The following is a 144,179-nucleotide window of genomic DNA, read 5'->3' on the forward strand; positions in this document are numbered from 1 at the left end:
TCAGCAGCAAGTAGGTTTTCATACTTTTAAAAAATAAATAAAAACAACATATTATACAAAGCAATGAAACAACGAAGAATATAAATTTTATGTAAATTCGATTTTTTGTAACTGATAATTAAATACAAAATAAGATTCTAAAATTACTTGAACTCCACAACAAGAAACGCTTTATTGATTTTATGAAAATAAGTGATGAAAATGAATGTGATAAATTCTTACACACACACACAAAAAAGAAATTTTAAAAAATTTTATTAAACAAAATTGATTATTATGATAAAAAAAATATAAAATTTTGTTTATGGAAAAAAAAAATCTTTTTCTTCTAAAAGTATTTGTATTTTATGAAATATCTTAATATTATATTTCATGCAAAATCAATGCTTGTATCTAAGGACATATTATTAAACAGTTTTAAGTATGCAACAGATTAGAGGCTTCAATATCTTTTTTTGAATTTAATTGAATTTGATGCTCATTTAAATTACAATGCCTATGCTTTCAAACTTATTAAAACTAAAATGAAGTATTGTTTAAATTCTGGACCACTATTCTAACAATATTACTAATTAATTCCTTTCTGCATGTTGTTTTATTAAACTTTTTTAAAAAATGTTGCTTCATAATTTAAAAAGAAACAGACTATAATTAAATATAATTTAAATGTTGTCCCTTTTGTAAACAGCTTTTATAAATTTACTTTACTGAAATTGTTTTATATGCCAGATATTGAAACCAATTTTCCATGATATATATTTAAAAGTTTTGTTATTTCAGTATTCAAAATTTAATCTTAAAACTGCTTACAGAGATAAATTAAAATTAATAAAAATATTTAATTTTGGAAGTTAGGGAGGGACAACCAGGCATCAAAAACTTGTACTACCTAAAGGACCTCGAAATCTCAATTCCCCACCCCACCCCAACTGAGCGACAGTAAATTATACTCACTTGAGAAGCATTTTATCAAGTGTTTCATATCAAATATGTTTTTACTTTCTCATATATGTTTACAAGAGATAACTTCGCCAATTAACTGATTCAATATGCAATAACAATGACTTTTGTTATATTTGCCTTGTGATAGTAATAATTTTGTTCACAAATACTGCATTAAAAGAAAATTTTGAGACAATTAACTAAAAAGAGGTGTTTATAGGGAAAAAAAGAAAAGAATATTAAATATTATGATCTTGAATAACAATGGATATATCAGATAGATAATAAATAAAAATTACTCAACAGATACCGAGAAGTCAGTATTATCAAAACAGATTCATCATTAAGTGTAAAAATTTTTTTATAAAATGTTAAAAAGCAGATAGTATTTGTATTTATTCCTAATTGAAAGACATTATAGTGTAACTAAAAGGTGGCTATAATTAAAGCATTCTTACTCAGAACAAAATGTAGGAGGGAGAGATTAAAGAACATAAAAATGTTTGGTCTGCATTTTAGAAAAAAGAGTAATAAGTTACTAAAAAAATGACACATTAGGGAAAACTAGGAAATACACATATATAAATAGTATAAGATATAATCAAGTCATCATTATAAAATAATTTAAACATAGATTTATGAAAACTAAATAACAATGTAAATTATATGTGTAAAGTTGATGTAAATAAATATTTTTAACACTTAAATGTTATTATAAATTAATGCTTGCTATTTCAAAAGAGAAAATAGTAATTATCAGCTTTCCTTATAATTATTTTGGTTGTTTATGATATTTATTTCATCATATATTTAGAAATCTATACTACTGAGCTCCAATATTCTTCTAACTACTGACTCGCCTTCCTCCACCATTATGGTCTAAAGTGGCATATTTAAACATTAACACTCATTCAAAAGGAAACTTTTCCTGAATTTATATAACAGTTCAGTAATTATAATTGTTCATTATAAAATGTAAATAAATATAACTCTGCACCTTTAGATAAAGGAATAATACGTACATAATATTCAATATTAAATAATTAGGTGAACTGTTCGGCAAATTACATTATCCTAAATTTTCATATTAATAGCGATTTATAAAATTCTTTATTAAATTATGATCAGGTACTTGCAGAATGTGCTCATAACATTAATGTTAAATACATTCCAACTACTGATACATATGGGACAAGAGTTTGTCTAAAAGAATGTGCTATATAAAGTCTTCTTTAAGACGTGTAATGTTAATATGATAAAGCAGATAGTGCTAGATGGTTATGTTAAATTAGACCTTAATAGGAAAGGGAAAATCCATAATCCCAGCGAAGCAGAAGTTATAGCCTCTTTAAGTAGTTAAAAAGGTTTTAATTTTAAAAAAGTGAGCAAATTGTATTTATATCAAGCATGAATAAACAACTTTAAAATAATATAAAATGACTAAATTCTAAATAAAGTAATAAACAGTATATTATGGAAAAATTCAAATAACTAGATGAATTTTATTTTTCACAAAAAAATATATATAAAACATCAGAGATCAGATGGTATGCGTTACAATTTAAATTTAAATCATTAATCACTTCTTTACGATTGTAAAAGTCATGGCAGATATTTCTTCACTTTTTACCAAAGCATAAGATACTTTTTCTGAGGGTAATTCCGCTTCTTGTACAATAGAATGATTGCGAATAGGATGAGTTGCTTTATGAAGACCACTGACTTCCGTACCATCTTTCATGATAATACGAACTGGACAATTTGCTAAAGCAGCTAACGAACGGAGATAAGATTCACGAAGTTCTGCACGCTGCAGTTGCTTAAGTTTTTCCTTTTCATCAAGCATCTTTTTCACTAAAAGCTGGTTCTTTTCTCCTCTCTAAGTGTATACTGGAAATACAAATTGAGAATTAATAAGTGAATTATCGTAGCAAGAGCATAAATCTTGGCGAAAAACGCTTCACAGTTGCATTATATATTGATTTGAGAGAAATTACTTCCAATATTTAAGGTTGTACCACTAGTGATATTTTTTTTATTTTCCACCTCAGTCTCAGTCTTTCTGCTTTGCTATAATAAGTGAAGACTATTTATCCTGCACTTATTTTCATTCTTTCAATCAAATCTGAAAGATATTATTAGAAAATAACGCAGTGATACTAGTGTTTAGAATGAAACTAAAACTATTATAGTCAGCAAAAATTAATTCTTAACTGTGACTGCAATAGGCAAAACATTAAATTCCTGTCAACATTCTGTTTGTTTTGATATGGTGGAATAAATGTCACCGCTATTATATTGTTCTTATGAAATTTAAGTTTAAACATTTATAATTTACCCAAACATATTAATTGTTGCATGTTTTAAAACTAAAATACGTTTATTTCTATTCTTTTAAGAGAGTGCACACATAGCAGTTGTTGTTAAACAAGATTTATTTATATATATATATAAATATTTATATCTATTATAAAAATATATTAATTTATTTATGCCTTTGGCATGCTTTTGGTGCATTAAAAATATGCGAGCTCTTTTATTTTGCTTTCTCTTTTACTTCTCAAAACTTGCTGTTCATAGGTTATATTTCTTGAAAGTTGTTAAATTATTTTTTCTCTCCAATATTAGATTTTAAGTATGTATTTTAACTTAAAAGTAAAATTCTTTGCTTATATGTAATGCTACTTTTTTTTTTTTTTTGAGTGGATGTTTTTCAAAATAATGTTTAGTTACCAAAGTTGAATTTGTTTGTTTGAGTTCTTGCCAAATATGATAATAATGACGATTTTATTCCAATCCTAATTTTTTTTTTTTTTTTTTTTTTTTTTGTACTGCATTTTGTATGCACATCCAAAATGACACACTTTTGGAAAGCTTTTGTTTAGTGCAATTTGAATGTTGTTGTTATTGAACTGGATTCACTTATCTTAAGACTTTTCCTGATAAGCTTATTGTTTTTGTTCTATTTTAACCTGAACAAATTTAAAATTCATAATATATTGTATACATGAATTTGATATCCATTTTCACCAAAAATATTCCAGACTGATTTATCTTGAATTGAAATTTCCGATTTCTGGTATGATTTTTTCAAAATTTGAAGAAGGAATCCCACAGTTTAGGAATCAAATTAATTCTATTCAAAAATAGCATTCTTCTAGCTTTAAAAATGAGAGAATTAAATCATAGCCTATTTTTGGTATTTCAAGATCTATTTTAAGGTGCATTTCTTATTACCATATCTCAAATAACAATATCTTGTATAACATTTATAAATATAAAATATTTGTTACTTAAAGAATTTTTTGTAGTCATATAAAGTATAAAATAGAAATTTATTATTTAATGTTATTAACTGCCTTTGGTAATTAGCTTCTTTTACTGGGAATTTTACTTTTGTTTGATTTTAATTACAGTTGTTAATTGTTGTTAGCAATTTTCTCTACAGAATTCTGTTAACGATCAAATCCTTTACTATCCCTTGCCCTTGTGTCATGAAAGTACACATTCATTACAAGTGTCGGATTTTAACCTTCAGTGCAATAGCAGAAGGGATGAAAATTCTATTCATCCAATAAGATAGATCAAAATATATTCATAAAACAATAAAAAAAAATAGCATAATCATCTAAGCTGTGTATTTAACACTGAATATTTTTTATTATTTATATAATATCTTAGAATAATTTGCATTGAAGAAGTTACTTATATATACATAATACCAAGTAATGGAATGATAATATTTATTAAAGAATAAATATTTTAGAAATAAAAGCAATTCTGGTCATATTGACCAGCTTATTCTTTTATTCTCATATTGACTGCTTTTGATTACCAGTTGAATGCTGGTGAGTGGTTGCTAAAAATTCCTTTTTGTTTTCTAAGGAATATATTCTTAAACTTTAAAATATCACCACTTCAAAACCCTTATGTCATTCTGTTCTTTGCATCTCCCTAATGTTCTGTCTGCATCTTTATACGATCTATTATATTGCATGAAAAAGCAATTAAAAATAAGTGTAGGTACTTACAAATTTTTTCATTATTTCTTGTTTTGAACTAAAACCTTAATTTTAAGTGTTATGGAATACCAAAATATTTATAAAAGACATGCTGGATACTGAAACTTACTTTGCATAGAAAAATAAGCTGATTCTTTATATTTTAATCACAGCAATAAATCAGTATATAATATTAATAATAGCAGTGTAAATGATTTGATTTCAACAATAAAATATATTATTGTAAAGTTTGCTTAAAATATTTTTTTTAAAAATAATTAATGATAATAACAGTTGGTATAATTGAAAGCTAATTTTTTGATTTTAAGATACTATGAAAAACCTTTTTTGCTGCAATCTTTTTGGGTGTTATTATGAGAAAATGCTAAAAATTTTTGATTAATTTATAATAAATTAAAATTGCAAAAAAAATCACTCTAAGTGTATATTTTCTTCATTCTTATGTCTAGTAATCTATTTTAACTCTAGATTTATTTGCATCCGTTGAAACAAGAATCAACCAACTATTGACAGTCAAAAGGAATGGCAGTTCTGTTATCTAATATCTGGAAATATTGGGAATTTAAACTTTAAAAATGTGTCATCATTAAATTATACCTTAATTTGTCATTTTTTCCCTTAAAAAATAAAATCTATTCAAACATGATTAAGTTTGGCTGTTTCATTTGTCATATTATATTTATAATGAACGATAATAAAGTGCAAATTTGAATTATTTTGTAAATTGAATTCTCATCTATTTTCTGATTTTACCCAGTTAAATGATTATTATGTAACTTTTGATCAGTTTATATATATATATATTTGTATTTTGTGAGTATTTTAAGCACACAAGTCACTTTATTATTCACTTTTGTGTCTCATGAATGTATTAACTGTGTGTTAATTTATTAATGCATTTATGTGATTTCTACATTAAAAAATTCAACAATCTTGGTTTTATTTTGCATTATTTTTTTGTTGTACCTTTTCTGTCAGAGTTCTTTAAAAAGATTTTATGTGAATAAAATCAGATATAAAAGAATTCATATAGTTTTTATTAATACACATACAGAATTTTGTTGTTGTTGTTCTGAAAGACAAATGAATTAAGGGAGTCTTTTAAGCTCGATGAATATTATAGTGAAATCAAATTATTACATAAATTAAGATCCACTTTGACTTTGTGAAAAATAAATGTACATAATAATTTTTTAATCGTAAAGATCTAATAATTTTTTTTCATTCAGTTTTCTTTTGAGAATGTTACATATAATTAAATTTTATTGAAGATACAAGTTATTGGTTGAGTTGGTTCAAAATTTAAAAATTAATTAATTTTCAAAAATTAATCAGAAATGTATTAAAATCTTTTAAAAATACTCATTTTTTATTTCTAAAAAATTATACATAAAAAGCAAACGTTTGAATTTTGATATGAAAGGGTCATAATATATATTTTTATTATATTATTTTATTATAATTTTTTTGGATGTTGAAAATAGAGGCATAAACTTTTTTAAATACGTATTTATTCAAATTTTATATGACTATTTTGCATTAGTAATAAGACTTATTTCACATGTATTATTCATCTTGAATTCTGTATGTAAGTGTGATTTAGTTTTCATTAAAATTTATTTTTTTTATAATATGTATGAAATTGATAAAATTCATAATCAAAGCTTTTATGTTTTTCAGGAACAATGTGTAGTTTTTCTTCTCACGTACCATTTGACATATCAAATATAAAAACATTTTATTGTTCAACTTGTGGAAAAGAATTTCATCGTAAGGATCATCTGAAAGTCCATGAAAGGATTCACTCTGGACAAAAACGTTTCCGTTGTAATTACTGTGATTACAGTGCTAATCAATTAAGCCATGTCCAACAACATACTGTGCATAAGCACACAAGGAATTTCCCCCATCTTTGTTCTTGTGGTAAAGGTTTTACCACTCAATATAGCTTAAAGCTACATCAAATAAGTGCCCATCCTCGTGAATTGCATGGTCCATCTGAGTGATTTATATCTTGAAAATCATTAATTGGATGCTATTATATGATTGAGGGCGTTTTCTGAAGTATTCATTTTGAGATATGGCTATTATAACAAGACATTACTGGAAAAAAAAAAGTAAAGGAAATTCCTAGTCTAAAACATTGTAGCATGTTAATGGTTTATGCTTGATTAATCAATTTTGTTTTCAGCTGTTTTGATTGCACCAGCCAATGCTTTTTCTTTATAATGTGTTTTATATGACAGAAGATACCATGCTAAAAACATTCAATATTTTAAAATATGTTGAATCATTAATTGACATGTTGATGTTTTAAAATATGACAAAGATTTAGAATTTAAATGCTTGTTTTTTATTCAGTCACCGAAGTCTTATTAATTATTCACATTCATATTATTTTTTAGCATGTGATTATATAAATAAAAAGAATTGTTGTCGATTTATTTTAAAAACTAATTTTGAAGATTTATAAAAATTGAAGAAAAAATTGCATTAAAATAAAATTTACTGTTAAGTTAATTCTTTAAAATTTTAAAGTTGCATAAAAAGGTTTTTGTGAGATAACATTGTTCATAGTTATTGAGGAAGACTATTAAATTTCTTTTAATTTTTAATCAATAAAACATATCAAAATTTTATGAAGCCCTTTTTTACTAAACATTGACTGCCGAAAAAAGTAAATACAGTATATTTTCTCTTTATTTAATATTATCACTAATCAAATGTACTTGTTGACGCTTGTTATTTGGTGATAAGCTATTCTTTCCTGTTGAAACATTTACCTTTTTTTGTACTTAATTTGTCTATTTAATTTGCTCTTACTCAATACTTTAGCATAGTATTTTTTCCCCTAAATATTTGTTTGGTTCATTTCCACACGTAGAAATGTGTGTCATTTAATAATTAAATGTTTTTTGTGTGATTTGCTATTGTCTGGATATTCTGTATAATCTAGTAGGAGTTCTGTCTCGTATATGTCAGTGAGAGTCTATTACATGCCAAATTTAGTAATTCTATGTCAAACGATTTATTCTATAAAGCATCTTGAATAATGTTTGTTTAATACATCATATAATTTACAGGTAATATGGCATCCTATAAATAATATGATGTTAGCTTTCAAATACTGTTTGTTTCCAAAATGAATTCTTCATAAATCAGCTATTCTTTTATAGATTGGAATTAATTTTGTATTGCAAACTGTAGATACTTAAATCAGGGTTGCCATGGAAAATGCAGGGAAATTAAGAATCATCTAAAACATAGGAAAAATTCAAAATTAAAAAAAAAAAACGGGAAAATACAGGGAATTTTGAGTTTCTTAGTTCTTTTTCCACCTCTACTCCCCTCTAAAAATGCTGATCTATTAGCATAGAAAGATCGTAACCTAAGCACTATAAACGAAATAACTATGTAATCGCGGAAACTCCCCCCCCCTTTTTTTTCTGTATACATTAGCCTAATTTCAATTTCAGAGACAGGAGTTTTTCTTTCCTTGAGATTCCTGGATTGCATCTAATGAGGATATGCTAGACTGCTATTACTGAGTGAGAGAATAGTATAAATTTCTCTGCTGGGAATAGTATTATTCAATCTGCGGAAGCATCGTGGAGTTGTTTAGTTACTCAAACGTTGGTTTATTGAATAGTTCCTTTATTATTTGAGAAATTGGGTATTTATTCAGAGTAGATTAAGGATTTTTTTTTTTTTTTAAACTATGAGCTCTCCAAAATCTTTATTTAATACTGATTGGACGGATAAAAATATGAATCCTGACTGTGTTGAATGTGTTTGAAAAGTTCCGCAAAATCCGTTTGCTTTGTAAGAAGTGCTGTATACTGCTTGCTTTGTAAAAAGATAATGTTTAAATAATATAGAGAAACAGGCATGTAGTAGTCATGTTAAATGAAAAAAATCACACAAAATTGCGTGCCACCTCAAAAGAGTCATAATAGATATTGGACTTGGTATCTAGATGATGTGCCAAGTCTGCAAACGCCATATTTGATGTCCAAAAATAAGCCGATATCGAACTTTATAGTTGTATCTAGCAGGAATACAAAAGAAGATGATGTGCCAAGTCCAAAAACGCCAAATTTGATGTCCAAAAATAAGCCGATATCGAACTTTATAGTTCAAGAACAATTATTTAAAGTTGTACTTTTGGGGGCATTGAAACGTGTTGCATCACATTCATCCTTTGATGCATTCAATGATATCTTGGAAATATTTTCACATTTGTTCACTGAGAGTGGAATAACAAAAAAACAAAAAAAATGTACTTTAGGTCTTACAGAAAAGACATACATTGTTTGTTACAGAATAGCACCGTTTTTTTAAGTGTCTCTTAAGAAATCTTAGAGCAATAAAAGAATTTGTAATCTACCTTGATGAAGCTTTGAACAGCATTTCACAAAAATACCGAATAGATCATATTGTGAGATATTCTTTAAGTTATCTATTATATATTAAGTCCGCCTATAAAGTCTCCACAAGATATTGGAATGCAATACATTACTGCAATAAGGCACACCACTGCTCCAAAATTGTTTGAGAATTTTAAAGAAATTATATCAAATTTGAACATACAGTTACTTTTACAAATTAGTATGGATGGACCAAATGTAAATTTTAAAACATGATTTTAAAAAACCATGCAAAAATGATTGTAAAATATTATATCTAGATATTTGTGTACTGTACATAATCCATTGAGCATTTCAGTATGAACATAAATCTACTGAAAGGAAATTAAGTGCTAATCTAAGAGCAATGTATAGAATATTTAAAGATAGTCTAACTAGACGTCATGATTTCTTGGAAGTTTTTTTTCTTTCCACTGGGTAGAAAGCATGATTGCTTGTGAAAGTACCCCAAAACTTTTTGACAACATAAAAAAATAAAAATACATAGATTTCAACTTAAAAAAAAAAAAATTATCCTAAATTTTTAATGAGTAACAGTATTATAAAGGCTTATCAGGATAAATTGCTTCTGACTGAAATTAGCTTCTCTTATATTGCTAATATTCTTCAGCCATTTCTTTAAAAATCTCAAACATCTAAACCATTGGTACCATTCTTATATGAAAATCTTTTCATTTTTGTTAATGAAAAACATAATCAAAGAAGCAAAAACATTATAACACTTATTTTTTATAGAGCTTGATGATCCTCAAAATCTAAGGCTTAGGAAAAAATAATGATCACCGATTTTGAAATAATGATTACAAGTTATTTGATTATAAGTGGAGCTAATGAAACTGAAAAAAAAAGAGGCTTTTTAGGAGAATGTTTTATATTTATGAAAAATACCATAAAAAATATTTGAATGCTGGTCCAAAACTTTTACTGATTAAAAACTGTATTTTGTTTAAATTTACATTTACTGAAGAATCTTGCTTTTTCCACTCATTAAAACTAGGTAATATTGTTATTCCATTATAACTAGCACATGAGTGTTGTTTGCGCATTTCCTCTTATATTGCATATACGTAAAGGGAATTTTTTTTTCTTCCAGCTTTGAGTGGCAATCCTGTTAAATATAGTATAGGCTAACTTGAAATCCATAAAATAGTTACAGGTTTCCGACTCCATTACTATTTCTAATTGTTAATGGAAGATTTCTAAATTAATGATGACTTTTATTATTTTATTACATCAAAACATATTTTAAAACATTTAAAAATTTGATGTATCATTTATTTTCAGTGGATTCTAGAAATCCCTTATTGTTCATTATGCTGAAGCTAAGGTTCAATAAAAGGAATGGTAATCTAAATGAAAGCAAAGTAATATATGATATTTTAACTAAATCATAGCTGTTCTTGAAATTAAGAAATGGATTATTTGCTCTGTTACAAAACTTATATTGTTTATATTTTTTATTTCTTATATTTTAAAACCTCCCTGAAGTTGTGAGAGTTGCATTTTTAATTATTGAAATTGGATAATGTGAATTGCAAACTATCCGATCATGCAATTCCGTGCAGCATCTCTTGAAATTCTGACGTCACCATTTCCAAATAGTGCAATTTAATATTTATTTATTTTTAGTTACTATGAATATGTTACTGTATTTGCCTGAAAATAAAATTTTATTCTTAATTATGTATAATGGCATACTTGTAATCTAATTATTAAAAACATTTATATCTTCTCATTTTTAAATGCAAAATTTACTCTTGTATCCTTTTATGATGCACTTTTTTAATAAATTTGATTAAATCAGTTTCTCTATCTCTCTCTTTCAAATTATTATTCTGTCTCTCCCTTCCCAATTTTGTATCAAAATTTTAATTTTTAAAAAATATTCTCTTGAGTTTTTTTTATGTTTAATTTTAATCAAAAGCTAGCTTCTTCCTCTGATTTTAAAATTTTATTTTGATTTTAGTTATACAAGTATTTTATATAAATTTCAAAACGTTATAATTTGATTATTCAAAATTTATAAAATAGTATATCTTTTGTGTCTGCACTTTGTATTATATTTTGTGTATCTTTTGAATTAATATAATTCTTGGTTTAAGAATGCTGTATAGCAGTTTCTTAAATATCTTAATATTACTCAAAATAAGAATATGAATTCTCATTATTATATGATTATTATTATGAATTTATGAAATTACATAATTGTATTACAATATAAAATTCCTTTCAGAAATAATCATTGTTTTTCATTAAATGAAATCTATTTTATTTACATTTAAATGAACAAATAATGTTCAATTTAAACTTTGATGGAAAGTTATTATTACCTTCTGAAATTTATTTTGAAGTATAAGAATTAAGCATATAATAAAAGTTATTACCAAAATTAATGGTTTTTTTATACCTTTATCTATCTTGATACATAATCTCTTATGTATGTATTAATTGCATGCTAGTTGATCATGCAAAAAAATCTCCAAAAATATCTTGTTTATAATCATTAAGATATCATGTTAATCAGATGACTGTGTTCGCTAGTGACATGCAGTGAATACAGAAGTGTCAGTATTCTTTACTGGAATTTTTATTTTCTGATTTGTTGTCTAGAGGAAGCCAGAAAAGAATTATACAGGACATTTTGAAATTTTGCCAAATCATTCAATTCTCTATTTTTTTAATCTTATATTATTGATTGTTCTATTGACATTGAAACCAACCATTTTTGTTTTAAATTATATATAAATTTTTTTTGATTGCCTTAATTGTAACTATCAGAAGTTTGTAGTATGATGGAGTGCAGAACTTTTATGATATAAATTTTATATCATTTAAAAGAAGCTAATTTTTTTATCATTGGCATAAAAATTGTGGTTCAGAGTTCTACAAATAGCACATTAGCAAGACTACTATTTTTACTAGTAGTCATAACTAGGTACAGTCTTAAAGTTTATATATATATATATATATATATATATATATATATATATATATAATGGAAAATTATTCAGGATTTCAATATCTGTTTTAATATGAGGTATATTATCTAGAAAGTATTTGTAATTTTGAAGTTGCAACAAAATTTATTGACAAAAATAAAATTTGGAGGTTATGCCACTCATCAATCCATATTTCAAAAAGTAGTTATGAGTGGAAGTAGCTGAAAAAATTGTAGCCTGGAACAAGAAAGTTAAAGATAAATATTGTGAAGTAATTATTTTTGACTTCTTATCAGCTTAATTTATTGGTTTGTATGCATATGTTTTTGCTAATTAGCATGTTAATCCTTTATTCAAATAAACTCACAGCATATTGCATTTGAGTAAGCATGTGTTTAGTTTTATGTATTTTGTATCCATGTTTGTGACTGACAATTGTCTTATTAAAATAATTATTAAGCATAAAGCAAAATAATAATTGTAACAACTGCTATTTTTACAAGATTTTATTTTAAGGCTTTATGACTGGCTTTTATTCTGTATATTATTTAGTGTTTTTTTATTATAGAAATGAAACTACGGTTAAAACTATGACTGCAAATGTTAATAACAACAATTTGTTTAAGTATCCAATTCTATTGTCATCTTATTTTAATGTATAAAAATTAATAAATTTATCATTTGTGTGAATTTATAAATTTTTATTATCCTGATTTTCTTTAGATTTTTATTCTTTATATGTTTATTGAATTTTTTTAAAAAAAAAGCTATATTAATGGCTTTTTTTTTTTTTTTTTTTGTAATTATGTTTGTACATTGACAGTGAAAATATTTGGTAGCAAGAAATTTTATTTTGATTTTTTTTTCATATTTTAAAATAAATATCTAAGTGAATGAATAATTATATTTGTATTATATTTACAGATACCTTCTTTTTTTCTTTCTTGTGAAATATGAAATTGAATGGAATATATATATATATTCATCATTTTATTATTTCTTTTTCAGATATATTTGTTGCTACAAATTTATATTCACAAGGACAAACAAACTTCCTTGATGGGTTTAATAAAAATAAAAACCATGCATGTCAAACTTGTGGTAAAGTTTTCAGTCGCTCTGATAATTTGAAGGTTCATGAAAGAATACACAATGCAGAAAAGACCTTCAACTGTGCATATTGTAACTATGGATGTAACCATCTTACCAATTTAAAGTTGCATGTTGTTAGAAAGCATACTAAAAAATTTCCTTTTGTATGTGATCTATGTGGAAAGGGCTACACTATACAAAGTCATCTCCTTTATCACAAAAGAACAGTTCATAAAGATGTTAAGCTATAAAAAAAATTCTGTAATTTCTGTTTGTTCATATTGAAAAATTTTTTAAGTGTTATCACTCATGTAATATATTGTTTTATTAAATGTTATGAATATACAGAATGTACCTTCTAAGATCTAAGCCATTTGAAGATAGGCATATACTTAAATTAGAATTAAATGTTATATTGTTTGAGATAATAAATGCACTACTGAAAAAAATTGCAAATTATAAACTTTTATACATTCTTCCAGTCTTATTTATTAAAATATTCTAGAAACATTAACATTTAAAAAAAAGTTCTGTAAAGCAATCAAGACTGATTGTGTTATGAAATTTTGAATTTCATTATCTTAGGCTGATTAATGTTTGCTATGAGGATGTGTGTAAGTTGACTGCAGTATCTTTTAAAAACAGCCATTGAAATGGTCTAAAATGGTGATATTTAAATCTTTTTAATTCAGTTTATTTCAATCGATACTTTCAATTTTCTAGTTGGCATATGCTTTTAATTTTCCCTCTGGCATATACTTCTAATTTTCCATTTGGAATTAACAGTTTAGAAAGTAGTATTGGGTCACTGCTATGTATGTAACTATCTTACCAATTTAAAGTTGTATGTTTTGAGAAAATATACCAAAAAAATTTCCTTTTGTATGTGATCTATGTGGAAAGGGGCATCCTGTATAAAGTTGTTTGTGCTGATGAAATTTTTGTTAAAATTTTTTGTTTGTTTTGTTGTTTTTTTTTTGTTAAAATTAAAGTTTGTACTAATGTATTCTCTAATGTGTATTTTTAGAAATGAATAAATTCTAAAGATATTGTAAAATTATAAGAAATTTTGCTTGCATTAAATATGTGTGCTTCACATGCGTTCAACTTGTGTTGATCAAACGATTTTTTATACTAAAATGTTTTTAATAATTTTGATTTTTTATATCATCTTTTAAAAAATATTTAGCTTGTAATTTGTTTAAGGTTTTCAGACCTCATAACTGAATGATAGTAGAGGCTTTAATTTCATTATTCATCAAACTTAGCATGGTAATCAAATCCTCTTCATGTCATCAGAATGTGTTGTTGATAATGCTGAAGAAGAATTTAAGCCTTGAAAATAATATATGATTTCAGACTTTTGGCAGAATTTATATCGTAACAGCTTTTCTGGTAACCAAAATTTTTTTAAAATTAAAAATGAGGCTTTTTTTTTTTCTGCAATTTTATTTCTTGATCAAAAGTTATGCTGAAGTTTTATATGTTAATTCTGATTATATTCCTTTAGAATTCATTTTTTATATATAAATATTATGTTGCTTCTTTTTATTTATCTAAGATTTTGCTGCCCTCTGTTTATATCAGTACTATTTTGGAACAAATATGGTTCTTCTTTGTAGTGAGAAAATGATAATTTAGTTAATTGCCAGTCAAAATATAGATAATAATTAAAAACAATTATCTTTCTTTATAATTTTCTTTGCACATATCATAAAACATGTTTTTATATTTTCATTTTGAAAATAAATTCTAAAATTAACTGAATTAAAAAGAAACTATTTATTTTCAGTATTTCAATAATATAATATAATAATAATAATTTTTTTAATTGAACTGGCAAAAACATTTCAGTTGCAGCTTTTGTTGATTCCCTTTTTATATCATTACAGAAAAGTGATAATTATGCATGAAAGTAGTAAAATTCTCTAATCCAAAGCTGCAAATAAAAATATCTTCTCCAAAATTCAATGAAAATGAATCCCAAGTTCCAGTATGCATCTGTTTCTTAATTGCTATTTAACTGTGAATTATTTGCATTTTACAATTGTCAAGTAGGAAAATTTAGTTTTTTAAAAAATTTTAAATATTATTATTGACTATTAAAATTGTATTTCATTTATTTATGTGACAAAAGTATTAAAAGGAACTGAATAAAACTGTTTCTTATTTCAATATAATATTGTTTTTGTTTTGTGTAAGAATTACTAGATAAAAATTTAAAAGAAAAAATTTCTTCTCATTACAAATATATATTACCCAAATTATAAACAATTTATTCTGATTTTATTTATAGTTATTCAAGATCGATCTTGTTCTTTGATGGGATTCTATTCTCTGGGAAACGCCACTACTGGAACTGGATTGAGAAGAAAGATTTACAATTGCAGTTACTGTTCTTATACAGCAAAACAATTAATTCATCTAAAAGAGCACATTATTTACATTCATACTCGAAATTTTCCTTTCATCTGTTCTGTATGTGGAAGAGGGTTTACAGCTATGCATCGTTTAAAAGCTCATCAGTTTAGTAAAAATCATTAATTTAAATTTTGAAAATAGATGGACGTGTTCTTTCTGTTCACTCACAAATAAATAGTTTATATTTATTTATAGAGTTACTTGAGAAAAAAAGGGGGGGACAGAATTCTTTAGGTTTCAGAGATTTAATTAAATGACAAAGTATTTGATTTATCCCCTTTAAAATTGGATTCAGTTATTGGATCAAAAGTATTGTTCATCTACAAACTTAATAGCCCTTGTTGAATTTTATCTAAAAAAGCTTCTGATATTTTAATCATACTGTTTTTGTTTTTTTTATATACCTTTCAAAGCTCTCATTTTTGTTTTAATTTATTACCTTAAGTTTATTTTTATGTATTCCTTTTGTTGCTTAAAGCTTAAAATGATTTTAAAAAACAGTCATATTAAGAGAATTTTTTTCTTCTTCAGCTCTTGATGATATGGTTTTCTGGAAGGAAACATTTGTTTTATTATTTTGATTTAATGACATGAATGTGTACAAATTGCATTTTGATAATTATTAGTCAATATTCATGCACAAAATTTTGTTTTTCACTAAAATTTAAGTTAGTGAAATTAAGTTTTATTAGTTTGAATTCAAAAATTAATTTGAAAAAAAAAAAACTGTATTCTATAAATTCATATATGTAATGAAAAAGTAAAAAATTTTAATGCAAAAAACTGTATTCTATAAATTTATATACGTAATGAAAAAGTAAAAAATTTTAATGCAAAATTAGTATTTAACATGTAAAACAAATTGATAAGAAAATGAAGCTCCCTAAAAAATAAAAATTTATGAACTTAACATAACTGTGGCCTAAAGTAGCATTGTGATGATGTGTGAAAAATTATTGCTTGGCATTTTAATATAGCTGTTATGTTCAAATTGTGATTTAATTTATCTTACTGAAATTCACTTTGCTTCTTTTTCTGTAGAATTTAATGATTTCTTTTCAAATTTATGATGTTTGTTCTACTTTGTCATTCACTTCATGTCTAATATGATTGAAAAATTTTGTCATAACTGTTTTGAACTAGTAACACATTCCTAATGTATGTTATTAATATATTTATATTTATGTTCTAATTTTGTATGACTTATAAATTCTATATAGTTGTAAAACAATTAAATTATATATTAAATATGAAACGATTTCTTTCATCATTCCATTTAGTTTACTTTTTAGAATAAAACTTAGTTATATAATATTGCATAATTATTGCTTATATATTATATATATTCATTATTCTTTATATTATTTATTTCTTAAAATATCAATTTATAGATTATATTATTTATTTTTGAAATTAGATTTTTTGCATTTGGGTCATGAAATTAATGATTTAAAAGTAACTGTATCAAAAAATGCTGTCCAAATATCATACATAATAATTATATATATATATATATACATAATGATTATATATATATATATATCAGTAAAAATTAATTAAAATTGTTTTTGCTTCATCCAGAATATTTAACTTCAGTTTTTATTTAAACTAATTGTTTTTGAAGTAAATCTTAGTCTTTGAGAAATATCTTATCTCAAAGCATTTCGGTGCAAGAAACAATTCTCGTTTATTTTCTGGTGAAATTCGTAATTTTCAGATTTTACAGAAAGTGATAAATAAGATTGATAAAAGATTTTGCATGTCTTTAATTTTAATTTTCTAAAAAATGCTATAGATATTTACATAGGTATTTAGAATTCTTATTTTATTTTATTTTATTTTTTCTGTTTTCAAAATAATTTTTTATACTTAATTTGACTCTTAAATATTTTTATTTAAAAAATTCTTACATGCTTGATTATTAATTATGTTTATATTTTTCAAAAGAATGTAAGGAGTTGGATGGGTGCTCAATAAAATCAGCTTCACTGAGCAATCAGTCGAAGAAGAAGAAAAAGAAGCAAGTTCCACAACCGGACCATCTTCCACAAAGAAGACATAAGAAAGAAAAATGTCTTCATTGTCAGAAACGATTCTCTCGTTGGAGATGTAGAAAATGTTGTGTATTTTTATGCATGAAGAAGAATGGAGTTTCTTGCTACCAGTCTTATCACAAGAAAATTTTGGGAGGTCAGTTTGGATCTTAATTCAATGGCATTTAAAATTAATTATACTAGGGTTGTCTAAAAAGTATCTGAGCTCTGGTCAGAAAATATATATTACTAACTTGACAAAATTGGGATCCTAATATCTTTCAAAGCAGGCCTCTTGCACCTTCACACGCTTAACCTACCGATCCTTCCACTGCCCAAAACACTCCTGGAAGGCTTCTTTTAGAATGGCGTTCTGCATTGTCTCTTCTCTAAATAGGATTCTTGTAACTGCATCTTCAATTTTGAAACAACTAGAAGTCACAAGGAGCCATATCTGGAGAATAAGGTTGTTGGGAGATGACTGGAATTCCATGTGTCGTCAAAAAAGTCTGGATCAATCATCATGAAAAAAATTAAAAATCCTACGAACATTTATAACAGTACCTTATTCAGCAGCCAGTAGGCAGCGATTAATACACTAGAATAAGGAGAAAAAATTTAAGCATGTGTATTAAATTGGCTTCTTCCACTGTATCAGTGGCGTCATTCTAGCATCATTATTGTACACTGGAAAATTCAAGGTTGGATACTTTTTAGACAGTCTTTGTATGTATGAATTTTTATTGATTTTTAATCTAGAATTGGAATATATTGATGTTTTTTGCAGTTCTTCAAATTTTTCTTTCAACAAACTAGAAGGGGTTTTTTTTAAATATAAATTATCTCTAATCTCCCTCTCCCTTACATTGAAAATCTAGTTTTAAGAATCTGCGAAAAATTTGTGTGATATATTCACACAGTGGAAATTTTGTGTTTTAATTCATCGTTTCTTTCCAAGTAGAGAAAAAAATTTATGAGGTTAACAGAATTACATAAAATAAATTTTCCTTTTAATAATTATTCATTAAGTGTCAAGTGAAATTTTTTCACTTATTTGTTTCATAGTTCTTGTTTTCTATATCTCCTTGCAGTATAAATTTGAATTGTTATCTGAAAAGTTTAATTTAAAAAATTTTTCTAATTGAAATGGAATAAAACTGTGTTGCTGTTTTTTTATGATGAAGAATATAACTGTTTCAAATACATTCACTGCTTCATTTAGTGAAGAGTTACTTGCATTAAGCTTTTCCTCATGTTTTACGCCCTTAGTATAGTTCAGATTTTAACATATTGAAAAATTACAGTTGGCATATTCAATACTACTTTTTATAATCAAATATTTATGATGTGATAGCATATTTACTTAATTGAAGATTTAGTAAGCTTTTAATTTTCTCATCAGGTATAGGTTTACTTTTATTGTTTAGACTAGTCTCCTGTGATGACAATTTTTTTTCACCAGGAATATTTATTATATTTCATTTCAGTTAAATCATTTAGATATGGCTTCAAATCCATTATTCTGTCAAATTATCAGACATTAAGGAATACTGTTTATTTGTCTTAATCCTGTTCATTGAGTAATATAGTTTTCTAATGGAGACAAGTCCAATGCTATCATAGCGCTATTTAAAAATGCAAATATATGTTTCTTCTGTTCTCTAATTTTCACAATATTGTAACTTCAGTTTTTTATTTGTCTTATAAATTACCCAGGTATTAAACTGGATCTTTCCTCTTTAGCTGTCAACAATGAATGAAAATCTCATGATTAAATATTTGATGAAGCAATGAAAATTATTTGAATTTATTGCATTGGTGAAATCTATTGTTAAAATTTCGGTAAAAAAAATTTAAATTAGAAACTTGCCAGACCTCAGAAAAAATTTGCATAACAAGTCGTATCATTAAAAAGATTAACATTTTAAATTTAAAAACATTTTAAAATTTATTTTTATCCAATATTTTTCAATTATTTCAGGAAAAATGCTAAAATTCAGCTTAATTTTTAATTAGTTAAATTTCTTAGGAGCATTTTTTTTTTTTTTTTTTGAAATTTTAATAAATGTATATTCTTACCCTTCAAGGTTGTATATGTTCCAAATTTGGTATCGATCTTATTATTAGGTCTGTAGAATCTCAATGCACATGCATATTAATGTTCATCATTAGTAGATATGGTCTAGAACTTTGAGTTTTTATTTCTTCACTGTATATAAAGAAATATTATAGATGTGGTCATAAATCAAAAATGTAACTTAAATATTTATTTGATTCAGAATTTCTTTCTTATGCTCTTTGAAGTTTGAATAAGAGAAGCAACTTGTAAGTGCAATGTAGTTATAAAACATATGTTCATTTAACACCACTATTTTTTTGGTGGGAGGGCTTATTTTTCACAGCCAACAGTTTGAAGAGGGGAACGATTGCCAAAAAACTGAAATGCACATAGCATGTACAGAAGGTGGTCTGTCTTATAGAGCTTCATTGTTAGCTGTAAAAAAGGAATGAAAGTCACTGAATAAACACTGATGTCAGAAATTCATTGAAAAGTTTGGCTAAAAATCAATGAATAAGAAAAATAGGAAATTTTGGTTACTTCTATAAGAAAACAGTTTCACGATTCATTTCCTTCCTTAAACTGCCAATTCAAATATTTTTAATATATGTGTTAGTAAATCTTTTTAGTATAAAATAACTGAAAAAAATGGATCTAACCTTTATTTTCTCTTAATCGTATTTTTTATACTTATTTTAAATTGTATAATATTTAAATTTATAAAATTTTATACCATATTGCAAGATCTTTTTTATGCTCTAAAGCTATTCTTAGTCTTTTTGTTGAAATTATTCTTTTGGATATAAATATTTTATTATATTTTAATTTAATTTCATGTATTAAAGTATTCTCTCCTTACAGAACAATCAATGGAAGCATTCACTATTACTCTGGAACAAAATCATCAAATGAAAGTTTTGAAGAAACTATTTAAAAAAGTTGGAATTTAAACATTCCTAAAAAATATATATATACTGTTTCATAACATTAATGTAGCCAAAACTGTTTATAAATGTTGTTGTTTTTGTATACATTCTTTTTATTTTGTTTGACTTCTTTTTCTTTTAATATTTTTATATTCTATAATGCATTTATACTTGAATTGCAGTTTATTATTTAAATTTGTTATGATATTTTTTGTTATTTTATATTTGTAATTGTTATGAATTTTTCTAGATCCTTTAGTGCAACTCCTCAGAAATCCTAAGAGATATTTTCAGCAAATGCATATTAATGACATTCTTTTAAAAAAAAAAAAGATTTTTTGCACCATTTTAGTGTATTTTGTTCCATTACTATCTACTGGCAACTAATTTCTGTATTTCAAAATTTTTTTGATGTATATTAGTGTGTAATTAATTTTATTTACATTTAATCTACAAGTTTTCTTACGTATGTGCAAGGAGACATTATTAATTTTTTCTATATTTTGACTCAAAAAATATTCTTTTAGCTATTATTATACATAGATAATTTTGTAAAAATTTCACTGTAAGAAAAAGTGGATGTAGTATAAGGCAACTACTTCTTTCTTTGTAAAATGAATGCAGTGATTTTTTATTTGTGGCAAATGAATATTTTATATAAATCCAGATGGTATACATTTCTGTTAAACAATTTAATAAATTTAACAGCATACTTGTTGTGTTATAAAATATTATTATTGATTAGTCTTAATATAAATCCTCTGAATCCTATGATTCAATGAAATATATGATTCATTGTAAACTATCCTTTATCAGAAGTGTAAATATTGATGTGTTTGAAATATGTGCAAGTTAGTAACTTATATTATTTGTACCACCGTTACTTTTTATATGCAATTTATATGGATAATATATTCTCCTTGTAACTACTATTATTTTTATTTACTTTTATTCTGATATTTTATTCGCATTTATTTTATTTACTTTTATTCTAAGGATAGTTAATGGCATTATTTTAAACTAATTATAGAAATATTTATCATAAACGAGCATAAATAACTAAATAATATATACTAAAAGTATCTTATAATTTAAAAATAAATAATATGTACTACACATTTCCAGTAACAGGTTTGATTACTTTTTAAATAAATTATGGGCATTATGAAATGTGAAAAAAATGGCTACATTGCTGGATGGTTTTCACTGTAAATGCAGCAAACACTGCCATGCCACTTACCAACTATGCTTGGCCATCTCTGTAAATGATATGAGAAACATCTTTTGGGGGGAGGGGCTGTAAAATATTTGAAAAATAAAAGAATTTGAATTAAAAATGCTTGGTAAAAAAATTATTTATTTCAATGTGTATTTATCTTTTTTACTAGTACATTTATCATATTTGAAAAATAACAGTTTAGTTATTTCTTTGTCAGTGATCATTATTGTCAGAGCAGATATCGTCAAAATTCATGCTTGTTCTGAGATAAAAATTTCTGTTGTTGACAGAGCATTCTGATCATGCTTTGTTAACTGATAATGTAAAAATAATTTAAACATTGTAAGTCCATTTAGAAAAAGTTCTTAATAAATGTTATTTAATATGTATTGCAAAATGTCTTTGTGTGTTATTTAAATTTGTCTGATCTATTAGACTTATTAATGAGTCTATTTCCTGAATTAGATCTTCATTTACATCTTCATTGAAAAGTTCCATAAAATTCTTTAATTCTATTTCCAGTGCATAATTTTCTATTATTTTTATATTATCAGTTCGAAACTGGAATGAATATTTGTGAAAGACTAAGAAATATTTATGAAAGATTAAAGAAATAGTTTAAGAATTTTTGAATCTTTCACTTATTTGTACTTTTACTGTGGCAATTACAACTTTTTAAAATTAACATTTAAATTTTTTTAATGGGGTTTGTAGAACTTCATCTTCTGTTAGTTTGAAATTTAACTTTTGTGTTTTCTAAATTATTTTTTCGGGGAAGTCTTCTGAAATAAATTATAAATCTTATTAATAAGCTTAAAATAAATATCATTTTTTTGTATTGAATTCTTCTGGCTTTTAATATAGGATATGATGTGTTGTTGTTACTTGTATTAACAAACTTTTCTTAAATTGAATATTCTGGATTGAACGCCTTTGTACTTCCTTTTCATATTAGTATTATTATTAAATGCTTTCCCTCTACATTTCATGACATTCAAATTAAGTACACTTAATTAAAAAAATTTTTAAGTGACTTGACTAGTTTTTTGTTATATATGACATTTTTAGTCCTTGATTGAAATTGTTTTAGTAAATTCGGTAAATGATTTTTTATAATGATTCTTTTGTCTATAAAACATGTCTAATATATAACATATTTAATAACTATTAAAGTTTGTTTCTTTATGAATCATGAATGTAATCTATTTAGATGTTACAATATGTAGCTGCTTCTATATCAATTTTAATTTTGTTCAGATGTTCATTATCTAATTCTGCAATAAATTGTTGAGATGTGTGTGATAAAATAATGCACTATCTTTATTTTTGAAATTTTAATTTAATTTACATGACCTATTAATACAGGATCATATTTACTTTACAATCCTATTAAATTTTAGAATTCCCTTTATCCAGAATTTGTTTTGTTTCATAGAATCCTCGAAAAGATAAATTATTGATAAGAAGAAAATAGTACCTACAATTCTTTGAAATACTAATTTAGATTATAGATTTATTTATCTTCTTTTGATTTTTTTTCTATCTATATTCGCTGATGTATTAATAATTCTTATCAAGTAATGAAAGAAATTAGGTTCTCTCATAGAAAACTCAGGATCTTGAATTACAGATGACAGTTTTCTCCCAATTTTGTAAAACAGTGTATAGATCTTGAACATTCACTAGCTTTTTTTGGAAAATAATGCAAACTAAAGCAAAATATTGTCATTCCAGTGTACTAACTAACTGAGAAATTTTGTTTTACCAGGAATAGACAAAATATATTCAAGTTTCATGAATTGCATCAAAATCTTAATATTATTTTACTTTTCAAAATATTTAGAAATTATTTGCATAGTATGTAAATACGGTCAAATATTAAAATCATATTACAACTAACTGTAAGTAGTGTTTAAGATTGTAAATGTCACATTATATATTTAATCTATACAACTTATTAAATATTTCTTTTTAAAATAAAAGCATAAAAACATGTGCTGAATTTATTCAAACTACGAAATAAAGCAATAAAAAGTGACTCTGTAGTCCATAGATTACCATTCCTGCCTTCAGCTTTCAGAAAACTAGAAATTTAAATATAGCTTTAAATAAACTCATCAAAAAATATTAAAGACTAATTGCATTAAAATATGTATGAATGGAATGAAACCAACAAAACTTTTAAGTATTTATTTATCCTTCCTAAAAGCTGATTGACCAAATATTGTCTCTTATTTCATTCTCATAACAAAGAATGAAATAAAAAATAAATACCAAAATAATTGTCAAATGTATGCCATTCAAAAGAAAAATATATTTCCATGTAAAAAAAAAAGATGTGTGTGTGGAGGGAGATAGTTTTCTGAAATAATCTTTTTATTTTCTCTTTTTTTTTTATAGACTGCTTGCTGGTGGATAGAGATAAGATTTCTTTTTCCTTCTGTTGATTGTTGTTAATTCAGGGTTGGTGTATTGGAACTATTGATTAAAGGAATATCAAGATTTCTCTACTTCCTATCCAATGATGGCATCTACAATATATATATTTTTTCCAAGTTCGACAGCATTACCTTCCCCTCCCCCGCTTTGAAGTACCTAATAGTGTCTAACATAATATTTGGAACAGTTATAAATTTAATGCTGCCGAATGCGAGACTCCAGTGGGAGAAAGCCTGCTTTCAAACCAAACATTCTATTATTTTCTACTTCTAGTCTTCTCTTTTCTACTTTACGAACATCAAATTTCCTTCCGCACTCACGATGAAATAATAATTTATCAGTATTCTCGTATGAAAGAAGCATCGCAGACGATTTTCAGTTATCACCAAAATGACACCAAGAACAGCAGGGTTGCAAGCGAGAAAGTCATATCGGCGTCCTTACAATTATGCTAAATTAATAAAATTTATTTGCGAATAGAATTGAAGATATCAGTCCAGAAGGCTCTGACAGAGTTTTATTTTGGAAACGGGAGACTGCGTATGTGGGGCGAGAAGGAGACAATGATTTTATCTAGTCGATGCTGGCGGATTTCTCTCAGGCCTTTTATTATAGACCTCCCCCATAGATAATATAGTCCTTGAGATTTACTTAAAAATGTAGTGTGGCAGTTGGCACAAGATCATAGATGGTAATTTCGAACACGTTTTACTAAGAACTTTTTTATCTAATAAAAATTGATAAAATTGAACAAATTCTGGGGTTGCGATAGTTTTGTTTCATCATTCTTTAAATAAATAAATTATGTGGGCGAATTGTGTGTCATCAAAGGCTGAAATTCTTAATTTAATTTGAGAAAGAGAACGCAAGTAAAATACTACTCTGTTGCTGGGACAGTTCTTTGAAAAGAGAAATTTGGTAAAAAATATGAAGGGGTTTTTTTTTTTTCCCTCCTGAAATACACGAAATAAAGTTTTAAACTTTTTTTAAGAAAATAGAAGGAGGATTCATGCCACGATTCTATAGAGATATCATTTTTTTTATTTAAGAACAAAATTCGAAACACAACTGATAATTATTAAACGCTTTCATAGATAATCACGATGCATAAAAAGCGGCTTCAGTAATAAGATTTAAGTAACCAGCAAAAATATCGGTGGTACAAATATCCTTAAAAAAATAAACATAATGAAAGAGACATGAAACACAAATGCCGAACGAAGATCTTTTATCGCGAAGAATCAGTGGCATATATTAACTGTAACTCATTCATAAAACGTCGTGACATAATTCATTGCCGTAAATAACTTCAAAATTTCGTTTGTTTTAGTTTTGTTTTATGTGAGGTGAAAATAATCTGATATGTTAAAGTTAAGTCTGACTCGTCTTACCCAAAAAAGTTCTTTAGGAAACTTTTTAATAAGTCGATACTTCTCTGTATTATCATTTAATAGCAGAAATCGACCTGAAAGCAAAGAATATAAATACAGTAAAACATTCCGCCTGGCAAGAAATCTTGCATTTTCATTAGGAATAAGTTATGCCCTTTATGATTTTTACTGTAAACGAAAACAATGGGTGCAAACTTTTGGGACAGTTGAGAAGATCTTAAAAAATTTTCAAGTCCATGCTCTTGATGTTTCGGTGAATGAAAAAGAGAAAATTTCTCCTAGAACTATGTTTAATTTCTTAGCTGATGTTGCAGAGAAAACAAAATTCTCTGTTGTATATATTGAAATAGTTGCAAGGTAAATGTGATTACTATTTACGATATATTCTTTTGCATCTTATGTTTATTTTTATTAGGTAAAAAAAAAATCAAGTTAAAACCTTATTGGGAAAAAGAAATTTATCAAAGCTTTCTTAAAGGATTAAACTATCTTTCATATTTGCTTTGGGTTGATATTTCAATGCATATTAATTAAAATGCTGTTTGCCTCAATATTTATTTTTTTATGTTTCAATTTTACTGGCTGAATTCAATTCTGAAATACTTGAGATCAAAAATCAGAATGATCATTTGATTATTAAATCCACTACTCTTTTGAAGAATCTGTTATTATAAGGCCATCATATTTTATTTTTTTGCATTTCTATTAAAACAATAAGAGTCCTATGGATCATTCTAGACCCAATCAATGCAATTTTAGAATGAAATTTATCACATAATTTCAGATATTTATAAAATTTGGCCCATATGTACTATTTATAAGGACTTGGAAAAAATAACATATTTCGTACAGATAGGTCAGCTGGTTTTTGAATTGCAGCAATGTAAAGTTTTGAAAATTTGCTCAAAAATGGCCAATAGAATTTTTTAATAATTATTTTAATAGTTCTTCTAAATGAGATATGTCATTTTATAGCATTTCTTTATGATTTTCTTGTGATGCACAATATCATATAAACTAATACACATAAGTTTTTTTTATTAAAATATAAATAAAAAAAATTTTATACTTTAAAATTTATTATATAAGTGGTTAGAAATTTTATAAATTACATGCAAAATATAAACTTGAGAAGAGGATGGATGATTTGTTAAAATAATTTAAAATTCATTAGTATTCAGCTTTCAGTTAACATACAAAAAAGCTAATAGTAATACAAAAGTACTAATAGTAATACAAAAAAAGCTAATAGTTTTACACCTCTGTAGAAATTAATATGAATGCTTACCTGTAGGAAGAATACATTAGTGAATTTTAAATAATTGAATCATATGCAAGCTTGGAATCTACTGATACTATTGTTAGTTAGTACTTAAGTTACATTGTAATGTTTGTTTTTGCTATTTTATTGTATTTTTATAAAGGTTGATAAAGTAATATCACTAAGACTTTAGTAATTAATAATGTCACAAATAAATGTGGTTGATAAAAGTATTCATATAGTATTAATATAATTGTATTTTTGGCAATCAAATATCAAAAATTTCTAATTGAGTTATTTTATTTTTCAAATGAATCTATTCAGTAGAATAATATTTTGGGCTTCTGCTTTCATGTGGAAAATTTTAATGTGATTGGAGATTGACACTTTTTGACTACAATAAATAGAAAAGGGTCTTGTGATAGACTTGGGAGGTCATACGAAAATCAAGTCGAACTCCGCAACAAATTTTCAAAGGGGGAATTGAAAATATTCCTTCAAATAGTAGGCAGGCTTTGCCTACTGAATTTAGAAGGAACATGAATTAAAACTGTCCATGAAAATTCATTTTAATTAAGTATTGACTATTCAAAGGACCTTATGTGTTCATTCTTGAAACTATACTCAAATTATTGGTGAATACTTTTCAGATGATTTGCTAAGTGAGAAAAAGAATTATTAGTATCTCCAAATAAACTTGCATTTAAAGATATATTGGGTTATATCACAGCTATCTATGAAACAAACTGGTGATTCAGGGTATGATTTAATGAAAAATGAAGAAATTTATAAAGTAAATTATTTTTCTTCATTTATCTGGGTCTGTGCAACATTCTCGTATCCATGTAGTGATGTTTTGTGGATGTTGGTAATGTATATATTCTAACAAAAGTGAATCCTGCAATTCCCATTGGAGGAAGTTATGAATTGCTTGAAAGTGATGCATGCCTTACAAATGTAGCCCTTTCAAACATCAGATAAGCATATCCTTCTATTAAATAAAATCCTTTTCTTTAAACTCATTACTGTAAAGCATGATAAATGAATCACATATTTGCATTATAATCTTTAGAAGTTTTATTTATTTATTTTCCAAATGGTCAGTTGATATTTTCTAATAATTTTCATTTCTAAAAGCATACTTATAAAACAGATAAACTGTGTCTCTTGATATGTAATCTAATAAATTTTTATGTTATTTTAAGAAAACAGTTAAATAAAAATTTGTTGCTTTATAAATAAATGTTGAAGATAGAAATGGTCATTTCAGTTGGTTATTATAATACCTTTTAGTTTTAATTAAAGATTTTAGACTCCATATTTAAGAAATAAAATAATTTACATAACAGAATGTTAAACTAGAAATTTTTGTAATCTAATGACTTTTTATGGGATTCAAAATGTGTGGAATCATTTGTGTTTCTTTAGTATTTTTCTGTTATATGCATAGTTTTATAATTTTCTGCTTTCATCATGCAAGTATGTTAAGACAAGTGGAAGAAAAGAAGTGAAATGTTGATTATTTATCATGCCAATTTTTTAATGAGTGTATTATGATTATCCCTGAAACATTTGTTTGATTTTTAAAATCCTACAATTTATTTCTTGTGTTAATTTTCTTCCTTTTTAATTTTCTTTTTGATATTCTGAAATAATGAGCTTCACTAATGGGAATATTCACTTACCTGTTATTTATTATACAGTTTCATTTAAAGATAAAGAATCTTGAAAATTCATCAAGTTCTTATGTGGTAAGTTACTGAGAATAATAGATTTCGTTTAAGGGTTGTTAATTTTTGTTTTCTTATCAAAATCATGTTTTCTTTCTGTCTTCTGTTGCATCAGTAAAATAGATTTCCTCTTCAAATTGTCTGTTGTAATTTTTATCATAATTTTATTTATTAATTTATTTTTTAGGCAATTTATTTTGAATCATTTGAATGATTACTTTTGTTGTTTCGAAGCCAGCATTTTTTATGGAATCAAATTTTTGCCATATGTTTTCTATTTGAATATCTTGGACATTTATTTAAACATAAATCAATATAGTTTATTAAGATTTTTGCATATTACTTTATTCGACATTTGTTAGATGTTAAAAATGATTTAAAAGTTGACTGTATTGTTTTTTATAAGCAATACATTCTAAATTAATATGGTTCAAAGGCAAGATAATTATGTTTGAATTTTTATGACTTTAGAAATATTGAGAATGGCCTCTTTATTTTGCCATTGAATCAAGTCAAGCAGATGAAAATCTTGTAGAGAAATCCATGAAATAAAATTAGAAACATCTAAGTAAATAGAGAATAAAGTTTGAATTATTCAAGTCTGTTCATGAAATTTGAAATTGTTAATAGATGGGGAATTAGTTAATGAATAATTATTAGTTAATTATTAATGAATAATACCTAATTATTAAATTAGGAATTAATTTATGAATAATACCTAAAATGATGCTTTCAATATCAAATGTGAAATGATAAGACGGAGAATATTGGGAAACTATAATGCATTCCATTTTTTTTATTTATCTACTCTAATCAGAAATGTTCCCCTTTTTCATATTGTATAAATTATGGAGACTATGTTATATATACAATGTAATGTTTGCAGTTTTAGAATTGTTCTGTGATTGCTATATTTAATGCTTAGCCTTAAAATGTGAGTAATTATTTAATAATAGCTAATAATTTGAAAAATTTTCATAACTTGATATATTTTTATTTCCCTAAAATTTCAAATATGAAATTATATGAATAAATACTAATTTAATACTCTAGTTTTTTTCTTCTTTTGCTTACATATTGATTAGATAATATTTATAGCTTTATTAAATCATTTTTCCTTTAAAAATATTTTCTATGCAGTGTACTGCGTATTTTAATTAATGCCCCAAAAAATAAAATTTTCCAATTTAATTGGTTTTACTACATACATTTTCCATATATCTGATATTTTTTAACTCGCTTATCTTAGGCATCCAATTACCAGACAGAGTATACCTATATCAAATGGCTCGGGATTTATAGTGAAATCAGATGGTTTAATTTTAACAAATGCTCATGTTGTCTCAAATCAGGGGCGAGTCATAGTGAAGCTTTATGATGGAACAGAATATGAAGGGATTGTTGAAAGTTATGATACTGAAAGTGACCTTGCAACAGTCCGTATTAAAGCTGTAAGTTGATATTTTTTTACTGACAGCAAATGAATTGGATTTGCTTAAATCTTCTTTTAAATTGAGTATCTAAGGAAAAATCTATTTATAACTCTTAATTATTCAATAAAAATGCTGCCATATTTTTTTCAAATTATTTTTCAATACTTTAATTTATTTGTTTGTTAAATCTAATTTTTAGTTTAATCATTCTTTTCATTGAATCCTTTTGATCGATTTCTTTTCTTGCTAATATAATCTCTCTCTTTTTTAAAAATAAATTTCAGAACTTGTTATTATGTTTTTACTTGCAAAGGTAGGGGGAGGGTACAGTAGCTTCTGGTATAGTCTTGGCTTTAGAACTATAGATAGTGAATTTTCAGTTCCTTGAAAATTCAATTGTGAATATGGACCTTTTACATAGTAAATTTGCTAATTATCATATGCCCTGCTGCTAATTTGCTAATGCGGATGTCTATAGATGGATGCCAACTTATATATCCTTCTTGTCATCTGACCACAATTCAAAATAGAACATTAGTACAACTTATCTAAACTAAATCATTACAGACAGTAAATAAAAAAGTTGATGAGAATTTAATGTAAAAATAACATTTCTTGTTTTTGAAAAATTGCAATTTGTTCTCCCCTAATTTCTTTTAATAGAGGCTTACCATAATAGTGAATGGTGGGGAATGAAAAATTTTCGGACATATTTATAAATAAATACTGAATAGTTATAAAATATTACATTATTTCAAAGGATTTATAATGAGTATTTTGATGAGTCAGCATTTAAAAAGAAAATTGAATTCCTATTGAATGTCTTAGATGAATTTTCTTATTTTTCTTTTATCTTTAAATTTGTATTGACAGTCAAACAAATGTCAATATACACTCAAGACTCGAATATAAATCACCATTAAAATTGCTCCGTCTGTATAAAAAAGCTGCCATTTCTTCATGTGTGGTATAAAAAAAAGAATAATAAATGAACCAATCTTTAATCGAAGGTTATGTGGTGGCATTCCAAGTATATCTAGTAAATTTAAAAATTCAATTGGAAAATTACTATAATATGAATTCAATTTATACTTCAGTCTAAATAACACGTGGTCGGCTATGCTAATACCAAAAATTGAAAAAGTAAGAACAATTGAATTTCACTGTATTGCGTTTACTAGGAAATAAATTTAACTTATACTTTAGCCTCAGCAACACGTGGTGGTTATGCCATTAAATTGTAGCTAATGTGAAACGTTGGTACTTTTAACACAGCGCCATCTGTTAGAATCGCTTGGAGCTAACAGATAATTGTGACTGTCAAATAATGAACAAATAATTTGTTCCTTCTTAATACCTTCCTTCTTAGTATAAACCCTTTATGATGTATAATAAATCCTCTAACTTCAGTGATACAGATTCTGGCTTCCTCAAATTAAAGGAAAGATTAAAAAAAAAAAAAAGTTCTATATTCCACACATGAAGTTGCCATGAGATTTATTCCGCCATTGATACATTTGTCTGTTGCAATAATTCAAAATTCATTTACAAAATGAAATCAGTTTCAGAAACATTTATTAAATAATGGTAAGCATTGTAGCTGAAGTGAATGATAGCTGACATAACTTGATTCGTACATGCAGTTTATTAGTAAAGAAATGAAAAACTGAAACGATTATTGTAACCATTTTTTATTATATCTTCAATAATTTATATAAAAGAAGATTAAATTTCATTTAGTATACAAATGAGTTAATATTTTTTTATTATCCGATTAGAGGAACTTATTATTGGCTCGTTCACTTACCTTTTTTACGATATCCTTAACAAAAGAAATAAAATCATTTAATTGAAAATTCAATGAAGGTAACAAATGTTATTGCCGTACAACATTTTTTCTTAGTAAATAGTCAGATAAAGAATCGGAATTCATTCAAAACGAAAAGTAATAATTATCCGTGTGCACCTCCAAGTATTTTTCCAAACTTCTTTATAATTAAAAAAAAGCAGAATTTTAGTATGTTATATTAATCAGTGATCCGTTAAAACGTTTGTAATTAATCATTTTCAAATAAAATATCTTATTTCTGAGAATTGCCACCGTGCACAGTAATACAAAATTCAAACATAAGATCGTGATACTTTATCCGTTGCAACGTATCAAATTTATTGTATGCATTAAAAAATAATTGTGGAAAATGATATCTTATTCCTGAGAAACGTTTTCGGATAGGATCATAAATAATTCGAACATTCGGATTCGAAACGTAACGCAAATGCGTGAGTTTTTCTACGCCAGTTGGGGTAACGCTATGCAGATTAGAAATTTTTAATTTCCTTTATTCTGTTTTATTTTAATTCAAAAGTACTTAAAAATGAATCTGAAAGATCGATTAATTAACAATTTTTAATTTTAAATGCATCAAACATTAAGAAAATAAATAGAATCTTTTCAAATAATCAGCCGAAAAATCTTAAGCCTAGCCTCATGACTGTTGGGGAAAAAAAACTGAAGCCGGACTCATTTGGAAAAAATGAAAAGATTTTTTTTGGCGGGAAAGTTAGTTCTTAATTAATAATTAAAATTCTAATTAAAAATTCAAAAAAAGGGCTATCCTATCTTTTAAGTTAGATCAAACTGCACACGGTGTGCAAATTTGATTAAAATCGGTTAAGTAGTTTAGGAGTCCATCGTGGACAAACAACGTGACACGTAATTTATATATATTAAGATTGATTGGAAATCGGTATTGCAATAATATATAGATTTCTGCATTTTGTCATAACTGATCTCTTGTTGTAGCAGATTGATTATTCTGTTCTGTATATGAAATAATTACATGCATTTATTTATTTTTATATTTATTTATAAATGTTATATATACATATCTGATACAAATATATTTATATTTTAAATAATTTTTGACTTTTTCCAGAAAGATTTACCAGTTCTTCCTCTTGGTGAATCCTCTAACTTACGAGCTGGAGAATTCGTTATTGCCATGGGAAATCCACTGACTTTGAGTCATACAATTACAGCAGGGGTAATAAGCTCAGCTAGCAGACAAGGTAAAGATTTGGGATTACATAGAAAATCTGACTATATACAAACAGATGCTGCTGTAAATGTTGGAAATTCTGGTGGTCCGTTGGTTAATTTGGTAAGAATAAATTTGATAGTTAAATTTTTAATTCTGTTATTAAAAACATTTTATATGATTTATAAACAAAAGCCCTATTAGCACAGCATATTATACAATATCTTTTTGATGTTGTTGTATATTCTGAATACTATACAGTATTTTGAAAATATTATAATAAAATTATTGGGCATTATATTTTAATAGGAACATATCTGAACACCTTTGCAGATAATTAGTTGCAGAAATAAAAATACCAGATATGTTCAGAAATATCATTACACAGCTAAACATGCGCCGTAATAAAAAAACATGAATTTCATGACCTTGCAAGAGAAAAAGTGGTTATTTGTTGCTGTTTGGAGGGAGAAAATAAATTTGTTTCATCATGCATTGATGTAAACATAAAGTAAATTTGTATGGAGTTGTATTATTGATTGCATCATTTCACAAATGACTGACTGTAAGGTGAAGATGTGAGGACTAGGCATATACATGTTAAATATTGATAGATACATGTTAACTATTGATAGTCATTAGGTTTTTTGTTTTCTTTTGTCATACATTGACATAGATTCTATTATTGTTTTGCCCCCCAGAATTGAAAAAGTATTAATAAAATTATTATCATATTGAATAATATAAAATTATCTCCATACGTAATTTCTTTCTTTTAAATTATAAAAAATTTTATAATAAGTAATAATGATAAATTTAATATTTCTAAAAATGCCGTCTGAATGTCATACTGGAGGCCTATGTTTTGTAGTTATGATTGCCATATAAAAAAAAAAGTTTGTGAGCTGCTTGATGAAGTTAAAAAAAAGAGGCAAAATTGATTCATATTAATTTCAGCCATACTTTTGCAACTATTTAGATAATTTTGTCTGTATTACTATAAATATATTACAATTATTACCATATTGCAAAAATTGTACATTTTTTTCTCTTCTCTGTAATATATTATTTTTCTGGTCAAGGATTTAACATTTTGTAATCTTTAAGTTTTGATTGTCAAATAGCAAGCAATAGAATAATAATAATAAAAATTTTAATTCTATTGCATATTTTCATCTAAAGTGTATTAAAAATAATGTATATATATTTTTTAAAAGATGTTAAGCTCTGCTAATATGCATAATATTTTCTAATAAAACATTTTGTTGGTTACTCTCTGACTATCATATTTAATATATTGTTAACATGATAATATTCCATCTAGATGGGTATACCTACTAGTTATTATATGGATTCTAAGCGATTTCTTTATTTCTATGAAAAATTGTATAGAAATTAACACGTACCATATTGAAACTTGTTTAATGATGAATGCATTGAAATATTTTATTTGTGTTATATTTAAAAATTAGATTTATATTTAATAAGTTTTTCTAACTCTTGTGCAAAACAAAATTCTGCAGAAACTATTTTAAATTGTTGCTAGAAAAGTTTTTTTTGCTTTTGTGAAAGCTTCTCTCCTTCCTTCTCCTTCATTTGAAGAATTTTAAATGTTTACCTATGGTATATTCTAATTAGCTGTTAATTTCAGGATGGTGAAGCTATTGGTATAAATACAATGAAAGTAACTGAAGGAATATCATTTGCTATCCCTTCTGACCGAGCTGTTGAATTCCTCGAAAGGACCGAAAAAGCAAAAAAAGGTAAAGAAAGGTTTAACAATTCACAAGTTTTTTAAACATTCCTTAAGCTTTTGGAGCATTGAAATATTTAAAAAATTATTGTTTAAATCCACAATTGAATCAAATGACCAAGTAGTTTTTTTTTTAAAACTTTTAATAACATTTTTTTCATTATTGTTTAAGTTTTTGAATCTATTTCCTTTCTGTTCAGTTTAAAATTAATGCTAATTTTTATATGCAAACTAGCTTTGTTCATCATAATTCTTTTGTAAATTACCTAATCATAGAAACATGCCATCTCTATTGAGAATGCTTGTTGCATATGATTTTATAAATCGCGTGTTTTGTGTAAATTGTTTTCTGGTTTTCTCTTCAAATAATTCTTCCTTGGCACTTTTTCATTTTTGCAGAAACATAAAACACTTCTGTTTTATTTATTATAACTTGTATTTTAAATATTTATTAACAGATTGATGTTTATAATATTTGATAATAATCATACTTTAATAGCAACTATATAGATTTAAAATTATGTATTTATTTTGTGTGTGTGTGTGTTACTTGATTACTCTTGGCTCTTATAATTTCAGATGCATTCGTTTTTTTGGATACAAAATTTTGATTTCTTTGAATTTTTATTTTAAATGCATAGCCTATTTAAGTGATGTGAAAAGAATTTAGTTTTTAGAATTCATCTTTTATCAAACCTGTTACCACATAATTCAAATGATTTTTAAATAGTTTTTGAGGACATTCTTTTATGTTTCTCATCATTACATTTTTATCATTGTACATCACATTTTATATTTTCATTTTTTTAGTTCAGTGTTTTATTTTGCAGAAAAGGGCATTTGAATTTTGTAAATTCCAGTTATCTTGGGTAGTGTTTAATCATCATACTGCTGCAAAAACATTAAATGAATTTTTATATGTTTTAGTATTTTTGAAGGTATTGCTACTAGCAGGGGACTATATTTCGTAAATATATCCTGTTTTATTTATTATTATTTTGTTTAGGAGTAACATTAAAATAGTCTATTTTGTCTGTAATATCAGCTTTTAGGTTTCTCTATGTAAGATGCTTAAATCAGGATATTTAAAATTAACAATCTATATCAATATTGTCTTGTAAGTTTTATTTTTGAAACTTACTTACTTTTGAAACTTATTTAAAATGTTATTTCATTAACAGAAGATTACTAATTGTTATGAATTCAAATTGATTCCTGATTTCCAATTACTTTCTAGTTTTTACTGACTAAGACTGAAACTGCTTTTAATGTAATTTTATTTGTGCAGCTTTAATTATTGTGAAATTTAACTTCTCTGAATGTGGCTATTTTGCTACATCAAAGCATAAAATTGCATACATTTTTAAAATTTTATTTAAATGTTTTTATGTTAATATTACTAAAATTGTTAGGTTTTAAAACTAAAAAATTATATTTATTAAGTTTTTTTTTTTCTCTTAGAGTCATGGAATCCATTTAAAAGCTCTGACAAAAAACAGAAATATTTGGGGATTACTATGTTAACATTGACTCCAACTGTCATACGAGAACTTCAAGAACGTAATCCAGATTTCCCAAATGTGGGTCATGGAGTGATGGTATGGAGAGTCATGATCAATTCCCCTTCTTTTGAGTAAGTAATTTGCATAATTATGTTGCTTAATATATTTACAAAATATCTCTTGAGACCACCACCACCCCATCTTTTTTTTTTTTTAGATAAGCGTAACAAGTGATTATTTATTTTCTTTCAGTGATAATAAAATATATAAATTCTATAAACTACTAGATTATTTTATGTATTTTAATTCCATTTTGATTTTGTCTTATGGTCAAAAGTTATAAAATAAATGCAAATTTGTAAGCACGTTGCAAATTTGATAATTTGCCCTCTTTAAAGAAAAATAAATCAGAAAATATATTTTAAAAAAAATTCAAAATATATTTCCTGTGAAGTGTAAAATTTTTAAATTATTGCACTGTGTTTCATAACTATATAACAATAAATTAAAAATTTCAATTTTATATTAAAATTATTTATTTATAGTCTTTGTTTCTTAATAATTGAAATGTGGTAAATGAAATTGTTTCTATTTATTATTCTTTAAAAACTTTTATGGTGTATTTATTGCTGTTGCATGTTAGCATTAATATTTTTCAAGTTTCTTGTTTTTTTTTTTTTTTTTTTTTTTAATTTGGCAATATTATAATACACAATAACTGTTTGCAAAGGTAACCTTTCTAATATTTCTGTATACTTGCTATGTTTGCTTGATATTTTCTTTTTGTGAGAATGAAAACTGAATTTTTGGTTTTCTTATTTTGCACAAAATGTTTAATTAATTTATAACATGTGTATGATATATTACTGTCACAGAATTGAATTTAAAAATTGCTGTTTTGGATAATTTATATAAAATCATTCATATAAACTCACTCATATAAAATATTATGTATTGATCATTATGTTTTTAAACAGAAATGTAACTTTCAATTAAATAGAATTTTAAAAAATTAATTTGGGAAATAAGTAGAATAAATGCCGAATGCCAGCGCAAAATGACATAAGGAACTCCTTTTTCAAATAGTAAATGCACTTTGGCATTGCATTTTATTATATAATTTTCATATGTCAATTAGGAATTTGAATGTAAAAAATACTTCATAGCTGTTAAAATTTTATATGTTGTGCATTTATTATTGTATCCTTCCCCAGAACTGTTTGTAATATTCTTTTCAAAATTGAAGAGCACTCAGGTTTGAACAATGACTCAGTGTGTGTGTGGGGGGGGGTATTAGAGGGTCACCTCAGTCGTTATTATTTGAGACACTAGAGAGATAAAAATTTAGATCATTTGTTCCTCTTTTTATAATCTAATATGATAAGGAAAGTGTAGAAATAATGCCTCCTAGTATCATCTACATTTCCTAAGCAACTGAAAATGTCTTAAGACAGAAGAAAAGAAAAAAATGAGATTACTCTAGACAATGTCAATATCTTTTTAAATTATAGTGGATAATACCGTTATAGAAAATATTAGTTATTTCGAGAATAATCCACCCACCCCTTGTACTTAATAAATGAAATCTTTTGAATTTTTTTTCACAAAAATTTAGAAGTGTGTATATATATATATATATATAATATTTAATTTTATATAGCAAAATTCAATATATTGAGCAATTATATAAATTAAATATCAAAAGCATTTATCTTTAAGTTTCTACAGTGAATAAAAAATTTTCTATTTTTCAAATTAGAGAATTTACAGTGCAACAGTTGTTAACACTTTTCTATGAGGTGAACAATGCCAGAAAACCTTGTCAATTCCATGATAACTTCAAACATGCACCAGCTTTTAAATGCCAGGTTGATGTTTTTAATGCATTTATATACATTTTACCTGTTGCATTGTTAATAGAAAAATGAAATTCAATGCTTAGTAACTACAGTTTTTAAGCTATTCAGTAAAGTGCCAAATTTTCATTTTAAATTAAAATCTTTCTTCGCCTTCTTTCTTCCTAAAGATTTATGTAACTCAAATATTGCATAATTTTTAGATGTAAAGGTTATTTAAGAACAGAAATTAAAAATCGAAATAAGCTGAGCAATTTTTGATAATTATTGTTTTATTATAATAATTCATAAATTACATTTATTCATATATATATATATGATATTTATTTGCCAGATACGTACTTACACAGCTAGAATAAGACTGCCTTTATGTTTGGATTGTATTTCAAATATCAATATCTAAACATTTTTATAAGTTTCAGTAATGTTATTCACTTCACACTCATTTACTAAAAATCTTATTAACAAAATTCTTTTTAAAGAATTAGACAATTAGATTTTGAAGCATTCAAAGATTTTCATTTCAATTTTTTCCATATTTGCAAGTGCTTATCATTGTAACTATTTGTTGACATTTTTGGAAGTATCTTATAATGTCCAGAACTGTCAAGATACTTCTTGCATTAGTTTTTAATGTTGTTTTGCTATGAACAAGATATTTTCCAAAAGTTTATATATTGATATCAAAGAAGATATTTGAAATGCTCCGAAGAAAATATTAATCCATTACTATTACTGTATTTGCCTTTTTTTTTTTTTTTTTTTTTTTTTGAAAAATGTTTATATTTTGTATGTTCAAATTTTTTCATGATCTACATAATAAGCTTTTGATTTTTTTGGCACTATCAATACTCTGAAGAACCAATCTGACTTTTTCCAATGTTAACTTAAAAGTAAATTTTTCATATTGATTGGTATATTTTTTTTTAAATTTCTTGGTGAAATATTGTATATTTTCAAATATAAATCACCTGTGTATAAGCTGAGAGTGCATTTTTCTTTAAAAATTTATTCTAAATCTGTGCATAAGCCAAAATAATAATTTAAAAAATACTGCGATTTTCAAACCATTAGAATAAAAATATTTCCAAGATGGTGGAAGATTCTTTAAAGTCACTATAAAATAAAACACCAATGATGATAGTTTTGATTCTTGTTAATTCTATCTGAAAGCACATTTTTTCCATTCGTTTGCTGTTTTGTATATGATATGTGCTAATGTCATTTTTTGTGGCTTTTGTTTTGTTTGCTTGAAATGTGAGCAAGAAAAGAAATTCTTATACAATAAATTTTTAATTACAGATAATTGCATTTGCTGAAAATTCTCAGCATTTCTCTATTTGATGCTACCAATTAACAATATCAAACAATTTTGAAAACAAAACATTTGCCCTGAAAATATCTCCTTTCATTTAAAATTAATTTTTTTTGTGTGAAAATTAAGAAATAGGAATAATAGAAATTTAAAAATGTTATATTTGGTGATATTTAAGAATTTACCGCATGTATCTGGGTAATGAAAATGCACTTTCATTTATCTGTATATAAGCTGACCTCCATAGTAGTTTTAGAAGTTCCACAAATTTTTGACTTATAGACAGAAATATGTGGTATTCTAAAAATTTCAAAATTTTCATATCAAAAATAGCAATTGATCTACTTTAAAATCTTAATTTTTGTAAGTTAATTTAAGCAAGATAATTAACTTCTTAGGGTAGAGTTTCACAACCTTTGAAGTATCTACCAGCCAGAAATCTACAAAAGTGATTTTGAAAAGAATGAAGACTTGAAACATAAGAGTTAAAAAAAAATTGATATTCTGATTCTCTGAATTTATTTAAAAAGGAAAGTAGTGTATATCTGAAGACTTATTTCTGAAGTAAAGAAAAGAAAGGAATAGATTAAGACCTAAAAATCAATTAATAATTAGTTGCCATTCATTATTATTATGCATGGGTCATTCATGTTTTCATGAAAACTATTGTTTTATTAGGCTTCAGTGTTTTCTATTTATTTATTTTTGTTCTTTTAGATTCATGTTATCCAGAACAGTCCCAAATTCTATCAAACTTCTTATTTTACCATTAAAATTTAAAACACATTTGAAACCAGGCATGATTCATTGATTACCATTATGTGTAATTATAGGTTTTTATCATAAGTTAGTGCAAAATTATTTCATTGCTGCTTTGAACTAATACCATTTAAAAAACGAAAAAGATGCATAATCAAAAATAGATTGTGCTAATATTAAGTAATTTCAAGTTATTTGATTCTTTAAGTTAGACAATTAATTTTATATTCAAAACCTGTTTTGCATGGAGGGCAAGAGATATAGCAGTAGCCAATGCTCACTATTAAAAAGATTAAAGATTGAAAAAAATGGGATGAGAACAACTGATTTAGAGGGTTAATTAAAAATTAGATTGTGAAGAATGAATTGTAAATCAAAGCATCTGCCTACTTAAAATTGTTCAGAAAAAAAACAACATATCAAAAGGTAATAAATCATAATTTAAAATCTTTGTAGTTTGTATTGTGATTGATGTCTGTTAAATAAGATTAACTAGCTTTTAAGTAAATATTGTTTATTTTTATAGGGCAGGTATTAAACATGGAGATGTTATTACGGGCATAAATGGTAAAGAAATCCACTCAGCTTCTGATATTTACAGTCTTTTGAAGAGTGAAGATGTTCTAGATATACATATAGTTAGGAGAAAGAAGGAGTTTAACATAAAAGTGCAACTTATGGACCCTGTTTTACCTTAAATTTGACTATTTATTGTATTTTTAATTATTTATTATTATCTAATTATCTATTTATTGTATTTTTAATTATTTATTATTATCTAATTGTCTATTTATTGTTAATAGTTATAAAGCCAAAAAATGTGTCTTAAATAGTTTTTTTGGAAGATGTAATATTTTTTTTTATGTAGATTAACTGAAATCATGTGACTTAAAATTCCTGAAAATTTGGTTTATTATAGTATTATAACAATATTTGGTTTAATGAAAGAAAAGAGAAAATCTGTGTAGAATTTCTAATAATTCTTTCTTCCTCAAATGTAGCAAGATTCATTCTAAATAATAATGAAGTGTAAAGATCTTGAAACGATCTATTCATTATTGTTGATCTGCATCATAGAGGTGAAAAGGACAGCTGTTTTTGTTTATTATTAATAAAGTTTATTGTCATAAAAATTGCCTCTGATGATCTCGCTAAGTATTCAAGAAATGACTTCAAAAGCAAAGATCAGTGTTTCTGAGAAATTTATAAATTTTTCTTCTAATAGTTTGGATTGAATTGTAAACTTGTAAATAAAATAACTTATTTTTATGCTGCAATCAATTGTGATTTTATTGATTCATTCTCTCTGTGTATATTTTATCCCTCAACATATATTAAAAAATTATTGAAGTATTTCAGTTATTTGTCCTTTTTTTCTTGCATGGTACTTCTGTTGTACAGATTTCTGTAGCCTAGTGGTGTAATGTCTTGTGAGTGTAGAGGATTACAGGCTCGTAACTGTGTATATAACTATAGCTGAGATCTGCAATGTATGTAAACATGGTGCACTTACATCTGGCATCAGGAGTAAAGTCCACATGTTAGTGCAATGCTGATTTTTGGAGGCAGGTTGTAAGATTTGTCAGATTTTGAACTACATCTGTCAAAAGGTTGACTGACTGTCCATTTGTACTTTTACAAACATGTAAATGCTATAACTCAAAATTTCTATAGTATAAATAAATATACGAAATTTGTTATGCAATCTTGTGATTTCATTGCTAGTTCTGCGTCAAATTTTGGTTTCAATCAGTTGGAACAAAGGTGTCTAAAAATTCCATTGTATGCTTTTGTGGTATTTATGCATTAACTGCATCTCAGCGATTAATCGCCAAAAATTGCTCACTATTAGGCGTTTTTGTAATTATTGTTGGCCAATGACATGTGGTAAATACACATTTATTAGGGAATAAAATTTCGGAGAGGCCACGCCCGTCAATTTTTAAAAATTTATTTATAACACAAAATGACAAGTATTTATCCTGAGATCGAATAAAATATCGATAGATTATTACATATTTCAGGGGACAAAGGAAATGTTTCATGTACAAACACATTTTTTTTTTTTTTTTTTGTAGCTTTCAATCAATACAAAATTCTTTCTACTTCAACTACTCTCCCGATGTTGAATGGCCAGGATCATTTTTAGCTGCATACTTCACTTAAAGAAAAGTGGGTGGGCATTTGCTTTTTCATGCCTTGTAAATGAAATTCTGAGTTTGTCTCCTGATTTCTCCTTTTTAAATTATTTTATCTTTAAATGGATAATTATATCACATATTTCTTTCGCATTGTTCCTTGTGAAAGATCTGTCGCTATAAAATGAAATAGCTGTTTTTAATTTTTATCCACAAATAAGAAATCATAACAGTTGCAAGTGGGTTTCTTTTTCTTTTTTTTTTAAGAATGTTGTTTTATGAATTTAAATTCCTATCCCTCTAGATTGGCGATTAAAAGAAAAGGGATTCTGCCTATCGAGTAATTCTAAAATTCTGCATTTTCTTTGCGGTGGGTATGTGACCTATCACTGGCTAGCCAGCACAACTGCAGGAATAGTTTTGATTCCTGCATTTATAAATATTCCTTTCCTCTTAGTCTGCTGAAATTGAACTACGTGTGGACCAACACTGACCCGACTTCGTGGTGTGCTCAGGTCAACCTTCCAATGGGTCCGATGATTTCGCAACCCTGAAAAATTTTAAATGCTTTCAACATAAACTGATACCGCGATGCAGGCCAATCTTGTAAGTGAAGACTTGATGTTTCCTCCTCACTCATTTTGAGAAACATTGCTTATTAGGAGAGTCAATTTTTACATTTTATTTTGATTATTATACAGTTTGAGGGGCTTTTATGATGCATTTACTTACTATATGCTTTCTTATGGTAAGTTCTACCAGGCCCTCCTACGGACCACTCCAGAATCTCCCGCAGACCATCTATTGTCCGCGTACCACCAGGCGGGAAATGCTGCTCTAAGTAGGTTTCTTTCTAGTTGGCTATATAAGAATTATTACAAGGTTTTCTCAAAAATCTATTATCAGATATGGAAAAGACTAATAGACATGAGTGAAAAATGCTTCGATATCTCTCTTACGATGTAAAAACATTATTTCCATCTTTTTTTTTTTTTTTTTTTTTTTTTTTTTTAGTTTGTATTAGACATTCCTTTTACTAAAACTCGAAGATAAAAACGCCATTTCTTCTAATAATGCCTTGAATTGAATCTTACTTTTTGGCTAAACGAAATTCAAAGTATTATCTTAGTCATGCTTTGCTTAACGAACAACTTTCATAGCGAATGACTCGCATAATGGGCAGAATAAAATGTAAAAATTGACTCTCGTAGCAGGCGATGCATCTCAGAACGAGTGACGAGGAGACATTATATCATCACATACAGGATTTACCTGTATCATTCTGTGAACGCTTGTTTGAAGAGAGTTCATACTTTTGCACGGAAGAAGTTTTGGCCGGATAGCGTTGTCGAACGCGACTTCGAGTGTTTGAACAAGGATCTGTGAAACCTTCATTTACGAGATTGTATACCTGGCCAAGGTTATGGGACTAGAATAGTATGGCATTGATGAGCGGTTTTGAAGAACATATCCAGAATTATTGAAGAGCTTATGGAAATGCTTTCTGTGACGCAGCAAAAATTTGTGGATAAGATTTCATCAGATGAGGGGGTAAATAACTTAAGCAGTGTAACAACCTTCCAATAAAATAAGAAAAATGCTGAAGTCATAGCAAATTATTGCATAAGAAGTATCACCTTAATCAGGTAGTAATGTTGTGTCTCATTTCTTCCAAATCTTGAAGCGTAGCTACAAACAAATGTCTTTAGACAACTTTTTTGTTTAAAAAATGCATTATAAATAATAAATTATATAATCATAAATTTGTACTAGTATTTTTTTCCCCCCAGACTGGAACTGTTGCCCTTTTTTACATAGATTCCTATGGAAAAATTTGTTTTGCTTAATGAGTGTTTCGCATTACCAGTAAGATTAGGAGAGCGAGGTTGGCTTGTATCTCGAGGGTTTCAGGTTCGGGACCCGATTTCACTGAAAAACCGCCGTGTAAACGTGTCTGGTGCACGTTAAATCCGTCGCCAAACGTCCTCCCACTAGTATGGTGTGCAAGTTTGGAGAGGGAGTGACAGCTCAGGTGTCGACCTCGTCATCTGACCACGGTTTAAAATTACTAGGCTTGTCCCAAAATAGCCCTAGTGACGCTTTAAACTAACTAAACTAAATATCTCGAGGCCATGTCGAGATACAGCAAGGTTCCAATGCATTTTAATCTGGTCGAATAAGTTCGAAATGTCGTTGCTGATTCTTTCAAAATTCAATTATTCTATCTGCAATATGGAAATTAACTGACTTTCTTCAAAGGAATTCCTTTCATTGCTCATAACATTGTAGGGTCTGGGGCACATTAAATCTATTGGAGTTTAATGTCATTCCTTTGGAAAATTTGGAGAGCGGTGGTAGTTCGAGACTCTTCGTCGTTATCTGACCACGCTTCAAAATTACGTGGTTTATCCTAATAAAGTTGTTGTTGTTGTTGTTACTTATGGTACTTGCCATAGAAAAACCCGCAGACGAAGTGAACGATTTAAGCCTTGTTTGTGCAATAGCTTCTGAGGGTAAAGGCCCCTGAGCACCCGAGGGCAGAAGTCTGACTTCTAGCTCATATGAAGATGACACTCACTTGCACAACCCCTTCCTAATAAAGTTCTAATGTTCTTTCGAAATGGGACGTAAATATAATTAAATTAAACTTAATATTTATTTAATTGCTATTCAAACTTGTACTTTAAATGTTCGTGCAACTTAATAATATGAACTTTGTAGATCTTTTTTAAAAAAATTTTTAATTTAAATGATTATTTCTTTTTTTTAATAACGTATAATTTTTTATCCTCAAGACATGCCTACAAGTATATAAGTGCGTAGTAGAAAAAAATTTTGAAGGAATATTTCCAAAGTAATACTGTTGAGACTGATAAAATGATAAATATAGAAGAAATGGCAAGTCCAAAGAATAGTTAATGCATAGTGTTACTTGTATAGTGTTATTATACAGGGTGTGTTTTTTTTTTAACTGGCGGTACTGGAAGACCTCTGTAGCTCGAACTATCAGCCGCAAAGCCGCCAAATTTTGCACGGGGATTATTGACGACATGCGAAAAAGGAATGCGTAAAAAAAAAAAAAAAAAAAAAATTAGTTCCAAATGTTGCCGATAGGGGGAATGTGGCGCTTTTGATCTACATTGTAAGTTTAACTGCATGATAAAATTTTAAAAAGCTACAGTAAATAGATAAATGAATAACAAAGAATTAATTTTTTCACAAATGTAATTTATTTGAAAAAATAACTTCTGTAACTGGTTACAAATGTTAAAAAAAAAAAAAAAAAAAAAAAAAAAAAGGTTATTCTATTGAACTTCCTTTTTATTCTTTGTTCTTTTGTTTTTATTCAGTAGAATCGCTTTCCCGGGGAAGACATCGTTTATTTTCAATATCACCTCCATTTTCTTGGACTAAGTATTGCATTCAGTACACCTTACTCTCTACAGCTGAATGCAACATTTCAGGAGGCATATTCATAACAGTCCCTGCTATTTTTTCCTTTGTTCGCGACTCCACCAAGCTAAACCTTCGATTTTAAGTAACCCCACAGAAAAAAAGTCACATGAGGTTAGATTCGGGCAACGAGGTGGCCATGCAACACGAAAATAGCGACTAATGACTCTTTCTTCTGTAAAGTGATGGCGCAACAGTTGCTGTACGGATGTACCAATATGTGGTGATGCTCCCTCCTGCATGCAGCCAATTTTATTCTAAGCGTTGCCTTTGCTGAAGTTGTGGGATAATAAAACTACTCAGCATATCATGATATCTTTGAGTGTTTACGGAACAGGTCTGTGGTCCTGCTTGGGTAATAGTCTCAAAAAAGTATGGTTCGATGATGAAATCTGCTGTAAAACCACACCAAACAGTTACTTTTTGAGAATGGAGTGGAATTTCTTGAAATGCATGAGGTTGCTCCAGATGCCCACATTCTAGAATTCTGAGTGTTAACAGTCCCATTCAAATAAAAATGGACCTCATCACTCCAGAGAATTGTCCAAGGCCAAGCCTCGTCGACCTCCATCCTGGCTAGAAATGTCAAAGCAAAGGTTAATCGAAGATCATAATCTATAGGTTTAAATTCATGCAAAAGGCTAATTTTATATGGATAAAATTGAAGAATTTTTGAATTGAAGAAACTTTCCATACTGTTGAAGCACTAACATCCAGTTGTCGGACAACTCCACGGGTGCTGCTATTACCAGCAGTGCTCGTCTGATTTCTTTCAACAATTTCAGTCACAACATCTGTGATCGTATCCTCCGATACCAGTTTCCGTCTTTTACCAGGCCGAGTTGCGAGAGAACCTGTTTTTTTTTCAAATTTTTTGATCATTGCTTTCACTGCATTAATTGATAGAAGTTCTTTACGTAAATTGTTTCGACTTCTACATTCGTGAAGAGTGGCCGCTGCATTGGTTTAATTGAGATAAAAGAACTTCACAAGTAATGCATGCTGAGCTAAAATGGGACGCGTTTTGCAAATCAACTGATACTTGAAATGATTTTCAATGTCCCGCTTCTTTTTTATAACTCAAAATACTGGCGCTGGTGTTGACTACGTAATCGGGATTTTGCAATATTTCCCCGTGTTTTATGCAAAAATTTAGCTATTTAAAGTGTAAAGAGCCACATTTTCCCTATCGGCAACTTTTGCAACTAAAAAAATTTTATTCGCGGATTTCTTTTTCCCATGTCGTTAATAGTCCCCGTACAAAATTTGGTGGCTTTACGGCTGATAGTTCAAGCTACAGAGGTCTCTTTGTACCAACAGTTTAAAAAGAAAACACTCTGTACTTTATATGTGAATAAAATGGCATTTGTAGGTAATTTAGTGTCGGATAAAATGTTATTTGGAGATGTTAATTTTTTTTATTTAAGATTTCATCTTTAAGAGTAATTTAGAAGTTTCAAAATGATTATTTATATATTTTATTTTCTCGTATGAGAAGTATAAGAAAAATGTTGCAATCGTCATAAATATTCAATCTACAGATTTTGACGAATCTCCACATTCTAGACCTCCCTTCCGGAAATTAAAATTTGGGAAATAATGCTTGTTTGTCTGTCTGTCTCTGCTTGTGAAAACTATAATTCAAACACATTTAGAGCTAAACAGATGAAATTTGATACGTTGTTTTTACACTTACCAAATGTCATTCAAAATTGTAGATCAAATTTTTAGATCTCGTTCAAATTTATAGATTTCTGTTAAATTTTGAACGAAATCCATGCACAAGAAGGCTGTCAATTTGACTATCCGAGTACAAATGATTGCGCTAACTACAAAATAAAGGAGTTGCATGGAGGCATCTGATTTTGAACCATATCCATTAATGTGTTAACAGGCTGTGTTCTCGTATGCATTTCAATAGAAAAACTCAAAAATGCAACTACATAAATAAATGAAATATTTTTACTTTCTTGTATACGTAGTATAGAAAAAGTATAATAATCGTCAAAAAATTTGAACTCCGAGATTTTGATGAATCTCTACGTTTAAGACCTTCCTGAGTTTAAAAAACACATTCTGTTTGTCTGTTACAAAGATAACTAAAAAACGCTTTGAGCTAGATGGGTCAAATTTGGTATACTGTCATTACACCCAATTTGGAGATTTCTTTCAAATTTCGAGGAAAATCTGTTCTCTCCGTATGTCTAGTGGTTTGAATATAAGTTAACACGATAACTACAAAAACGAAGAGAACTAGATTGATAAAATTCAGCACACATATTTAACATCTATAGTGTAAACACCTGCCAAATTTTGAGACAAAACCGACAGCGGGATGATTGTCTGTTGGTATGTACTTTCAGAAACACGTTAACGCGATAATTCAAAAACGCAAGGACTTAAATATATCAAATTTGGTGCGCTTTTGCCGCTACAAGTGCAGTTAGGTATCAAATTTGGTGCGCTTTTGCCACTACAAGTGCAGTTAGGTATCAAATTTTTGTTTCAATCGGTTGAGGAAAACGCATCTAATGCACAAATTCGATTTTTGTCTACTGTTAACGCATACTAGGGATTGATCGCCAAATAATTCGCCAAGGATGACACGATAGATTCAGTAAAAGTGCTTAATTCACGCCAAAAGTTGACATGACAAATTTATTAGAGTATTCTTAGAACATTTTGGGGAAAAAAACTATTCCCGCTGGTTTTTCACAGATTTCTCATTTAAAATGCAGATCCGTTTCAAATTTTAAACCAAATCAATGCAAGAGTTGATTGGCTGTCGGTCTATACATTCTCAAGGAAATTTAAGACTTTAATTAAAAACACAACGAGCTATATAAATAAAATTTTGCATGCGATCTTGTTATTAAAATTTGTAATTCTTTCTTAAATTTTGGTTTTATTCCGTTGAAAAAAATAGTCCAAAATACAATTCATGTTCTTTACTTTACTACGAAACACACAGAGCTTATGTCTGGATTCTGCCAAATGACTTCTCTCAGTTTCCAAACTCTTACGTCAGAAAGTTTTTGAAGCGACCACACCGACTGTTTTATATATACAATATTTCGAACATTGACAACTATGAGGAAATTTGAGTTAAAAAGCAATTACTTTTATTTTACTTAATGAGAAAGAAAGTTTGAATAAAGCAGTAAAATCGAATAAAATATTGCGAATGAAATTTATATAAATTTTTTTTTAAAAAAAAAGACTATTTCTTATTTTTTCTGAAAGTCTAATTACGCAACGAACAGAAAGAACTTCTCACATGACTCTCCTCGAATTAAATCAAGTCTTGACAATACACTATCCCATAAATATCATTTCTGATTGCCTGTGACATGACCTTCTAATTCATTCTATTCATTTCATTCCATTCATTTTGCAGTCGCCATCTATTGGCAGAATATAGAACTAAAGTAAAAATTTTAAAAAAATGACAGTTTTTCTTTAAATTTAACTTTTTTAGAAGATGCTTTATTCCAATAAATAAATAGTTTTGAAAAAAATTAAAATTAAAAAATAATCTGAAATAGATAAATTAAGTCAATCGCACGTTACTTAAAATATTAAATTAAGTATTAATTACAATTAATAAATGTTATATTATTTCTGATTAATAATTTTTAATTAATAGTATGATTGAAATAAGAGGTATTTGGAACAAATATTTAAAAATAAAAATAGCAAAAGTATTTGTTATTCAAAAAATCCTGGATTATGCATCTCTAATTAAGTCATTAATATAGTGCTTTACCTCAAATCAATCAAGACGATAGTTATATAATCTTTTAATTTTGCTTAAATTTTAAGGGTAATTCATTTTAAATATTTTTGATGTAAATTTGCATTTTTCTATAAAATTATTAACAGATTTAAATATTTATTGAAATTGTTGTCATAGTAGTAGGTTTAAACCACAGAGAAGGTTATCCACAGGTTAAGCCACTTTGTGGTTACTTTCTGTAATCTGTTCTCTGTAAACTACTTTTGCTAATCTCTGATAACTGCAAAGAATTGTTTTAAATTCCTTGCATATGGATATGACATCTTTTAGGTTAATTAGGATTGACAATTTGATTTTTGATTAGAAATTTGAGATGCAATTTCAATAATGAACGCTTCAGTAAATATATATTGTCTTAAGTAAAATAAATCAAATTCATCAAATAACGAAAATTTTTGCAGAGTAAAAATAATTTTTCCAATTTTAAGGTAAAAAAAGAATGAACTATTTAATATAATTTTTAATTGCGATTATAATTATTAATTTAAATTATTATTCATATTTTTATTAATACGTTATTTTATTTAAATCATAATATTGTTAATAATAATTCATACATTATTAAAATAAAAATTTCGATTGCAAAATTGTTACAATTAAAGTATTTTTAGATATATTGTAGCTTCGTAATGGGCCCGCGGAACTACGAGCGGCTAGATGAAGCGGTGCTCCTTACACGCCCAAAATGTTATCAGTCAATCCGGATTCTGAGTCAAACTGCCATCTATTTCATTTCAGAACTAAGAAACAGTTGATTTGAAAATATGCTGTGACGCATCTGTCTGAAACACATGCTGATCCACCACAAAATTGTATAACTTACATAAACAAAAATATTATGCATTAAAAAATAACTATAAAAAGTAATCGTATGGGCTTTAAATTAATCCAAATCTGCATTTAACAAATTTTTGTATTATTTTTAAATTGTTTTTTTTTAATCCTGACTTCATAATTTTCATATTCAATTAATAAACTGTTCATATTTTTAAAATAGTGAAAATTGCACATTTGATTTTTATTTATTGTTTTCAATTCATATAGTTGTCTTAAATTTATGTTTAACTTATATTGCTGAAAATGAATAATTATTAGTTCAAATTTATTATAATGCTTGTTTTCCCTATTCAACTTTAAAGTAACGTGTTAAAGATGCAAGTAATAGATTTTATCTTCAGAAGAACTTTGACAAACTTTTAAAAAAGTCACAAATATTGATAGTATTACATATAAATGTTTAAAATAGTATGTATTGTTATATATTTTTTTTTTTTTTCAGATAGTCTATTTGATGAAAATAAACAGCAACAAATCATTTGTTTCAAAAATACCATTCATAAATTTATGAAAATTATGCCTTCTGTACTTTGAAAGCTGAAGTCAATAACAGTAAAGAACGATAATACTATAAGGCAAAAATCGTGTTTTAACTGTGACTGATATATTTTTTATTTCAATTACAATTCTTTGGAAACTGAATGCACTGTTGTTGTTTTTTTAACAGAAGTATACAGAAATGTTTAGTTCAAAAACCTAGTACATTAGAAATAAAGTTACTTTATACTTTTCGAAGACCTTTAAAATACTGGACAAAATTTATATATAAATTTGCTTGTATATAGGATACAATGGTGCAACCAGAACAAAAACTGGTTAGAAAGTGTTTCAGCCTGTCTACAACCTGTATTTTATGTTCCATAAGAATGCTAAGAATTGTAAATTAGATTTTAAAGGCCTCTCCCAATTAATTCTAGGCCTACCTGGGAGTCTATATAAGAACTTCTGAGCTTTAATTTTATTTCCCCCTGACAAAAAAAAAAAAAAAAAAATCTTAAAGGTAAACTATAGACATTATAAAGTAGTTTTTATAATATATTAAGCAATAAATTAGCATTTTGTCATAGAAACTGTATTCAGTTATAAACAGGTATTAATATTGAAATAAAAAATAATATTGAATAAATGATTTTAATGAATATATTAACTGATAGGCTTCTATCTTTTAGAACATCAATAAAAGCTCCTTCAAAAAAAAATTGCCACTTTAATTGGCAGAAATGTTACATCTTTCCTCATTTGTAGAATAAGTGCAACATGGCATTTCAATATAAAATTGAATTAAAAAATATTCAAATTAAAATAGTAGCTACAATGATGCTTTCATGCACAATTAATTTGTAATAAAATTAAATGCTGAGTATAAAACCTTCTAAAATTGATTTTAATTGTACGAAAATCTTTCAATGCTTTTATGACTCATTTATAGCGTTGGTCAATAATAAATTTTTGAGTCAGATTTTAACTAGAATGTTAAAAGGGCCATTAGTAAGAGAACAGAAGTAACTAATGGAATTAAGAACAAAAAATTCTGGTGAATGAAAAGACAAACTTTTTGTTTTACTAATTTTGTCACAATTTACTATTTGTGATACTAATCTAACAAAATATTTTCATTAAGCATAATAATCAGAAATGTTGTTTCGTTCCCTATTCTACAAATACCAGTTTGACTCCGAGTGCTGACTGATTAATAACATTTTGGTCTCGTAAGACCATGTCCAGAACGGTAACGATAAGACGCAGCTCTACGCGGAACTGGATCTACAATAAAAATCCAGAACAACCATTTCATTTCAGTTACTTCATTGTTTTTGCGGTTTTACAACTGATGAAATTTATGTTGTTTACACTTTTATGCAGTTAAAGAAATTTACCTATAAGGAAATAAAAATTTTCATTCAAAAATGCATACTTTATTCAAGAAAATCTAAGCACATGAATTCATTACATAACTTTCTACATAAGCAAAACAAAGTAAAATCGGTTTTGTTTTTAAACTGTGACTTCAATGCCAGAAAAAAGTTGTGAGTGCTTCGTTTTCTGAAGTGCTAATTCCATATAATTTTTTATAAACAAAATATTTTGAATTATTTTACTTGTTGGAGTGTTGTAAATTCTTTATATTGATTATTTTTGTTGTAAATTTGATTTCTTTTTGTAATGTTTCTTTTATTTATTTCATGATCTGTTTCCCTTATAGATATCTAGTTCATAAAATTCATTGAATCCTATTTTTGCGTAAATTCATTTAAAATAGTTTTCCATGTGAAGCGAATGTAAGTATTTATTAATTATTATTATTATTTTTTACTTTCAAGCTTATTATCTCACTTTTATTTTTATCGTAAAAAATTAATAATTCTGATTCCTTAAACATATTGTTATCTACTTCGTTTTCATTTCCAGAATATTTGGCTATGCTATTATTATTTTAATAGATAATAATAATGTTGTGAGTATAACATTTAATTATAGGGCAGCATTGTAGAAAAGTGCTTGTAATTATTGTTTATTCATGTTGTTCTTTATATCTGATTTGTTTACTTGAAAACTAATTTATTATTCTGAAAATTATTGACATTTTTCTTCTTTTTTAAAGACATAATTTACTAAATTATCACTAAATATTTGATATCTATATTTATGAGTGACTAAAAATATTTCAATAATTTTAAACCTTCAGCACAAGAACCCGTTTTCAGAACATTAATGGGGGCACAGAATTAATATTTGTTAATTAATACCTTGTTTATTGGTTATCTCTATTAAAATAAAGTATGCTGTGATTGCAAGAATATTTTTTCGTGCTAATATGCTCTGTTTAAGACGCAGACATGACACATTTCTGTCGAAATATGGACTTCAGCATTTTCAGAATCAAATTTTTTCATTCTTGAGATCGATTTCGTGGTTTTCTTTTTATATAAAAACTAGCTGCCTTTGATGGCCTATAGGTTTGCTGAATGTATTGATTATTTTAATTTCAAATAAATCATTTGGAGTAAATTTCATATCTATGATTCGTCAAATTGTCAGATATTAAAGACTTGATTTTATATAGTCTTGCTTATGTTTTAGTTTTTTGTGTACATGAATATTCTAATAAAGATCAGTTTCATGGCACTGTAACACCATTATGTTCATCTATCTTCTAAGTTTAGCGAGATTATAAGCTCACATTTTTTATTTGTCTTGTAAACTACATAGATATTGAACAAGCTCCTTCTTTAGCTTTCAGTGGTAAAATCCTAGTTTGGTGTAACCTTTTTTTTCCCCAAGGATGATGGCTGACCACTTGAACAATACTTTCTTTTTTCTTTTTTTTCTCCCAAGGATGATGGTTGACCACTTGAACAATACTGTAAAAAAGTAACAGTTATCTTATAGTTTTACTTACTATCTGGGATTATCCCATCAACCTGCCAACACTCGCAAAAATATGCCAATCCTTTGACGCCATCATAATGAAAAGTAATTTTCAATTATTATGGCAACTTAGCAACACTTTTTTTTTGTAACCTTTATGGGCCATAATCACTGAATGACCATTGAATTCTGAAATAACGAACTTCTGAAAACCGGCTATGCCGGTCTGCACTTAGAAAAAATTCTAAGCAATCATCTGAAAAAGGTACCAAGCAAAATTTTTTTTAACTTAAAAAATAATTAAGAAATAAATTCAGTTACTTGGTTCAACTAATTCTTCATTTGAGCAGCGAACAATTTCCATTAAAAAAAGAAAAGAAAAAACAGCAGATCTTCTCCATCATACAAATATATATTTATAAATTTAGACATCAAATTCACTAATACATTATCTCTCATAATATTTCTGATCATCACATCAGACATTGGACTATTGAACACTTACAAACTTATGGAATAATCATGAAATCCACGAAAAGAGCAACAAATTGAAAAGAATTCCATTAGATTGTTAAGATGAAAAATTGTGAAATAGTAAACTTGGGCAGATGTTTTTAGCTTCTGTTTGACTTTGTAAACAGGCAATTTTAGTAAAATAATTTGGTAAAAATTGCAATATATAATGTGTGTGTGTGTGTACATAGTTCATTTTAAGAATAACACTGAATGTTTTATTAACAGTAATAATGCTCTCAATTATAAAATGTAATTTAATTAAAAAATTTTAATGGTTTTTACCAACTATTTTTAATTTTCATTTCTTATAAAATTGCTGTAGTAGATGTACAACTCAACAAGTGAAAAAAATAGTAAACAAATAAATATTAAGGTTACTAAAATAATTATTTTGTTTGATTTTTTCAGTTACCATATTGCCGCCAAACTCGGGGGCATACTAAACTAGGATTAAAATCTTTCAGCAATGGGAAAAAATCATACAATCAAGATACAATGAAATCAATCATTTCATGATACAATGATAATTATTTCAATTTCATTCAGTACAATGAAAATATTGTTGTGAAATGTATTTAAAAAAATATGTTTAAAATTAATTAAATTTAGACTAAAAATTTTTACACAGCTAAATTTGCATAATTGAAGAGAGATTTTTGGACTTTTGTGAAAAAAAATCATCAAAACTTAACTCTTTTTTTTATTTTAATTAAATTTCTAATTGCATTCTCAAAATAAACCCTCTAATGTGTGCATTCCTATTTTCCAATGTATATCCCTTTATAAATCTTCATCACAATTCTAATAATTATACTTTTAATTATTTAGCATTCATCTAATGTAAAAAAATGCCTGCAAAATTTTCCTTGGATCTTTTTAAGTGATCTTTGGTTAATGATATTGGCATCATTAGTATAAAATATATTTTTAAAAAAATCAGTTATTATATTGAAACAAATTGTCAAGATAAGTCATATGTTTTATTTTAAATTGAGAGATGGGAACAACTGATTAATTCAGTAATGATTAATGGAGAGTGATCGCCAGATTATTTTAAACTTGGAAATCGATAGAATGCATATACAATCCAATAGCTATTTTACTTTGCAATCCACATTGGTATATTTACTTAGGCTATTCAATATAACTCTTAGCTGACAAAATAGGATGGCACAAAATAGTTGATCTAAACACTAATGTATTCTGCTTTCAGTTTTTCCACTTGATGATTTTTGAATACTTTTATATTATTTATGCAAGTAATAAGCTCTTTTACCCATATGTTCTTGATGATTTCTAAAAAATATAATCTGTTAAAATTTTAAATAATTTTTTTTTCTCCAAATTCTATTTTTTTTTATGGCCATGTGATGGGCATTGTGTCAATTTCGGTGAATTATTTGTTTAATTTTAATCAATAGAATAAATTCTAAAATAGATATAACTATAATATTCATTTATTCAATATTTAAATGGTTTGTTGAGTAACTTGTAATATTTTGTTTTTATTTTCACTAGTCATTTTAATTGTAACACGTAAAAAAATGATTTATCCCCCCCCCATATTATAGATGTGACAAAAAATATATGGAACATGACGTATAATAAATCTTGCATCTGTTATATTTTATAGCCATCACTTTATATGAAATGTTATTGAATGAAATGTATCATGTAAATAGTATACTGCTTTAAAAAATATTAAAATTTTTTCTTACAGTTATTGGAGTTATCCCCTTCTGACTGTTTGATAAGGCTAAAAAGAAATTTAAAGAATCTATTGGAAGAACAGCGATTGATTGTCAAGATTTTTTTTTCCAGGAAAAGCTTAATATAATACATTGTTAAATAATGATTTGACTGTAATTTTTCTTTTTCTTGCCACTTCTTGTGTAAGTTGAAATAAAATTATTTCTTATGGATTTTTGATTTGTATAAAGGATTATCCAAATGAAATTGAAGGTTTTAAAGTATCACTGTGTAATAATTATTAGCTAGATCAGGACCAAACTTCCAATACATTCTCTCTTAAATATAAATATTTAGTTTCAATTTCAGTGTGGAAGAAATTATGCATACTTTTCCGATCAGAGAAAATAAATGATGATGATTGGAGAAAATAAGCTAATAATTTAGATAAAATTAAAAGTATTTGAAATTTTTTTGCCTATATTCACCAAATTCATTGTGGAGGTTTCTGCTTTGGAATTCAAAGAGTTTAAGAAATCCTATCTGCAGTTGAGCAAACAACATGAAATTAGTGCATGAATAGCATTAATTCATGATTTAGACATTTCTTTTTCAATGTAATGAAAATTTTGTTTAATATTTTAAAATACTCATGTAAGATAGTTCATATGCATGATTTCCTTTTTGGTGATAAAGAATTACAAACATTTTTTGTTTTTTTATTCCTTGAATAGGTAACAGTTGGTATTGGTAAATTTTATATAATGATTAGAGTTATTGGCTATCATTTGCTTTAATACTTGAATTATGATATCAGTCATTTTGACTGAAAGCCCACTTTAATTCAGTTTAACTTTTTTATTTTCTTATTAATAATTTTGACATTTTTTTATATTTTCTAAAATTTTTCAAAAATTACATAAATTTATTTTTATTCATTTTAAATAATTATTTTTGCCAGTATTATTATATATACCCTTAATTACTGTTATCGGTCATTTTAAATTGGAATTAAATTTTTGCTTGAAACTGCTATGAAATCAAAATATTTACTGAATGGATATCCCTATTTGGGCAAGGTTGAAATAAAGCCAGCTGGAGAAACGATAGGTGGACATGAATCTTATTGCAACATTGGAAGAAACCTGACAACAGAAAATTTATTCACTTCACTGTAAATTTAGTAAACTAAGTAAATTACTTTGAATTTAGTAAAATAAATGAGGACTGTAAGAATTAATTATGTTGGCATAATATATTATTCAAAGATGGTACTATTTTATTTGCTCAAGAAAATGAGATGGCTTCGATTCCGGCAAGATTGCTAAGTATGATAATATGCCACTAAATTTTATCAAGGAAAAAATAAATAGAAACATTTTTCTCTTGAGTATTTTTTTATCCAAAATTGGGAATTATATCTAATAAACAAAAATCATCAGAAGTTGTTAAATTTTACAATTCAATGAATTATGGAATTAATGTTTTGAATCAGATAGGCGAAAAATACTCGGTGAAATTCTCATCCAGATGTTGGTTAGTACAAGTTTTTTTTATTATTTTTTTAATATTCTTGATTTAACTATGATAAATGCTTGGATAATTACTAAAGAGACAATTGGATATGAAAACATCAATCACCATAAGTTTATTTTGCACATGGTTGAGGAGCTTCGAAACATTTGTACTTCATCAAAATTCCCCAAACCTTCCACTTCTACCTAAGAAAAAAAGTTGATTCTTGTTGGACCTTTTACCTGAAAACATAAACAATGCTAGATAAATGCTTGCAAGGACAACAAAACTTTGGGCACATGTAAAAAATATGTTTGTGGAACTTACACAGCTAAAATTAAGAAATCTGTATACACTTCCAAATAAAAGCCATAAGAAAGTAATTCATTTATTTGATAATGAAAACTTTTATGAGGCAATTTATAAAATATTGGCTAATTTAAAATTGACAAGAATGTCTTTTGATTATTCAAGCTTTTTTTTTTTTATGTTTACTTATCTACTGTTTACAAATGTTGAAGATTTGATAACAAATTAAATACTTTTTGACTATTTTAGCTTTTATATATATTTATATATCCTTTGTTACATAGTTTTACTTATTAAATAAACAAATTGTATACTATAAGCTTTTACATTGCATAACATTAGCAAAAGTGTGCTTTTTTTTTAATTAAGACAAATGGTCAAAATGACTGCTGATCATAATTACAGGCATACTGAAAATGCTATAATGCTATTGTTAATATTCTTTGCATGAATCATAGATAATTCTTTGCCTTAAAAGATTTAGTAAGGTGATGAATCTCATTTCTCTGTGAATTTAAGTATAACATATTTCTGCGGATTTCAGTATTTTAAGAATCCAATTTAATCATTCTTGAGATAGATTATTTTCTTTTCCTTAATAACTGCTCAATATTGTTAATATCTCAAGCATTTTTGTGTATAAATTTATTCGTTTTATTGTTCAATTAATCATAATTATTTTATTTTTCAATGATTATGTTTGGCACAATTAATTATTTTATGTTCAGCCGATTTAGTTCTAGACCTGTGTCATGTTTGTGAATTATGTTGTATACATACATAACTCCTTATCTGGGCAGTTGAAAATCCTAATGTTAGCTAACAAATTCCATTGCATAGATCAAAAGTTATGGGGTGAAGTAACTTCATTCATATATATATATATATATATATATATATATATATATTCTTTTTCTGTAAAAAGAACATTGCCTTGAACTCTGCTTTGTAAATTCTGTAATGATACAAAAAATTATAATTCCCTTTCTGCAGCTGTTAAATTGCCCGGATACCATCAACCTAATGCAAGACGTGGTATGACTATCTCTACTCGATCTATTCAAAATATATTGCATCAAACCTTTTTGGAGATAGATTGATATCAAATTATTCCAGATATCTTAGCCAATCTGTTAACTTCATTGGAACCCTTTGTGACATTTGGCTTTGAGGTTATTTAAAGACAAAAAAGGTTTATCAAAATATTTTAAATATTTCTCTCTTCAAAGACAAATTTTCACAATGTGTTTTTTCTTACTTAACACATAAATTGAATTTTAGAACAAGATTATGGAAGGCATGGCAAAACATGTATTCAATGATAGTATGTTATAATATATGATTGCAGTGAAGTTATTGCACATGAATTTGTAGTTAAATTTTTCCTTCCACATATTATGCAAAAGTTACTAAATAGAAAGTTTTAATTTCTTTTTTTTTATCAAGTTATTTCAGTTTAACAAAACATTTTCTCATAAAAGAAAAGTTATAATAAGTTCTTTTGAAAAATGCAGCACTATTCCTCTTTTTCCCAATCAAAACCTGCCTCACTTCTGAAACCTGAACTGCATATTTAAAAAAAAATATGCCTACAGAATTTGGTCATGATCTAGCTAATAATTTTTGATGGGAAGTGTCTAAATATCTTCTGTTCAGTTTTTGCAGAACTGTTATGTTTTTCTAATATATTCTCTTCCTTATCCAGTCCTTACCTTCAAGAACTAATATAACAAATCCTGATGTTAGCCAATCAATTATGATGTTATTTATCTGTTATTGTTATAAAAAAATCTGCATTGTGTTTGCCCTTGTTCATTTATTATTTTTGTACAATTGTAAATGATTAAATGAACATAATTTGTATCACAAAAAAAGGCTTATTTCTTAACTAAATGCAAAAAGACATTCTGTGAAATTTGTATGTTGTCTGGTGCTTATATTTCCGTAATATTTGCTCTTGAGACACACTTATTTTGTTCAGTTATTATGCATTTTTTTCAGAATCTAAAATGTTATTAAATATTTTTTTTTGTTCAGTTATTATGCATTTTTTTCAGAATTTAAAATGTTATTAAATATTTGTTTTATTTTTGTGTATAATCTTTTTCTTTGACATTTATTACCAATTTAATTACTAATATTTTGATATTTTCTGGATGTTTGAGAAAATTCATTGTTGTGTTGTGTAAAATTCATTTGCTTATAATAAAGCATTATGTAGTTTTGAAATGAAATAATAATTATTAATGTTTTTATTATCATCTCTATTATATGATTTTATTATTATTACCTTTATTTTTATTATTATTGTCTTTCTGCATCATATGGTTATATCTAGAAGAATTTTTAATTTGTGATATTTTTTTACTTGCATTTTAAAAAGATTAAATTTATTTGATCATTATGATATTTTAAATATTTTTCCTGTATTTGTAATGGATAAAAAATAATTTTTAAAAACTTGATTTCTTTTTTTAGAATTGTTATAGTGTTACAATAGATTTGTTAAAATGTAACTAATTTTTATTATTTTTTATTTTTTAGGAAATCAGGAGAAACTGGAAAATAGTAAATCTTAGAACATTTCCAATCAATGTGTCAAATCAATTTTATATTCAAATGTTTTTAATAAAAAAATTTTAAATAATGAAGTTTTATATCTAATATGCTTGTTATTGAACATGAGTACCATCAACATAAATATATTATCAGCCAACATTACTGTGATATTGTTATTCAATATCAATGGATGAATATATTTTTATAAATAGTGCATGTAGGTGCTATGCGGAGGAGATTATTGGACTTGGAGCTACAATATCCAGCACAAACATACGTCATAGAATGGAGAAATGTTCATCAGAATGAGTTTTTAAAAATTTTAATCAATTAAAAATTAAGCTAAAAGTTGTTGTTTTCACCTGATAATTTCTGAAACACTTATGATATGTAATGCAGGTTTCCCAAATTATTAATGATTTGTTAAATTTCATAATGTCTCAATAATTAACTCAAAACAAATAACACTAAAAATAATTTATTTTAAAAATATGCTTAGAAATTTTAAAAAATCATTTGCAGGGAAATAAAAAGCAATTATTTTCAATAAGTTAGTATTTGGTAGAGTTCCCTCCCCCCCTGAATAATATAGAGGTAATTTTAAATAGTTATACTTTCTGTAACTATAGTCTAACAGATGAGTTAGCCAATATTCTAGACAAGCTTTTTAGTTATTGAAGGCAGTTGGTGTGTAATCTATAACATCTAAGATGGAAAATACTTTTCTTTTTCAAAAATAAATTAAAAATCTTTTATTACAATTATTTTTTTCTATTTTCTTAGTTAAAGGTTAATTAATAAAAATTTGATTAATTAATTCATTTGTATTTGAGAGTTTATCATTAAAGAGCAATAAATTTCAAGTCATTAACCAATTTTGTGAATATTTTTTTTTTTAAAAAGACAAATATGATAAAGTTATTGTTAATTTAATAAAAATATTTTTGATGGTTGTATTAAAATAACTGATAATGTTAGAAGTAATTTTCTGTATGATTTTATATATTTTTCAAATTATTTAATCTTATCTCATTTTTCTGACTAACAGTCATTGACAATTTAATTTTTCTGATTAATATTCTGAGGATTGAAAATCAACCACTTTCATTTATTTTGTTTCTGAAGTGCAAATTTTTTTGAGTGAAGCGGGAAGGAACTAATTTTCTTCTGTTATAAATTATAGTCAAATCTGATTAGTTTAATGAATAATGGGAAATAGGTTTAAATGTCATCAAAGCTTTTATGGATTATTATATTCAGCATATGTAATAAGAATATCCATTTTCGGTTATAGCAGTCATTCATATCAAAGAAGTGTTTTAGATATATATTACTTATTATGTTCTATTCTTATATTGTTTTTTACGTTTTTCCTAGATGGATATGTATCAGCAATAAGCCATGGCATTATTCCCAGTCATTTGAAGCCTCCTTACATATTATTGAAGAAAATCAATCTGTGCAAGCACAATTCTTTCAGTGAATCTGAAAGAACTCTGCTAGATGCTCAACAAGTTTCAGAAAAAAGCAATTTATCTGTTCATCAAAGAGATGAGCCAAATGGTGAACAATTTTCTGAGAGCAGAATTCATATTCAGGCATCTTCAGAGGGAGGTTCAGATGTAAGAGATCAAATCAAGCATATTCATGTGAAAACAGCATCTAAGAAAATTTGTGTTTATTGCAAATTTAAAGGAGTAATATCTCATACTAAGTGGCAATGTCAAGGTTGTAATAGGCATTTATGCAAGAAAGGTCCTGAGAGATCATGTTTTCAATTATCACATTCACCATCTTTCAAAGGCATACTGCATTCCAAAATGCCAGATTCCAGACATGTTTCAAAAATATCTCTTTCACCTTCTAAGACTCTAGATTCTGAACATGTTCCGAAAGTATCGCTTTCACCATCTAAGGCTCTGAATTCCGAACAGGCTTCAAAAGTGTCCTTTTCACCTACCAAGGCTTCAGATTCTGAACACAGTTCAAATGTGTTCCCTTCTACTGGGTCTTTAGATTCTATACATATTTCTAAATCACTCTCTGCCTCTAGGAAATCCACATCTAGAAATCTTGCAAGTATAAATACTACTTTGGGAGATAAACATATTCTGATCTCATGTCCCTATAAAAGAAAAAGGCAATGTGCTTATTGTAAAGTGCGTGGCATGCATAAATGTCGTCTTTGTGATTTGCATTTTTGTAATGTCATAACAACTGGCAGGAAATGTTTTTATTTATATCATTCAGCACTTAAAAATCAATCATTTGATGTTGTTGATATTAGTTCAGACGAAATGAGTGATGATATTCATAATTCTCTTACAAATAGTGCCAGTGCTGCACAAATATCAGATAATGAATCTTTAAATGTTCAGCTTCTTTCAGAAATAGAAGAACGAATTTCTCCCAAAACTGATCATATTCCCTTGTTAGTGGAAGGTAAAAATGTATGTTTTTATTGCAAAGTTAAAAAATCAAGTTGGTGCTGTAAAACTTGTGGCAAATCGCTGTGTGTTCAGAAGACTGGAAAAACTTGTTTCTATGAATACCATTCACTCCCCAAAAAGGTAATTTTATTTTTTATGGTTTTTTTTTTTATATTTAATAATATTATATTTTTATATTTTAATATTATATTTTATATTTAAAAATCAATAAAAATAGATTTCAGTTGCACACACACACACACACACACACACACACACATATATATATATATATATGTATGTATAAGATGTAAATAGAAGGAATGTAGATAGATTTTTTAATTCTGATGCATAATTATTTGGTAAGACTTAAGATTCTCACCAAAATTATTCAACTGTCAAATAAACTCACTAAAATTCTTATATAACATTAATTAATTAATTAGCATGAATTATTTGAAGTCTTTATGTACATTTCTACTTTCAAAATTTTACTTCTAAAAAAATTTATTTTTTCATATGTATTTATCATTTATCTTCTTATTTTCATTTTCTTTATTTTGTTTCTAATGCTTGAGCCAAATTTAACAAAGCATTCTGTTATTTTTTTAGGAGAAAAATAATAAATGTTTTAAAATGAAAGTACAGTTTTATGTATATGATTGCAAAAATTACATAGATTCAGTTAGTTGAAGAAGTTGGCATATTTTTATATATGTAAAATGAGGCCACAGTGGTTTGGTGGTAAAATTTTGGTTTTAAAACCGGAGAGTTTCATATTAAGAGACATGATTCCCCTGAAGAATTGTCATATAAGTGGATCTGGTGCACATTAAATAAGTCAGGGCCAAACATCCTCCCACTGATGTGGTGCAAAAGTTAGGAGAGGAGAGTACAGCTCAGGTGTCATCCTTGTCATCTGACCACAGTTCAGAATTACAGGGTCATCCAAAAATAGCTCCAGTATAGCTTTAAAATGGGATGATAATATAATTGAACTATATATATATATAAAATCTAATAGCGAAGAAACAATATATATATAAAATATAATAGCGAAAAATACGAGTCAACAGATTTTCTGTCGACTCGTATTTTTAGTTGCTCTTGTATCAATTAGGCAGAAATTTTTGTATTAAAAGAGTTTTTTAGGGTATATTGTTGATATATGATGATTAACATTATGAATGATCATTAATCTTTGATCTCTGTAGAGAGACCAAAGATAAATAGAGGCATGAGAAATACCATTGCAGATTTTATGTATAATAAAAGAGGAAGATCCCCTTCTGGAAAATTAAACTACAGAAAGTTACTGATTCTGCAATTTCATAGGAGTTAATGATTGTATTCATATGATGATGTTGTGTTCATGTTACCATGAAAAGGGGGTGCAGTAGCATCTGAGGGTAAAGACCTCTGAGCACCCGAGGGCAGAAGTCTGATTTCTAGCTCAAATGAAGATGACACACATTCACTTGCACAACCCCTTTTTACAGGGGGCTCTCTCAAGTACCTCACAGATGGAACATAGGGGAAGAACAACCATGCTCAAACCCAGGACACCCAGATCATGGGGAAGACATGTTACCCCTAAGCCAATATGCTGGCTTAGATTATTTTATTCATATGGTCAGATTAATATCAAATAGTCAAAATTATGGTAATCAGAATTTGAGAGGTCTGTGAAAACCAAAATCCTGGATGATTCATAAGTTAGTAAAAATATTTTTTTTATCATTGAATAAGTGGAGATAAATCTAGTTTATCATATACTGAAATCGTTTGTTAGGTGTTGCAGTATTGTTAAATAATATGATGGCATATATAAATATAAACATATATATATCAGTATATTTCAAATGATTATTTTACATGTCTTTTTATTTTTCTTTAATAGGCTAAACGACCTAGCATGAAACGTATATTTCAAGCATATGCACGAAAATCTCATTGATATGGTGATTGATGTGCTAGATTCTTAAATTTTTAAAACCATGTTTATGTGCAGTATTTGTTGGATATGTTCATTGATTTATTTATTTTATAATGTAATGATTTTTTTTTCTGCTTTCTTAAGCATTAATAAGAGATTGTTTGATTTTTTTAAAAACATATTTATTTCTAATTATTGCTTGATTTATATTTTTATGTTTATTTCTGTTCAATTTTGCTCTTCTTTCTCTTTTTTTTTTTTAATAATTTAATCATTTATATGCTTTGCAGCATGTTTATTTAACTTTATGTATTCAGTATTGAAACGATTATACAGTTATATGATGTTATTAATGTCATTTTATAATTATTTTATTGCTTTACTCTGGAAAGTTTGAAATAGAAAGTATGACCAATTCTTATCTCAAAATAAAGCTGTTATCAAAAATTAATGAATAAGTTTTTCCAGCATTTTTAATATTTTTGGTTGATGATTCATTTATAATCTGTTTTAATTCAAAGTTAAAAATTTTCATGCTATTTTTCATAGTTGCCTTTAATTTTATCTTATTATTTTTGCATTAACAAGTCCTTTATGATTTCAATAATTCATTTTATTTTTACGACATTTTGATATAAAAACTTCAAAACCAAAAGTTCCTGTGAGCAAAAATTTTAAAAAAATAATTATGAGAACTGTTTTATTAATAATGTTATATTTAATTAAAATATTTTAATTGAATTTTACTATGGAATAATATTTAAATGTTGAAGATAGTGTTTATTAAAATGCATGTTTTTTCAAATTCTTAATTGTATTTATCTACTTACAGATGTTTATTTTCCTTAATTTAAATCAAATGCTTGTTGACACTGTAGAGTATTCTAATGTTTTATTATTAACTTTGATTTATATCTGCAAGTTAGTTAGTTATGCGAGTTACACTGTATGGATTTTTGGTATATTAAATAAAATTATTAAGAAACTGTTTTGGCATCAGGTTTCTTTTTTTAAACATATGAAAAAATTCTTCTATTTGAAAATTTACTTCTGTTCTGTTTATTAATTTAACACAAATTTAAACATATCTCTTTAAGTTTCTGTAAATATTGATACTGAATGTTTGTTTTCTTATACTTGCATCTGATAGGTTACTTGTATTTTAAAAGCATTGCATCTCTAAAAACTTGAAGCAAAATGTCTGGTTGCAATTAAATTAAGACCAAATATCTTATATTGTCTTTCAATTATAGAATAAATACTGATTTATTTTCCCCCCTTAAATTAGCAAGTTCCTGATGAACTCTTGTTTTTTTAAAATTTGGAATGTAAATTTTTAAGTTTGGGTTGCAACAGAATGTGTGATTTTACAACCCTGTAGCAGTTGGAAAACAATTATCATTCTGGTGATTCCTAGTTCAGTATTCTGAACTGCACCAAATGTGAGCTATTTGTTATGCTAAAGGTCGCTATTTAACCCATAACTGGAGACAGGAGTCAAAATGACTCCACATTGTTCATTAAACACTAATTAACATGTGTATTTTGTCCTTGAATATAATCATCTCCTCAGTACCTTCAAGTTATTCTTTTTCAAAGTTTTTGTTATTTTTGGTGTCATTGACTCCATGTCTCTGAAATTGCTTTTAATTTTAGTGATGCAAAAAGAAAGAAAAATATTCATAAAATAATATTTTAAAATATTGTTTTCTGCATTTTTGTTTGTTGAATTCTAACAGTTATTAATATTAGTGTAATTCTGTAATATCTAAACAAAGTAAATGCTCATTAACAGATAGTTTAAGTTTTTCTTATAGCATCTTCTTAACATTTAATATTATAACATTTAACGTTTTCAATTTTAATATTTTTGGTAATCCAGAATATATTGTTTCCAAAATAAATTCCAATTCTGTTTATAAAAGACAAAAAATAAGAATGGAGTCATTTTGATGATGAAGTATTTTTATAAATATATCATTTATGTGAATTTTAAAAGATATTTACTTAATTTGATTTTTACCTTAGTGAGTCATGATGGATCAAAGTCGAGAACTATATTGTAAATCTTTTTTTTTAACAAGATGTTAGAGTAATATTAAAAAAAATTAAATCTTTCTCCATTTCTGATTGGTCTAAATAGGCTTAATATCTATTTTTATTTTAATATAAACTTCTGAAAAAAGGGCAGTTTTAATATATATATTGGAAGTGGGTACTGACTATAATCATCAATTACTCCACCATTGTAATAATTGATCCCAAACCAACAAAAATGGATAAATATGTATGTAATATTATAAAACATTTATAGTACTGTATGGACATTTTAGAAAAGCACATCTACGTTATCTGAAGTGTTTGAAAAGTCTTGGAATATTCCTGAAATCTGTTAAAATACAAATAATTAGATAAATACATTGTTGTCAATTAAGAGAAATATTTGTTAATAAAAAATTTTTGAATCAAATTTTTAAATTATTGAGGGCATATGTATAAAATGCAGAAAATTTTGAAGCAAAAATATGTTAAAATAATAAATTTATAGCAATAATGCTTATGAAAAAATGTATTAAAACAGGTTTTTGAAAGACTAAGCAAAATGATCATAAGAATTTGATTACTACATCAAATTTTATTAAGGTATGTGTCCAACTCTGATTGTAGTGCCAAGTGTGTGTGTGTGTGTGCTTTGCCAGATCTGAGATAAATCCTACCACTCGTAGCTAAATTCCACAAAAAAGTCTTTTTTTGCTAATTGAAGAAGAATATGGTGACCACTGCAAATTAATTTGAAATATATCTTGCAGATGCTGTATGAGCTTAAGGAAGGATGAGTAGACAAGCCATTCCTATGTTGCACCACAGCATTGGGATTATTATCCATGATGATCAAACAAATAACAACAATACCAGAAAAACTGTATGGATGAGACAATATGATGATGAAACAACTTACAACAGTGACATAATTTACATATCTGGGACAATATGATATCTTAATTATAAGTTTGCATATCCATAATGTCCCTTTCTATGCTTATTGATGTTAGAGTCCATTAAAATGATGTCCACCCAAATCATGTTACTACCCCTTATATGCATAAGCTATTGTTCGATATCTCCATGATGTTGTCAGTTATTCTGAATGCCAGCCAACATCGTGTAGATATTGTAACAATGTTGGGTGTTTTGTGCCAATAGGGCTAACTCTGTAATGGCGAACTTTCAAGATGTTTATTGGTGGAAAAATAATCGATTGTACTCGAAAATAATTGTACTGGGACTTTTATTTGATGATAAACAAAATCTGTTTTCGTTTATGAAAAATGCATTTACCCACACCTGATCGATACAGATGACATATTCGAAACATCATTTATATTTCTTTTTGTTAGAAATATTCAATAAAATAAGGCAAATACACCACATGCTTTAATCTCATTGTACCGCCTGTTGTGAGATTCAATTCAGGTGTCGATGCTCGTCTTATCTCTTGTGCCAATTCTATTGCAGTTGTTAAACACCCAATTTTTTCCGGGGGGGGGGGCGAAAATAATCATTACATAGCGTACCTCATTTGTAGAAATTTTGGTGTTTGTTTTTACTACTACGAAATAAATCGCCAAAATAAATCAAATTATCGATAGCTGAAGTCACAACTATCTTGGCAAAATTTTGGCATCTTATATATAATGGAATGTAGCGTAATCTGTAAATCGCCAAGTGCATCAAAGAAATGCAACCATTTGTGCATTTTATGTAACTAGCCGCCTTTGGCGACCAGTCGGTTCGGTCGGTTCTAGCCGCCTTTGGCGACCAGTCGGTTCGCCAATATTAATACTCGCTAAAATGTCCAATTAATATTCTGTGTAACTATGGTCTCCTAATAGGTTTTTCAGCAAAATATTTTTAAGCTTCAAATTTTGATAGTCATATAATTCATTTTTACTCTTATGTTGGCTTTAAACCATTCTGTTCATTGTACTATGGATCTCTCTCCAATTTTATGTGAGCGCCCGTAAAATACAATTTTAATTTAAAGTGGAAATAATGAAACTGCAATTAATATAAAGACATTGTTTACTGAAACCAAGCATGTAATTTTCTTTAAAAAAAATGAGAACTGAAAGCAGAGTCGTTCGGCATTCAAGTCTTATATGCACACAGAATAATTTTCATAATTTATAATATCTGAAGGAATTATTCCAAAAAAATTTCATGGATTCTTTGTAAAATTAAGTTTTTAGTTTTATTTTCAAAAGGATTTAAATGAGGTCAATAATAGTATTTGTCGGCTTATAAATATATTTCAAAAATTATGAAGTTTAAATTTTAGGCAATCCTTTGCTCCAGAGGAATCATATTCTGAGAAATTTTCATGACAGTCTAACTTTTAAATAAATAAATAAACGTATCTATCTTTTACGATCAAATCTGACCTATTTATTAAATTTTGAATATTACAATTTTAGAACAATCAACATTTTTATAATCTAAGCTAATCACTTTTGAGAAACCCTGGGAGATGATTGGCTTCTTTGAGAGGTCGATGAAGTAATTGAAAATAGCTCGTTTTTGTATAGTAAAGCTTGGCGATCTTAGAGTACTCTAAAATCGCCAATTCTGAGAGCCGCAAGATTTAAAAGATAACTGACATTTTGACTGGGTAGAACAGAAACATAATATACATTTAATTAATATCTGTTCCATTTTCTTTAAAAGTTTTTTCAAAACTACGCTTTTGGTAATTTAGAATCCATAAGTAATCTCTACAAAAGTATAATCCTTTTATCAGTGGTGGAGTGGCCAAGTTGTGAGCTTGTCCGATGACAGGTAGCCCCCCTTATACATAAGACAATGTAGGCCTATTAGATGGTGTGTGAAAAAGGGAGAGCTCTAGAAAGGAAAGATGCTCTACAGATATTTTCTTTGCCTTTAACAAAACAAAATATAGCAAAAAAAGAATTTTTTTGGCAACCTCTTCTGAGATTCAGTCACGATGACCTCTTAAATCTTTATTACTATCGATGTCCTGCGACTGGAGGTAAAGGATACTACCCTTCTTTGCTAGAAGTGTGTGGTCCTTCCAAGAAGTGACTAAACGATGTGCTTTGTTTTCTCTCTCTCTCTCTCTCTTTTATTTTCTTGTAACTGCCTTTTATTATCATAAAACGGGTGGATAAGCTAACTGGTCTTCTTAAAGTAATAGAAATTCTTCTTAGGAATGTTAAAATCTTTACACGAGGGCAGTAGTTCATGACCAAAGACAAATTTGGAAAAAAGAACCATACACATCTTGGGTTAGATTTTTTTTTTTTTTAATTATGCTTACAGTGTGTTGCTAGAAAGGCAAAAGGGACTCAATTTTATTGAACAGATTTCTGGATATTATTTCTGTGAAAAAAGTTGGAGGAAAATGTGGTATTTATGTTTTCAGTAAACAGAATATGTGTATCTTGCAGGAGATTTTTTATTTTTTTTTTTCTACAAAGGTTATCTTAAATTTTTGTTCCTCTATTTTTACTTTGATTTTGTTGTATTAAACACTAGACACCTTCAGCAATCAGCTGCATTAGATATTTTATTATTTGCAATAATTTCATTATATCAAACAACTTTAAATTCTCTAATTTAATGCAACCTAAATTCTAAGAATTAATTACTGCAAAAGTCTAAAAAATTAATTAGTTACACATATCTAATATATAAAAATGAATTTTTGTTTGTTCGCATACTATGCACTGCCGTACTGTTCATCCAATTGCGATAAAACTTTGCCAACTTATTGTTTGTACTTGCACGAAGCTTATAGGCATAATACAATTATTATAGCTAATATATAACAATGAATGTTTGTTTGCTCGTATTTTATGTGTTGCGTACCGTTCATCCGATTGGCATACTTGGGCAATTGTACAGGTATAGGACAAAATAATAGAAGCACCCATTTAAAAATGATTCGACCTATGACCGTCCAATAAAAGGCTGCCTCGTGTCGCAACAGTGTGCCACCTAGTGGCGGCGAAATGGAAGGTATCAGTCAAGCATTTGGCAGTGTGAAAATTGCATGAGAAAATTTTGTATAGCAAAGCGTGAGTATGTCCTAACTCTCCAACGTGAAAAAGGGCATAATACTTGGAGCTCGCCTCGCTGGAGTGTCCGTGTTCAGAGCAGTCAACCTTGTGGGTGTTTCAAGGACCTCTGTGTCATGTGTTATAACAGCTTACACAGACCTGGGTAAGGTGTCTTCTGCGAAGCACATCAATGGGCGAAAGTCAAAGTTGAAAGACCGTGATAGACGGGTGTTGAAAAGGATAGTCGCCCGAAATCGCAAGACTACACTGTCGCAGATATCGTCCGAGATGATTACTCACCTTCAGAACCCCGTACTCATGAAACCTATTCAACGAGAGTTACATGCTGAAAACATTCATATCAGAGTAGCTATTCCAAAACCGTTAGTTTCGGCGCGAAATGCTATGAAGTGAGTACAGTGGTGTCGAGAGTACCTAAACTAGACAACTGCAATGGGAACAAGTCATCTGGTCTGATGAATCCTAATTTACATTATTCCAGACCACCGGATGTGTGTTCATCTGGCGAACACCGGTTTTCATGTTGCCTGCCTAGTTCCAACCGTGAAACGTGGAAGGGGTTCTGTGATGGTGTGGGGCACAATATTTTCTCATGGATTGGGGCCTCTCGTTGTCTTGAGGGGGATTATCACAGGCGACCATTATCGAAACATTCTCACAGATCATCTTCACTTTATGTTTCAGACTCTCTTTCCAAGATGACAACGCCCCTGTTCACAAGGCTCACTGTGTTCGAACATAGTTACATGAGCATGATAATGAAGTGGAACATCTAACCTGGTGTTCTCAGTCTCCTGATCTCAATATCATTGAGCCTTTGTGGAATTTTTTTTAGAGAATAAATTCGGTTCGGTTTCCTCCTCCACGCACACTATCTGAACTGGAGACGGCCCTGCACGAGGAATGGGGGGCGAATTCCGTTGAACTTTGTTCAAGGCCTTTATTTTTCAATCCCGTGTCGAATGCAAGTTATCATTCAGGCCAAAGGTGGCCCAACCCCTTACTAATTAAAAATTTTCATTTCATTTTCCTATTATTTTGTCCTATACCTGTATGTTGGATGCTCACGAGTGGGACAGCCAAGAAATTTGTTTTTAATGAAGACGGAAAAACAAAAAAATATTGTCAACCCTAAAGCACTTGAATAATAGAGTCAAATATAATAGAGGATAAATATTATTGATGCTTCTTCATTATACATAATTCAATTTCAATGAATGTATTCATTGTCAACAGAAAAATAAGTATCATTTTTTCTATCCTTTCTAATTAAACAAGATAGCTGTTTCAAATTTCAAACGATATTTCCGAAATTACTTCTGCGGCAGCAATGCTCAGGGTACAAGCTGCAAACAATAAAAAAAAAAAAAAAACCGGAAATGTATTGGTATTTAAATATTTTTTTTATATAGATTAAAATATGCTAAAACTCCTGATATTCAATACTGATTATTTTTCTTTTGGTTAAGTGTAAAAAGAATTGAAATCACAATAAATAAATTATTTAGCTAAAGAATATTACCTCTACTACTAATGAAGATGAATGTGTTTGTGTGTTATCAATAGGATATACCACAAGATCATAGGCTCCCGTTGGGATCGGTACTGCTCCACATTAGACGCGGGAATCATAAGGGCAGCAGCTATCCACGGGCGGCAATATTTTAATAGTTGACAGGATTAATCATTATAGAAAGGGGGGGGGAACCTTGAAATGCTTTTGTATTTAGAAGTCGATGGTCCATTAAAAGATGAGAATCTCAGTGTTGAACCAAGAGCTACCGAATTTGACATATATATATATATATGTTGAAAAAATTTATCTATTCAATGATACTAATTCAACCCTTTATTTACCGAAAGAAATTAAAAGCACCGTTAAATCAGGCAGATATCTTCGCAGTATGTTTGCTTTTTTGACAGTATTCAAAAGAATACGAAACAGTATCTCCGAAACCGAGCAGTCGATATCAGTTAAAAGCAGATGATGAAGGTGAAGGCTTGAAGTTACATTTTATTTGTCCTTGATGAATATGTTTCTATTTTAAATATACTTTTTAAAAACTTTTTGAAATTTTCTCATACTCATAGTTAAGTTTAACTTTAAAAGTAAGCAATGATGAAAATTTTTTAGTATTATGCGCCCCATTTTTACTTAGCTTCTGTGAGAAAATGTTTGTATTAGTTGCAATTTAATCATTTCCGTTCCAAATTAAAATTCAAATTTTATGTAAGATGACAGAAAATTAAGGATATATATATATATAGCAAAAATGGAACAATGTAAGTCTAAAATAGTGTAATAAAAGATTAGCATTAAAAGAACACCGATTGCAAACAACATATAGTGATGCCAAAAGTTGTTACATAAATAACTGTTGCCATAACAAAGATAATAATGCATTATATATATATATATATATATATATATATACTTGAGGCGGTACGTTATGAGCGAGGATAGAACCTGGGACCTTGTGGTCTTGTTACTCGGCGGCGAACCACAAGGTTCCAGATTCTATCCTCGCTCATCTCAAACTCGCTACATACTAAATTTTGAAGCTTAAAAATAATTTGCTGAAGATATCATTAAGAGGAAGCAATATAAAATATTTAATTGAAAATTGTAGCAATCATCAGTCCCGGCCAACAAATCGATCGTTAAAAGCAGCTTGTAACAATAAATAAATAACATAATCACCAGAGAAGACTATCCTGATGTAAAAACACAAATTAAAAGCATTACTAAGAATTAAATCTATCAAAATAGCATGATTATACTATATAAAAGACAAATTTATTTGAAGAAACGGAGGAAAACCAGCAGGAGCGATCTCCTCAAATCTTTCTTGCAATAAAGGTGTAATCCCGGAAACGCCTTGCATAATATTGACGTACAATACTTGTGAAATATTAACCTTTGGCGTGAATTTAGACTTTTTATCGAAACTATAATGCCATCTTTGGCGAGTTATTTGACGTGTGGCTAATAGTATCCGAAAACCGAATTTGAGTTTTAGATGCATTTTCCCCACCGATTGAAACTAAAATTATTTGATCGCAAACTACACTGCTAGTCACAAAATTCCATTCTAGTTTTGGTGTATTCAAATAATTCCGTTTTTGAGTTATCGCGTTTACATGTTTCTGAAAGTACAGACCGACAGACAATCAACCACTTGTTGGATTCAACTCAAAATGTGATCGGTGTCTACAGTATACATGTTAATTCTGTGTTCTGAATTTTATTCATTTACCTCTTTCGTTTCGTACTTATCATGTTAACGCATATTCGAAGAGCCGGACAAACAGATTTCCTCAACTGATTTTGCTCAAAATTTAATAGAAATTGGGTGTAAAGACCGTATGCCAAATTTCACCAGTCTGGCTCAAAGCGTTTTTGAGTTATCTTTGTCACAGATGGAAATTTTCCAAAATGTGTTTTTCGAACTCACGGAGATCTAAAACATGGAGATTCGTCAAAATCGCTAGTTCGAATTTTTTGACGATTACTCTACTATATGTACGAGAAAGTAAAAGAAAATTAACTAAAAAAACTATTGAAACCATGAAAATGGACTCGTTTTATTACAATAAATGACAGTTTTATATTACAAAATTTTAAATGCATTTTAAACATGTATTTTTTTTTTTTTTTTCTTTACACAGAAAAACTATGTTAGAACTACCGATATGTTGAAGAAATGAAATTGATAAGGTTTTCATTAAGTTTCATATTTCATTGTAGAAAATTAGGCATAGAACATTTTTTAAAAAATTGCCGAAATTAAGAACAAAACAGAGTGAAAATTAAACTGATATCATCTGAAATTTCTTAAGGAAACGTAATGAATCCTAGTTGAAAAAACTTTTAAAATTGGACCCTTACATATTAATGACTTTAGCGTCAAACAGGCATCATGATAAATCACATGACAACCTTCGTGAATTTTACAAAATCGTCTGCACACTATCAATCACAGTAAAAGAACATTTTCATAGCTGAAGATCATTATGAAATTCATCATCTGAGGAGAATTTGAAATCTTATGTTCTTATAACTGGATGCAGAAATAATTATTAATATGTTTGCAAAATAATTTAGAGAATGAAAATGCTTGTTGTTCTTCTCCTAAAATTAGTGAACTGTACGTAACATTTTTCTTTACTATGGAGCTGTTGATTTACGACTTACGAAGTATTCTTAAAAATATTAGAATTGGTTAATAATTTGCACTTTAATTTAAGCTTAAAAAATCTCAAAATAGCAGTATAATTACAAAATATCAGTATGCTATACACCTACCCGAAATTTATTTTAAATTCTATATTAATCTGCACTTATATTCGATACCTAACATAGATTGAAGATAAATTATGTTAATTTATCGATTTTAATTATACCTATATGTGAGCGTGTGTGTATGTGTGTGAGTGAGTGAATGGCCGTTGCTACTGGCCACTACACAGTATTATCCGAATATACAGTTAATTTCTGAGCACTTTACAAAACTAAAATCATTTGAGGGACAGATATCATTAATTTAAATGTCATTAATTCAACCTCTTTTGATGTGATCTTATCAACCATGAAGTATCAGTAAGTAGAATTGCATAATTATCTATCACTTGTCTACTGTTCGTTTCAGTATCCCCTGAATACCATTTTTCGACGATTTTATCTCTCTATGGGGTGAGTCGCTGATTTCAAGAATTTTTCATTCTTTGACATTCATTGATTTCTGCCCTATTAGATACTTTTTTTCCCCACTTCATATTATAATCGTGCTGTTTCCGACCATATAATTTTATTTTAATTCAAAATTGCTTATTGATTGCTTATATGGCTAGTTATAATCTATCTCTCCTGTGAATAGTTTACCTGAGAAGTCAGCCCCACTTAACAAATGAATCTTTAATGGAGAAGACGATACAATAATTGGTCATCATAAGCATGCACTATATCAGTTAAAAAATATTCTGTTAGATTTAAGTCTCTCACATAGGGAGACAATTTTACTCTAGAAATATCGGAACAAATCATTTCTTGATATAACACTTCAAAATTACAATACTTAAGTTTGTGGTAAATAGCATATAAACCAGTAACAGCGCTTCTACCCTAACAGCTGTTTTGGTATAATTGTTAAGTTATTCGACTGCTAACCAAAAGGACCCAAATTCTATCCTAGCGCATCTCATACCGCTTCAAGCTTACCGAATAGTTTTTATGATTTTCCGCTTTTTCAACACTACTAAATAAAGAATGCAAAATAGATTCCTCACTGATAACTTCATAATTCATTCTTTCTGCGCGTATTTTGATTATGTAGAGTTTTTGAGACCTTACATCATAGAGACAACGAATTAATATAGTTTCACTGTTCTCACGAATTTGAACTACTAATATTTGTAGATGAACTTAACGTAAGTTCATCTACAACGTTATTAATAAAGAACTATCTGTAATAATATTTTCTTCCGAACTTTTTTTCATTATTTTTATTATACGTACATTCATCATGCATATTACACATGATAGACAAATGTTTTCCATTGCATTTATAATAATTAATTGTAACGAGCAATATGTCTGAGTTTAGAATCCAAGCACTGTAAATTAATTCTGTGATTTAAAAAAATTTCCTTCTTTTTTTGGTCCTTCTCAAACTTACTATCTTGAGTCATATGCGATTTATCGCAAAAAGCGCATTCTTTATTTTTTTAATCAACCGGATATGAATTTCTTCTCGAATTATTAAATAAATCAAAACCAGATGGCCTATTTTTTTAACGAATATTATGATTCATCGGTTTTTTTTATTATGTTTTTCTAAATCGAAAGAAGAACGTGCAGTAATCAATTTTTGTTCCGATTCGATTTCCTTTTTAAGAACATTCAAGAGATGAGTCAGCCTATCACTTCCTGAACTTTCTGCTGCAATTTAATTCAGTTTGATTACGTTCGTAAATTCTTAATAAATCGCTTAGTAAACAAAACTCTACAAGGGGATAAAGCAATATAGCTGAAAAGTTATCTTTACTACTCCTAATGAATTTAATGCTCTAAATCTTGCTTCAGAATACTTTTGACCTTGAGGATTCGTGTTATTTATGAACGGAAAGAAGTTTTCTGAAACTTCTATCTGTAAATCATTTCTTTTCAAAGTGCAGTTTTAAGCATTTGACAGTTCCAACATAATTTTTTCTTGTTGACAGGAAAGATTCTACTGTCTTGTTGGCGAATACATACATCTGTGTTGTTTGCAGCAAATGCTGAAATTTATTATCGTCTATATTATCTTCGTCTTCATGAACCTTTTTAAACTGCCTCCTCCACACCATTGGAGCCATTCCTTAATGTTTCCATTAAAATATTTGAATTCCAACTCCCGAAGTTTAAATTTAATATGAATATTATCAACAGATTCTTTTATTACAGCAACATCTTGTTTTGTTTTTCTAACGTTTTTAATCTTCTCTAGTTTCGTTTTTGTTCCTAAATAATCTTACTTTCATCAGTAATTATTATTTCATAATCCAAATCAAAGTTTTCTTCCATGCATGTTCTATCGCTTTACAAAATAGCTAAAATCTTTGTATTTAAATCGTGTAATTCTTTAAATTTTGTTCTAAAAGAACTATCTGTGCCGCCAAGATAACTTATCTACTTTCTGTTTCAGAATCTTTATTTAAGGCTCTCGTAAAACTATTCTTCGTAGGAGTTCTTGACTTTTTATTGCTTTCGACATCCATTTCTAATAATACCTAAATTCTAATTCTAAATACCTCGAATTCTGAATCTATTTATGTAAATTCCATATAGTATGTAAATCCCAGCAGGAATACCAGATTTTGGGATTTCTAGGCTCCAAATTCAAAATATCTATATATAAGAGAAAATTTAATCTTACCTGTCTTTCCGGAAATTCTAAATCAAAAGAATTAAGTTATTTCAAATGAGTTACTCCACTAAACATAAATCATTAATCCAATAACGGTTGAACATTCTCTATTTTATTATCTTTTTTATTTTCTGGACGTGGGCACAAGCACATAATTATTTACATATTTCTTTCATGTGTACGAATTCTAATACATGGCACACAACCTGTTTCGTTTCGTTCTTATACTTCACTATATGAAATTAATGCAACTTTTTTTTTTTTTTTTTTTTTTGCCGCAGTGGCCTGGGTGTAAGGCTTCGGAACCGGAGGGTTTCAGGTTCATGACTCGATTTCAGTGAAGAACCTTCTGTAAGCAGTTCTGGTGCACGTTAAATCCGTCGAGGCCAAACGTCCTTCCGCTGGTGTGGTGTGAAGACATGGAGGAGGGAGGTGCCAACTCAGATGTCGCCCTTCTCATCTGATCGCAGTTCAAAATTACAAGGTCCGTTTAAAAATAGCCCTAGTATTGCTTTAAAATGGCACAATAATAAAACTAATTAAAACTCTAATTTTTAATAGTAGGTGAGCGAATTCACTACTTTGAATTAATCTTTTATGTATTGTATTGTTGTGTGCATTATATTGTGTACATCATTTTACTTCCAATTCACCTAGTTACTATGCACTGTTATAAGGACAAATACTAAAGATTGTTTTTTATAAAGCACCAAAATAAGAGGAGATATTCTTTCCAATTGTGTTTTTAATAAAATGATTTGTAAACAGGTTATTTAAAATTTTTTATCTTTTGTAATCAGAAGCTTTTAACTACTACTCGTTTCAGGATTCTGAGACCACCACTTTTTGACTCCACTAAGGGTTGATAACAGAAAAATGAGCGCTTTTCCTGAATTCTATGACTCTGATTTCTATTTTATTAAATGGTTTTACTTTCAATTTTTTTTTCTGCGTGTGTGTTTCTCATGTGGTTTTGGACCATTATAATTGGTAATTGTATAGTGATTGCTTATAGATAACTTCAAAAGGTAATAACGCCTTGAAGAATGGCTTAAATAATATTTTATATATCATCATCAAACACTGTGACCCCAAGAAACCGGTAACAGGGAATTATTTATTCCTGTCACACATCCTACGAAATGCGCCAGCTCAATTGCTGATGTTTCTGTTTGTGCCGTTAAATGATTCGTTAAGAAGCAAATGACCGAAATTCAAATTTTTCATGAATCTTTTTTGGAAAAAAACATTGATTGATGAATTTTACTACAGCGTTATGAGGTAAACTTTGTATGATTCTTATGGCAAGGAAACAAGGGTCGCTGTGGCCTGGTGGTAAGGTCTCGACTTCGGAGCTAGAAGGCCTCAGATTTGAAACCCGATTCCACCGAACCGTCGTGTAAGCGGGTCTGGTACAATTTAAATCCGTTGGTCCAAACGCCATCCCGCTGGTGTGGTTTGAAATGTTGGAGAGGGGGTACCAGCTCAGGTGTCATCCTCTTCATTTGACCACGGTTTAAAATTACGAGGGCCGTCCGAAAATAGCCCTAGTGTTGCTTTAAAACAGGATGTTAATATCAGGGCCGCCGCGTGGGGGTGACAAAATTGTTCACCGCACAAGGGCGCCTGGGCCAGGGGGGCGCCAAAATTTATAGTACTTATAGTTTTTTAATTTAATGTTACTTAAAATAAAGTTGTTAATTATACGCTTGCAATTTTGCATGTTTTATATATTCTAAGCAATAAAATGAGATTTTATTTTATATTTTAATATTATTTTACTTTTGTTTTCCTTTCTGCGGGTTGTTTTCTTTTGTGTAAAACAAAATTTGATTGCCGATACAAACAATAAAAACACGTTCCGTGTGGAGTTCGCGCTACCACACGGAACGTGTTAAAAATCTAAGAATTTGTAACATGTAACAACAGAAATTGGGAATGTTTTGTATCGGCATATATTTATTCTTTACGTGCTGTGAAGCTGTTGCGGCTCAACGTTGTTGTTTAGTTTGCTTTTTTTTTTTTATGATGGTGGCGGCGCCACCGTGCATTGTGTGCTCTTGAATTAACAGGAAATACCTTTATTTTTAATCATATGCGTAGTCGCTGCTCATAAAGAGCATACATTCTGTGAATTGCTTCGAATGCAAAGTACTGTTATTAATTGTTTTCAAATCGTTTTTTGTTTATAATTGCTCCAAAAAATAGGATTATCATTTAGAGGTAAATGAACAATCTAAATATATTATTAGTATTATTTTCATAGCAGTAAAAATTCATAAAAAGAAACAATTCATTAAGAAAAACTTTTATCTTTGAAATTAACAAAATAATTCAAGAAGCAACTTTTTATTTATCTCTATATAACCCAGAAAAATCTTACCCTTAATTGGGCAGAATTTGATTTATCTATTTCTGATATACAATTACAAATTCCAAATAATCGAAAAAAAATTACTAATAATTTTAATACTAATAATAGCTTTTTTTCATTAAAGTTTATAATGTACCTGAGATGTTTTCAATATTTCTATTGCTTATAACAAATGCTTTTTAGTAATTTGTATTAATATTGGTTTAATTTACTTAAATATTTTGAATCAGCAAAATGAAGAAAAAATTTCACATTAAATTCTCAGAAATAAATTTTCTGCAAAAAAAAAAAAAAAAAATCTAAAATTTTAGTTAAATTAGTTCCGTTATCTGAATCTTTATTTAGTAGCAAAGGACATAAAGGACATAAATGTATATTGAGAGAAAATCATCTGATGCAGCACATATAATTTGCAGCAGTGCAACAGAACCCCATAAAGGGGCGCCAAATTTCCATTTGAACAAGGGCGCCTAATACCCACGCGGTCGCCCTGGTTAATATAAATAAACTAAACTAAGCCAAGGAAAGAAAAGTCCCTCCTTTGAATAAATTTCTTCCATTTTTTAAAGAAACAATGAACTTCAAAAGAAGAAAGGAAGCTTTGCTCCAATTTCTTTATAGCGTTAGATTTAAACGGAAAAAGATGCCAAAATGAACAAAAAAGTAATACCCGGGCATTGCTTCGCTTTTTATTTGTCACTCAAATGCAACTAATTTTGCATTTCTTTATCGGTTATTACTTTCCGCCTTGTTGTAATGTGAGAATATATTAAAAAAATTTCAAAGGTTACGAAAAATATCAAATAACAGTTAAAAATTGCATTTCTGTGCCATAATATATTATTTATAGTCGCTACTTTTATAAGGGGACAGTGATCACTGAAATAAGCAAAAATCGGCATAAACATAATATTTTATTTTTATCGTATCCTCACAGAAATATATGTTTATATTCAACTAAAATAGTTTCATAAGATATATTGCTCAATAAAATAAATATTTCAAAGGTCAAAATTAAAAAAGCACATTTTAATTGCATTCCTCAAAATGATATTATAATTAGATTTATATATCTTTGAAACGTTCCAAGTGCCTTAATTTTTGAAAAAATTAAATAGAATTGATAATAAACATTAAAAGAAAATAACATATGCATTTTATATTTCGAGATTTTTTAGATAGTTAAAAGTCAATTTTAGTTTCGAAAAACATAAAATTCTTATGAGAATTCAGTAAGTATAGATAAAAATATTTCTAAAAACCTAACATTTAATTGAAATTATAAAATCATACGCAGTTTTATCCTAAATAAATTTATATTGAGTAATATGGAGAAAAAAAATAATAGAAAAAAAATTAAAAAAATGTGTCGGCTGGAATATTTTGAAATTTTAAAAAGTTATGCATCATCTTTTAATTTTTAAAAAATTATATTTCGCTTCAAATGTTTAAAAAAGGAAATTTGACTTATTTATTTTTTAATACATATACCTAAAAAAATTCATAACTCTTCGTGAAAAATTCCCAAAAATGCCTGATACACTGTCTCCCCTGGAAGTGAGTTTCTGTTCTTGTGGCAAGTTAATTTTTTTAGTAATTAGCTCATAGAATTATACTTATTGAATATAAGAAGCCAATGAAGAATGGAAAAATTTTTTTTCTTAATAAATATTTTGTAGGATTATAATTATTTAATTTTGCAAACATACTTACTTATAATTAATTCAAAATGAGCTCTACATTTTGTAAAGAGAAAAGGATCAATTTTGTTTATTTAGTATTTATTATTGTTTGTTTATGCATTATGAGATTTTTTACAAAAGATTCAAATTTTATAACATTAATCTGTCGTATTTGCAATTATTACAACACTGTTTATAATCATCATAAATGGAATAAAAACAATTGAAGCATTAAAACATTATTAAATAATAGATTTAATACTAATTTTTGGGTGCAAAAATATCTTACATTTATTCTATACATATGTGAAAACTAACAATTTAAAATAATTTTAATGATTCATGAAGTATTGATTAATAATTTAGATTTTATATTAGATTTTATTTTATTATAACACTATTTTTATCTGTATAAATTCATACATTTTTAATTTTTCACTTTTATATGAAAGACAGAAAAGCATCAACTAAAATTTAAAAATAATAAATTACAATCTTTCAACAAAAAAATGTAGGCCACGGTGACCTGGTGGTAAGGTCTCGACTTCGGAAAAGGAGGGTTTTAAGTTCCAGGCCCGATTCCATAGAAGAACCGTCGTGTTAGCTGGTCTGGTGCACGTTAAATCCGTCGGGGCCAAACGTCCTTCCGCTAGTGTGGTGCGGAAGTTTGGAGAGGGAATGGGTGCCAGCTCAGGTGTCGTCTGCGTCATCTTCTCATGGTTCAAAATTACGAAGGCTGCCCCAAAATAGCCGTAGTGTTTATTTTTAAAAAACGGGACGTTAATAATAAAACTAAAATCAACAAAATATTTCAACCTTCTTCTTCTTGAATGTCGAAATTAATAACTTCTTACAAATATAAGAAGAATAATAAGAATTTCAATTTTATAAAAATTTCTTTTGATAAGCAAGAATATTTTATTACAAAATAGTACACAAGTTTTCGAATGAAATACATTGTTATTATTTTTTTTAAAGATTTGATGCTTACAAAGATGACAACAGATTATAAGTGACTTTTAAAATGTTCGCTGTTATTTTTCATTTGACCTGTCACATTAACATTCTGATTTGTCAAATATTTTTTATTTTATCGAATTAAAGCGCTGTTCTTTTTTTTTTTTTTTTTTGAAAAGAATTTTAAACTTTTTAGAACGAATGCGAAAATTAAGCCTATATCTATTCTGACTTTTAAATATAATAATTATTTTTTATAAATTGCATTTAAATATATTATTACAGTTTTTAATTTTTGTTCGGTTTTAAAAATAATAAAAAAACCTAATATAAATTTTTGTTATTAAGATATACATTATAACATTTGATTATAAATGATAATAGATAATTATTATTTATAAGAATAATTATTCTCATAATAATTCATAATAATAATTATTAATAATTCATAATAATAATTATTAATAATTCATAATAATAATTATTAATAATTCATAATAATAATTATTAATAATTCATAATAATTATTCTCCTATAGAATAATTATTCCCATAATTATCTATACAATAATTATTCCTACAATTAAATGTATTATAATTATTCGTATAATCATAATTGTATCGATGTACTTCAAGCTTTTAATCACGGGTGAAGGGGAAAAAAAAAACTTAAACAATGCAAATTTAAAACAAAATGCATTGTTACAGTAAAAGTTCCTTTTTACAGAAGTAATTTATCATGAGCTAGAAACAGCAGCAAAGGTGATAAAGCGATCTATGTAAAGATGTAAATATATGCATTTTCCGCTTCTTTGAGTAATGCCAGCAAGATAAATACAAAAGATAGGGGAGAGCACATGGTCTGTAGAGATTGAGAGCGCAGATGGGCCTTCTTTTGTCAGAAACTTCACCTGGATCAAAAAGGGGAAATTTGCCTGTTGCTGGGCTACTTCTATTGTACAAATTGTTAAGGATGTTTTCTGCCAATCTGAGCTTGAATTGTCGAATGGGGGAACCTTTAAGGTTTTTCCTATCTCTGCATTTCGCTGAAACCTGAACTATAATTCAAGTTCAGTTCTTTTTTGGCTATGAAAGCCCAGATGGGGCACGCAGAATGAATGGGATGCAGACCTATTCGTCGTCGAGAGAAAGTCTAAGATTTCTACATGCGAGTGAACATTGGACTTCGAAAACCTCATTGTATATTTTCCTGAAAGTTTGAACATGGGATTTGAAATTTATCATTTATGATATCAAGCTCATTTTTACTGACTAGTATAACGAAGTATGCAAAGAGAAATGAAATTTGGTTGCATGTCTTTACAACAAATTTGTCGATTTTTATCAGCTCTATTGACATGAAGACTGTCTGGCAATTCGAGGACAAGTGAGCGCGATAGACAATAAATAGCTATACAAATAAAATTGGTGTACTGCTTTGCATCTAAAATTAGATACTTATCTAATTTTGAATTAAATCCGTCAAAGAGTTGATCATTTGTTGGTCTGTACTTTTGCATACATGTAAGTATGATAATGTAAAGACACAACGACTTAGATCTGTAGTGAAAGCATATAAGCCAGTTAACAACTACACTACACGAGCAATTGCTTTTGTATCATGGTCATGTTACTGGACTGAGAACCACAAGATCCCAGGTTCTATCCTCGCACATTCCAAGCCGCCACATTGGTGACCTCGGACGATGAACCTTCAACCTTCGTACAGCTGTTGTGGCGCCATCTACCCACAGCAAACCAAAGTCGTTAGACTCATTTGACGCAGCAACAGCATCAGCAACCACTCACCCACACACGCTCGCCATAACGCTTGGCGTTACTCAAATGGGTACAGGCGCATTAGAATCAACAGCTAATACAACACCACTCAACAGCCATATCGTTCGTCTCACCTCCGACTCACTGGAGGGAGAGTCTGTAGTGAAAGCATATAAGCCAGTTAACAACTACGCTACACGAGCAATTGCTTTAGTATCATGGTTATGTTACTGGACTGCGAACCACAAGGTCCCAGGTTCTATCCTCGCATATCTAAATCCGTTACAGATCAATGAAATTTGATATGTAATCGTGATATTAAAACTGATTTCGGTTGGAAAAAAAGCTTTCACAGTACATATAGGGTTTTCTTCACCGTACTATGAAGCACAAAACTCGTATGCGGGTGTCTGGAAATAAAATCTGACTACTTGTGGCATTGAAAGTATTGCCCATTATCCACTATTTTTATGTGGGAGGGGATGATATCTATATTAGTGAGCATACTGGAAAGTAGCGGAAAGACCATTCCTATTAGTTAAATTGGATAAGCTTCTTTTTTTTTAAAATTAAATTCAAGAAAAAAAATGATATATTTATTAAGTGTAGCAGTTGCATTACTCTTATCTTCTTTTGGATACTAGATGGCGATGCCTGATTAGGCCATCCCATCGTGCATTGCGATTGTAATTAGAATGCGATGTGATGCTGAACTATGAAGCCGCTCGCGTGAATGCCTTGTCTTTGTGTTTGTGCTTGTTTAGTGTGTGAATGTGATTATTAAAATAAATGTTCCTAAAAACATTCGTCCTGTTGCTTCCTGCACGGGATCATAATAATCTACATACCACCACATTGGCGCCCAACGTGGGGCCCGACGAAAAAGAATTTCTGATGAAACGGAAGTGAAGTCGTCCCGACGATCACAAGAAAATTTTCCCGCCCCATGATGCAAATGGTGAAACGTGTCGTCCTGACACAAAATAATTTTTCCCATCCCGGGAATGGTTCATCATTGTGTTCCAGTGAAATGATGAAACGAAAGTGAAATCGCAAGAAAATTTTCCCGCCCGCAGCAAATTATGAAACGTGTCATCCTGACACATGTCATCAGTTTTCTCATCCCGAAAACGTGTCGTCCTGACACATGTCATTTTTCTCATCCCGAGAACGTGTCGTCCTGACACATGTCATTTTTCTCATCCCGAGAACTGCTCATCATTGTGTTCCAGACATCAGTCCTCAAAAATGAATCAGCGTCTGCCATCTTCGCTTCCTTGATGTCCTAAGGAGTATTCCAGAATACAGTTTTAAATCCTAACTCGTACGGGACGTCGGCTCCTGTACCGAGTATAATTTATTATTTGCGCATCTCCAGCAAAAATCTGCATTTAAATCCAGTGAAGAAAGTGTGTTTCTGTTTTTCAAATTTACAGCACGGAAAAATTCATCACTTTTGTTTTGGTGGTTCCTGTCCGTACCTGTTCTCAGACAAGTTTTGTTAACACTTGTGCCTTTTTTTTTTTTGTTGTTGTTGTTGTTTAACTTGAATAACATCCAGCATTTGTTTCGTTGAAATACATTCTAGCAACATTCTTTCATGTTTGAATACACCAAAATGTTTCGTCTTCAGTGAAATGTTTTCATACTGTTTAATCTATACTTATAATAAAGCTCAATGTGTGTGTGTGTGTTGGCGCTCTACAGGCCAGGTCATTTGACATACAGCTATCAAATTTAGTACATGTATACCTTAGAGGTCGGGAATGTGCACCTGGGGTCCCTTTTTTTGAAATTTTAATTAGAATTTTAATTATTAATTAAAAACTAACTTTCCCGCCAAAAAAATCTTCCATTTTCCCCACCGCCAACCTTTCCGCCAAAAAAAATCTTCCATTTCCCCCACCGCCAAATGAGTAAGGCTTCCGTTTCTTTTTTCTCCCAACAGTAATGAGGCTAGGGTTAATATTTTTCGGCGGATTGTTTTAAACGATTCTGTTTATTTTCTTAATGTTTTATGCATTTAAAATTAAACATTGTTAATTAATCTATGTTTCAGATTCATTCTGAAGTACTTTTGAATTAAAATAACACAGAATAAAGGAAATTAAAAATGTATAATCTGCCTAGCGTTACCCTAATTGGCGTAGAAAAATTCACGCATTTGCGTTACCTAACTGGCGAAGAAAATTCACGCATGCACATTGTTCTGATTGTTGTCATGACAACCACTTTCAACGGATGATTTAAATTATTTTTAGGTTAGTTGCATGCTTTTGTAAGTAAATTGTATTTATGTTAGTTATATATTTTTTGTATATGCTTATAGTTTTAAGTACATCGTTTTTTAAGTAGTTTTTTTAACCTGTTTTCAATGATTTAAATTATTTTTAGGTTAGTTGCATGCTTTTGTAATTAAATTGTATTTATGTTAATTATATATATTTTTTATATATGCTTATAGTTTTAAGTACATCGTTTTTTAAGTAGTTTTTTTTAACCTGTTTTCGACAGATTATTTTAAACGATTCATTTTATTTTCTGAGTGTTTGATGCATTTAAAATGAAACATTGTTAATGAATCGATCCATTCATGATGAATCTGAGAAAATTTTGTTGACAAATTCTTGAGATATTACATAAATTAAGAAAGATATTCTTTAGTGCCCATAAAGTTTAAACGCTCAGTGACTCTATTATCAGTAATCATATTATTAAAAAAAATGCTTTGTTTCAGTAAAAAATATTATTATATTAATTGCAGATTAATCCTTTACACTTTAATTTAAAGCATAAATTCTACGAGGGGTAACAGAAAATTAGAGAGATACATATCACGTTATGACTGAAGGCCTTTATAATATTTATAATATATGACTATCAAAATTTGAAGTTTTAAAATATTTTGCTGAAGAATCTATTAAAGTTGGAATTGCATAAAATATTTAATTATTAAAATTTTAACGAACATTAAGATTGGCGAACCGGCTGGTCGCCAAAGGCAGCTAGTATTTAATAATTTCCAAGTTCTGTTTTTATAGTCTATTCATTGTTGCTAGTTTACATATTGAAATATCTGTATTGTTTTGTTATTTGATCTCAATCATTGAAAGTGCGTAATAATATATCTTTTAAATATTAAAGAATATAATATAAATTCACTATATTCTATATAGTGAATTTCAAGTTGTTGTTGTATTTCTGTATTTTAATTAAGCACGAAGTAATTTATCGTACTTGACACATTCTTGGTCCGTAAGTTTGTGAACCGAAACCAAAACTGTCTGTTCTCGTTTTATGATACCATTTTATGTGCCCTTGAGTGATGCGCCAAGTCTCAATAAGTATTCATAAGCTCAGTAGCTTTCAAAATGATTAATCTAAACAAGTATTAAATATGTTTTCTTTTTTTCAGTTGTATGGTATTTTGGTATTATGATAAACTGTTCTGATAGATTTATTATTATTTTTTTTTCAAAGTAACGATTCAGCTTATACCATCTTCAAATCGTATAAAATGTGCAATTTTATTTCTGATTCTCAGAATGTTATTTTTATGGTTAAGAATTCTTAAATCTAATCCTTTTTCAGTACTTGCGCAAATTTAATTGCAATATCTGCTTTTCTTTTATTAAATGTGTATATATACTTGCCGTTAAAATTAACAATTGAAATAATTTGAATTTAATTTCTGTCTTTATGTGTTGCTTCATCTAAAATATAAAGTTTTTGAACATAAATATTTTTTTTTACATTGCTGAAAATATATTTATCTCCTAACTGAATATTATAATTATTTTGCATTCTTAAAAAAAAATGGAGATTTAAATCATTTGTGTTCTACCTACTTTATTGATTTTTTTTTTTTTTGTATATTCAAAAGAGAGGGTAAGTATGTAACTCAGAGGTTCCCAAACTTTTTTTTCTCGGGGACCACTTTCAAAGTTTTACTATTTTCGGTAGACCCCCTGCTGCTACATTTCTACTGTATTCCCAAAACTACTTAAAAATATCACCCTAAATTGGGGGTGTTAAGAAGAAAAAAAAAGTAGCACATTTTCTTGTGTCCTATTTATTAAAATAATACTCGTGGGTATACAAAATTATAAACATTTATTATTACAAACAATCAACAATTGACAAAAAATCAACAATGAACTTTGAAATGTAAATTAACAATAAAAAATAGTCATACTTTTAATGAGACGGATGTACTTGATGAATTGACAGCAAAATATCAATATTTGGCTTCAGTTTTGTAAGAAGTAATCTCAAATCTCCCCGTACTGTGATGTTCAATCTGCTGGTTCCCTGACCCCTGGGGGTCAGGCTGGTTCTGACCCCTGGGGGTCCACCTGGACCACTTTGGGAACCTATGGTGTAACTGATCCGACATATTCATGCCGTCCCGGTTCGGGCATGGTTGTTCATCTATCTGTGAGGTGAGTGAATGTGCCGCCTTGTAAAAAGGGGTTGTGCAAGCGAATGTGACGCATGAATAACTAAGACTCTAAACCAAAGGCGCTCTCTTGGCTTAAAATCGTTGACTTCATCAGCGGGCTTGTCTATGACAAGTGCCATAAGAAATAACAACAACAACTGGTGTCCACTAGCAACAAAGCCCAGGACCAATCCTTAGAATTGTGTGATTCAGATCTAGGCATAGCTTACTTCTCACATAAACACTGTTGCATATTCTAGAGTCTGGTAGTTTCTATATCAGCACAGACAATGAAAAAAAAAATATTGCATACCCGCAAGCATTGTGAATTTAAACATGTTAAAAAAAACGAGTTTTCTTTTTTCTTCCTTTTCCATTTAATCGGATTATGTCATAGCAACGCGTAGCCAAATGTAACTAGTAATAAAGTGTATTTCAATTAAGTAATTATTATAACTTATAATTTTTAAAAATTATATATGCAATTAATTTACTAATTACTTGGAGCTCCAAAGCACAAGAAAGTTAAAAAGTAAACGATATATATATTTTTTATTTTATGCTATGCATATTATTTAGCTTGAATTATTCTACTTCTTTAATATTCTTTTTCAACGATATCATTCCTAAATGAAATTTTATACTAAAGCGGAAGTATAAAATCGCAAATTAAGCGAAAAAAATTAAGAACTATTTGACAAAGCCTATGCACAAGAGACGCTACGCGTAAAGAAGCATTAACAACTATGGCGCGCAATGGAAGACCTAGCTTACCTCAAGCAGATCACGTGACCACAGTAGGAGATGGGCAAATCCATCGCAAACCATACATTTCGGCGGTTTGAGGGTGAGGAGAGGAGCTTTAAGGATAAGTGCCATTTACACCTAGAGTTGTATCTCAACGCTTAGTCTGTTAGGTGTGAAAAATTGTTTTTATCGAAACGGTGTGGCGATAAATTAGCTCGATTATTTCACTACTGGCCCGACCCAATCGTCAATTCTATGCGATGTGGTTTTAAACGGGGGGCCCAGGATATAAAGCGAGGACATCTTTGGTAATAATTTGTTTTATATCTACTTCTAATGCTGTTTTTACAGGGTTCTGATATTAAGGAATCTTGAACTACATTTAAGAGTAATTTATGGCATGACGAATATTTCTGTTGATATATTATCTTCAAAACTAGTGATATACTAATTTCTGTAGGCAAAAAATTTTCTAGTAATGTCTTAACTTATATACCTGTACAAAAAAAAAAAAAAATTACGAATAATGTGAAAACATATTTTTCATTAACATTTAATGGCCATTGTTACTGCAGAAACTTATATACCTGTACAAAAAAAATAAAAAAAAAAAATACGAATAATGTGAAAACATATTTTTCATTAACATTTAATGGCCATTGTTACTGCAGAAAGAAGAGATGTTCCCCTTGAAACATGTTTATATCATTGTATGAATCTTTATCTTTGCATCTTTATTTAAGTTATGGTGCGTGATTTTAAGTTATGGTGCAAGAACATTTTAATTCTGTAATATAAATTTTGATTATTGAAAGATTGAATTTTAAACCATTTGTCATACAAAATGCATGATGCATCCAATATATTATATATAAAGAATGGTTTTTCTACTATAATCATTCTGTAGAAGTATTTTCAGTAACATGATTAAAGTAAAAAGTAGATGTTATTGATTCAGAATTAAAACTATATTTTGTATTTGTATAATGTTTTCTGATAATTTGAATTTTCTGCAATTCCAATTTAAAAATACTTATATCTAGGCAATTTTGTCCGACATTAATATCCCATTTGCAAAAACCATATCATGTTTTCATATCATAAAAGCACACATATTTAAGATATTGCCAGGAAATTTATATGTTTTGCATTAATTTTCTTTTAGACAATTGCAGCTACATAAATTCTAGAAATGTTCATACAATTGAAACTATTTTGTAAAAAGAAAAAAAATCTATGTAAAATATTGTAATAATGATTAAATGTATATTCGCAGTACTTTTCCATTAGCCGGGCGCAAGCGAAAAATCGCCAAATAATGTAGAATGCCGCAACATTCGCTTTTGGTTCACAATCTGTTAGCCGGGCGTAAGAAAATAAATCGCCAAATATTGTAGAATTCCGCCGAATTTCTTACTTCAAATTCGCGTTTGGTTCACAATTGGCAACATTTATGCCCGATGAACGGAAAAGTACCATAATTTCTAAGGAGATATTGTAGAATAAACCAACTGTTCAAAAGCAGTTGGAATTTGAATCTTTATAATTTTTTTTTAATTATAAAAAGTAACATACTGTAGTATTTATGGAAATATAGTGTTCAAGCTATTTAGGTAAATAAATACTTCTTGTAGCTACTTTTGTTTTATTTTTATATTTTTATCAAATTTTAATTATGTTTGCCATATTTATAAATGATATTTTTTTTTATATTATTATTTTTTTATTCTTTAGAAGATATACAAATCTTGCTTATCATTTTTTAAATGTAACTTGCACATTAAATGTGTGTCTTTATTTACTGCAAAATCCACTTGATAATGTTAATTTAAATTTTATGCTGTAAATTATAGTAAAATATTCCAATCCAGTAAACAAAAACTTTCAGTATTGGTATCTTATTTCAGTTATATATGGAACAATTTCTTTTTTATTGTATGATTTTTTAAAGTTATATAGAAAGTATTCTACTTCCAATGTACGTAATGAAAATACTTGTTATTATGTATATTTTAATTCCACATATTATACAAAGACAATCTTTGTTAAACCGACTCAATCAAATATTACTACATATATGTTTTCATTATAAATTGTGAGACAGTTGCATATTTAATACAGTAAATAAATAGCAGACTATAGTTAATACTGTGACGTTTCTTAAGAGCAATAATGGTCAACAACCTTTTAGTGCAATATGTTTTTGAATAAGTAATTACGTGCACACATCACATACACATATATAAAGTGGTTTCAGCATTTAAATTTGTTATCAGGAGGCCATATTCCTTTAAACACATCACACACACCGTTTACCACACAACACCATTTTCACATCACTCCATCATGCCGTCTTTCATTCTAGTCTTTCTTAGAGTTCGTTCATAGAGGGCACTAGTCATTACAATACTTTTTTTTTATTGCTAATTGCTTATAAAAGAAATGTCCAGCTGGTTTTCAGTTAAGTGAATTCATATAGATTCCAATTTTAAATATGTTTATTCGATGCATCAGGTTAGGATGCTATTGTTAGCGTTTGGGTGTTACTTTAAGTAAAATCCTTGTATTTTATTTTAATAAATATTTATCCTATACCCCATAAATGAATATGTACATTGGTTTCCATGTTAATTGAGAGTATATTGAGTCCTATATTCAGCAGCCATTCATATTGTTCATATCAGTATCCTGAAATTATCACTTTTTAATGATTCTATCTAATTAAGGGATGATAATTGAAAGGATGATCATATTTTGGGAATTGATTATTCTTTAATGTTGATTTCTGCTCTATTTGATACTTTTTTTATTCAATTCCCCAAACCACCACTTGTATGTGAGTATTGTGTCATTACTACTATGCTATTTTATTATGGCTAATCCAAGTGGCAAAATAAATAAAGTTTCTGGAGTGTCATGAAAAATATTTTACACAGTATCACTAAATGTAACCGAAATTATCTGCCACTGTTAATTTCAAAATGTTATTGAAAAATTCAATAACAAAAAAAAGTTTTAACATTAAAAAAAAAATTATTTTGTTAAAATGTAAATCTTCCATTTGTCCTTCATAATTTAATGTGTAGACCTCTTATAGTGAAAAAAAAAATTTTTTTAAAGTATTTTATTGTGAATTGCAATCTTTTCCTGACAATAATAGGAATAATTTGCAGTTTTTATGCCTCCCAAGTTCATGCATAATCCAAATTCACCATATTGCTAAATATAAACATCTCCGCCATCTGTCTTTCCTCTCACTCCCATCTTTACTTAATACATGAATCAGAAGCATATGCAATAGCACGTAGAGTTTTCAAATCAGAGTGAACAGTATCTTGGTTTTCTTAACGATTGATAACTGTAATGAAAACAAACATATAATTTGCTTTAGAAATATCAATTATTATGTAAATATTTAAAGCAAGTTTTAGTCAAATTATTTTTGTTTACTTTATTTTCTTAACATTTTCAGACTTGCTACAACTTTGTTTCTAGATTGTTGATTCCAACCTTATTATGCATTTTTTTAAAATTTTGTTTTTGTCTTGCAATACATACAAAACTACCAAAAATATAATTTTTTTTTCATAGAAAGGAAAATATTTTTCCATAAATAATAATAAAAAATGGAAAAGGCTATTTTCATTGTGTTCTTTTAAAATATCATAGTATAAAGTTTATTTCCCCCTTTAAAGTCAAACAACACAAATGAAGTTTGTAAAATGATGAAATATATTATATGCTTTTGTAAAATGCTTTAGTTTTAAGAAGGTTGCAGCACTATTTCTGTTAATAAGTAGGAACACCATGCCAATGGTGTAACTGAATTGCTATCTAGATTTCTAAAAAAAATTGCCATGAAAAATTAAGATTTGTTTGTAAATTAAGTTGAATAAGTTGATTGCAATTAAAATTTTATACAATACTGTTGTTATTGCAGTTAATAAAATATCTATTAACTAACATTGAGCTGTAGCTAAATTCTCAATTCTTGAAAACAGAAGTTCTACAGATTTAGTATATATAGAATATAACACTAATATGTTATAATAGTGTGTATATGTGTGAGAGAGAGATTTATTCAAATAATACACAGAGTTATCAGTAGCATTTATGTAAATATCTTTGTTTGCATTGAACTAATTTTAAAAAGAATTAAACTCATTTGTTGCCTCACTTACATAAAACAAAATTATAAGTATTACTCTATTTAGTAACTGAAACTCAAAATAAGTGTACATAAACCTGAAAATAGAAATTCTTTCACTCAATAAAATCAATATTTGTGAGATTGCATTTATATTTAACTTAATTTTTTTAGATAATTATTGATACATTAATGCATACTTGACTTTAAACAATTTATTAATTTTTTTTTAGTTATCATGCAAGATTTTTTATCACAACGTAGTTAAAAATTGAATAAATATTCTTTGAATCATTCCTGTTGTTGGGGCTTTAATTCTCATATTTGGATAATGGACAAAATTTAAAACTGTTGTTGTATGCTCATCTTTAATTAGAATTAAACAGGATGCAAGGTTAAAATTAGGATGAATTAATATGCAAGTTGAAGGTACAAGCACAGCGTCAGCAGTCCTAATATATCTTATTGCCGCCATGGAAGAACAAACTTTTTGTATAATATTTACAAATATTACACATGTATTGTATAATACATTAAATCTATAAATAATCATTCAGAAATATATTGTTGATCTAGAAGAATTTATTATATTATTTAAATGAACGTATTAAATATAGATGATACTCAACACAGATTTCTGTGAATAAATTTCAAGTAAAAAAAAAAGAAAGAAACATTAAATTAAAATTAGTTTGGTTCTGCATGATTATGGAATAAATTATTCAACCCATGCCAAATCTATTAGACTACTATGATATAAATGCTATAACATCTTTTGTATTTTTATCAGTAAGCATCATTTTAGATTTAAATTGAAGTTTAAAAATAAAGAAAGAAGTATGATCTTAATGCTTTTCCTGAGTAGTTAATAAACTTTGTGATTTCAATTTCTTTTTTTTTTTTTTTTTTTTTTTTTTCTCCCAGTAAGCACGTCAAAAAAAATTATTTTTTTAGATTGATATTAATATTGTTTTCTCATTTTTTAAAAATAAAGACAATCTTTATCCTTAAGTATTGATTATATATTTTCTACTCATAAATTTGTTACTTAAATTAAATAAGTCATTTAATTTATTTCATTATGCACATTACAGATACGAATTCTTTTAGTTTATCACTATAAATTATTTAAAAATTATAGGTTTGCTATTTACAAGACTTTAACATGTACTTCTTTAAAACTACTTAGCACAAATGGAGTATAACGACTAAATAAAAGTCAACATGCATGAAATGGATAATGATTTGTTTTATTATCATATAACATATTTTGTAATTTAAATATCAACTTCTTCATTCACAATGTAATTTATACATTTCTAAAAATTTTACATAAGATGTTTATGAAAGGCATCAAAAGAACCTGCAAAATAATGATGTTTACAAAAACATAAAAAAAGTGATTTAAAAATAGACATTAATAGAGAGAAATTTAAAATTAAAGTTAATCGATTTTTAAATTTTTTCAGTCATTATATAACACTGTTTCTAACAAAAAGAACGGTATCCATATTCACGTACAAAAGCAATGATAATGTTTTCCTCCTGCTTAGTGGAAAATGATTCAATTGAACAGGAGGAAGTGTTGAGCTACTGCTCAGCATTTAAAAGTTGACCGGGTGCCCCTCTGTCTCAAATGTTTCTACCTGTTAAAAGTACAGCTTGTGATGGATTCATCCATTTTATAGAGATAATTATTGCGATAGAGACTCTATTCCGATGTGTGAGATAACAATTCGATGGCTCAATCCCTTGAAAGCACAATTGTTTTTAGAAACTTGTAATTGACTGACATTATTTAGTCTGAAAGAAGATTGTGCGTACACTGGAAGAGTGGACTGTAGTAAGTATTTGTCTCTACTGGACGTGTACTTCTTACTGTATAGTTTTTGCTGGATGGCTTGTAGTTGACTTAGTGTAAACCTACCTTTACTTTTGAAATTAAGTCATTGGTTAGTACATCAAAATTTCGATAAATTATTAAAAATGTCTATTAGACAGGTATCCTTTCAGTATTATTATCATTGTACTTTGTTAATCAATACCGAAAGAATCCTGGATGAAATATTCTTGTAAACAGTGAAGACTGTTAATTTTTATTGCAATGAAAGTTTTATTAGGAAATTTAATTAAAAATTGTTTCAAAATTATGTATAAAATTGAACGGCATTATAATGTAGTTAAAAATATACTTTTTCAAATGTTAAGATAGTGTAACAGTCGTTTTTTAATTCAATATTTTGGAAAGTTATGGTGGTAAATGTCAAAACTCCATTAAATTTTAAATTAAAATTGTATTAAGATTTTTTTTTAAAAAAAGGTCAAAAATAACATATTTCCACATTCCATTGTAAATATTTGCTAAATTGTTAATATATTTTAATTGATAGATAGATATATTAATAGATATTGATTGTATAGAGTGAAATTTTGACATATTTATACTATGGTTAATTAGGCATAAAATAACAAAAAATTTTGCAAATTCAGTATAATTTAATTTCCAAATGAAGAAATGCCCAGGAGCTTTGAATGCAAGTTTAGAAAAATGATCTTTTTAATAACCACATTGTACATATTAATGAATTTTGAACTAAAACATGTAAAGGAAATTACTTTTTAGAAAATCTGGCACTGTTTACAATTTATTCATAATTTGCTTTACTTAAAATAAAATTTGCTTTTATATTTTAACTTTAAAAATATTTTTGAAACTTTTCCCTCTTTCATCAAATATGGTCTTTGAGGTTACTACAATTTATTTCATGCATAGCATTATTTTTATGCAAGATTTATATATTAATTGCTACATTTTAAAAGAAGAAAAATTTGTAAACTATGTGCTTTTTTGTCATGCACTATAATACAGCTTTAACCTAAGATTACTGTCAAATTTTTTTTAATTGATTGGAAAAGATTATTTCATGAAACATTATTTTGTATTGCATGAGAAATCCATAAGATCTTTTTTTTTTTTTTTTCCAGGATTTTGCAGAGGACTTGCTTGAAAATAATTTCCATTCTGTCTAGGAATTTACTTTAAAAAAAAATGGAAGCACCTGTTAATGGTTCGAAGATTGTAGTCCCTTTCGTGCCATCACTTTTGCACTTCTCATTGGTAAAGGTAGCTTTTCCATTGTTCAAAAGCTTTGATAATGCAACTTGGTGTATCATCATGGAAGAAATGAAGCGCTCAAGTCCTGCAGAATTTAATGAAGCTAGGTCTGAAAATCCTAAGGTAAACAAAGCAAAGGAAAAGTTACTTCACATTCCTTCACATTTAAGACTCGGAATATTAGAAACAATTATGGGCTTGCATTCTGCTGTCGCACAATGGCGTATGAACCATCCACTTTCAGATGATTTTCCTGAACTTCTTTTCTTTAAAACTGATGGAACAGTTGATAGAATTAAGACAGTTCAGCAATTGGTTCTGAAGGAAGAAATAAATATCGAACAGAGGTTTGATTTGGCGTGCTCCTATTTCTTGGGCAATACTATACACACTTTGTGGGCAGAAATGAAGAGATCTGGTAAGGCAGCCAAATCTTTGACAACTTATAATCCTGTTTCACGTTTTTGGGTTAGAAGGATGCGTCGTAAATATCGGGTTCCGTGGATATATGCCGTTCAATTACAACTTGACTTTCCTGATGAATTTTTGAGTAGTCCGACACCAAGATTCAGTGCTTTCTTTCCTTTCTTGCGGCCAAAAGCCAGGGAGAGGTTTCTTATCTCTTTAATGCAGACCACACCAGATGATTTCCTGTTATGTCTGTATGGAGCAACTAAAGAAGAAGAATTGCAAATATTGGAAATGGATACTCCAAAACTCCTTTGTCTCTATTTGGATTGGCCACTGCAAAGTTTCTTCCTTGAAATAGTAGAAAAATTGTGGAATTTTATTGATTCTTCTCTTTTTAAAGCAGTACTGGAGGTTATTTACTCATACAGTATGAGCAGGAAGGATTTTGATTATGACAAACTTTATATGGACTTTTGGGAAAGAAGCCCTAATAACTTGAAGGAAGAAGCAATGGCGTGCCCAGTTTTCGGCAACAAACTTAAATTGTATTACGATTCAATTAGGAAGAAGCAAAAAGGTGAATTTTATAAAGTGGCAGGTCCAAAGAGGAAAAGATATGAATTACCTCCTGATCTCGAGCATGCAATAAATGTGTCAGTAGACTGCTTTTTTGCCAACATGTTTGGTCATCTCTTTGATTGAGATGAACCAGCGATATAAGATTATCACCTTCTCAAAAAATGCTATACAAATTTTTCTATTGCATATGAAAAAATGCCTTCATCTTCCAAAACATTAAAATGTCATCTACACCATTACAACTTGAAGCTACATTTTTTTTGTTAAGTGTTCAAAGATCTGAGTTTTTGGATTGACTATCTTTTCCTACAATGTCAGAAATGTTTTACATTATATTTAACATATCATTTTTTATTCTATCTCACTAAAAAGTGTGATAATAGTTTAAAAGTACTATTTGGTTTAAAAATATTATCGTAAGTGAGTAGAATTTCATTATGTTTTCAATTTCATGATAGTAGGTTGTAACAATATTACTTTGTAGACATGACCACATATGATACTAACATTACTGATTTCTGTCAGCATTGGAGTTTGTGTTAAGCATTTCTCTGTCCATTTCATTGTAACAATTCCTTCATTTTGTGAAAATTAAAAATCAGATTAAGAAAAATAAATATCTAAAAGTTATATTTGAAATATCTTTTGGCTTGTCTTGTCTAAGGCAGTGTTTATGGTACTTGGTTTTTAAAAAATGAAAGATATTAATTATGCATTTCAATAAATAATAATATATTTTAATTCTGGAAATTTATAAAATTACACTTTCACTTCAATTTAGTAATGGTGCATTTTACTATTTGATCCACTATTTTATGGCCAAAATTTTATTTATTTATTTATATCACAAAATTTTTTGCATGATTTTCTATATAAATTATACTACATGATTCTCATCTTTGGGAAGAAATGCTCTGCTTTTTATTAGAGATAAAATATTTCCTTTATGCATTTTAATAAAAATTGTATGGATGAAGCTGGATTCAATTTAATTCAATAAAACATAATTCTATATGTAGGAGTTTTATTCTAAAATAATATTTCATTATTTTTTTATTATTGGCTTTTTTGATATAATTATGTTGATGTTTTTAAATAGTTTTTTTATATTGTAATTTTTAAAATTTTGAAGAAATGTATGAGTTTTTAAAAATTTCAAATGGGATAAACAATTATAAGCTCAGTTGATTACTGGTTTTATGTAAATGTTCATTGTAATATTTTTTAAGAAAATGAAATTTTAAAATATTAGAAATATATTTATCTATATAGTACCAAGCGATTCTTTTTACTGAGGCAGAGTACAGAAGTTTTACTCTCATAAGTATTTGAACCAACTCATTTAATGGAACTGTGGTGACCTGAGATAAGGTCTCAGTTTTCTGATCAGAAAGTTTCAGGTTTAAAATCCTGATCCCCAAGAATTACCTAGTCACACCTGAAAACAGGTATGATGTATGTAAATCCATTGGGCGCAGGTGTTTCGCTAATGTGGCATGAAAATTTGGAGAATGAATTCTGGCTCGGATAACAAGCTCGTCACATAGCCCTGCTGTTGTGTTTCATTTCTAACCAAATACTACTTAATTTTGTAAATAAATTAAAAATAATATGAATGTTATTCTGTGTTTTCATGAATGTGGTCAGTTTGTTATTCTGTGAAGTATACTCATCTTTTGTTGTGATTAGTGTATATGCGTATTTGTCAAAAAAATAAAAAGTTTACCTATACTTTATTTAGGTTTTTTTTTTTCGTTTTGTTTGGACCCTTATGTTAAAATGCTTAGATTTAAAAAGTACAATTTTCTCATTTTTAATATGATGAATACATTTATTTATAGATTGGATATAAATATAAATATATGTAAATATATGTATATGTATATTTATGATATTTATTTTATGGTTACATTTTGTTACTGGAAATGTGTAATGGTGACAAAAAGAAATTTATAAAATTGAAATTTATAAAATTTCACCTTCACATCAATTTAGTAATTTACTATCTCATTCACTATTTATTTTATGGCTGGAGATAATTATTTATATCATCGCAAAGAATTTTGAATGATTTTCAATATAAAATATGCTACATGATTCTTATCTTCTCTGCGAAGAAATGCTCAGCTTCTTATTACAGATAAAATATTTCCTTTATGCATTTTAATAAAAATTGTATGGATGAAGCTGGATTCAATTTAATTCAATAAAACATAATTCTACATGTAGGAATTTTATTCTAAAATAATATTTCATTATTTTTTTATTATTGGCTTTTTTGATATAATTATGTTGATGTCTTAAATAGTTTTTTATGCTGTAATTTTTAAAATTTTGAAGAAATGTATGAGTTTTTTTAAATTTCAAATGGGATATACAATTATAAGCTCAATTGATTACTGGTTTTATATAAATGTTCATTGTAATATTTTTTAAGAAAATAAAATTTTAATATATTAAAAATATATTTATCTATATAGTACTAAGCGATTCTTTTTACTGAGGCAGTACAGAGGTTTCACTCTCATAAGTATTTGAAGCTACTCATTTAACGGGACTGTGGTGACCTAAGATAAGGTCCCAGTTTTCAGATCTTAAAGTTTCAAGTTTGAAATCCTGTTCTAAAGAATTACCTGAAAAAAGGTGTGATGTATGTAAATCCATTGGACACAGATGTTTTGCTAATGTGGCATGAAAATTTGGAGAATGGATCCTGGCTCGGATAACTACCTTGTCATATAGCCCTTCTGTTGTGCTCAAGTCCATTTCTACCCATATGCTGCTTAATTTTGTAAATAAATTTAAAATAACGTGCATATTATTTTGTGTCTTCATGAATGTGGTCAGTTTGTTATTCTGTGAAATATACTCGTCTTTTGTTGTGATTGCTATATAAGCCTATTTGTTTTAAAAAATAAAAAGTTTACCTACATTTTGTTTAGGTCTTTTTAGACCCTTATGTTAAAATGCATGGATTTAAAAAGAAAAAGTACAATTTTCTCATTTGTACTATGATAAATAAATTTATTTATAAATTGAAAATATATTTATTATTAATGTATACTCTCGTGACTCGGAACTCAACTTTCATTTTGCAATCAGTTTATTTTTGAACAACACAAGACAGAGTTTTATGAGGCTATTTACATAATGATTATAGAAACTGATCAGAGTATTTACACATGAAGTAGACTGAAATTGATCAAATGACCCATACATCAGATATAAAATAAGGTAATGTAAAAATTTTCCTTAAAGCAAACACAACATATTAAATCAGTAAACTGGATTGCCAGATTCCAAGCTGGAATAAGATGCAACACAAACTCTTTTAGAAAATAAACAGGAAACATAAACCTTATTAGGAGTTGCCACTTATACTATAAATATATGTATATTTATGCAAAGATTTTCATGCATCAAGAATTTTGATGTTTGAGAAGCACATTTTTATAGGAGACTTAAGAATAAATTTGCATTAAGAATAAAAGTTTGGGATATATTGTCTAAATTTTTAAAGCCCCGTGCATATATGGCCATTGATGAACAGTTTTCTTTCAAAAGAAACTATCTATTCTGACATTACATACAAATTACATGTGTAACATCCAACCAAATCTTGAAAGCGACGATGCAAGCCACATGAGAAAGATGAATTTCTTAGTGTTGTTCACGATTTCTATATGACTTCAAGTGATATAACATGTGAAAACTTCTCTTCTTCTTGTACACATAGAAAGAAGTTACTGAAAAGGAATGTAACTATTTTCGGAATAATTAGAAGAAGCAGACCCTCCATTTCCTTTGAATTGCTTCAAACTAAAAATAATGAAGTATATTCATCTTTATTTGTATTCACGAATGATTCTATGCTCCTCCCATACATACCCAAAAGAAATGAATGCATACCAAAAGCATATTACATTTTGAAAAAAAAAATAGTTGATACTTCACAATCCAAAAAACTTCAAGCAATAGTGATAAATATTCTATAAAAGATATTGTTACGAACCTGTGATGCTGCTTCCCAGCATAGTTGGTTCCATAGGAGGTCCCAGAGCTTGGAGACCATTTGGCGACTTTGCCGCCAAATTAGATTATACCCGAAACATCCGGAATTTTCCCGATCCGTCCAGTAGGAAACGAGTTACACCTCGAACGTTCCTGTGGAGTCGAATAGTAGTCGGTAAAGAACTGGCCTTCCAGAGATAAGCGGAGCAGCGACGGAGTGAATATAGTGCTGAACTAAGCTGTGTGCTACTGTCTGCAGTAGAGTCTGTTGTATGCTGCACGTCTCGGCTGAAGATAATCGTATTCTGTGCTGTATATAGTTGTCGTCTTTGTGCTGTCCTGTGTGTCTTCGTGTAAATAAACGTCGTTGTTTTATTTTCTACTGCCGCCTGGTGATTGAGCGTTCTTCACACCATATAACCCCCCACTATCCAAACGAACCCCGGAAATTTCGTAACAATATTTTACACATCTATCTATACTTATATAAAGCTCAATGTGTGTGTTGGCGCTCTACAGGCCAGACCGTTCGACCTACCGCTACCAAATTTGGCACATGCATACCTTGGAGGTCGGGAATGTGCACCTGGGGTCCCTTTTTTGAATTTTTAATTAGAATTGTAATTATTAATTAAAAGCTAACTTTCCCGCCAAAAAAAATCTTCATTTCCCCACCGCCAAATCAGTAAGGATTCATTCCCCCCCCCCCATACTAAAAAGGATAGGCTTAAGAAATTTTCGGCAGATTATTTCAAAAAATTCTGTTTACTTTCTTAATGTTTGATACATTTAAAATTAAACATTATTAATTAATCGATTTTTCAGATTCATTCTGAAGTACTTTTGAATTAAAATCAAACAGAATAAAGGAAATAAAAAATTTCTAATCTGCAAAGTGTTACCCCAACTGGAGTAGAAAATTCACGGATTTGTGTTACCATAATGGGGTCAATTCACGGTCACGTGTCAGGTACCAAACAAACCGTTTCTGTTCAATTTTCAACCGTCCTGCGCATGACGGGATGTCTGCCGATAACGTTGATGAAACCATTGTTTAGTAATTGTTACGCTAGCCGATCAACCATTAAAAACTTCTGATTTTTTTTTTTTTTTTTTTTGAAGATATTATTTTGAATTATTTTCTCCAAATTTTCGTAGTTATATAATTTTATTTCTTATCTTAAAATTTTAATTAGTATTTTCAATGGAATTATTGTTTTTGCATAATTAATTAACGTCGCTTTTTAATTCGTTTGGTGCTGCTTTATTCTTTCCTTTCCCAAATCCTTTTTTATCTGAAGGATACATTTTGACAAATGACTATGGCAGTGTTTTTTAAAAATTACATATGTTCTTTTTTTACATATTATTTAAATATTATTGAATGTTGAATCTTATAAATATAGTTATTTTTCAAAATAAATTATTACTCTTAGATAAATTAATATTTTAAAGCTTACTAATAAAATTATTGCATTTTTTTTCTTATGTAATGATTTTTATTAATATTGAGACTTTGATGTTTTCAGTTTGCTCAGAGGAAAGAACATGAAATTCAAATTAGTATATATTGAATAAATTATGTTTACAATTTCAAATTATGAAATATAAAAAGTATAGATATCTTTTTTTAAATCTATGCAACTTATGAATCAGTTATTTCATTTTAATTTGTAGAGATCATTAAAGGAAAACAAACAAAATTACACTTTCATATTTTTTATTTACACATTACAAAATATATATATATAGAGATAAAATATATATGATAATTATTTGAAAAAATATGATCAAATGGATGTTTCAATGTACTCACTAATACAAAAAACTATTTATCAACATTTATTTTTCTAGACACTTAGAAAAAATATAAACACAGTATGACAAGAATGTCAATGTAAATGATGAAATCAAATTTATTCAACAGAAACATTCTAAATACTAAACAACAGGGTTTTTTTTTTATCATGAATAAAAACATTATGTTGAACAATATACTTTTAAAGCAGAACATTTATTAATTTTTTTTTTAAATGTTAAAGTTACATTGATAAAAATCCCATTGAATGAATATCATAAAATAAAACATACAATACAGTTAATTTAATAAACAAGAATAAGGTCATGATATATATATATATATATATATATATATATATATATATATATATATAAAGAGAGAGAAGTTAAATATGATATAAAGATGAGTTGGAAGAAACACTTTTATACTTTTACAGAATTTTATAATTCAAAATTGATATGTTAAAAAAATAGAAAGAAAAAAAAAGTGAAACATGCATGTAGCAATGAAATTGGGAATAAAAATTATATAATAAATGTTGATATGGAAATTGATTTTGAATGAAAAGACCTGTATTTATTAAAACAGAAATCACTGAGGTGCACAATGGTATAACATGATATTATGATAACAGTCAATTTCAGTTTAAATACAATAAACTATTGACATTTCATTTTTAACAATAGAAAAGTTGTTTGATATAAATTCACTTTGAATCCATCACAAATCTGCAAATGTAATTAGAAAACTAGTAATAATGCTTTCTGGTGTCATCCATTTTGCTCTTTTGTTATTAGACATGACTACCCAGCAATAACTGAATAACATGAATTACTAAAAGATAAAGAAAACTTTAAGGTTCATAATAAAAAAGTAAAACCTCATAATGCATTTTATTATAATGCTAAAAACTAAAAATCAAATGCAAAAATTATTTGACGTTAATTAATGGTTTTTATACTTAACTGATTTATATACTTAATTAAATGACATGAGTTTTCAACACTTAAATATATATATATTTCTTATATATAGCATTCAATTTATCAAATTAAGAGCACATTTAATAAAATACATCAATTACATATATAACAGTCAATAAGAAAGTTCAATTTTCAGTAGTTAGTAAAGATTTCACTTATTAAATAAATCTTTAAGAAATTTATTCACTTCCACCTAAGTTTAGCATTATAGAAGTTTTTATTTCTGCAGAAGGAGTTTGTGTACTTACATTAATTAAATTTAGATAAGATTTTTTAGAAAATGCAATGTAATATTCATGTAAACCTTTGCAGCGGCCAAACAGGCGATAAATGACTGTTTGTTTCGCCAACTGGCGATAAGCATCAATCATACCTTTGGAGATGAACTTTGCTCTCCAACGGATACGAGTGACTCACTTCCTGCCTTCGCCAGCTGGCTTAGAACGTCAGTCTCCTGCTGGTCGATGGAATTACGGCCAATGTATCATATTCTATATTTGTTAACTTAATTTGTAATTAAAATTTATTTTTGTTATTTACATGGCTGGCAGTTTTCATTAAGTAAAAATGTTTTAATACTTTAATTTAAAGTAAATTTGGCAATGCGTGTTAAACCACGCACCAAACCTTTTAAAACCTTCTAAGCATATTCAAAATTATCAGAAATTTCATCAAATGTGAATAAAGTGAATTAGAAATGATTCATTTCTAATTCACTCACGATTTTGTTTGTTTTTGTTAAAAAATCGCTTACTGCTTTCTTTTTTTCGAAGAATTTTTCTAAAAAATTACTGAAACATTTGCGATTACTGGAATTCCATTTACGATTTAATAAATGAATACACACTGAATGAATTCTTCAAAATGATCGAAGCATATCACCGACTTCGAAGGCTTGAAAAAATCTATACCAAAGGTACCAACCCTAGGCAGGATTGTTCAAAGGAAAATAAGAAAACATTTTGTCATGATAGTCACTCTTGTGTTTCGCATTAAAACATACATCAGCACACCAGTATTTCCTCTTTTAACACATAATAAGAGGAAAGAAAATGACTCAAAAATTATAACTCCAAATGTAAACAAAACAATCCGCTTCATACTCGGCGGAGAACGTTAATGGCAGACTAATCGACGAAAGCGGTGGGGATGAAACTTAAATGCCATGCGCGGATAGCTCATGACATGTGATTTTTACGTCACATGAATTGACCCCATTAGCGTTGAAAATTCACGCATACGCATTGTGTTCTGATTGTTGACAACTATTTTCAACAGATACGGACTTGGTTTTGAAAGCTTAATATGTTTTCGATAGATTATTCCAAACGATTCTGTTTTTGTTTTTTTTTAGTGTTTGATGCATTTGAAATTAAACATTGTTAATTAATCGATCTGTTCATGATGAATCAGAGAAAATTTTGTTGAAAACTTCTTGTGATATTATATAAATTAAGAAAAATATTCTTTTGTGCCCATAAGGTTTAAATACTCAGCGACTCTGTTTTCAGTACTCATATTTTTAAAAAAATACTTCGTTTCAGTAAAAAAAAAAAAAAAAAAAAAAAAAAATATATTTATTGCAGTTTAATCATTTCCACTTTAATTTAAAGCATAAATTCTACGAGAGCTAACAGAAAATTGGATACATAATACGTTATGGCTGAAGGTCTTTATAATGTTCTGAGTGAATTATATGACTATTAAAATTTGAAGTTTTAAAATATTTTAATGAAGAAGCAATTAAAATGGGAGTTCCATAAAATATTTAATTATTAAAATTTTAACGTGCATTAAGATTGGCGAACCGGCTGTTCGCCAAATGCGGCTAGTCTTAAATAAAATGATTCCATGTTGTAGAATAAGAACTAACAGGTTTTTCAAATATTCTTATCATTTCAGCAGTGAATGTATACATACTATTTCTGACAACAAATTCCTAATTGAAAACCGAATTCACAGAGAGAGTTGCGAAGTTTTATTGAAGTTCTAGATATGACATTAATACAAAACCGTATTTGTAGAAAATATGTGCTCCTACATTGGGAAATTGCAACCAAATTAATGAAAAGTGTACAAGGGTAGTTGACATTCTGACACTGAATTCTAATCTTGGTGAGCATAAGCAGAGAAAGAAGTAATTTGTACCTCTGTATCAGACAATAAATTTCAAAATGCTTGTATTAAGTATGGTAAATTCATATGTAAATCGCACTTGAATCAAATATGTACAAATTGCACTTCTATAGTTGCTCATTGAGGAACATTTTACTATACTGGAAATAGTTATGAACAGGTAAGTTTGTCCATACGATAACATAAAAATAGAAAAGAATATAATTTTTAATGTGTTTTAATTACTGTTTTTTTAATGATGAAGATATTTGATAAATGAAACAAGATTTATCTAATATAATTTTAATCTGGATTTCTTTTATTAAAAATGGGAAGCATCTGATATATTTAGTTTTTCTGCTTTCTTGAATTAAATGTAGATAAGTGCAAAATACTATGTTTTGTGTAGAATACTTTCTTAAAAATAAAAAGAAAGGGTTCCTTTAACTTTATTCGAAAATGAAAATAAAATTAGTAATTGAAAAAAGAAGCATTGGGTCCATTTGGACCTGAACACATTGTGTGTATATTTGAAATGAACTCAGCAGTAGGAGTTATTATGTGAGAAAATTACTAAGCCCGTTCAGAAATAGCCCTTGCATTGCCTTAAAATGTAATGTAAACAAAACAAAATTCATTTAACTTCATATTCCCTCATAGGTAGTGGTACTATCCTGTTGTGCTTTTAGAAATGCTTACTCTAAAATAGATACAAACCAAATAATCTTCATTGTAATGTAGAGATGCATAATCCACGATTTTTTGAATAACAAATAATATTGCTATTGTTATTTTTAAATATGCGTTCCAAATATCTGTTATTTCAATCATATTATTAATTAAAAATTATTACTTAATATTAAATATAAAATTTATTAATTGTAATTAATACTTAATTTACTAATTTAAGTAACGTGTGATTGAATTAATTTATCTGTTTCAGCTTACTTCTTAAATTTTATTTTTTTCTCAAAACTATTTATTTAATTTATTTATTAGAGTGAACCATTTTCTGGAAAAGGTGAGTTAAAAATATATGTCATTTCTTCAAAATGTTTACTTTAGTCCTATATTCTACCAATAGATGGCGCCAGTAGTAAACAGAATACATGTAATCAAAATCAATCATGTCACGAGCAATTAAAAATGATCTGTATGGAATAGTGCATCATCAAATACGAATATCGGTCACTCCCGTAAAGTGGAGCGGTGACTTCGCACTTTCCAGTGAAGCCCCGCATTTTCCGATGAAATCACCGCTCCTATAAATTTCAGTGATAGGCAATTCAATGATACGATACGATAATTCCAATAACCGGTCCGTTCACTTTTCAATCCAATCACAGATTTCTTTCGAGAGCTTCCATTGGACAGATCGTATCGATTGTTACTTTCCAGTGAAGTCACTGCCCCGGCAAATTTCAGTGATATCGTATCGATTGTTACTTTCTATCGTGATCCAAAACCTGTATTCAAAATATCATCAGTAAGATCGTATCAAGTATTTGAATCACACCCCTCTTTGAAAAGTATTGATCACTTGTATTTGTGACTTTTTGATATTGGTTACGTAATAACCGATCTGAAAATATTCGTCATCCCTATTGTAATGACAGTACAACTAAGTACATATTGCATTTTAAAATTTCGGTACTTTTTCGTTAGCCGGGCTACCTAACGGAAAAGTACCTAAATTTGTTTTTTAAATAAATATTGTTTAATTGAAAAAGTAGATAATTTTATTTAATTCATTGCTAATTTTACATAATTACCTTTAAAAACAAAGTGTTTTTTTGGAGTATTGAATGCTAATTGAATAAAAGTTATAATTGCTGCTTTATACCCTTAAATTATATAGATTACAATTTTTTTGTTTCTAATAACATCTAATTTAACTTTATTTGCCTGATGATAATCAGTTAAATACCTTGGGCTACATTTTGAGTTTATATATTTCGATTTAAAATTTTGACACTTTCATGAAAAATTCTATTCTGAAATAAATAATATTCTATAAATGCATGTATTCACTTCATTTTATTAACAAACTCGCCTTCGCTTTTTCCAAGCATTAATTCTGGCAACCAGCACCTTTCCTGGCAATTAGTTCTTGCATAAATGTTCATTGAAACATTTTAAATAACTTGTAACATTTTACATATCTAAATAGCTTCTTCAGGCAAAATATTTAAGCTTCCAATTTTGATAGTCATAAACTCGCAATAACCTTATGCTGTTTCATTCATTGTATTATCTTTCTCTAATTTTCTCTCCAATTCCTTTAAAATTTGAACTTTAAATTGATGCAGTAGTGATAACTTCAATCAATACAAAACCGTTTTTGCTGAAACAAAGCACGTTTCTTAAAAATAAATACAGAAAACAGGATTGTTGAGCATTGGTGTCTCATGTGCTAAGGGTATAATTTTTATAGTTTATACAGTACCACAAACACGTATTGAACAAAAATTTCTCTGATTCATGGCGAAATTCAATTTTTATTTTACTTTTAAAAGAATTTAAATGATGCAAATCATATTGTTTCTGTCAGTAAATGTATTTTTGGAATGATGAAATTTAAATTTTATACAGTCTTAAGATCCTAAAAAATCGTATTAACCGACTAGGGTGCTTCGCCGGCTGTTCGTTTTCGTCCGCCAATCCCGATGTTTTCCTCGAATCATGCATGACCTCAGGTTAGTAGGCTCACCTGAGGGATTGACTTTCTTTCTTCAGACAACAAAAGTAAATAGAAAAAAAAAAAAAAAAAAACTTTCAAAAATGTCGTGTGCAAAAAAAAAAAAAAAAAAAAAAAAAAAAAAAAACTAAATTCTAAATGTTAAAAAAAAGTTATGTCATCATAATTTTAATTTTTTTAACAGGAATGAAGATTTAAAACATGAAAATAAAAAAAAATTAACAAATTAAATAAGGATTTTCTTAAAATTCTTAAAAGATTTCAGGTTTTCTTAGGTTAGGTAAAAGATTTCAGGTTTTCTTTCTTTCAGGGTAGATTCGTGTTTCATGGGTGTTCTGTTATTCGAATTTTTTCTTCATTTAATATTGCTGAACGTCCCATTACTATTTTAAAAAAACGATGCAGAGTGTACACATGTATTGCTTAGGTATTCAGACGATTGCTAGCAAATAGGGATGACGAATATTTTAAGAGTGGTTATTACGTAACCAATATCAAAAAGTCACAAATACAAGTGATCAATACTTTTAAAAGAGCGGTGTGATTCAAATCCTTGATACGATCTTACTGATGATATTTCGATTACAGGTTTTGGATCACGATAGAAAGTAACAATCGATACGATATCACTGAAATTTGCCGGAGCGGTGACTTCACTGGAAAGTAGCAATCGATACGATCTGTCCAATGGAAGCTCTCGAAAGAAATCTGTGATTGGATTGAAAAGTGAACGGACCGGTTATTGGAATTATGGTATCGTATCATTGAATTGCATATCACTGAAATTTATCGGAGCGGTGATTTCACCGGAAAGTGCGAGGCTGCACTGGAAAGTGCGAAGTCACCGCTCCACTTTACGGGAGTGACCGATATTCGTATTTGATGATGCACTATTCCATACAGATCATTTTTAATTGCTCGTGACATGATTGATTTTGATTACATGTATTCTGTTTACTACTGGCGCCATCTATTGGTAGAATATAGGACTAAAGTAAACATTTTAAAGAAATGACATATATTTTTAACTCACCTTTTCCAGAAAATGGTTCACTCTAATAAATAAATTAAATAAATAGTTTTGAGAAAAAAATAAAATTTAAGAAGTAAGCTGAAACAGATAAATTAATTCAATCACACGTTACTTAAATTAGTAAATTAAGTATTAATTACAATTAATAAATTTTATATTTAATATTAAGTAATAATTTTTAATTAATAATATGATTGAAATAACAGATATTTGGAACGCATATTTAAAAATAACAATGGCAATATTATTTGTTATTCAAAAAATCGTGGATTATGCATCTCTACTAGCAAAATGATGAAAAATGTGTTACTCGAAAAAGGCAAAGAAACCGGAAAGCTATTCATTAGTCTTGGCACAAATGGTATTTCTAAAAGTAGGATTAATAAATAATTTTTATTGTAGGTAAATATTTACTGTAAAATTTATTGCGAGTGTTCACATGATATTCCAAACCAAAGTAAAATGATATTTAAATTCACCTCAAAAAGTATTTTAAACAAAAATGCTTCATTTTTAATTCAAAATAAAATTACATTTTTAAAAAGTTCCAATTTTATTTACATATTATTAGTAATTCTGTGAATCAATAAATTAAAAACATTTATTAAACCGATTTTAAGCATTTTTCATTATAAAAGAAATTAATAATTTTAAAATACTATTTGTAAAATAGTAAGGAACTACTATTACTTACTATTTGTAACAAATACTTACCGTTTGTAAATAGTAAGTATTCGAACATTAACTTTTATATGTTCGAACCAGCAATTTCTGAAAATGAAAAAGAAAACAAGATTTATTGAAATGAATTAGTAAAAAAGAAATTACATTTTATTTTAAGCCAGTTGCCTTTGGCGACCAGCTGTTTCATTAGACATTGTAATTACTTCTTTCTTAAATTCTTTAGATACAACCTCATGTTCATGAAATGGCACAGTGAAATTGCCAAGCATTAAACATGTGTTATTTTGTCTTACATAAGCTCTGCTCATTGCGTATATAAACTTCCTAATGGTGACTATTGACGACATCATCTCTCTATTAAAAATGAAAATTTGTAGTTTTGTAACATTCTCTAATAATGCCAATGCACCAACCAAACGCCAATCCCCTCGAACTGTAAAACTCTAATAATGCTAGTACGCCAACACCCAAAGTACGGCAGTACGATGCTAGTTGCAAGACTGAGTATGTAAACCTACCGACCTTGAGAATTAAGTATGTTAAGCTGTAAATTTAAGTATTGGCTAAATGTAGAATTGTTGTGTAAGTGTAAGTATTATTTAATTGGTTGTTCATTAAATTCTTTTTAATTGTTAGAGCCCGTTTTCATGCATTGCTCTTACAGATTTTCTGTCTTATAAATTTCTTGATATTGTTATTTCACTCATTTGTCCGTTTTATAAACTACACAGACATTTTTTTAAAGTTTAAAGCAATGTAAAATTCATTTCTGTATGATAATATTATATTTAAAAGTTGTTACAGAAAAATTCCAAAATCAACTTAATTTTCCTTTAATTAAAATTTTTAAAAGCCGCTGCCAAGGGTGCACGTTCAAAATCTCCAAGGTATATAAGTGCCACATTTGATAGTTGTAGATCAAACAGTCTACCTGTAGAACACCAACTACCTGTAGAGCACCGACACATACACATATGTTCATCTTCATTATTATAGATTGTGGGGATTGGAATGTTCATGTTGGTTGTCGAACTCCAATCACAATACTTTCTTATTACAAAAAATTAATTTAGTCTTCCAGCATTAAAATACAACAACATATTTTATATCCTACGAGCCGAGCCTGATCGCGTGTCGACGATTAGAGTGACAAGAGTATCGTACGAATTCGTTTACAACTGTTATTTATATCTACCCCAGTTAATGCTCAACATAATTTGTCTGTTACTAATAACCATTTCAGCTGAGCGGAAGATGAAAGGCCGCCGAGCCTAGGCGCTTCCAAAACCCCCCATCATCATTGGCATTGAATTCGTTTACGATTAAGATTACGATGAAAGACATTAGTTTCCGGTCTCATCGTACTAGATCAGGATTGGCCCATAGGTTACACTTATTTGTATTCACTACAAATTATCCCCCCAGTGACGAAGGAAACGAAATTCACTGGGAAGTGGATGCAATCATAAGCACAAGATAATGCAAGTAAGAACAGTTTGAACAATAAGAACTTGTTTAGTTACATAAAAATTAATTATAACCTAAAAAATTTGAAAATATTTTCCTTAAACTTACTCGCACTGTCTTTTAGGAAAATGAACATGTCTCCCATATCTAGTTATTCTCACATTAGAAAGATTTTGATTATCTTCCTGCGATTTTCTGTTTGATAATTGATGTTGAATCACTTTTGGTGTCTCTCTTGGAGAAAATGTCTCTGAAAATTCGTAAGCAGGTTTGCATCCGTCTATAGTGACAGTTACATTATATCCATTTAAATCAATGACAAAATTTTTATCTGTTCGACTTTTGACTATGTAAGAATATGGCGGAGTTAAAGGAGGTCGAACTTTATCAATTCTTAAAAATACATGTGAACATAATTTCAAACATGGATTTACAAAAAGATTATCATTACCGTGATAAGTGGGATTTGTTGGAGTAAGTTTCTTCATCATTAAAATGAGATTGGATACATAAGTGGGTGTTGCAGTTGCATTTACAATAGAATCGTCTCTTAAAAGATCAAACGGTAAACGCAATGTAGTTCCGTGTACAAATTGAGAACTAGTAGCATTTAGATCCCTTTTAATGGCAGTTCGCAATCCTAACAAAACCACAGGCAATGTCTCTGTCCATTTTAAATTTCCGTGGGCCATGAGAGATCTCTTAAGGTGTCGATGTAATCTCTCAATCATACCATTTGATTGAGAATGGTAAGACGCAGAATGCATCCTATGACTACCTATCATGTTTGTGAGTTCACGAAAAAATGTGGATTCGAAATATCTACCTTGGTCGGTAGTGATTGTTAGTGGTGTTCCGAATCTGGATATCCATCCATGTACAAGCGCATGTGCAGTTGTCTCAGCTGTCATGTCTACGGTAGGTATTACCTCGGGCCATCTAGTAAATAAATATATCTAAGACAATATTTCTTGCCTTCAAAAATGGGAAGCGGTCCTATGTAATCGAGGTGGTTGTGAGAAAACCGAGCATCTGGTTTGGAAAATGTGCTTAGTGGAGCTTTGGTATGCTGAAATACCTTAGCACGCTGGCATTTAGTACAAGCATGAACTCTATCTCTAACGTCAGGATGAGTGCCAGGATGAGATAGGAAATGCACATTTTCAAATATAATTTGCCTATATGCTTTCGGAATAAAAAGTCGTGGTTGATTAGTTGACATATCACAAATTAGATGAATATCCTCCAAAGGAAAATAATGTTTTTCTGACTTTAAAGATGAGTTAGCTTTAAGTAGTTGCTCTAATTCAGAATCATTTAGTTGCTCTTGAGCAAAATTTTTTATAATCCAATTTTGGAGGAGCTGTGATAGCATCGATTTCGATTCGCGAAAGTGTATCTGTAAAGTGTATTATCTTTACCATTAACATGACGGATGTCAGTTGAAAATTGGGATATATTATCCAAATGCCTAAGCTGCCGAGGATTACATTTTTCTGGTTTTTGTTTAAATGCAAAAATAAGTGGTTTCTCATCAGTATAAATAGATAAATTCCTACCCTCTAGAAAATGACGGAATTTTTTTATAGATGCATAAATAGAATACAATTCGGACCAGTTCCTTTGACTTTTACTTAGCTTCATTGACAAAAATGCTATCGGTTCCCATTTATCATCGGACAATTGTATCAATGAACTTCCTATAGAAAAGCCTGAGATTTCCATTGATTTAGATTGATCCAGATTTAATTGCGCACCAGGAATAGGGTATTTAAGTAAAGTAGCATCAGCAAGTGCTTGTTTAGCTAAAGTAAATGCTTTTTCAGTTTCATCAGTCCACTGGAGAGTATTCTCTGCCTTTTTAGAAGGGCGAGAAGATTTCCTTTTATTTTTATGACCTTCTAAGAATTTGTTCAGTGGGGCTAAAATGGGAGTAGCTGTTATCTGGCTTATAAGCTTTCACCATAGTACTCTCCCTCCAATGAGTCAGAGGTGAGACGAACGATATGGCTGTTGAGTGATGATATATTAGCTGTTGAGTCTAATGTGCCTGTACCCATTTGAGTAACGCCATAACGCTTATTTAAATAAGCAAACACGTTTTATTTAGTAAGAAATTGTTTCGTACTCTTTTCCGATCTACTATTTCATAAAGAATCATTTATATCAAGAGGGAAATGTTACGATTTCTATAAAAATCGCTACATATTTAATAGAACAGATATAATGAAATAGGTCAGAATTTTTTTCGAGTCATTATTTTTTTTTTTTGATATGATATCAATTTTTTTGCATGCAAATATTATATCGAATTATAGACTTTGAAGCAGATGCTCAATTTTTTATTATTATTATTATTTCACACTGAAAAGGAAAAACGCAGGATGTCAAATGTTGATTCAATCTCATTTTTATAGAGGTCGTATAATGTTCTAATATCTGAAACCATATATCTATTAGTGATTATCACATGTATAAATGTTCTCAATCTATTCATAAATAATTTCTGTTACCCAAAAAAATTTTACCCTGCCAAATGTTTTGACGACTGAACTTTTTAAAAACCTTTAAAGAGTTTAAGGAATCTCTTCACTTTACATCATATCAAATCCTCCTCCACAATAAATAATAAAATTCACTTTCGAAATTATTTGTGGCTCTCTTTCTACATACATAATAATAATAAAAGCCGGCGTCCTGGCATAGGGGTAGCGCGTCTTCCCCGTGATCTGGGCGTCCCGGGTTCGAGTCCCGGTTTGGGCATGGTTGTTCTTCTGTTGTTCTATCTGTGAGATGTGTGAATGTGCCCTCCTGTAAAAAGAGGTTGTGCAAGCGAATGAGTGATGCGTGAGTGGCAAAGTCGTACTCTTGGCCCTAGTTGGCGCTACTATAAAAAATAAGAGGCGCTCCCCATCAGGCTTAAATCGCTGTCTTCGTAACAGCGGGCTTGTCAGTGGCAAGTGCCATAAGAAACAAACAAACAAACATAATAATAAAAAAAAGAAAAGAGCTAGATTAATGAAATTTGGTATGCAGTTTTATCACTAATAAAACATAAAATTTACTTGTAAATTATGAAACTTTTAGTATATTATTTATTAAATTATGTCATGATATTTAAAAATTTATGATGATTTATAATATTATTTGAATTTTAAAGTAGTATAGAATAGTTTTGTGGAATAATTTTCCTCGAAGTTATTAAGTAAAATTTAAAAAAAAATTGAAATTAATCAATTTATTTCATTAAAAACTTAATTTAAATTCCGAAAAATCCATTATTAGCTTCAATTACTTCATATGTCTTCCTACGTATCTACAGATAGTCTGCCTTCAATGTTTCGAATCATTTTTGTATCACATAATTTATAGATTTCTATTTATAAACATGAACATGTTAAAGTATCTATAAAGATGTATATTTTATCATGGATAAAAAATAGCAGATAAGAGTGACTAAAAGAGCGAATTAATAGAGGACCCCATTCAAAAATGTTTTAATTATTAGGCTCATAGATACTATTCTTATCATATACTCGAAGATGGGAAAAAAAACAAAAAACAGAGAAACAATAGCACAAAATAAAACTACAGGTTCCTATCGCCAAGTCTTCTCTTAATTGTGTTAAATAAAAATGTAGATAAATAGGAAATTATTTCTTTGTTCCTTTTAAATTATAACATACTTTAAAGTCGATTAGTAGTATTATAAATAGTAATTTAGTATCTCAGAAAATGAAGTATTTATATAAATAGTAATGGATGATGAGTAAACAAGTTTTAACAAGCCTCAACCTAAAAATTTATCTGGAATCACCAATAATCAAGCAATGCCTCTGTTAAAAAATTTATTTATTGAGTAAATATTCAGGTTTTAATAATAATAAAAAGAAATCCCTTGCCTTCAAAAGGAAAATCTTTTCGTCCGCATCTAAAGCAACGGAATAACTGAAAAGCAATCAAGATCACAAATCCGCTTTCGCTCAGTAACCCGAAAAGAAAATAATTATAGGGGGGGATAGGATTGATCAGAGGGTATATATTCGTCTTCCTGGTGCTTGTATGAAATACTACAATGCTACACCCCCCCCCCACACACACACACTTCAGTCACAAAGAACTTCTGAGAATGTAGAAAAATAATTGCGCATGCATCTTGTCACATTTCTCCCACGATTATGGCTATCATCTATACAAAAGAACCTGAAAATACCAGTTTGGCCAGTAATGTAGTGAGTCACACGCAACGAATGAAAAAGCCAAATCGTTCGTCTGCGAAGGAATAAGTTCAATTCTTTCATTCTCGAACGAAAGAGTATAACTCATTTCTTCGAGCCTAACTCATTTATTCGAAAGAGCCTACTCTTCAGTTCTTTCGAATCGGCGAACTTTCTGTAATTTTAAAACCAAACTCGATATTTTCATTTTTTAAAATTTCGTTTCAAAAGTGTTAATAGTTTTAGATACATATTTATATTTTATAGAAATATCATAAATCACAGCAATGCTTTCATTTTAAATATACTAAATGTAAATAGTGATGTAGATACTATGGTATTATACATCATTACACATAGCAATACTAAAATCAAGAGTATTCAAACATAATTATATATATATATATATATATATATATATATAGTAATAAAAACCAAGTTAATAGGAAAAAATCAAAATAAACCAAATAAAAAAAGAATCCGGCCTGAAGACTTTCTCAAGGGTCACCCTCAGGCAGGGATTCAAAAAACGGTATTTTTTTCTGTGAAGGAATGCAGACTAAACAGTCTAATATCGATTCCTCGTGACCTGAAAATCCCCTGAAATTAGGTCTAAGAGATATACCATTTTAACAGAAAAGAAAAACACAAAACAATAAATTAGAAGAATACGTCCACTAATAAGCAAAAGTACAATAACATAAAATATAATAACACTCACACCTCAACTCAATTTTTTCTGTTCCTTTTTTGGTTTTAGTTTGAATAAGAAATAATTTTCAGTTGCGATTCCGAAATTATTTAGTTTCGTTTTCAAAATATTTTTAATTTTTGATATGGTTACTTATATATATATATATATATATATATATATATATATATATATATATATATATATATATATATATATATATATATATATATATATATATATATATATATACCTTCAGTTAAGTAAAAATATAACTCTACACATATGTCACATAAGTAATTCAGTAAACATTACGATAATTTAAAAAACAAAAACATAATTCTCACCGACTGTCTTATAATGGTTTAGATTTTTTATTATATTTTAAAACAAATATAATAAAAAAGCGAAAAAAATTGTTCACGCCCCTCCCCTTTTTTTCTAAATTCATTAGCAAGGTAAGCCCTTATCACACGGCCAAATGCCGTCTATACTTTCTTGGACAAAGAGCATTTGCTGTCTAGTAAACCTAAAAAAAAAAATTTGTACTTTATGGTGTACTAGCCGCCTTTGGCGACCAGCCGGTTCGCCAATCTTAATGCTCGTTTAAATTTTAATAATTAAATAGGTTGAACGGGAGTTTAACCCCCTTCTTCGCCAAGTTGCGATAACGCGCCAAAGCTGGCAATCTTTATTATGCACTATAATTGAACATCTGCTCCTTTGCATTCGAACATTTCGCAAGGCCATTGTTGGCGATTTTTAAAAATTGTGCCAAGCAGGGGGTTAAACTCCGATCATACCATTAAATATTTTACGCAATTCCAACTTTAATAGATTCTTCAGCAAAATATTTTAAAACTCCAAATTTTGATAGTCATATAATTCACTCATAATATTATAAAGGCCTTCAGTCATAACGTGATATGTATCTCTCTAGTTTTTTGTTACCCCTCGTAGACTTTATGCTTTAAATTAAAGTGTAAATGACTAAACTGCAATTAATATAATAATATTTTTTACTGAAACAAAGCATTTTTTAATTATATGATTACTGATAATAGAGTCACTGAGCGTTTAAACTTTATGGGCACTAAAGAATATCTTTCTTAATTTATGTAATATCTCAAGAATTTGTCAACAAAATTTTCTCAGATTCATCATGAACAGATCGATTCATTAACAATGTTTAATTTTAAATGCATCAAACACTAAGAAAATAAAATGAATCGTTTAAAATAATCGGTCTAAAACAGGTTTAAAAACACTACTTAAAAAACGATGTACTTAAAACTATAAGCATATACAAAAAATATATATAACTAACATAAATACAATTTAATTCAAAAAAGCATGCAACTAACCTAAAAATAATTTAAATCATTGAAAACAGGTTTAAAAAAAACTACTTAAAAAACGATGTACTTAAAACTATAAGCATATACAAAAAATATATAACTAACATAAATACAATTTACTTACAAAAGCATGCAACTAACCTAAAAATAATTTAAATCATCCGTTCATAACGGTTGTCATGGCAACAATCAGAACACAGTGCGCATGCTTGAATTTTCTTCGCCAGTTACGGTAACGCAAATGCGTGAATTTCTCTACGTCAGTTGGGGTAACGCTATGCAGATTGTACATTTTTAATTTCCTTTATTCTGTGTTATTTTAATTCAAAAGTACATCAGAATGAATCTGAAACATGGATTAATTAACAATGTTTAATTTTAAATGAATAAAACATTTAAGAAAATAAACAGAATCGTTTGAAATAATCCGCCGAAAAACGTTACCCCTAGCCTCATTACTGTTGGGAGAAAAAAAAACTGAAGCCTTACTCATTTGGCGGTGGGGAAAATGGAAGATTTTTTTGGCGGGAAAGTTAGTTTTTAATTAATAATTAAAATTCTAATTAAAATTTCAAAAAACGGGACCCCAGGTGCACATTCCCGACCTCTAAGGTATACATGTACCAAATTTGATAGCTGTATGTCAAATGACCTGGCCTGTGGAGTGCTAACACACACACACACACACACACACATTGAGCTTTATTATAAGTATAGATTTATCGCTCTTTATTCACTGCTCCTACTTAGTGAATATCTGCAGTTTTCTCATTTCATAACTCGTGGGATTCTGTTATTTGAATTGCTCGATGCAAAATGGATTTTGCTGAGACAGAACTATTGTGCATCATCCTGTGAACAGTGCTAAAAGAGAAAGAGAAATCGAAAAGAAAATTGTGGCCGCGGAAATGGCTGCTTAGATGCAGACAGAAAGACTGTTATTAAAATCTAATGAGAGAATTGGCTTTGGAGGTAAGCAAAAAATTAGCTTGTATTTTTTTTTTATATAAATTGTTTCATAATTTTAGGGAATGATGTAGCTATAAAATGAATTTCTATTATTATCTTTGCTTAGAAAAAGCTGTCCTTGCTTATTTCAGTATTTTTTAAATTTATTCATTTGCAATACCTAAGATATGCATTCCAGATTTGTCTATTGATTATATACTTTTAAGGAATTTAATAATTAATTATTAGCACATTTTGTATTAATGAACAGAATTAATCAATCATTAAGAATAATGTTACATTTAATAAATCTGTGCATGGATAATTATCTTAAAGTAGTTCAGATTTAAAAATTAAAATTGCATTTTTCAATTTAGGATGATGAAGGTTATAGAAGATGGCTAAGTATGTACACAGCATCATTCGAGTATCTTCTATCGTTGCCAAGATAAGTCAAACCTATCATTTGCTCACGTGATTTATACAACCAATGAACGTTCAGATGCTTAGATACTTGTTTGAGCGTCAGGAGCACCGGCGATAACTGCCATTTACCTGATGAGTTGTATGGATATGTATGTGTTGGGTGCGAAATATTTTGTTGAAACGAAGTGACTATTAACTATTTCACTACTGACATTTCCCAATTCCCGGGCCAATTTTATACGATTTCGGTTTTCAAACTAGAGATCCAGGATGTAAAGCAAGGACATCTTTGGTAATAACTCGTTTTACATCCACTTCTATTTCTGTTTTTAAAGGATTCTGATATTAATGAATCTTGAATTATATTTAAAATTAATTTATGGCATGACGAATATTTTTATTGATACGTTATCTTCACAACTTGTGATTTGCTGATTAGTGTAAGCAAAAAATTTAATATTAATCACTTGACTTATATTCCTTTACAGAAAAATTTCAGAATAATGTGAAAACATGTTTTTCATTAACATCTGATAGGCACTGTTACTGCATAAAGAAAAGATGTGCCACTTAAAACGTTTTATGTCATTGTATCTTTATTAATCAGAGAAAGAAATTATAAGTCTAATGATTATATTTGCTTTTAACACACTGGGAAAAATTTTATGATTTCTAAGTTCAGAGCAGCTCCCGTATACGGCCTATTGGCGCCATTTGTTTTCGCCAAGAAGTCGCCAATAATGCGTATTTGTTTAGGATGCTGTGATTCTTACCCGGAAGTTTTTTGCCACGTTAGGCTTATGTCTAAGACTGACAAAATACACTAGACTGTAAGTCAGGAAATAGCGCTGCCCCCCTCATTTTTTAAGAAATAATTCAGATATATGTTGTGATTATTAACTCTAATTTTTGAGGCCAAGTTCGGCTTAATCCTAGGAATGAGAAAATACACGAGAATAAGTAAGGGGGGGGGTATTGAAATATTTATGATAAAGATCCAAATGAAACGATTTGTTTAATTATAAGTATTATGAAACATGACGAAATGCTCACTTGCTTTTAAGTATACTGAAATGCTCAAAATTAATATTAAATGATGATGACGAAATTATTTTTCATATGTTCTCATGAAAATATTCATAATTTTTTCATTTTAAAAGCATAGTATATAAAAGTTAATAGCTGTATATGTGAGCTGCTCCTTATAAACACATAAAAATACAGTTTAATTAATAATTTTCTATCATTTGAATGAATGAAATTTAAAATTAGAGGTTAAGGTGAAAGGTTGAGATAAGGTTTAAGGTGACTATAAAGAAGAGTACGGATGCCGATGACGGCAGACAGAAATTACCGTTTATCGCCAAGTTGGCGGAGGCCGTATACGGGAGCTGAGTATAAATGGAAACACAAATTATGAGTACAAGATATATAGCCAAAACTTAAGAATAGAGATCATCTTTATTTTTAAAAAATAAGAAAAGTATTAACATAAATCTAAAAAAATAATTTTATAAGTGCTGTCTGGGGGGGGGGGAACTTAAAATCGCAAAGTTTATTAACTACTTAGGAAAAGCATTAAGATCCTTATAATGGAAAGTTTCCTTACATGGATTTTAATTTTACTGAATACATTTTGAGATTTATTTTTTTTAATTAATTCAAAATTAATGTTTGGTTATGACATTAGTTATATCAAAACCAAACGAATTTTAATAGAACAATTTTTTTTTTAATTTGAAATTTATTCTCAGAAATCTGTTACGAATATAATTTATATTTAATATGTTCATTTAAATAATATTATAAATTCCTCAATTTCAACAATATTTTTGCATGATTATTTACAGATTTAATGCATTATACAATACATGTGTAATATTTGTAAATATTATACATAAAGTTTGTCCTTCCATAGCAGCAATAATATACATATATTAGGTCTACAGACCTTGTATCTTCATCAAGTACATTAATTCATCCAAGTTTTAACCTTGCATCTGGTTAAATTCTAATTAAAAATGATCATATCACAAACTGATTTATATTTTGTCAATTATCCAAATACGAGAAGTAAAGCATCAACAACAGGTAATGATTTAAAGAATATTTATTCAATTTTAACTATGTTCTGATAAAAATTCTTGCATGATTATTCAAAAAAATTAATAAATTATTTAAAGGCAAGTATGCATTAGTGTATCAGCAATTATCTAAAAAAATTAAGTATTATATATATATATATATATATATATATATATATATATATGCAATCTCTGGAATATGGATTCTATTATGTGAAAGAATTTCTATTTTCAAGTTTATGTATACTTATTTTGAGTTTCAGTTAAATATAGTAATACTTAAAATTTTGTTTTATGTAAACAAGGTAACAAATGAGTTTATAATTCTTTTTAAAATTAGTTAAATGCAAATAAAGATGTTTACATAAATGCTACTGATGAATTACAACTCTGTGCATTATTTGAATTGAGAATTTGGTGATAGCTCAATGATAGTTAATAGATATTTTATTAACTTCAATAATAATAACATTCTATAAAATATTTATTGCAATCAGCTTTTTTTAATATCATCACCAAAAATAGCTAAGAAATTAAACAACTTTTTGAACTTAGTTTTACAAACAAATCTTCATTTTTAATTGTATCTTTTTTTTATTTTTTTTTTAAGAAATCTAGATAACAATTCAGTTTCTCCATTGGCATGGTGTTTCCTAATTATTAACAGAAATAGTGTTGCAACCTTCTAAAAAATAAAGCATTTTACAAAAATATATAATATATTTCATCATCCTATAAACTTTATTTGTGTTGTTTGACTTTAAAGTGGGAAATAAACTTACATACTGTGATATTTTAAAAAAACACAATGAAAATAGCTTTTTCCATTTCTTCTTATTATTTATGTAAAAATATTTTCCTTTCTACGAAAAAAAAAATTGTATTTTTGATAGTTTTGTATGCATTGCAAGACAAAAACAAAATTTAAAAAAAAATGTATAATAAGGTCAGAATTAACAATCTGGAAACAAAGTTGTAGCAAGTCTGAAAATGTTAAGAAAATAAAGTAAACAAAAATAATTTGACTAAAACTTGCTTTAAATATTTACATAACAGTTGATATTTCTAAAGCAAATTATATGTTTGTTTTCATTACAAATAAATTGGTTTTCTTATCAATCGTTAAGAAAACCAATATACTGTTCACTCTGATTTGAAAACTCTACGTGCTATTGCACATGCTTCCGATTCATGTATTAAATCAAGATAGAGGTGAGAGGAAAGATAGATGGCAGAGATGTTTATATTTAGCAATATGGTGAAGTTGGATTATGCATGAACTCAAGAGGCATAAAAATAGCAAAGAGGTCTACACATTAAATTATGATGGACAAATAGAAGATTCACATTTTTACAAAATAATAATTTTTTTTAATGTTAAAGCTTTTTTTTTACTGAATTTTTCAATAACATTTTAAAATTAACAATAGTAGTAAATTTCGATCGTATTTAATGATACTGTGTAAAATATTGTTCATGCCACTCCTGAAAGTTTTTTTAAAATTATTTATTTATTTTTCACTTGAATTAGCCATAATAAAATAGCATGGTCGCAAATGACACAATACTCACACACAAGTGGTGGTTGGGGAAATTGAATAAAAAAATATCAAATAGAGCAGAAATCAGTATTAAAGAATGATGTATTCCTAAAATATGCTCTCCTTTCAATTCTCATCCTTTAGTTAGATAGAATCATTGAAAAGTGGTAATTTCAGGATACAGAAATGAACAGTATGAATGGCTGCTGAATATAGGACTCATAATGTATTCTCAATTAACATGAAAACTAATGTGCATATTCCTTTTGGGGTATAGGATAAATATTTATTAAAATAAAATACAAGGATTTTACTTAAAGTAACACCCAAACGCTAACAATAGCATCCTAACCTGATGCATCGAATAAACGTATTTAAAATTAGAATCTATGTGAATTCACTTAACTGAAAGCCTACTGGATATTTCTTTGATAAGCGATTAGTAATTAAAAAAAGTATCAACTATAGTCTGCTAAGTATTTACTATATTATATATGGAACTGTCTCACAATTTATAAGAAAAAGAATGAAAACACAAATGTAGAATTATTTGACTGAGTCTGTTTCACTAACATTGTCTTCTTTGTATAATATGTGGAATTAAAATATAGATAATGACAAGTATTGTCATTATGTGCATTGGAAGTAAAATATTTTTTATATAACTTTCAAAAATCATATAATAAAAAAGAAATTGTTTCATATGTAACTGAAATAAAACACAAATACTTAAAGTTTTTTTTATTGGATAAGAATATTTTGCTATAATTTACAGCATAAAATTTAAATTAACATTATCAAGTGGGTTTTGCAGTAAATAAAGACAAACATTTAATGTGTTTTACATTAAAAAAATTATAAGCAAGATTTGTAAATCTTCTAAAGAATAATAATATAACAAAATAACACCATTTATAAATATGACAAACATAATTAAAATTTGATAACAATATAAAAATAAAACAAGAGAAGTTTCAATAAAGAATTATGCACCCAAATAGTTTGAACATTATATTCCCATAAATCCTACAGTATGTTTATAATTAAAAAAAATGATTAAGATTTAAACTTCCAATACTGCAACTGCTTCTGAATACTTAGTGCATTCTAAAATAGCCCCTATGCAACTAGGTTTGCGATATTACAATATTTTACATAGATTATTCTTCTTTTTACAAAAAAGTTCCAATTGCATGAATATTTTTAGAAATTATGTAACTGCAACTGTCTGAAATAAAATAAATAGAAAGCATATAAATTTCCTGCCAATATCTTAAATATGTGCAATTTTATGATATAAAAACATCGTTTCTGAAAATTTCTACAAAATTCTGGGATTTTAATGCCGAAAAAAAAAATGGCTAGATATAAGTATTTTTAAAATGGGACTGCAGAAAATGCAAAATATCAGAAAACATTCTAAATACAAAATATAGTTTTAATTTCGAATCCCCAACATCTACTTTTAACTCTAATCATGTTACTGAAAATACTTTCGCAGAATGATTATAGCAGACCATTCTTTATATATATATATATATATATATATAGTAATCAAAAATATAAGCAATATGAAATTAAAACCTATTTCTGAAACAATCTAAATTATTTCGGAAACGAAACTAAAAAAATATTTCGGAAAGAAACTAAAAAATTAAAAAAGTAAAAAAAGCATCATTGTATTTAGAAAGAGCAAATGCAGCTACTGCTAAAACATAGATGATGAATATAGACTAATTAGTAATAAAAACCAAGTTAGAAGGAAAAAAATAGAATCAAAATTAAACCAAATGATATACATGTATGTATTATATATATATATTGGATGTTTTATTTCATTTGGATGCTTCATGACTTTTGTATGACTAATGGTTTAAAAATCAAACTTTCATTAATCAAAATTTATATTTCAAAATTAAAATGTTTTTGCAGAATAAATTAAAATTAACAATATTACAATACTCAGCTCCCGTATACGGCCTCCGCCAAATTGGCGCGAAATTTGGCGATAAACGGTAATTTCTGTCTGCCGTCATCGGCATCCGTACTTTCTTTATGGTAACCTTAAACCTTATCTCTTAACCTTAACCTCTAATTTTAAATTTCATTCATTCAAATGATAGAAATTTATTAATTAAACTATATTTTTATGTGTTTATAAGGAGCAGCTCACATATACAGCTATTAACTTTTATAAATTATGCTTTTAAAATGAAAAAATTATGAATATTTTCATGAGAACATATTCAGCGTAAAATTAAGAAATCATTAAAAAAAATCGGAGCAAAAAATAATTTCGTCATCATCATTTAATATTACTTTTGAGCATTTCAGTATACTTAAAAGCAAGAGAGCATTTCGTCATGCTTCATTATATTTATAACTAGCCGCCTTTGGCGACCAGCCGGTTCACCAGTATTACCGCTCGCTACAATTTTCAATTAAATATTTTCAGTAACTTGTCTCTTAATAGCGTCTCAAACAAAACATTTTTAATCTTCAAATTTTGATAGTCATACCAAACTTATACTGTTGTTTAGATCGTTTACTATATATATTTTCCTAATTTATTGTCATTTCCGGTAAAACTTCAACTTTAATTTAAAGTGGAAATGCTGAGAATGCAATTAATATAAAGATATTTTTTAATGAAACCAAGCGTTTTATTTTATTTATCATTTTTATTATTTATTAATTATTATTATTATTATTAAATATGTGTACTGCAAACAGAATCGCTCGGTCTTTAAGTCTTATGTGAATTACAAAATATTTTTCATAATTTATGTAATATCTCAAAGAATAATTCAACAAAAATTTCTCAGATTGAGCAATAAAATTCAGTTTTTAGTTTTGCTTTCAAAAGGATTGAAATGAAATCAATAATAATATTTTGTTCCGGCCTATAAATATATTTCAAAAATTATTAAGTCTAAATTTAATGCAGTAAGGTATCAGATTCTGAGAAATATTCTGGACACACCAAATTTTAAATAAATGAATGAATGTTTCTATTTTCAACGATCAACTAAGACTTATTTATAAAGTTTTGAATTTTGAAAATTTAGAAAAATTCAACATTTTCATAATTTTAGTCCAATGGGGTCAATTCACGGTCACGTGTCATGTACCAAACAAACCGCTTCTGTTCAATTTTCAATCGTTCTGCGCATGTCGTGATGTCTGTCGATAACGTTGATGAAACCATCGTTTTGTAAATATTACGCTAGCCGATCAATTATTAAAAACTTCTGATTTTTAAAAAAAAAGATATTATTTTGAATTATTTAATCCAAATTTTCGTAGTTATATAATTTTATTTTTTATATTAAAATTTTAATTAGTATTTTCAATGGAATTATTGTTTTTGCATAATTAATTACCATCGCTTTTTAATTCGTTTGGTGCCACTTTATTCTTTCCTTTCCCATATCCCTTCCTTTTTTATCCAAAGGATACATTTTAACAAACAACTATGGCAGTGTTTTTGAAAAATTACATATGTTCCTTTTTACATATTATTTAAATACTATTGAATGTTGAATCTTATGAATATAGTTCTTTTAAAAAATAATTATTACTCTTAGATAAGTTAATATTTTAAAGCTTACTAATAAAATTATTACATTTTTTTCTTATGTAATTATTTTTATTAATATTGAGACTTTGATGTTTTATGTTTGCTCAGAGGAAAGAACATGAAACTCAAATTAGTATATATTGAATAAATTAGGTTTACAATTTCAAATTATGAAATATAAAAGGCATAGATACCTTTTTTTAAATCTATGCAACTTATGAATCAGTTATTTCATTTTAATTTGTAGAAATCATTAAGGAAAAACAAACTAAATCAAATTTTCATAATTTTTATTTACACATTACAACAAAAAAAATATAGATAAAATATATATGATAATTATTTGGAAAAATAGGATCAAATGGATGTTTTAATGCACTCACTAATTCAAAAAAACTATTTATCAACATCTATTTTTCTAGACACTTAGAAATAATACAAACAAAGTATTACAAGAATGTCAATGTAAATGATGAAATCAGTTTTATTCAACAGAAACATCCTAGATACTAAACAACATTTTTTTTATTACCAATAAAAACATAATGTTGAACAATATATTTTTAAAGCAGAACATTGATGAATTTTTTTTGCTAAAGTTACATTGATAAAAATCAAGTTGAATGAATATCATAAAATAAAACAAAAACATATAATACAGTAAATTTAATAAACAAGAATAAGGTCATGATAAATATATATATATATAGAGAGAGAGAATTAAAATAGGATATAAAGAGTAGTTAAAACAAACATTTTTATGCTTTTACAGAATTTTATAATTCAAGATTGATATGTTAAAGAAATAGAAAATAAATAAATAATAATAAATTTTAAAAAAAGTCCAATATTTTCTGGAATGAATTTCTTTCTTTCTTACAGAATCCTGAAGTTCTTGTAGCTCATTTTGCAAATTGCTGATCTTGTCGATTATTTCAGAAAAAGTAATAGTCTGGGAAGAAGCAGAATACATTCCACTGAAATCAGAATTCATATAATTTTGCTTAGTAATCAATTCTCTTGCATTTATATACTTAACTAAATGACATGTGTTTTCAAAACTTAAATATATATATACATATATTTCTTATATATAGCATTCAATTTATCAAATTAAGCGCACTTTTAATAAAATACATCAATTATATATATATATTATAACAGTCAATAAGAAAATTGGATTTTTAGTAGTTAGTAAAGAATTCACTTACTAAATAAATCTTTAAGAAATTTATTCACTTCCACCTAAGTTTAGCATTATAGCAGTTGTTATTTTTGCAACAGGAATTTGTTTACTTACATTAATTAAATTTAGATAAAATTTTATAGAAAAATGCAATGTAATATTCATGTAAACATTTTAAAACCTTCTAAGCATATTCAAAATTATCAGAAATTTCACCAAATGTGAATAAAGTAAATTAGAAATGCACTCATGTTTTTGTTTGATTGTTTTTGATGTCAAATCACTTACCGCTTTCTTTTTCTTCGAAGAGTTTTTCTACCAAATTACTGGAACAGCTATATTTAATAAATGGACACACACTGAATGAATTCTTCAAAATGATTGGAGCATATCACCGACTTCGAAGGCTTGAAAAAATCTATACCAAAGCTATCAACCCAAGTCAGGATTGTTGAAAGGAAAATAAGAAAACATTTTATCATGACAGTCACTCTTGTGTTTCACATTAAAGCATGCATCCATCAGCACACCAGTATTTCCTCTGTTAACACATAATAAGAGGAAAGAAAATGACTCAAAAATTATAACTTCAAATGTAAACAAAAAAATCCGCTTCATACTCGGCGGAGAACGTTAATGGCAGACTAATCGACGAAAGCGGTGCGGATGAAACTTAAATGCCATGCGCGAATAGCTCATGACATGTGACTTTTACGTCACATGAATTGACCCCATTAATCTTGAGAAACCTGCGCTCTGATTGGCGTATTTTCTTTGAAACGATCGATAAAAAATCTAAAATTATCCTTTTTTATTGAATAGTGATATTCAAATTTTCATAAATCAGTCAGTTTAAGTGATTGATTTAGTTGATTGGAAATTAACTCTTTTTATTTAAAATATTAGTGTTTCAAGAACATTTTGTTAAACGTGATTTTCACAGCAGAAGCTTTATGTAAAATTAAAATTTTTTTATTTATTAGAGCATTTATTGGATCAAGTTACATAAAATATAATCATTTTCCATTTAGACCATTTTAGAAGATCTGTGTCTATTTCTAAAGGTTTGCAGATTAGCTGTGTGGCCCTGATTTGAATGGATAACCTGTTCATATTAAACAAAACTTGCCTTAAAATAAAACTGATTTATTGGATTAATAATATAGAGAGTGTAAAAGATCATAAAATAAATTTTCTTGAATTTATTTTTTAGAAGAAAATAATATTTCATATTTGTTTCATTTCCTACAGACACGTGCTGAAAATTATATTTTTGCAGATTTCATTTCCAAAAAGATTTAATTTATTTTCAATTGGAGCTTTAATCTAATGTTCAACACTTTGAAAAAAGGTAATTTTCCCCCATGAATGCGAAACTTGCTCGTGCAGCTTAAATTTGATTTTTATATTGTACGAAAAAAATTGTTGAAAAATATAGTTAAAAAAATTAATTAAAAATAGAAATTTAATTTTAAGGTTAAAACATTGGTGTCATTTAAAAGAGAAATTTTTTATTTTTAACTTGATGTAAAAATCTTTTTTTGTGCGGTAATATTTTCGGAAGTTAAAGCAGGAACACGCCATAATTTCGCTTATTTTTTAAATAAATAAAATTCTAATTAAAAATGCGAAAAAATAACCCCGAGGTGCACATTCCAGGCCACCAAGGTATACACGTGCCAAATTTTGTAGCTGTTGGTCGCACGGTCTGGCCTGTAGAGCGTCAACACACACACACACACATTGAGCTTTATTATAAGTATAGATTAAACAAATCGTTTCATTTGGATCTTTATCATAAATATTTCAATACTCCCCCCCCCCCCCCTACTTATTCTCGTGTATTTTGTCAGTCCTAAGATTAAGCCTAACTTGGCCTCAAAAATTAGAGTTAATAATCACAACATTTATCTGAATTATTTTTTAAAAAATGAAAGGGGGGGGGGCAGCGCCACCCTCTGACTTATAGTCTAGTGAATTTTGTCGGTCTTAGAAATAAGCCTAACGTGGCTTCAAAACTTCCGGGTAAGAATCACAGCATCCTAAACAAATACGCATTATTGACGACTTCTTGGCGAAAAAATTGGCGCCAATAGGCCGTATACGGGAGCTGCTGTTATTTAAATTCAAAGAATTATTTAGTTTTTTTCATTCTGCATCTATTAGTTCGCAACTTTAAATTATTTAAATATTATAGGTTTGCAATTTATAAGACTTTAACATATAATGGCTAAATAAAAATCAACATGCATGAAATGGATAATGATATGTTTTTTTTTTTTTCCCATATATTTGTAATTTAAATTTCAACATCGCATTACTTCATCATTCCCAATGTAATTTATACATTTCTAAAAAGAATTATATAAGCTGTTTATGAACTGCATAACAAGAAACTGCAAAATAACGATGTTTACAAAAATAAGAAAGAGTGATTTGAAACTAGGCATTAATAGAGAGAAATTTAAATTTAAAGTGAATAAATTTTTACATTTTTTTACTCATTATATAACACTGTTTCTAACAAAAAGAAACAACATTCACATACAAAAGCAATGACTACGTTTCCCTCGTGCTTAATAGAAAACGATTCAATTGGAATTGGATTCAGGAGGAAGTATTGAGCTACTCCTCAACATTTAAAAGACAACCGTTTGTCCCTCCGTCTCAAATGTCCCTACCTATTAAAAGTACAGCTTGTGATGGATTCATCCATTTCATAGAGATAGGTATTGCGATGGAGACTATTCCGATGCGTGAGATAACAATTCGATGGCTCAATCCCTTGAAGGCGCAATTTTTTTTAGAAACCTGTGACTAGCTGACATTGTTTAGTCAAAAAGGCATTTCGTATGCGCTAATAGGATATAGATTATTTTTGTCTGTATAGATTATTTTTGTCTCGATGGGATTAGTACTTGTTACTGTATAGTTTTCGCGCCTGCGTAGTTTTGCTGGGTGGTTTGTAGTTGGCTGAGTATAAACCCAACTTTACTTTCGAAATTAAATCGTAATGGTTAGTACATCAAAATTTCGATAATTTATTTAAAATGTCCATTCGACAGATATCTATTCAATATGGCAAATGAAACTTAATCTTCGTACTTTGATAACCAATAACGAAAAAATCTTGGATGAAATATTCTTGTCAACAGTGAAGACTGTTAAGTTTTATTGCAATGAAAGTTTTATTAGGAAATTTAATTAAAAATTGTTTCAAAATTATGTATAAAATTGAACGGAATTATAATATAGTTAAAAATATACTTTTTGAAATGTTAAGATAGTGTAACAGTCGTTTTTTAATTCAATGTTTTGAAAAGTTATGGTGGTAAATGTCAAAATTCCATTAAATTTTAAATTAAAATTGTGTTAAGAATTTTTTTAAAAAGAAGGTCGAAAATACATATTCCCACATTCCATTGTAAATCTGTGCTAAATTGTTAATATATTTTAATTGATAGATAGATATATTAATAGATATTGACTGTATAAAGTGAAATTTTGACATATTTATGTTATGGTTAATTAGGCATAAAATAAAATAAAAAATTTGCAAATTCAGTATAGTTTAATTTCCAAATGAAATTTATATTCAGAAACGCACAGGAGCTTTTAATGCAAGTCTAGAAAAATGATCTTTTTAATAACCACATTGTACATATTAATGAATTTTGAACTAAAACATGTAAAGAAAATTACTTATTACAAAATCTGGTGCTGTTTACAATTTATTCATAAATTGCTTTACTTAGAATGCAATTTGCTTTTATATTTCAACTTTAAAAATACTTTTGAAACTTTTCCCTCTTTCATCAAGTATGGTCTTTAAAAATAATTACTATAATTTATTGCATGCATAGCATTATTTTTATGCAAGATTCATATATTAATTGCTACATTTTAAAAGAAGAAAAATTTGTAAACTATGTGCTTTTTCGTCATGCACTATCATACAGCTTTAACCTAAGATTTCTGTCATACTTTATTAATTGATTGAAAAAGATTATTTCATGAAACATAATTTTGTATTGCATTAGAAATCCATAAGATCTTTTTTTTTTCTTTTCAGATTTTTTCAGGATTTTGCAGAGGACTTGCTTGAAAATAATTTCCATTCTGTCTAGGAATTTACTTTAAAAAAAATGGAAGCACCTGTTAAGGGTTCGAAGATTGTAGTCCCTTTCGTGCCATCACTTTTGCACTTCTCATTGGTAAAGGTAGCTTTTCCATTGTTGAAAAGCTCTGGTAATGTAACTTGGGGTATCATCTTGGAAGAAATGAAGCACTCAAGTCCTGCAGAATTTAATGAAGCTAGGTCTGACAATCCTAAGGTAAACAAAGCAAAGGAAAAGTTACTTCGCATTCCTGCACATTTAAGACTCGGAATATTAGAAACAATTATGGGTTTGCATTCGGCTGTCGTAAATTGGCGTATGAGCTATCCACTTTTACAGACTGGAGAAAATTTTCGCGCACTCCTTTTCTTTAAAACTGATGGGACAGTTGATAGAATTAAAACAGTTCAGAAACTGGTCCTGAATGAAGAAATAAATATCGAACAGAGGTTTGATTTGGCGTGCTCCTATTTCTTGGGCAATACTATACACACTTTGTGGGCAGAAATGAAGAGATCTGGTAAGGCAGCCAAATCTTTGACAACTTATAATCCTGTTTCACGTTTTTGGGTTAGAAGGATGCGTCGTAAATATCGGGTTCCATGGATATATGCCGTTCAATTACAACTTGACCTTCCTGATGAATTTTTGAGAAGTCCGACACCAAGATTCAGTGCTTTCTTTCCTTTCTTACGGCCAAAACACAGGGAGAAGTTTCTTGTCCCTTTATTGAACGCCACATCTGATGATTTCTTGTACTGTCTGTATGGAGCAACTGAAGAAGAAGAATTACAAATATTGAAAATGGATACTCGAAAACTCCTTCTTCTCTATTTGGATTGGCCACTGCAAAGTTTCTTTCTTGAAATGGTAGAAAAATTATGGAATTTTATTGATTTTTCTCTTTTTAAAGCAGTACTAGAGATTATCTTCACATACAGTATAAGGAGGAAGGATTTTGATTATGACAAACTTTATATGGAGTTTTGGGAAAGAAGCCCAAATAACTTGAAGGAAGAGGCAAAGGCATCCCCAATTTTCTACAATAAAATTCAATTGTGTTTTGATTCAATTAGGAAGAAGAGAAAAAGTGAATTTGATGAAATGACGGGTTCAAAAAGGAAAAGATATGAGGAATTACCTATCGAGGAAATCATTCAGGCTGGAGCAGACTCATTTTGTGCCATAGTGTTGCCTTTTTTCAAACATTTAGCAATGCAGTTGAGATAAGATAATCTTTATCTAAAAAATGTTATACAAACTTTTATAGCGCATATGAAAAAATAACTTCATCTTTCAAAACATCAAAATTCTCTCTACACCTTTACAACTTCAATGTGCATTTGTTTCTTAAGTCTTCAAAGATTTGAGTTTTTTTTATTGACCTTTTTTTTTTTCCCCCTACTACATTAAAAATGTTTTGCCTCTTATTTAATATTTCATTTTTTTTTTTTTTTTTTTCATTCTATTCTGCTAAATAGGGTGATAATAGTTTGAACGTATTATTTGGTTAAAATTTTTTATCTTAATTAAAAATGATTGCATTATGTTTTAAATGTTATGATTATAGGTTGTAACAATATTACTTTGTAAACATGACTGCATATGATAGTAACATCACTGATTTCTGTTACCATTGGAATTTAAGTTAAGCATCTCTCTATTTATTTCATTGCAACAATTCCTTCATTTTGTGTAAAATATAAAAGCAGATTAAGAAAAATAAATATCTAAAAGTTATATTTTAAATATCTTTTGGTTTGTCTAAGACAATGTTTGTGGTACTTGGTTTTCAACAAAAGAAAGATATTAATTATACATTTGAGTATATTATAATATATTTTAATTCTGGAAATTTATAAAATTACACTTTCACTTCAATTTAGTAATGGTGCATTTTACTATTTGATCCACTATTTTACGGCCAAAATTTTATTTATGTATTTATATCACAAAATTTTTTGCATGATTTTCTATATAAATTATACTACATGATTCTCATCTTTGGGAAGAAATGCTCTGCTTTTTATTAGAGATAAAATATTTCCTTTATGCATTTTAATAAAAATTGTATGGATAAAGCTGGATTCAATTTAATTCAATAAAACATAATTCTATATGTAGGAGTTTTATTCTAAAATAATATTTCATTATTTTTTTATTATTGGCTTTTTTGATATAATTATGTTGATGTTTTTAAATAGTTTTTTTATATTGTAATTTTTAAAATTTTGAAGAAATGTATAAGTTTTTAAAAATTTCAAATGGGATATACAATTATAAGTTCAGTTGATTACTGGTTTTATGTAAATGTTCATTGTAATATTTTTTAAGAAAATGAAATTTTAAAATATTAGAAATATATTTATCTATATTTATCTATATAGTACCAAGCGATTCTTTTTACTGAGGCAGAGTACAGAGGTTTCACTCTCATAAGTACTTGAAGCAACTCATTTAACTGGACTGTGGTGACCTGAGATAAGGTCTCAGTTTTCTGATCAGAAAGTTTCAGGTTTAAAATCCTGATCCCCAAGAATTACCTAGTCACACCTGAAAACAGGTATGATGTATGTAAATCCATTGGGCGCAGGTGTTTCGCTAATGTGGCATGAAAATTTGGAGAATGAATTCTGGCTCGGATAACAAGCTCGTCACATAGCCCTGCTGTTGTGTTTCATTTCTAACCAAATACTACTTAATTTTGTAAATAAATTAAAAATAATATGACTGTTATTCTGTGTTTTCATGAATGTGGTCAGTTTGTTATTCTGTGAAGTATACTCATCTTTTGTTGTGATTACTGTATATGCCTATTTGTCAAAAAAATAAAAAGTTTACCTATACTTTGTTTAGGTTTTTTTTTTTTTTTTTTTTTTTTTTTTTTGTTTGGACCCTTATGTTAAAATGCTTGGATTTAAAAAGTACAATTTTCTCATTTTTACTATGATGAATACATTTATTTATAGATTGGATATAAATATATGTATATATATATGTAAATATATGTATATATATATATATGTAAATATATGTATATGTATAAATATATACATATAAATATATGTATATTTATGATATTTATTTTATGGGTACATTTTGTTACTGGAAATGTGTAATGGTGACAAAAAGTCTAGGCTTAACCATTTAGAATCGGGAAAAAGTTATTCCGAACAAACTTGATATGCTAAGTCAAGAATTCATGATGAATTACCTGATTTTAAATTGTTTATAAGACTTCATGAACTCATTTATAAATGAAAATGTATGTTAAAGGATAAGTAGAAATAAATTGATAGTTCTGGATTCAATGCTTTTAATGGTTTAGTTTTGCTTTGCTTTGCTGGTATATTTGAATCCTGCTATGAATGTACAGAAAGTTTGTGGGAAAAAAAAAAAAGGACATGATGAGCAAAGATTTTCATGCATCAAGAATTTTGAGATTTGATGATTGAGAAACACATTTTTGTAGGATACATAAGTTATCTGTTTACCTACGGAGACAAAATTTTGAAAAATTCCTCTAATGAGCTATTTAATTATTCATTTTCTGGATCAGTGTGATTGCAAATAATGAAAAATATTGATCAAGAAATTCATTGTCAATTGAGATTCTGTAAAATGTGTCAGTTTGGTTTAAAAAAATAGTGAAAATTGTAAAAAGCAGAACACTACAAAAATTTCTATTACACATATTCCAATTATTTTTATGCACAACATACTTGAAGCCTTGGTGAAGGGAATGAACTAGTATCTATGAAATATATGCATTTTCAAGCTAATTCATCTTATATAGCTATAAAATTGTTACAATTTCTTTCACAATTTGACCTCATTTTGTCTCATATTTTTGATTAAAAAAGTGTAATGCGTTCAATCGACATATCATCTGCCCTTGCCAAGTATGGTACCATTCGCAGACCACTTTTGTCGAACTTCTGTTAGCTAAATTTTTCTCCATTTTTCGTCCACTGTACTTTTTAAAATTTTATTTTATTCTCCCCGATCTTCAATTTTTAAAAATTATTTTGAATTTTTTATTTTTCACTGCAATCAAAATCTTCTATGTAATTGTACTTGTTCTCTATTTTCCCTCAATATTATTAGGTCTGGCGATTAAGAACTTCGAGATCCAAGTACTCCGCGATCAATCCCTCAAATCGACAAATATTATCTCTCTCTTTTTTGGCTTGGATTCAGTTAGTCAGTTTTTATTGCATTATTATGTGCCGTATAACAAAATTTAAGTTGTCTTTCGTTCCAAAGTTTTAGGGCAGCTATTAATTAATTACGTGATTTATGAATCTTAGAGTCGAGTATAAGAATTCGAAAACTGTTAAACATAAAAGAATAAGTTTTTGCTGTTTTTTACAAACAAATGGAACAATAAGTAGAGGTAGAGACATGAGTACTGCGTCTAGTATAATGTAATATTAAAATTATACGTATATAAAATATTGTAATACACATAATTTCCTAATGGCCTGCACTCACTTGTTCCTTAAAATGAGAAAATCAGTTTACTAAATAATTTTCAACTTTCTTAGCTGTTCAAAAGGTGACATTCTGTGCCAAATGATTTAACAAGTGCATGTTATTTGATGATGATGTCGTCTCCGTGTTACCGAAGGGGTCCGAAAGGGGGTGCAGTAACTTTCGAGGGTAAAGACCCCTTTGCACCCGAGGGCAGAAGTCTGACTTCTGCTCATATGAAGATAACACTCACACATTCGCTTGCACAACCCCTGTTTACAGAGGGGGCGGGGGGGGGGCTCTTTCACATACCTTACAGATAGAATACAGGATGAAGAACAAGCATGCCCGAACCAGGACGCCGAGATCACGGGAAAGACATGCTACCAATAGGTCATGATGCCGTTGTGCATGTTATTTAAAAAAAATAAAAATATATACCAATAAAAAATTTAACTTATTAAATATTTCCTAAACAAAATTAAAAGAAATTTGTTATAGGATTTGTGATTATATCCTGTTCCATAAATTAATCTCCTAACGTCACTGTTATGATCAATGAGAAACAGATGTTTAGATTTCTAAAATTATAGTTTAAAATCAAGTCATTCGTAGAATGTTATAATTCGACACTAAAAGACAGAATCCGTAAACAATACGAGAGGATTGAACTATTCAAGAAGAAAATTTTACAAATTTTGATTCTAATTAATGCAGCAACAAATAACCGAAGCAGAAGATTCCATGTAATTAGATTACGAAGAAACGAGTTAGTTTAATTAAATGAATATCTGATTTTGAAACTCGTCCAACATGATGGCTGTTTTGAGGTAGATCTTTTAATTTTCAACTGTAGTCAAGTGACGAGGACGACAACTGGGCCAGCACTCCTTTGCAAATTTCTACACCACATTAGTGAGATCATTTAACAAAATCTAATTAAAAAGAGGTATTCTTTATGTGTTCCTACACTTTTTCTCAAGAGGAATGAAATATTTATTGCAAAATAGAACAGATCATAAAAAAAAAATATCCTATAATATTGATGAAATTATTCATTAACATCTGATGCATTGTGATTCAAGTCTGTAAAATTTCATGTATCTATATTATTTTCTCTCTTGATTTAGTTTTCTATCGTTTTCAAATCCACTCATCGTTATTGTTTTAAATTATATTTTCTCTCTATTTATCCACTTTTTTTTGTTACATTTTTTGTTTTACATTTACATTTTTTGTTTTACATTTTTTTTTTTTTTTTTTGATACCACAGAAGGAAGATGTAAAGTAAAGCCTTTTGCATTTAGTTGATTTGATTTAAAATTTTTCCTAATAGATTTTTATGATAAATTCTTATTTAATTTATCATTTTTTTTTCATGAAGGATGAAACAATATAATATACCAAATACATAAATAAATTATTGAAAATTGATTGATTTAATAAAATTAAATAAATTTTAGAAAGCCAATAAAAAATTCCACTCTTGAAAAATTAACTTTCGAAATTTATAGATTTTTAAAAACGGGTTTTGATAGCTTTATGTGACATTCAGCATATATTGATTTATAGTAGCTACTTCTTAATATGATCTGTTCGAGATTTAAAATTTTTATCATTAATCGGTTGATAACAATAAAAGAATCGGGTAAAATCAACTATATTTTTATCAGATGGAAGAATAGGGAGGAAATAACGTTTTAAGGCAATTGATAACTTATTTCAAAAAAATGATAATTAAAAAATTTATTAATTGTTACTTATTAACAATTATTCCTTAATAATTCACTCGTGTAAAGTTCGTACTTGTAATTTTTTTTAAAAAACTTATTGATCAATGCCGCACACCGCGTTTCAGGACATCAAATGTTTGACTTATTTTGATTTTTGTTGAAGAGCTTTATTCAATACATTTGCACTCGTCGGAATCATAAAAGTTTATTGCTTGGTCTTGCTCACATAAATCTCATTATTATTTAAAATTTTAAAAAGGAGAGGTTTTGAAAATTTAAGCTGCAAGGTAAGTCATTTCGGGTAAACCTCCATTCCTGTTAAGAATTTCAATTTTGTCTGTAATACTCAAATCAGTTTTCTTTTTTTAAATATCCATTTCTCCAACTAATGTATGTCTGTTGAACAGATTTCTATAATCGAAATCGTTTCTTAGAAAATTACCAAAGAATTCCACGAATGTCAATTTCTTATTAAAAATGATCATTCAATTCTCAACTTCAAAGCTGATAATATTAAATGATGTTGTGATCACACTAAATGAAAATTCCCGTCCCAAGAGGAAAAAATAACTTCTAGACCAGATGTTTTCTTAGAAAATTACGAAAGAATTCCACAAATATCAATCTCTTTATTAAAAATGATGGATCGTTCAATTCTCAACTTCAAAGCTGATAATATTAAATGATGTGTTCACACTAAATGGAAATTCCCGTCCCAAGTGGAAAAAATAACTTCTAGACCAGATGTTTTCTTAGAAAATTACGAAAGAATTCCACATATGTCAGTCTCTTATTAAAAATGACGGATCTTTCAATTCTCAATTTCAAAACTGATAACATTAAACGATGTTGTGATAACACTAAATGGAAATTTTTGTATTCATTCTAATACATCAGTTCGGGGCCAGAGGATTTTGATAACATAAAAGAAATGTTAATATTAGCCACGATTATATTAGATAGCTGTCGGTGTATTATTTCTTTTGAGAAAATAAATAAAGGTTTTTTTAAAAAAGTTTTATTTTTGAATTAATATTTTAAAAATACAAAAATAATTTTAATTTAGAAATTAATAATTATATTTCTAATCCTCCTTCTCCCATTTATCGGAAGATTATTTATTTATTTTTTACCTTTTATAAATATTTTCATGCATAAATTTTATGAACTATTTTCTTGCAAGAATTTGAAACTGAAATAGCTTGTAGATCAAGTGTGCCAATCAAGCATATCCTAGCGCTTTACATTTCCTATGAATTGAGATTGAATACTTTCTTATATAAGATAATTAAAATGGTGCTTTAGATAATTAGAAAGAAACCAAGCAACGGCGAAATAGGTAAACATTAATTTCATATCTTTTTCTGAAAGTAATAATAATAATAAAAAAATATTCAAAATTTAACTTTATGTCTATCTATTAGAAAAATTAGAAAATTAATATTTCTTTAATAAGCCTTATTAATTCGCTACTTTCTCTACCTTATCTTATCGTGTGATTAATTTCATTAATTATATGAAACTTTTTAGAAGAATTTACTATTGCTTCTTAACTTTTTTAGTTTGAGATTTTATTTCGGAAAACTCTTCAATCAGAGATATCTCTCTGCACTCTTTCAAAAACTTTAACAATCGTAAAGTTAACTTTAATTCCACAAGACAATTTTTTTAAAACTTTGTTAATTTAAAACTTAAAACTTATAGATTTGTTTCTGTTTATTCCAGTTTATTTTTGCATCTCAACCGTACATAAAATTACTTACAAATGAACTGTACCGCTCTGAAGCGGGCGTCATCTATTTAAAACTTTTGTAAGGGAAGGTTTCCATTTATTGATTAAATAACAGTGAAGAAGATAATTTAAATGAAAACATTGAATTATATCCATACTTTTTTAAGCTATACAAAGTTTATTTTTGGTTTAAAAAATTATTATTGTTAATAATAATTACATAACAATAAAAATACTTCACAATATTTTCGAATTCTAAATTTTAAAAAGAAAATGCCATTATATATATATATATCTCGAGTAAACAAAAGTTATGAATGCTATTGTCTCAAATTTCTGCTCCCCCCCCCAAAAAAAAATTCTATCAACAGATTTAATCAAATTTTTTGCATGCATTCTTCAAAACTACCCGTTTTCTTAAGCTTCAAACTATAGCTTGCAGAGCATCTTAAATTCTTAAAACTAAAATAATACTCCATCATTTTAGAGTTCCATCGGCTTGTTTATTCTTCCAACTTAACAGCATATCTTACAAGCATTGCCAAATTCCAAAAGGTTTACAATTGATCATCAGCTGTTATACAAAAAATAAACAAAATAATATTAACAAAATATGTTTATCAAAGAAAAAATCGTCTGCTTTTAGTTTTTAACAATATTTTAACAAAATAAAAATAGTAGCATTTATAAAATGTCTGAAAAGGAATCGTCTGCTAACTGTCTATTAACAGATTTAGATTATGATATTTACCGAACAAAACTGTATATTTATAGCCCATCCTGAAAAAGTGCCATATTTAATAATTCTTTTTAATTAGTATAAAAACTTCAGCTATATGCATAATATAAAATTAATGATATTGATTAATATTTTTTATGTGGGATTTTTTTCTATCTTCATAAAAATGCATAATCTAAAGAAAAGCAGAAAAAAAATATAACTTACTTCTTCTGATTTTGTTCAAATTGTAGTCGATTAAAAGAAACACGCAATTTTTTTTTATTATAACGAATAAAAGAACCTTAAAAATGACATAGGTATAATTGGAAAACGGAAAATGTAAGCATAATTTCATTTTGTCATTTTTACAGTACTTTGTTTGTGTAATTTTTCAATTCTTCTGTCAACATTGAGTCAATTTTATACCGAAATTTGAACTAATAAGGAACAACAAATATTAATTGTTATAAAAAAAAATAGGTTTGAAAATGACATAGATAAAAAAATTGTTCAATACAACTTAAGGAATGGAATGCTATGAAACTAACCAACATTAATGATTTAAAATAAAGTGAAAAAAATTAATGATATCATAAAAAATATAAAATATATTTGAACAAAATGATTATTACTATAGAAATAATTAATTTTTATAAAAAGTAGTATTAATTAAATAAATAATTATTTTACTAATTAGGATATAACTTTTATTATTTCATTTTAATTATATTCTTCTTTTATAATATCATTATTAAATGGAACTTTATATCAAAGCAGATGCAAAAAAATCTATTACAACGAGAACTATTTACTACTAAAACGGATACACAAGAACCGCTTCATACCTAACAGATGAACGGATCACAACATTCGCAGGAAGAAATGAGTGGATAGCAGAAGTTAGTGAATTATGGCTTGCTTTTTTTACTACTAGGCGATTACTTCTTGGCGTTCATTCACAGTATGGAAGTACGTCCCAAAAAATGTACTCATATGATTCTTCGAAATGTTTTCAAAAAGATATCAAATAGACATATAAGATTCACAATTTTTTTAATTTTTAGAAAGATTTAACATATGAAATGCTATTTCTTCATAAATTGTCAGCCGTCGATAGCTCAGTTGGCAGAGCGGTGGACTGTAGACGTTCTTCGTAGTAATCCATAGGTCGCTGGTTCGACTCCGGCTCGACGGATAGAATTTTTTTTCCCTTTCAGTTTCACGAAATTGAAATTTACAAATTGTAAATTGAAAGTAAACATCCAAGCTATTAAATTCGTTTGTATTTGTCTTTTATTTATTAAAATTATTATCAAAAAATTCTTTAGAAATAGAGTGGCATGTGGAAAATTCAGGTATTATTAATGCAATTCTTGGTGTTTTGGTATTCCAGTTTGTTGTTGATATAGTATTAAACCATCATCTATAACTGGACTTTATTTTGATTAAATTGAAGACTGATTATTACAATTTTTTTTTTTTTGCCTGAATTGTTTTGTTAATTAAATAATTCGGAATGTATGTTTTCATTTACCGCATGGGAATAAGTTTTTGAAAGCCCTTAATCGATGCAAGAATTTAATTACTATATAATATATTCAACCAAAAGGGAATGGAATATTTCTCACTTTTTTAAAAGTAAAATATTGCCACTGTCTAAATTGTCGAAAATTCATAAAAATTATATGCTTTTTATACATGAATTGTGCAATGAATTTTCAAATTGTACAATTGTTGGTGCCAAAATGCTAGATGCTGCTTGTTTATTAAAATTATTTATTAAGTTAAAATAATTATTTTTATAACACTGTTTTAAAAATTTAGTTATACCTTTTTTATTTATAAAAATGATTTGCTGCTTATTCATTAAAGTCGTTTATTAAAATTGTTAAACAAATCTTTACATATTTTTTTAAAACAAAAGTTGTTGATTTTACTTGTTACTTATTTAAAAACACATTTTTCCTTAATTCGAATTTTTAATGCAGTCTCATTACCTTTGAATTAGCCAAATTTTACTATACATTGTCCTTTTTACAAAATTTTTTATTTGTTTTAAGGAAATAAAAAACAATCAATTATCGACAAAAATATTGAAAAATAAAAAAAACATTAGAAATAAAAAAAAACTTTGTGAATACATTTTTTTTTCTTTCGTAATTTTGATTAAAAATCTCTTATTGTGAAAATCTTTACAACATATTCGTTGGAAAAATCATTCATTATATTATATTATACCTCT

The 144,179-nt window shown here is 27.9% G+C and overlaps 4 protein-coding genes, 1 long non-coding RNA gene and 1 other non-coding gene across 9 annotated transcripts; all 6 read left to right on the forward strand.

Annotated features, from left to right (window-relative positions):
- Positions 1-15,206: 15,206 nt before the first annotated feature.
- LOC129987409 (uncharacterized) lies at positions 15,207-22,426 on the forward strand. Its single transcript, XR_008785573.1, has 3 exons — positions 15,207-15,947; positions 17,791-18,033; positions 20,797-22,426. It is a non-coding gene; the product is annotated as an uncharacterized LOC129987409 (long non-coding RNA).
- A 3,382-nt stretch (positions 22,427-25,808) lies between these two features.
- Positions 25,809-42,177, forward strand: LOC129989194 (serine protease HTRA2, mitochondrial-like). The gene is made up of 6 exons (XM_056097573.1): positions 25,809-26,267; positions 30,151-30,352; positions 33,271-33,495; positions 35,024-35,135; positions 36,587-36,758; positions 41,084-42,177. The coding sequence occupies exons 1-6, from the start codon at positions 25,882-25,884 to the stop codon at positions 41,253-41,255; spliced, it is 1,269 nt and encodes a 422-aa protein (XP_055953548.1). The 5' UTR covers positions 25,809-25,881; the 3' UTR covers positions 41,256-42,177.
- A 10,629-nt stretch (positions 42,178-52,806) lies between these two features.
- On the forward strand, positions 52,807-68,510 carry LOC129988078 (uncharacterized). Of its 2 annotated transcripts, none has more exons than XM_056096197.1 (4): positions 52,807-53,060; positions 56,387-56,558; positions 60,724-63,308; positions 67,914-68,510. In XM_056096197.1, exons 3-4 carry the CDS (start codon positions 61,947-61,949, stop codon positions 67,938-67,940), a joined length of 1,389 nt encoding a protein of 462 aa, XP_055952172.1. In that variant the 5' UTR covers positions 52,807-53,060; positions 56,387-56,558; positions 60,724-61,946; the 3' UTR covers positions 67,941-68,510. The 2 variants fall into 2 exon arrangements, with proteins under 2 accessions (XP_055952172.1, XP_055952171.1); XM_056096196.1 differs by lacking the exon at positions 67,914-68,510 and adding an exon at positions 65,068-65,774.
- Positions 68,511-90,148: 21,638 nt separating this feature from the next.
- LOC129989098 (uncharacterized) lies at positions 90,149-101,269 on the forward strand. Of its 2 annotated transcripts, none has more exons than XM_056097421.1 (2): positions 90,149-90,393; positions 97,218-101,269. In XM_056097421.1, exon 2 carries the CDS (start codon positions 97,282-97,284, stop codon positions 98,458-98,460), a length of 1,179 nt encoding a protein of 392 aa, XP_055953396.1. In that variant the 5' UTR covers positions 90,149-90,393; positions 97,218-97,281; the 3' UTR covers positions 98,461-101,269. The 2 variants fall into 2 exon arrangements, with proteins under 2 accessions (XP_055953396.1, XP_055953397.1); XM_056097422.1 differs by lacking the exon at positions 90,149-90,393 and adding an exon at positions 91,532-91,698.
- Positions 101,270-120,862: 19,593 nt separating this feature from the next.
- Positions 120,863-136,110, forward strand: LOC129989421 (uncharacterized). 2 transcript variants are annotated; one of them, XM_056097955.1, is made up of 2 exons: positions 120,863-121,061; positions 133,233-136,110. In XM_056097955.1, exon 2 carries the CDS (start codon positions 133,306-133,308, stop codon positions 134,506-134,508), a length of 1,203 nt encoding a protein of 400 aa, XP_055953930.1. In that variant the 5' UTR covers positions 120,863-121,061; positions 133,233-133,305; the 3' UTR covers positions 134,509-136,110. The 2 variants fall into 2 exon arrangements, with proteins under 2 accessions (XP_055953930.1, XP_055953929.1); XM_056097954.1 differs by having other exon boundaries at positions 133,243-136,110.
- Positions 136,111-143,044: 6,934 nt separating this feature from the next.
- Trnay-gua (transfer RNA tyrosine (anticodon GUA)) lies at positions 143,045-143,132 on the forward strand. The gene is given in 2 exon segments: positions 143,045-143,081; positions 143,097-143,132. It is a non-coding gene; the product is annotated as a tRNA-Tyr (tRNA).
- The last annotated feature ends 1,047 nt before the right edge of the window (positions 143,133-144,179 follow it).

This window comes from Argiope bruennichi, chromosome 10, assembly GCF_947563725.1.
Source record: "Argiope bruennichi chromosome 10, qqArgBrue1.1, whole genome shotgun sequence".
Taxonomy (NCBI): domain Eukaryota; kingdom Metazoa; phylum Arthropoda; class Arachnida; order Araneae; family Araneidae; genus Argiope; species Argiope bruennichi.

What these genes read in the sequence shown, in the direction of transcription:
- LOC129989421 (XM_056097955.1), top strand. Translation starts at nt 133,306, where the DNA reads ATGGAAGCACCTGTTAAGGGTTCGAAGATTGTAGTCCCTTTCGTGCCA.
- LOC129989194 (XM_056097573.1), top strand. Translation starts at nt 25,882, where the DNA reads ATGTTAAAGTTAAGTCTGACTCGTCTTACCCAAAAAAGTTCTTTAGGA. An exon ending in CAACAGTCCGTATTAAAGCT is followed by an intron (nt 30,353 to 33,270) that starts GTAAGTTGATAT and finishes GACTTTTTCCAG; the next exon opens with AAAGATTTACCAGTTCTTCC. An exon ending in ATCAATTCCCCTTCTTTTGA is followed by an intron (nt 36,759 to 41,083) that starts GTAAGTAATTTG and finishes TTATTTTTATAG; the next exon opens with GGCAGGTATTAAACATGGAG.
- LOC129988078 (XM_056096196.1), top strand. Translation starts at nt 61,947, where the DNA reads ATGGGAAATAGGTTTAAATGTCATCAAAGCTTTTATGGATTATTATAT. An exon ending in ACCATTCACTCCCCAAAAAG is followed by an intron (nt 63,309 to 65,067) that starts GTAATTTTATTT and finishes TTTCTTTAATAG; the next exon opens with GCTAAACGACCTAGCATGAA.
- LOC129989098 (XM_056097421.1), top strand. Translation starts at nt 97,282, where the DNA reads ATGGAAGCACCTGTTAATGGTTCGAAGATTGTAGTCCCTTTCGTGCCA.